At 47.6% G+C, this 120,893-nt stretch overlaps 2 protein-coding genes across 5 annotated transcripts in view; both read right to left on the bottom strand.

The window, feature by feature from the left end:
* Positions 1–20,146: 20,146 nt before the first annotated feature.
* KDM2A (lysine demethylase 2A) lies at positions 20,147–103,978 on the bottom strand. 4 transcript variants are annotated; one of them, XM_073346824.2, is made up of 22 exons: positions 103,844–103,978; positions 103,010–103,037; positions 99,651–99,755; positions 66,472–66,610; positions 64,539–64,617; positions 62,962–63,008; positions 62,343–62,521; positions 60,566–60,672; positions 59,280–59,373; positions 55,243–55,396; positions 52,289–52,404; positions 51,167–51,293; positions 49,578–49,978; positions 31,669–31,752; positions 29,518–29,784; positions 29,159–29,290; positions 28,963–29,052; positions 26,794–27,503; positions 25,474–25,637; positions 24,764–24,922; positions 24,193–24,408; positions 20,147–23,033 (listed from the first exon to the last, which is right to left on the bottom strand). In XM_073346824.2, exons 1-22 carry the CDS (start codon positions 103,861–103,863, stop codon positions 22,852–22,854), a joined length of 3,600 nt encoding a protein of 1,199 aa, XP_073202925.1. In that variant the 5' UTR covers positions 103,864–103,978; the 3' UTR covers positions 20,147–22,851. The 4 variants fall into 4 exon arrangements, with proteins under 4 accessions (XP_073202925.1, XP_073202926.1, XP_073202927.1 ...); XM_073346825.1 differs by lacking the exon at positions 103,844–103,978 and adding an exon at positions 103,744–103,762; XM_073346826.2 differs by lacking the exons at positions 99,651–99,755; positions 103,010–103,037; positions 103,844–103,978 and adding an exon at positions 70,040–70,122.
* Positions 103,979–115,812: 11,834 nt separating this feature from the next.
* RHOD (ras homolog family member D) overlaps positions 115,813–120,893 on the bottom strand; it is an 11,167-nt gene continuing 6,086 nt past the window's right edge. The window contains 4 exon segments of the mRNA XM_073349057.1: positions 115,813–115,887; positions 115,889–115,981; positions 116,268–116,402; positions 116,869–116,978. Coding sequence (XP_073205158.1) covers positions 115,813–115,887; positions 115,889–115,981; positions 116,268–116,402; positions 116,869–116,978 — 413 coding nt within the window.

The raw sequence follows: 120,893 nt of genomic DNA, 5'->3' as shown, positions 1-120,893 counted from the left end.
TTTGAGTCCCCCTTGGCTGTGATGCCTGCAAAAAAATTGGCTAGGGAGCAGCTGGACGGCTTACTACACTGATCAAGTCTGTCAGCCCATGCTCCCCCTTTCTTCAAGGCATGTGCCCTTGTTATCTGAGCTCATACCCTGAGATTGTAAGCACATTGGGGCAAGGAGTGAGAGTTGTGTGAATTTACAGTGCCCAGAATCACTGCTCTGTTTGAGAGGCCAGAGCAACTCACCCAGGGAAATGGTAGATTCCTCCCTTGCTTGAGGTCTTTAAACCGAGATGGGGTATCTTTCCAAAAGATCTAGCTCAAGCACCAGTTCTGGGATTGATGCAGAAAGCAGTGGGGGAAGTGCTCTGGCCTGGGTTATACAGGACGTGAAACTAGATGATCTCAGTGGTCTTTGCTGGCTTTAAAAATCTATGAATCTGTAATATATACAGCTGCCACCACTATGATAACAAATAAATAGTTCTAGGCGTTGTACACATGTGAAATGGAAAGCTGGAATCTACCTCCCAAATTGCTACAATCTAAGGATAAAGGCACAGCTGGTCAATTTTTTATTTGGAAATATCAGGCTTTTAAACCATATCAATTTTCTTCTTACATACAGAACGTGTCTGGCCATTGAATTAAAATGTGTAGATTATATATGCTGATCACAGTTCAAACAGAGGCTCTCAGGTAGGTGAGACAAAAGTTTGGACTGTGTTTGTTAATACTAGGTTTTGTCCTTTACGAAAAATTAATTAAAATTCCTGGCTTTGATTTCACCTCTCCCTGGTGTGGGTTTAACAGCAGGAGCAGCAGGAAGTGAAATTGACTAGGGAAATAATGAAATTGACCAGCCTAGTTTCACAGGCCAAGCTGCAAAGAACAAACAGGGTGAATGATGAAAAGCATCCCATCACTTGGCAGAATGGTGACACTTCTGTCCCAAGACATCAGCCAGACTAATGCACAGCCCCCTGGTTAGGGCATGCAGAGCCATTCTCCACATCAGGAAGAAGCAGTAATTGAACCCCTATCTCCCATATCCTGGAGAGGGTGTACTAAACAGTGTTCAAGGAGACAATTGGTGCCTTCACCTACACTATCTAGGAGTTGAAGCTAGACAAATACAGACTGGAAGTAAGGTGTAATGTTTAACAGTGAGGGTAATGGTTCACATTGGAAGAACTTACAGAGGGCTGTGGTGGATTCTTCATCACCAGCATTTTTTAAATCAAAATGGGATGTTTTTCTCTGCGTTAGTTCAAACAGGAATTACTTCCAGGAAGTTCTGTGGCCTATGTTACGCAAGAGGTCAGACTAGGTGATCACCATGTCCCTTTCTGACCTCAGGCCCGGTCTGCATTAGGAAGTTAGATCGGTATAACTATGTCACTCAGGGGTGTGCAAAATCCACACGCCTGTGTGATGCAGTTAAACCGACCTAGCCCCTGGTGTAGACAGCGTTAGGTTGACAGGAGAATTCTCCTGTCGATCTAGCTCCCACCGCTGGGGGGTGTGGAGTGCTGATGCTGACCAGAGAACCCCTCCCATCAATGTAGGTAGCATCATCATTGAAGCACTGCAGTGACGCAGTTGCAACATTTTAGGTGTAGACAAGCCCTTAGTAGCTCTGCTTTGTAAAGATAAGCTTTTTAACATCATCCATGGTGCTAACCGCAAGTGTTCAAAACTCATGAGTCAGCCTTTGTAAAACCATGATCCTTAAAAATAACAAAACCTGGGTTCTAATTTGAGTTCTAGCTAAGCTGCACTTGGGTCACATTTTCCAGCTTTTCCACACAGCCAGGAGGGTCAGAAACTTTCAGGGGTGGCAGAGCCAGGGACAGGGGTGTACGGTGTTTGTGTCAGGGTTAGTGCCCCTACAATGGAAATATGGGGGGGTGGAAAATCTATGTTCCCACCCCCACAACATCTCACCAGGGCGAGAGCAAAGTAAGGCCCATCTATGTTCCACACACTCACAAGGGGGCAGAGATGAAAGTGGGAGCTGCTGGCCCCCTCAGTGCATAAGATCATGAGGAGGTACCCAGCCTGGGGGAGGTGCAGGAAACATATGCACCAGTTGCCAAGGTGCAGGACAGGACATGGCTCCTGAAACTGAGTCGGGGGCAGGAGGCATTGACCCAGCGGGTACCAGCTACTGAAGAATTGTCATGGGAATGGCAGCAGGAACTACTGGATGACCCTTCCCAGCCTGGAGCGAGCTGCCCCTCCACCGACCCACGCTCCAGTCTCTGTAGCCCTCCTCATTCTCTCCGCTACCCCTCTGTACCCCTATTCACAGGGCGTTTCTGCCCCACTCCAGAAACTTTCATTTGAACAAAGCTGGAGTTGTCAGGTAAATCCCATGACTCCTGGAGCTGGGGTTGTATGGAAAACATCAGATATGCAAGAATTGGCAATGCTGTGTCATCCTCTGTTTTGCAGCTTAAAGAAGAATCTCATGCCACTGAGCACAGAGGTTTGTGTCAAATGGGAGGATCTCACTGGGGCTGGTTGAAAGTTTTCCATCAAAAATGTTTTTCAGTGGCCAAATTAATTTTCAAATAAATGAAGCTTTTAATGAAGCATGTCTGCTGCTTTCCACAGAAAATTTAGATTTTTCATCCAAAAACCCAGTGCCTGAAAACAGAAATATTTTGACTTTGAAAGGCTGCTATGATGCCTCCTGAGAGTTGTAATTCAGTTTTCTCATTTCCTCATGTTCCTCTATGGGCTGGGATCCCTGGACAAACAACATCTTCAAGAAGGGGGAATGTCTGGGTTCCAGCAACACAGACACAGGTAACTAACCACTTTCATGTTCTCTCCACATGTACCATTGCGGAGAGTGGACCATATGATATGTCTGGGGGGAGAAAGGAAAAGGAGACTCCGCTGGTTGGAAGGCATGAGATGCACTGTCCTGAGATTGGGGGTTCCACGACCACCACTCCCAAAAGAAGGAGGGGGGTGGTGGTGGTCGGGGACTCTCTCTTCCGGGGGACTGAGTCATCTATCTGCCGCCCTGACCGGGAAAACTGAGAAGTCTGCTGCTTGCCAGGGGCTAAGATTCGCGATGTGACGGAGAGACTGCCGAGATTCATCAAGCCCTCGGATCGCTATCCCTTCTTGCTTCTCCATGTGGGCACCAATGATACTGCCAAGAATGACCTTGAGCGGATCACTGCGGAGTACGTGGCTCTGGGAAGAAGGATAAAGGAGTTTGAGGCTCAAGTGGTGTTCTTGTCCATCCTCCCCGTGGAAGGAAAAGGCCGGGGTAGAGACCATCAAATCGTGGAAGTCAACGAATGGCTACGCAGGTGATGTCGGAGAGAAGGCTTTGGATTCTTTGACCATGGGATGGTCTTCCGAGAAGGAGGAGTGCTGGGCAGAGATGGGCTCCATCTTACGAAGAGAGGGAAGAGCATCTTTGCGAGCAGGCCGGCTAACCTAGTGAGGAGGGCTTTAAACTAGGTTCACCAGGGGAAGGAGACCAAAGCCCTGAGGTAAGTGGGAAAGCAGGATACCAGGAGGAAACACAGGCAGGAATGTCTGTGAGGGGAGGGCTCCTGCCTCATACTGAGAATGAGGGGCGATCAGCAGGTTATCTCAAGTGCTTATATACGAATGCACAAAGCCTTGGAAACAAGCAGGGAGAACTGGAGGTCCTGGTGATGTCAAGGAATTATGATGTGATTGGAATAACAGAGACTTGGTGGGATAACTCACATGACTGGAGTACTGTCATGGATGGTTATAAACTGTTCAGGAAGGACAGGCAGGGCAGAAAAGGTGGGGGAGTAGCACTGTATGTAAGGGAGCAGTATGACTGCTCAGAGCTCCGGTATGAAACTGCAGAATAACCTGAGTGTCTCTGGATTAAGTTTAGAAGTGTGAGCAACAAGAGTGATGTAGTGGTGGGAGTCTGCTATAGACCACCGGACCAGGGGGATGAGGTGGATGAGGCTTTCTTCCGGCAACTCGCAGAAGCTACTAGATCGCACGCCCTTGTTCTCATGGGTGACTTTAATTTTCCTGATATCTGCTGGGAGAGCACTACAGCGGTGCACAGACAATCCAGGAAGTTTTTGGAAAGCGTAGGGGACAATTTCCTGGTGCAAGTGCTAGAGGAGCCAACTGGTGGGGGGAGCTTTTCTTGACCTGCTGCTCACAAACCGGGAAGAATTAGTGGGGGAAGCAAAAGTGGATGGGAATCTGGGAGGCAGTGACCATGAGTTGGTTGAGTTCAGGCTCCTGACACAGGGAAGAAAGGTAAGCAGCAGGATACGGACCCTGGACTTCAGGAAAGCAGACTTTGACTCCCTCAGGGAATGGATGGGTAGGATCCCCTGGGGGACGAACATGAAGGGGAAAGGAGTCCAGGAGAGCTGGCTGTATTTCAAGGAATCCCTGTTGAGGTTACAGGGACAAACCATCCCGATGAGTCGAAAGAATAGTAAATATGGCAGGCGACCAGCTTGGCTTAACGGTGAAATCCTTGCAGAAATTAAACATAAAAAAGAAGCTTACAAGAAGTGGAAGGTTGGACATATGACCAGGGAAGAGTATAAAAATATTGCTCGGGCATGTAGGAATGAAATCAGGAGGGCCAAATCGCACCTGGAGCTGCAGCTAGCAAGAGATGTCAAGAGTAACAAGAAGGGTTTCTTCAGGTATGTTGGCAACAAGAAGAAAGCCAAGGAAAGTGTGGGCCCCTTACTGAAAGAAGGAGGCAACCTAGTGACAGAGGATGTGGAAAAAGCTAATGTACTCAATGCTTTTTTTGCCTCTGTCTTCACGAACAAGGTGAGCTCCCAGACTGCTGCGCTGGACATCACAACATGGGGAATAGATGGCCAGCCCTCTGTGGAGAAAGAGGTGGTTAGGGACTGTTTAGAAAAGCTGGACGTGCACAAGTCCATGGGGCCGGACGAGTTGCATCCAAGAGTGCTAAAGGAATTGGCGGCTGTGATTGCAGAGCCATTGGCCATTATCTTTGAAAACTCGTGGCGAATGGGGGAAGTCCCAGATGACTGGAAAAAGGCTAATGTAGTGCCAATCTTTAAAAAAGGGAAGAAGGAGGATCCAGGGAACTACAGGCCAGTCAGCCTCACCTTAGTCCCCAGAAAAATCATGGAGCAGGTCCTCAAAGAATCAATTCTGAAGCACTTACATGAGAGGAAAGTGATCAGGAACAGTCAGCATGGATTCACCAAGGGAAGGTCATGCCTGACTAATCTAATCGCCTTCTATGATGAGATTACTGGTTCTGTGGGTGAAGGGAAAGCAGTGGATGTATTGTTTCTTGACTTTAGCAAAGCTTTTGACACGGTCTCCCACAGTATTCTTGTCAGCAAGTTAAAGAAGTATGGGCTGGATGAATGCACTATAAGGTGGGTAGAAAGTTGGCTAGATTGTCGGGCTCAACGGGTAGTGATCAATGGCTCCATGTCTAGTTGGCAGCCGGTGTCAAGTGGAGTGCCCCAGGGGTCGGTCCTGGGGCCGGTTTTGTTCAATATCTTCATAAATGATCTGGAAGATGGTGTGGATTGTACTCTCAGCAAATTTGCGGATGATACTAAACTAGGAGGAGCGGTAGATACGCTGGAGGGCAGGGATAGGATACAGAGGGACCTAGACAAATTGGAGGATTGGGCCAAAAGAAATCTGATGAGGTTCAATAAGGGTAAGTGCAGGGTCCTGCACTTAGGACGGAAGAACCCAATGCACAGCTACAGACTAGGGACCGAATGGCTAGGCAGCAGTTCTGCGGAAAAGGACCTAGGGGTGACAGTGGACGAGAAGCTGGATATGAGTCAGCAGTGTGCCCTTGTTGCCAAGAAGGCCAATGGCATTTTGGGAAGTATAAGTAGGGGCATAGCAAGCAGATCGAGGGATGTGATCGTTCCCCTCTATTCGACATTGGTGAGGCCTCATCTGGAGTACTGTGTCCAGTTTTGGGCCCCACACTACAAGAAAAATTGGAAAGAGTCCAGCGGAGGGCAACAAAAATCATTAGGGAACTGGAACACATGACTTATGAGGAGAGGCTGAGGGAACTAGGATTGTTTAGTCTGCAGAAGAGAAGAATGAGGGGGGATTTGATAGCTGCTTTCAACTACCTGAGAGGTGGTTCCAGAGAGGATGGTTCTAGACTATTCTCAGTGGTAGAAGAGGACAGGACAAGGAGTACTGGTCTCAAGTTGCAGTGGGGGAGGTTTAGGTTGGATATTAGGAAAAACTTTTTCACTAGGAGGGTGGTGAAACACTGGAATGCGTTACCTAGGGAGGTGGTAGAATCTCCTTCCTTAGAAGTTTTTAAGGTCAGGCTTGACAAAGCCCTGGCTGGGATGATTTAATTGGGGATTGGTCCTGCTTTGAGCAGGGGGTTGGACTAGATGACCTCCTGAGGTCCCTTCCAACCCTGATATTCTATAATTCTGTGATGCACCAGGGCTAAGAACTCCTATGATGCACTGCCTCCCCTCTCCAATCAGTCAGGACTGTGGTGCACCATGGGAGATGTAGTCCAACCAGGGAGTCTGGCTCATAGAGAAGAATGGGAGCACAAGGTATTCAAACTACAACTCCCACAAGGCCATGGGATAGTATTTCCCAATTGATTTTTATTTTTTAGTTTTTTGTTTTTTTTCCCTTTGGATAATTTTGACAATCAAATCCCAAAACAGGGTGTGTGCCTGCCTTATAGTGCCCCCTGCTGGCCAAGTGTGGGGCTGTCTCCCTCAGTTTCCTCTTCCATGGGGTTTTGTGTGTCTCCTGGAAGGTCACATGGCTCAGCCTTTGTATAAGTCACCCAGCTGATCAGGACCAGCTGGTAACTGGTGGGGGTAGTTGATCCAGCTACCCAGTGGAATCTAGCTGCCTGTGACACCCACATTTTTGGACCACATTTCTTACTCTCTGAGTAAGAATTTTAGGGCTTTTATTTTCAAACCGAGTCTCCATTTGCACAGGTGCCGCACACTCTCCTGGCAAAAACAGAGGGCTCCTTCTTGGCTTTGGCAAGTTACTGCTGGTGATGGAAGCTTGGGTGTGTTGAGCAGCTATCCCCATCACCCCTGGGCTGAGCTGGAGTCAGACTGGCGACCAAGAGGGGAATCGGTGCATTTTCCCCATAGGCTGCATATTTCCTGAAGTGTTAAAGGGCTAGCCCAGCTTTGCCCGCTCTTGTTCAGTAATGTTTGCTCGTGTCTGCTCCCATCCTTGTGGCATTGCAATGATCAACTGGGTCCCAGTGACTTTACCACCAACTGCTCTAAAGGGCAGGGTGAGGAGTGCAGCCTGGCACTATGCGCTGGGGCAGGTGTGTGTCACAGGGGGGGCACTGCAGCACAGCCTGCCACCCCGCTGCTGCTTGAGCCTCCTACCAGAGCATGGCCTTGGGGAATTGCAAGAGTTGGGGGTCGGGAGCCAAAATCCACCTCTAAATCTGGCAGTCCCCCCCGCCTCCATCCAGACACCCAAATTCCAGTTGCCCCGCTCCACAATGGTCTATAGATCCAGGCCACTCGGGCTGCTCAAAACAATCTGCCGCTGTCAGTAAAATTTCAGCCTGCTGTCCCCTTTAGCATTTGTGGCAGGCACCCAGGACCTCCCACTGCTGCTGCCACCCCTGCCCTAGAACCCTATGCAACTGGATTGGAGGCTGATGTTGCAGGCCCCAGCCTAGGACTGCAGGGGCCACATGGCCCAGAGATGGACCCTGCAAGATGGGAACAGTTCAACACCCGGGCACTGGCAGGGGTAGCTCCCAGACCACAGGGTCCTGGCTAACAGGCAGTGTGGCCCCCCCACCACAAAACCACCTGGGCTAGGGGTGCTGATCCCCCTCATATGGGGACAATGGGCTATTACCTACTGGATGGGGGTGGGGTCTGGGCATCTCAGCCCCCACTCCCTGAGCCCAGCCCCCACCCAGGGGTCTGCTGGCCTAGACTGCCCCACCCCCCAGCACACTGCACACCCAGCCCAGCCCCCCTGCGTTCAGTACCTACTGCCCTACCCAGCCCTCCATACTCTGCAGCCCTCATCCCAGTTCCCCTCGCACCTTCATCGCAGCCCCTGCACTCCATGCCTCTAGCCCCCTACATTCTGTGCCCCCAGTTAAGCCTAGCTCCCACACTCTGTACCCGTAGCCCAGACCTTGCCCACCCCCCCTCCCCACACACACACACTGCACCTCCCAGCCCAGCCCCACGCAACTCCCACTCTGCCCTCGGCACCACCATCCCATCCCCTTGCACTGTGAATCCCCAAGCCCCCTTCCTGCCCCCCCCACTCCCTATCCTTATTCTAATCACTCCACCCCTCTAGCCCCCACCCAGCCCCTCTGCATCCCCAGCCTGTCCCCACACCCGGTCCTGCACATGTTGCACTCCCAGTTCATCCCAGCCTGCCTTCCCCCACCCCCACACACTTTACACTTTCAGCTCACACCTGGCTTCCCCCACTCACATCCCGAGCCCACACCCCCTGTCTGGCTGGAAAGTGCTTCCCAGGAGCTTGGCTGGGGGCCACTTCCTTGGAGTCCCAGCTGGTGACTGCCCCCTCCCAGCCTTGACCCTTGCCCCCCCCCCCAGTCTGCTTGTAGCTAGAGCAGCCTCTGCCAGGCCCATAGGCCCATTGTTCTTCCCAGGCTGCCCTCCTGCACAGCATGGGCTGGAGAATCTTAGCCACATTGGGCATAGAGGGACCTCGGGACACTATCAAGTCCAACTGTCATCCCAGTCACCTCTGTGGTGCAGTGATGCATGGACAGAACATAAAGTTCAGGGCCAGCGTCAAATCACCCAGATCCAAGATCCAATGAAACATAGGCCAACAGCGGAGATGGGGTGGGTAATGTGGGGAAAGGGGGACAGAGGGCTGAGGGCACAGGGTCAATCATTTAATTCTATTAAAGCATCTACTTTTTCAAACCTCCATGCAGTTTCTAGGGAAATCCCCAGACTTCTGCACAGGAGATTACCAGATCCAGGGGTCTCAGAGCATTGGTCCGGCTCCCCACAGAGCGCACATGCAATTTTCTGTGCTGTGCCAAGCAACAGAAAAAAAAAAAAAATCTGTGGCTGCATGATAAAGCAGCAGTTCCCATATCTTAGGTGTACTACAGTTACTTGCAATATATGATCTAGCCACTAGAGGTCTCCATGTGCTGTGGAGACACCCAGGCAGGGTGTCTGGTAAACAAAAGAGACAAAGCTGGGATGTGAGCTAGGGGGAGCCTGTTTGTGTCATTACCTGTTTCAATAAAAGTCTCCCTTTAAAAGGTGGAGTGGGATTCCCTAGATCAGGACACTAAGAAGGGAGGATGCTGACCAATTTCAGAGTCCAGGCCCACAGGTATTTCGGAGAAAGGGGTCCTTTGCCACCAACTCTGCTGCACTGCTTCTTTCAGACAGTGGCCTTTATGCACACACACGTGAGATTGCAGCCCCAGTGAGCATCAGATACTTCCTGAGGGCCCACGCCTGCCCCTGAGCAGGCAGAGCTGGGGTATTGAGGTTCCCCAAGCACCTTGGTTCTTTCTGCTGAATGCTAGAGGTCCCGAGAGAACAGGAACCAGAGGATATTGGGCCAGATATTGAAAGCAGAACAGGGCTCTGGGGGGCACTGGCCAAAGCACAAAGCCCAGAGCCTCAAAAGGTGTTTAGGTGCCCCTCTCTGGCTGGTTTCCCATCAATGGGAGCTAGGCACCTAAATCCCTTTGAGGCTCTTGGCTTAAGTGACCCAGAAGACTAAACCCTGGTCAAAGTCAGGCTGCTAAGTCACACGGGTGCACTGGCCACTGTCCCTTCGATGCTGAATCTAAGGCATTTCAGCAGGTGGGAGCAGCAGAGTCATTCCCAGCCGTTGACCTACCAAAGCTACCAGCCAGACAAGGACCCTCCTGAAGACCATGCTCCTCCTTGGCCCTTTGCATACACAGCCTCATCTCCTGCATACAAGCCCTGAGGTTTACAATGGCAGATGAGGGAGCTGATGCAGATGGAGCCCATTTCTGGAGGATGGCGCAGGACAAGTTTCATCTGTGTATGGCACCCATGTATTCCTTGGCATCAGGGGGATGCTGTCACCGCTACTAGGCACCTGGGGAACACACATGTGGACTGGGATCACTGCTGGATGGAAAGAAGGGTGCTTTGGGTGAGCGATTGCAAAAATCTGTGTCTTTTAGGGTGTGGAATCCAGAATCAGAATGTGGAACCTTGCAAGTTTAGGAGTTTGCTCAGGGACATGCTCTGGCTCCACCAGAAGTTATGGCTCTGGGGGGAAAGATCCCTGTAAGATGGTGTCTGGCCTGGGTTATGCAGGAAGTCAGGTCTCCACAGTCCCTTCTGACTTGAAAATCTGGGGAGGTGCGAATGTCACCTGCTGGGAGGAAGGAGTCTCTCTCCGGAGCAGCTTTCCCCTCCAGACTGCTGGCATCTCCTCTCCAGCACTCATCCTGAATTAGGAACCCAGGTCTGCTCTGAGCAGGGTGAGGGGAGGATTCCCTGAGAAAGGGCAGGCGAGGGGGCATGAGACTGATCTGGATCAGGTCTCCAGACTGAACTCAGTGGGCTGCAGAGGCCCCACACGTCAAGGAAAAAGACTGGAGAGCCTCCAAAAGGGAGAGGAAGGACAGGGGATGCAGAGTGGGATAGGGCTCCTGGACAACCCATCAGATCCAAGGATGAGCCAGCAGGAGAATCAGGAGGCCAAAGCATCTCTCCCTGCCCTCTGTCTCCTCTACAGTTGGTACAGCAGACGAGGCTGGATGGGGCTGGCTCAAGGTGCAAAGGAGCCAGAAGGAGGGTTTTGTTTCTGGAACCAAGAAGATTGCCAGGATGGGTTCCTTCTCCTCTGGCTAGAAAACGGGCTGTGGACCTGGGTAACTCTTACAGAAATCAAGGGGAGTTTTGCCATGGACTTCAATGGGGCCAAGACCCCAGGCCCTACCCTCTTCTACCTTCTCCAGATCATCATCTGCTCTGCCCCCATGCAAACCTTCACCAAAGGGAGATGGGCCACTTGGCCCATACCGCGGGTACAGCAGGCAGCTTCGAGTGGTGTAGCATAATGCCAGACACCACATCTCTACATCATGTGTCTGCTGCAAGATCCAGAGCTTGGCAGGCAAACATGCACCCGTCCATGGCCCTCGGGGTGGTGGATAACACCTCCAGGCAGAAGGTCTGTTTTAGAGATGGTGCAATTCCCTCAAAGGCAATAAGGTTGCACCCTCAAGAATCTGATGGGTGCTGAGTGTTTGCTAGGACGATGCATGAACCAGGCTGAGGGTCTGGGGCAGGCTCGCAAAGCCTGATGGCTGGACTCCAATCCTCCATCTAAGGGCAACTATGTTTGTTGTATGCCCAGCACAGCCAGCCGTCTCTGGGTTTCCTTAGAAGCAAGGGTGGGCAATTGTCAAGGTTCCTTCCCCACTCTGAACTCTAGGGTACAGATGTGGGGACCTGCATGAAAGACCCACTAAGCTTATTCTTACCAGCTTAGGTTAAACGCTGCCACCACCAAGGTGTTACACAAAGAACAGGGGAAGTGCCCTCTTGGAAAAGTCTCCCCCCCAAAATATCCCCCCAAGCACTACACCCCCTTTCCTGGGGAAGGCTTGATAAAAATCCTCACCAATTTGCATAGGTGAACGCAGACACAAACGCTTGGATCTTAAGAACAATCAGGTTCTTAAAAGAAGAATTTTAATTGAAGAAAAAAGTAAAAGATCACCTCTGTAAAATCAGGATGGTAAATACCTTACAGGGTAATCAGATTCAAAATACAGAGAATCCCTCTAGGCAAAACCTTAAGGTACAAAAAGACACAAAAACAGGAATATACATTCCATTCAGCACAACTTATTTTATCAGCCATTTAAACAAAACAGAATCTAAACACTTACTAACTCTTTACAGGAGTTCTGGCCTGCATTCCTGCTCTGGTCCCGGCAAAAGCATCACACAGACACACACCCTTTGTTTCTCCCCCACCCCCAGCTTTGAAAGTATCTTGTCTCCTCATTGGTCATTTTGGTCAGGTGCCAGCGAGGTTATCCTAGCTTCCTAACCCTTTACAGGTGAAAGGGTTTTTCCTCTGGCCAGGAGGGATTTAAAGGTGTTTACCCTTCCCTTTATATTTATGACAGCAATCTTCCCCTGAACTAACCCACCTCAACCTTTATGGCCTTGATCCAACAAGGCACTTAAGCACCTGCTTAACTTTAAGGACAGTGGAAGCTCATTGCTTTAAAATTAAGCACGTTTTATCTGCATTGTGGTAGCACCTAGGAGACCCAGCAATGGACCCGGATTTGTGCACAAACCCGCACACAGAGAACTTGTTTGTATGCTTAAATTCTTGGCAGGGTGGAGGAATGGTGTCTGTGGGAATGTTTAATTTTCCTTTCCAAACAAGACCCATTGGCAGGTGCCTGGGACGTTGCATGATGTAGATCAGAATGATAAACACAAATACGTGTGATGATGTGGCTCAGTGTGGGATTATTTTCATGAACCCAGCCACCAATAATAGCATCTTATCCAGCACCGAGGAAACAAAACTCGGGGTGTGGATGTTTTCATTGAGAAGGACAGGCGATGTATCCAAACCAGAAACAAACTGGGCATGAGCCTAGCTGGAGGGGTTATACCTGCCCAGGGCATGCCAGATATCACCAGGAGCTTTTAGGGGAAAGCAGTTCTTTTCAGTTTAAGAATGGCTTATTGGAGATTAGTTTAAACTGGTTCCTTATTGATGTAAACTAAGCTGATTGGAGCCTGGGTAAACCAAAAGGGAAAGCCTCTTCTTGCAGGGATTAGCCCTAGTTTAAATTGATGCAGTACGTTAAAAGGCTGCAATCTTCTCCTGAAGCCAAGTTCTAACTCTCAGGGGAGAGGGATTCCCAAGGCACTAAGAGCCTGTTCAGTTTTAAGGCTTCCACCAGGTCCAGATTACCTCTACTCAGAGGACTCAGTACCCTCAAGGAATCCTGTCACCCTTCGAACATTTCCTCTTCTAGTCTCAGATTTCAAGGCCAAAAGGGACCATTAGATCTTCCAGTGTGACATCCTGCAGAGCACATGTCAGAAACAGTCATAGAATATTAGGATTGGAAGAGACCTCAGAAGGTCATCTAGTCCAATCCCCTGCTCACAGTAGGACCAACACCAACTAAATCATCCCAGCCAGGGCTTTGTCAAGCCAGGCCTTAAAAACCCTCTAAGGATGGAGATTCCACCACCTCCCTAGGGAACCCATTCCAGTGCTTCACAACCCTGTTAGTGAAATAGTGTTTCCTAATATCCAACCTAGACCTCCCCTACTGCAACTTGAGACCATTGCTTCTTGTTGTGTCATCTGCCACCATTGAGAACAGCTGAGCTCCATCCTCTTTGGAACTCCCCTTCAGGTAGTTGAAGGCTGCTATCAAATCCCACCTCACTCTTCTCTTCTGTAGACTAAATAAGCCCAATTCCCTCAGCCTCTCCACGTAAGTCATATGCCCCAGCCCCCTAATCATTTTTGTTGCCCTCCGCTGGACTCTCCAATTTTTCCCACATCCCTTCTGTAGTGGGGGGGACCAAAACTGGACACAATACTCCAGGTGTAGCCTCACAAGTGCCAAATAGAGGGGAATAATCGCTTCCCCCGATCTGCTGGCAATGCTCCTACTTATACAGCCCAATATGCCATATGGCTTCTCGGCAACAAGGGCACACTGCTGACTCATATCCAGATTCTAGTCCACTGTAATCCCCAGGTCCTTTTCTGAAGAACTGCTGCTTAGCCAGTCAGGCCCCAGCCTGTAGCGGTGCATGGGATTCTTCCTTCCTAAGTGCAGGACTCTGCACTTGTCCTTGTTGAACCTCATCAGATTTCTTTTGGCCCAATCCTCCAATTTGTCTAGGTCACTCTGGACCCTATCCCTACCCTCCAACATATCTACCTCTTTCCCCCCAGCTTAGTGTCATCTTCAAACTTGCTGAGGGTGCAATTCATACCATCATCCAGATCATTAATAAAGATGTTGAACAAAACTGGCCCCAGGACCAACCTCTGGGGCACTCCACTTGATACTGGCTGCCAACTAGACATTGAGCCGTTGATCACTACCCGTTGAGCTCGACAATCTAGCTAGTTTTCTATCCACCTTATAGTTCATACTTCTTTAACTTGCTGGCAAGAATACTGTGGGAGACTTAGCAAAGTTTTTGATAAAGTCAAGACATATCACATCCACCGCTTTCCCCATATCTACACAGCCAGTTATCATAGAAGGCAATCAGGTTGATCAGGCATAACTTGCCCTTGGTGAACCCATGTTGACTGTTCCTGATCACTTTCCTCTCCTCCAAGTGCTTCAAAATGGATTCCTTGAGGACATGCTCCATGATTTTGCCAGGAACTGAAGCGAGTCTGTAGTTCCCCTGGTTCTCTTTCTTCCCTTTTTAAAATATGGGCACTATATTAGCCTTTTTCCAATCATCTGGGACCTCCCCCAATTGCCACAAATTTTCAAAGATAATGGCCAATGGATCTGCAATCACATCAGCCAACTCCCTCAGCACCTGGTTACTCCTGTAATGACCCCAATAACTCAGGTTTGACTCTAGTGCAATTTTACCATCATCATCACTGTTGCAGTCGTCTCCAGGTTGCTCTTAAAGCTGCAGCATTGCTCCATCACTTGGGAATTCGAGCTGTCCAGTCCTGCTGGGAATTCTTGGCACCAGACATGTTGCTTTCTGCCATCCAGAGAGTCTGGCCATTTTGATTCTTTAGGTCACTTCTAGGATGGGGCTTTCGCTCTTCATAATCGTCTGTTATGGCCAACTCACCTGCACCACTTTTTAAGGCACGGCTCCTGAGTGGCAGGGGACAGCTGGGCAGCACGTTGAATGACTTCATCTGCCTTTGTAGCCCTTCACTCTTTGTTCCGAAGCCAGTGCATGTTTCAGAGGGTCTCCAGGGCCCAGCTTCTTAAAAGGTATTTAGGCACTTACCGTATTCATTTCAGAGGAAGTTAGCAGCCTAAAACCCTTCAAAGATCTGGGCTTAAATGGCTCAGCTCCATTAAAGGCAAAGCAAAGCGCAAAGGAAAGAGCAGTGCATTCTGTGGATAGAAAGGCAGGTCATGATTCATCTCCTGCTGGGCCTGCCAAGACCCCATTGCTAGAATCGGGTTGATGGCCAAAGGTTTGAAGGTGACTTGGGGTGACCTATTTGAGACACTTTCAAGGGCCTGGGATTAATTTCAGATCCCTCTTCCCCCAGCTGAACACCCACAAATCAAGTTTCTTTAAAAGGGCACCCAGAAGAGTCACTTGGGGAAATCTCAGCCAGAAGGTAGGTGATAGGAGACTCCTGTGGCAGGCAGAGACCCCAGGAATGGGGGCAGGGGGAAAGGAACACCCGTCAGGAACTGGGTTGTGGGGCAAACTAGGGAAGGTAGAGGAGAAATTAAAGGCAGCCAGGGTGGGACAGCAGTGCAGGCTGCTAAGTTGACTTTGCAGGGCAGAGAAAGTGAAAGGAAAAACTTTCCCTCCCACCCTTCCCTGCTCTGCAGGTGGAGGGATCAAAAGGAGGAACCAGGGCAGAGCCTGGCAGTATGTGAAGCTGAGGAGGTTGCATGAGTGAAGGACACCAGGGGAGAAGCTCCAGCAGGGCACAGGCCACATGAAAGGGTGCAGGCAGCAAGACATGGCAGGGAGCAGGAACATGGCTTGGGTTTCTGAGCAGCGGAAAGCAGAAGCACGAGGGGCTGTGGCACAGGTGCAAGGGGATGGGGAAGAGCCCGCACTCCTCCAAAGGGACCACGTAGTAGGGGTGGGGAAATGGCATCCAAGAGAAAACTGGCATCCCCATAGGTGAGTCTCCTATGGCCTGAAATTGTGCTGCACAGTGTGCAATCAGGCCACTAGCAGAAGCCGGAAGCCCAGCAGGGGTGGCCTGTTCCTGTCTGAGCTCCTGGGTTTATCTCCTTCATTTGCTGTTAGCTAGGCAGAAAAAGTTCCCCCATTCATCAGTGAGTGGGGTTGCAACAGTTCTCAAAAGGGATCTACACACCAGCTCCTTTTCTCATTGCCAGGGTTACATTGCCATCACCTGTCCATTTTGGGAAAGACCAGCTCCCATGCAGGAAGCCCATCAGTTTCACTCTGATCAATTTCCTTATACCTATACCTTACCCATGGGGTGGAAAAAGGGTTACACCTCCATTGACAGAGTAAATGTCTCTGCAGGGAAAGGTCTGAGCAATGGCAGTTTCATGAAGTGGATCCATTTTTAGCTCAGAGGTGGCTAGTGCCCACTGAGTTGTTTACAGCTGTCTCCTCTCTTCAAATTCATGCACATCTTCCTAACTGTGTTTCTAGCAAGGTGTCCAGACAGGCAGAGAATCCTATTTCCCCACTGGTTTGCACAGGGCCAGGAAGGACAGCTCCATTTCTATCATTCAGATAGCTTCACAGGATTCCCAATAGGCCTTTTACTCCCCAGCTTCTATTCCCAGGTTGCAATCAGCAGTCGAATAGTCAACAAGAGTGTCTTTGCATTTAGCACACTTGATTCTAAGGAGGGTGATCCGGAGCCCGCGGCAGGGGAATATGAAGAGTCACCGTGACCAAGGCACAGACAACTTCCCCTGAAAAAGAATAAGGAACAAGACGCAGAGTTCAAGTTACTGAGAGAGCGAGAGTGCAGATGACCCCATGGATTGGCACTACATATTGCCCTAGCGGATGACGCTGACCAAAGGCAATGTTTTCAGAAGTGGCAAGTGACTCCGGACCCTATCTCCTTTTCCAAGGTGATTTAGGTACCTCATACTCTAAATCCCATTGACTTTCGAAAAGCATTCCTTTGTCACTTGCCATCGCTGGGCCTGCTTTCCCTCTCTCAGCTTTGCCTATTCTGACTGAGCTCTTTGGGGAGGGACTGTTGCAGTGTGTATCTGCAGCGCATCATGCAACAGGGCCCCTCCAGGCACTGCTGTCATACAGCCAGCCTGCGCTTGCCTTGGCATTCAGAACATGGAACTGGAAGCTTCCAAAGAGAAGATGCTACTGGCCAAGAGCTCCTTGGGACAGAAGCTGTCTGGAAAAGCATGTACAGCTAGATATTCACTATCTAGAACTCCAACGTTAAAACAGGTATTAAAAAGGGGGAGGGAGGAAGACTACTAAAACCATCCCCTGTACATTGGTACGAATGATGAGTTAGACTGTAGACTCTGGGGAAAGGACCATCTTTTTGTTGTGTTTGTACAGCACCTAGCGCCCTGAGTCCTGGTCCATGACTGGGGTTGTAAGACCTCAATAAATGATCATAATGTGAATGGGATGGGATGGGATGGGATGAAGTGGGTTCTAGCCCATGAAAGCTTATGCCCAAATAAATCTGTTAGTCTTTAAGGTGCCACCGGACTCCTTGTTGTTTTTGGGATGGGTTGGTGAATTCTCATTTTTCAATCCCTCATTGAAGGGGGCGGTGGAAATATAGGGAATCTAGGCCTGTAGCCATCACTAACATGTTTTGGTCCACTGTGCTGTTAGACAAGTCAGCCTTAACATACAGATGGGTGCAATGGACCGTGAGATTTCAAGCTAGTTTTCAAGTTAGCCCTGTATAAGCCCAGGCAAGAAAGATTAAGGCAAAAAAGCTTGTTTTTCAGGATGTCAGGAGCACAGGGAGACAAAGGGTTGGAAGGAAAGTTTGGACATGATCTTAGCCAGAAAGCTTGAATGAAACAGATGTTAAAGAGGATGGAAATAAATCTGTGACAAGCTCACGGAACCAAGTAGCAGCAGTCAGACACTGAATCAGAGTCACTTGTTTGCTTTTTATATGCAAACCCCAAAGTGATTGAATGAAAGGAGCAGATGGGAAAAGTTGGGTTTCAGTTGAGTGTAGGACACAGGAGTGGAAGGGCCACCCCAGGTCATCAATTCTGGTTCCCTGCAATCACAGGCAGCCCTGTTATATAATCCATAAATTGATCAAGCTCAATTTTAAAAATAAGTCAAGTTGTCCCCCCTCTTCCCAATCCCCGCTAGGAGGAGGCCATCCTGGAATCTCACTGCTCTGATGGTTACAAAGCTCCTAATTTCCAGCCTAACTTTGTTTATGGCCAGTTTATCCCTATTTGCTTTTGTGCCGTTAGCTTCAACAGCTCTTCTCCCTCACTGGTGTTTACAACCCCGATGTATTCAGAGAGAGAGCGATCAGATCCCACTCCCCCACCTTTGTTTTGTCGGGCGAAATAGCCAAGCTCTTCAGTCTCCTCTTGTAAGCCACACCCCTAATCATGCTAGCAGCACTGCTCTGCACCTGGCCCAGTTTGAATTCATTGGTCTTGAACCTGCATGACCACATCTGGGTGCAGTATTCCAGAGGCTTACCCCTGCCTCCTAAAGTGGTATTAATACTTCCCTCTTTCTACTGGAAATACCTCTCCAGATTCATCCTACAATCACATTTTCCTTTTTCACAGCCACATCATACAGTTGGCTCAGTCATTCCACGATCAGCTATACACCTAGGCCTTTCTCCTTCAGCCATTTCCAACGGAGAAGCCCTGAGTTTATAGCAATTTCATTAGTGTCTAAGTGCATGATCCTGAACTTTGTACTATTAAATTTCATCCCATTTCTATTGCTCCAGTCCTCAAGGTCATCCACTTCTTCCTGTACAACATTGCAGTCTTCTGTTGTATTGACAATGCCTCCCAACTGTGTCTCATCAGTATACCCCAACTTTTTGTTCCAAGGTCATTTGAAAGTCATTCCAAATACTTAGGTATTAACATGATTGTATGGCCACACAGTTAGGTCTGGTTTAAGTCCAGTCACAGATCTAAGGGCAGAAGGGACCACTGTTGTCATCTAGTCTGACCTCCTGTATAAGAGCCTAGAGAACTGCCCCAAAATTACTTGGTTTGAACTACAGCAGAGAAAAAACATCCAATCTTGAATTTAAAATGACCAGTCATGGAGAATCCAGCACGGCCCTTGGTAAATTGTTAATGGTTAATTATACTCACTGTTAAATTCAAGAGGCAGATGATGCTAAGTTGGTGCAATACACCAGTTAGGAAAGGCAATGACAGTTGAGCAGTACATCATCAGTCAATAGCCCACCTCTCCAATGGAGATGGAGAAACGAGGGCAACAGTACCTCTGAATGATGCTCAGGGTGCAAGCCAAGAACTTAGATGGAGTTTGCAATACTTCATGGTAGCAGAGATCACTGCAGGATACGCAGAGGCACCATACCTGATTCCAGAATAACTTCTGCATGCAGAGCGATTAAGACCAGAATGTACCACCCGTATTATATAGTTTGACCTCCTGTATATCACAGGCTAAATAAATATCATCCAGCCCAACAACCAGAATTAAAGTATTACAGCCTTCAGAAAACTACACTATTATGCGCCACAGGCAGAGAACAGGATAGAAGCCCTAAATTACAAACACCTTGGGAACCCAATGCCCACAAAGAGCATGAATGGTGCAAGCAAAGTAGAGTGAAATTGAATTCTCTAGTTCCTTCCACTGAGCCTCTCAAAGCACTTCCCTGCTTCAATGGATGTTTATATATAGTGACTGCAGCTGGTCTGAAAAGCTTTTGCTTCTCTGCTAAAAACCCCATCAAGCAAGTTTCAGAAAGGCTTTTCTTCAGTAAAACCCAAAGCTACGAAGGAGCCTGGGAAAGGACACAGTGTACTGAGCCTCCCAACGGACTTACGGCATTAGAGGGGCCTACATGAGTCAAAAGATGACATCCAACAGAACATGCATAGCGGGTGCTTCATCTTTTACTTTACAAGAGCCTGAAGAGTTGCAGGATCTCTATACCATCGTTTTTTCCAACAGAAAATATTGGTCTGAAGACTGTCTAATCAGAGAACTAGCAAGAGTTTGACAAGGGAAACATCATTAACTGAAATAGGAAGAGCTAAATATGCACAATAAATTGCCTGGTAGGATTGTTATACTCTTCTGCTCACTGGAGGGGTCACACGATGATGGCAGTGAAACTAGGAAACTGAGTGGTACCATCAACTTGAGTTCACCTCCCTCTCTCGGGATGTCCAACTCCCACACAAAAAACATGCAGACCTGACAGTGTTTTCTTTAAACTTTTATTCCAAAAATCCACCCCCAAGAAACAAAATATTTCCCTTCAGAGGCTGGTATCTTCCCCTCCCTCCCCCACAAATGTCTCTCCTGTTCATGTGGTAATAGGTTATGAGCAAAGATTCTCTCTAAAACCAGTATTGGAGAATGCTTAGAAGAGAAAATAAAAACAAAAAAATTCCAACTAGCTCCCCCTCCCTTTGCCCCCAAATAATAACCCCCAACCCAAACAGCATAAGACTTGTTTTCTTTTACCCTTAATGCTTACATTTAATTTTAAAGCACGAATGTTGGAGATGGACTCTAAATTGCCAACAAAAAATATATATTTACAATATTTCTCTGGGGGAAAAAAAACAAAACACGAAAACACAACCAAAACCCTTTAAACCAATAGTGACTTTCTTCAGGGAGTTTTATTTAGGGAGCAGGGTTGTTTTTTTTTAAATCACTAAGTGATTTCATATATATATTTTTCTTTCTTCTTTCCTTTGTGGATTTTCATCCCTTGCCCTCCAAGGTGGTGGCCAGCTACAGGAACGAGTATCACACCTTTATTTTAATTTTTTAAGTCTCTGAAGCCACAGACTTAGTGGAAGGCTGTGTCTCAGAAGGCTGTGGGACAGCGAAGTTAAAAGACTGACCACTTCCTCCACCCAATCAGCTCGACTCCTCCTCCTGCCTACCATGGACACCCCGGCTCATTGGTCCGCTGTTGCTCAGCGCTGAATGCATATGTGACAGTAGCTAAGATGCTTTTGTTTTTCAAACTGAAAATGAAAAGCCGGCCCAAAAATCCTCGGGCCCAGAGCGTCCCCCAGGTCAGATGCATGTATATCTCCTGTGTATAGCTTCCCCTGCTTTTCTTAAAAAAAAAAAAAAAAAAAAAGTAGTTTGATTCTTCTGTTTTCCACAGGAGTAACCAAAAACAAAATGGCAGAAAGCTTCCACTCCTTGGTCAGTGATAAAGTGGGCTCCCCCACCCAAAACTCTTAATCCATTGTAGCAAAACTCCCATGTACCGAGGCACTGCGGAATTCATCACACTTGCCCGTTCCAGTCAGCAAGCAAGCAGGCTCACGATATGGAGGCGGAGGGGAGTGGAGGGGAGGGGAAGGGAAGGGGAAGCACAGGACCTGAGCCCTCCACTGTGGATTCAGTGGATCTAAACAAAAAAGACACCCCCCACCCCCAGCCAACACTGCAGCAGCAGAAGTCATTGGTGCCAGAGAATTTGGAGCCAGCAGGCTGTGGGGAGAGCTGGAGGGGTGACAGCTGCTTCTGCCTCCCTTATTGCTTTTGAAGCAGTGAGGGTGCATCTGGTCGATTCTCCTTTGAGGTTTCACAACCGCTCGTCCCTCCCCCTTTTCCCTGCTGCTTAGAGTTCCTTTTTCCCCTGTAAGGCTGGAGAGGGGCTGGGGGAACACGTGGCAGGCTGGTTTTGTGCTATCAGTATGCTTAGAAGGAGAGGATTTGGGAGGCAGGAAGAGAGCAGAGTGCAAACTGTGCATTAAACATCGACAAGCTCAGTCAGTCAGGGGAGCGTCCAGTCACTTTTGGGGAGGAGGGGAAATAAATGACCCAAAATAAGATTCCAACCTTTCTTTTTAAAGTGCAAAAAGCTCTCTGCTGCCCAAGAGAGAGGGTTCTTTGGACCGACCATTCATTGCAAAGGAAAAGTGGCAGCTAAAGGGGTAGGGGGACAGGGACTTTCATGCCCCCCTCCACATCTCCCAGGTCGAGAGCCGACAGCTACACGCTGGGTGACAAGATGGAGAAGGATCCTCTCCTCTTGGTCGCAGCATCCCAAGAGTGCTCAATGATACTAGCCTGTCCCAGGGGGTGGGGAGAGCATGTAGCCCACCCTGTGCAGAATCTAGAAACCCCTCTGGAAACCTTTTGAGTCCTCCCTGAGCTCTGATGGACCTGGCCTCTGCAGACACCCACCCCCAGCCCTTCCAGAAGGGCTGGACACTCATCCTCATGGGGGTGTGGATAGATGGTGCTCTGAGCAGGCTAGCGCTGCTCTGGAGTGGAAGCTTGGCTAGCCATGGGAGACACCTAGCCTTGAGAACCCATTGCCATGGGGCTCTTGCCCTCTACATACAAGCTGCAGGAGGCAAACCCCAGTCACCTTAGTGAGGCAAGGCCAAGAGGAGGAAAAGCTCAGGGGGCAGAGCTGTGGCATGTGTACCAAGTATGACAAGCCATAGGTTCAACAGCCACACGTGACGGTGCTACTGGAGAGACCAGGCACGCTCATTTCATACCATCCAGCTCCAATCTCTTTTCCAGGGGGAGGACACTCCCCTTGCCCATGCTGAGTAGGAAGTGAAATCTGTTTTGGGGTGCCAAGGCAGGGAGAAAAGAGGGGCACGTTTCCCTGCGTGGATACCTCTGCACAACCTCAGACTAACAGCAGCCAGGCTCCAGAACGAGCTCCCCTGGCCACAGCCCATTCCTCCTCAGCTATGGGTCAGCCTGGCAGGACCCCCTTCCCCTGCTGAAGTCCCAGGAAGAGGAGGAGGAGGAGACCCAGTGGAGTGGGGTTGGCCACTGCCCTGCCTGTGGAGGTGGGTGATGGAGGAGTGCATGATGTTGGCCTCACAGCAGGACAGGGCTGGGGAGGAGGAGCGCCTCTCCGAGAGGGATGGGGTGGGATCTTTCCTTCTCCTCAGTCTGCCTGGGGTTGGTCTCTAGCTGATTTTCTGGATCAGCTTCTCGTCAGACAGGCAGTAGAGGCTGCTGATGGACAGGTCTGAGATGAAATGCTCGCAGGCCTTGCGGGTAATCTGCTTGCAGCCTCGCAGGTCGATCAGGGTGAGGTTGGAGATGCGCCGCAGGTACAGCAGTGACTGGTCTGTCAGCTTATTGCAACCTGAGCAGAAGGAGGAAGGGGTTACAGCAGAGCACGCAGTACCCCACCATGCCACGCATAGCCCTGCACACCCCATAGGAAGCTGGGACAAGTTTGGCAGAAGGCTGGGGCAGCTAGCTGGGAACATGGGGTAGTTTAGAGGAATGGAAAAATACATTGAGGTTTATACTAACATCCCAGCCAGAGCAATATCTCCCAAATATCCCAGTCAGCACAGCAAGCCCCCCCCCCCCCAAGCTAACATCTGCCCCTGCCCCATAGCCCCATGAATATCCAAAGCAGCACCCCCACGGGAATTTAATCTGATGACAAACTCCATCTAAGCATCCCCTAAATTTTAATCTTTTCCACCTGCCATGGACTGGGTCTCTATCATTCACCCTGCAACTTTCAAGAGGAAGATGGTGAGTTCTAGTAGCTAAGGGAACCCTTGGGTCTGGAATGTAGAGCTGGCTGGAAATTGTCAGACAATGTGTGTCAGAAAAGGCTGATTTCACAAAATCAAAATGTTCCATGGGGATGTGTTCACTTCATCCACTCTTACAGTGGAAGCCTGCCTGATTCCCAGCCATCTCGCCTGCTTCCCCCCCACCTGCTGGGTCAGCTGCCACAGAACTGGGAGCCTGGCACAGCCCTTGTAGCCCCAGCTCAAGCTGGGGGTCCTGGCTATATGCCAGGGAGCCTGGAAGCAGGGCTGACTGGCATCTGGGCAGCTCGGAGAGTCTCAGTTATGAAACAGTTTTGATCTCGCTCTCACGTGGAATGAAGATTTTCATCCGTCTGCGCGTTTCCCCACTCGCCATAAGGGCTATCGACTGAATGTGTTTAAAAGGAAAGTGTGTTGATTTCAGAGGACAACCCTGCAGCAGATGCTGAGGAACATCTGGGGCACTGAAGACACAAGCTCACCCCCTTCATTCGGCCTTGGGAGCAGATTCCTAGCTGCCAGGTATTGTCCAAGACCCACAGCTCACTCATCCCTCTGGAGAAGGGCTGTGCTAAAGGCCACAACTGAGCCAACATGGAAACTAACCCCCATCCCGCCACTGTACCCCAGCAGCATGGAACCCATCCAAAGCGAGGGTAAATGAAGGCAGAGCAGTGGCACTGTCTGGCACCACACAAGGTGCCAGTGGAAGGGTGCAGAGGTTGCAGGCACCTGCCATGTTGATCTCAGTGAGCGAGTTGCGTGTGGAAGACCCCACGGCCGTTAGGAGGTTGGCCGACTGGTCCGTAAGGTGGCTGCAGTGACTAAGGTCGAGTCGTGAGAGCAGGGGCATATGGCGGATGATGAGCCGGAGGGTGGCATCGGTGATGTCCAGACCAGCTAGCCGGAAGTCTGTCATGTTACGGAGTTTGCTGCGATTGTCTTGACCTGCCGAGGTGCGTGGGAAACAATCATGTCACGGCCACCCCTAGATGCATTGCCATCTGCTACATGCCAGCACCTCCCACTTCATCACCTGCACCAAGATGTGAACTTCTAATAAATAAGTGCAGCCCAATCACCCTGCAACACTACCTGGAGACCACAGCCCTCATCTCGCTCCCAGAAATACAGATCCCTGAGGAAATACCCCCATCCCATGGCAACCACAGCTCCCACCCCATTCCCTGAACACTGCCCCCTGGAGATTCTTCTTGGTAACTACAACCCCTGCCCACCTGAACACAAGCCTTCCTTGCGCAACCACATTGCCCACCCTTGTATGACCCAGGAACCAACATACTGGGTTTGTCTGTGGGAGGTGTGAGCAAGTCCCGGATCTGAGGGTCCTTGATTCCTACTGCCCACCGAAGATCGAGGGTCCTGAGAAGGGGGCAGCTGGAGGTACTGAGTGCACACACTGCAGACCAGGAACAGCCTGCTAAGATGAGGTCTTTCAGGCCTGCCGGGAAGAGGGGGAACCAGTGAGTCAAGAGAGCCCCCAACTCCAAGATACCCCTGTAGCTTCCTTTCTGATTGGAGACCAACAGGACACTTTGTCCACACCCGCGCCAACACATTCCAATGACTTCACCTCTTGCCCACCCCTGGGAGAGAGAAGGCCAGGATGGGATGTACACAGACACCGAATTCCTACTTCATTCTGGCAGAATAGGGATGGGGAGGTCTCCTCTTCAATGCCGGGGACTGGGGGACACAGGGAACTTACTGCTAGAGCCAGCTTCCCTGTGTGACTCAGGAAGATCCACAAGGACTCCTGGGAGTGGGTGGTACCATGAGATACCCTGAAGATACATGAACATGGCAACAATCCTAGATTACCTCTGACATCCACAAGGGGCACAGGGCTATGGCACCCACAGGCTGGCTGGCTATTCAGAGTGGTGGTGGGGCTACCAGACAAGGGGCAGTTCAGCGTGTGGGTTGTAATGCCAAGGGCAAAGCAAAAGAGAAAAGCCCCCTCACCCTACCCCAAGCACAAGGCCCACTGACCTGGCAGCCTGTTGACAAGCCAGGTGAGCTGTTTTTTGGAGATATTGGTCCAGCTAAGGTCGAGGCTGACCGGCTGCCTCTTGATGATGCCACTCAGGGCCTGGGGAGTGATGGACTTGCACCTGCTCAAGTCAATCTTTGTCCACAATCTCTTGTCACAGCACCTGATGCAGAGAGACATGCCGGTTGGACAGGAAGAGCCCATAGCCCCACCTGATACAGACTGCTGGATGCCAAGGGAATGAAGGAACTCCAGTGGTAACATGCTCCAAAGGACCCAGGGGCTTGCTGTGCTAATCAGACTTCTGCAGGCTCTTCAGCTCCAGTCTGTCTCTGGACACACTCCAGCTTGTGCTGGAGGAGACATTTCAGATGCCAGTCATGCAGCTCACACTCAGAACAGGGGTTAGGCTGCCCCGGGAACCAGCAGCAGGGCAGTTGGTTATCTCAGCACTGCTAGTTACAATAAGAACCGGGGAATGCCTGGAAGAGAGACCATGCTGGGCTAGCAGCTAACAGGGTCTTGCAGGCCTGTAGGATCTAGTGTGCTTGTGCCTTCATGGGCACTGAAGTCGCTGAGGGGTTAGGGAAATACGGGTCCCTGCTTCCCACCTCACTAGCTAGGAGGCTGCATGTTCTGCCTGAGTGGCCAGCTCTCCTCACACAAGCTACAGGTAACTCCATTGTCTTGATGAGAACCATCATGTAGCCTGAGGTGAGAGAAAAAGGCCCCTGGGTGGAACAGGTATCCATGATGTGCCCATCATGACTGGGGACTGGAGGGGGTAAGAAATACTCAGGACCCCATGGGAGATCACTGCAACAGTGCAGAGCTCAGAGACAGTCCCCAGCGCCTTCCACAGACAGTCAGTTTGTACAGCCTGGAGACAGTTCTGCAAAGCCACCAGGAGAGGGCTGGTGGACACAGGACACTGTCAACCACAGGAAAGGTAAGGAGAGTGCAGGACTGGTCACTGTGGGCACTAGCAAGGATGTGGGGGACTGGAACTCAGGAAATGCTCTCTGATGGAGGGACTGACCACGGCCCAATAGAGCCATTCAGAGAAGTGTATTTCTTGAAGGGAGAACAGGTATGGCACAAATAGCAGCATGGCAAACTTCCAGCACCAACATACCTCACCCAAGAGCCAGAGGGACACGGCACCTCTGCCAGGGGCCCAATACGCACCAGCTGTGATGGGGCTGCAACTAACCCTGAAACAACCCTCCCAGCTCTAGTCATCTCCTATTTGGTACTAATCAGCTGGCGGGGGTCCACTGCCTTTGATGAGGGCGGGGGTGGCACCATGCCCCACTTACCATTTGTACCAAGTCTTGCACACCCGCATACACTCGCAGAGCTCTCTGCGGCTGAGGTAGCGGAAGACGGACATCCACACCTCGCGCTGCATCCAGCTCTCCTCGCCGTCCTGCGCTCGGCCACCTCTGCCATTCAGCCGGGCCGCCCCGCCCTCCTCCATGCTTTCCTCTTCCTCCTCCTCATCTGCTGCCTCCTCCTCGTCTGCTGCCTCCTCCTCCCCAGCCCGCTGGGGCGTCCTGGCCGGGCAGTGGCGCACTACCACGCGGGGAGAGTGCCGCAGATTAGTGGAGGAGGCGGTGATGGCCTGCAGCTTGGGCACAATGGAAGTGCCGTGCAGATCTTTGGCGGGCCTCTGCAGTGTGACCGTGAGGTAGGAGCCATGCAGCTTGGCCTTCTCCACCTCTGACAGCTCCTTCTTGCCACTAGGGTTGTTCTCCTTCTCCCGCACCATAGTGCGCTCCGTGACCTGGAGCCGCAGCAGTTGCCGCCGCTTGAAGCGCTCATCCCGGCTCGCGCTGTGGTGGTCACTGGGACCAGCCCCCGGGGATGAGCGCGTCACCACACCCCGCGGTGATGCCGGGTCATGGATCAGCTGCAGCATGGAGGTGGGCGAGTGCGGTGGGGGTGTCAGGGGCTCCTCGCAGCTCCGCAGGGGTCGCAAGACTTTGGCCTGCACTGTGTCCTCGTCGCTCTCCTCCATCTTCCGCTTCTGCAAAGCGGCCAGAGAGGGGAGTTAACACCTCACCTATCAACAGTACAGGCCCAGACAGCACCCCCTGATGGCACAGCAGGCAAAACCCTACGGGAACACACCATCACTGTGCTGATACAGGGCCCCACTCACCTGGGCAAGACCACCTTTCTCTGGGCACTTTGAATAGTGGGGTCCGTGCCAGCAGTGCCCAGTATGTGGAGGAGGGACTAAGGAGAGCTTGCCCAACACTGTCCATATGGCAGGTCTGCTCTCCCAATACTGAGCTGTAGTAACCAGGGTAGGTAGTGCAGGGTGTTATAACATAAAGGGCAGAGGGGCTCAAGCCAACTGTCCAGGCTGCGGTCACCTTCTTTCCAGTAACCTCGCATCCAGGCCATGGCAAGTTCACCAGGCCTCACACACAACTGGTTTCCAGGGTGGGGCCAGTGGCCCCTTCACCATTTGCAAACCCACCTGGCACAGGGGACTCAGTCAAACTGTTGGGAGTCACACTGACAGGAGGGGCAGAGATTTGGAGGCTGTCTGGGAACAGCACCAGCTTTTAGGAGTTACATGATCAGCTCCTAAATCCACACCTGGCCATCTGAACAAGCATCCTGACTTTCAGGATGGCTAAGTACCCACTGAGATCCTTTTCCTAAGGGAGTGGTGGTGGAAGGATGAAGCCACAAGGCTTTGCAATGTCCTTGAGGCCAATGGGAAACTGCGCCCTTCCCACTGCTGAGCCCTGCACCCAGGCTGGCCACATTCATCTCCTCCCAAGTTGCAGGCCCACTCCCTGCAGGAGGGTCCCCCACCTTGCTTGCCTCTTCTGGGACACTGCTCTCTGAGGCAACAGGCACAGTCCTACGTATGAGCTGGTAACTGTAGTTCTGCTGCCTAGGCAGCGCTGCCAGCCTCCACTTGGCCAGCCGGCGCCGCACATAGTCTGCTCGCTGCTTGGTGGCAGGGTCTGGGCGCCAGTGCCCTTTGAGGAGTTGTTTCTTCTGCAGGATGCTGGAGTTTGCTTGTTGACAGGCTCTCTGTGAACGTCGTGGGGGGTGGACATGGAAGAGCTATGAAACAGCTCCACTGGAAGTTAGCAACATGCAGCTTCACCAGTGCCCACAAGCCACCTGGCCCCACCGAGGTGCCACAGCTCCACCAGTGCCCACCTGCCTGATGTGGCATTCACTGCCCTCAAGAGCATCAGTTCCTGTTGACCCAATGTGCCCATGCATATACGTGCACACATGCCTGGCTCCATGGCATGACGACCTCAACAGAACCTTCTCAATTCTTTCTGCAACTCAGCGTCCAGAGTGAGTAGCACCCCACAACCAGCTGGGCTCCCCCTTTCCCCACATACCTCCCCACCTGAGAAGAACCGAGTGAGGTGTACGTTTAGAGAGCAATCCAAGTGCTCCCATTCTCCCCACACTGGTGCTGTCCAGGCGAGTGGGTCTCCTCTTACCTGGCCCTTCTCCAACTCGTCACCCTGGTAGCACTTTGGACACTCCCAGCAATTGGGCAATTCATCATTCAGCAGCCCTTCCCCATCCATCTGTAGATGGGAGATATCAAGTGGTTAAGCACCATCCTTCAGCCACTCCCCTCCTTCCCCAAACACGAGTGTGGGCCCAGAACCCATGTCCCTGAGCCCACCTCACCTGCAGGCAGCCAGGGTGAACTATCTCGTTGCAGATGCAGCATTCCATGAGCTTTTTCTCAAAGTCCTGCGAATCCTCATTCTGATCCACCTCCCCGCAAAGCGCGCACGTAACCGAGTGAGGCAGCCTGGGCTACAAAGGAAGCCAAGAGTGAAACCAGGGAGACAGACACACCAGAGGAAGTGCCCTCAAGCTTGGGGGATGGCTAGTTAGTTCCAGGAGCTCCCTTGTGTTGACCCAAATTCTGCTCTGTCAAATTCAGATTTAGAGTGGAAGGCTCAAGCAAAATTCCCTGCCATCCTTGCCCACAAGTGGCCAGCCACGGCTCTCCCCCCAACGTAACTTGCCACAGAACTCACCGCTAAGCATTGCCGGAGGACGCAGGACTGCTTCATGCGACCAGGCCCCCCAAACTTCTTCATGTCCCTGCAGTAGTGGCACATGCCGCACTCGCCCTGCATGCAGGCCTTGCATTTACGGCACCGCACCCGCCTCCGTCGTGCTCCTGACACTATCGGAGACACTGTGGGCCTTACAGGTGCCGGGCGTGGGGCTGGCTTCATGGTGTGAGGCTTGGTGATGGGGATGGTGGGCAGGCGCACCTTCGGCCGGGCCTGGAGCTTTAGCTGGCAATAGACGCACAAAGGAGAGGTCAAAGATTGGGAGGTTCATGGCTCACAGCTTTCTGTCATATTCAAGCAGCAGGAGCATCTCAGCAAGCCCATGTCTCGCACCTTTCATTTGGATCTCAAAGGACGGCACAGACTCAGCCCAGTCAGCATTTTCCCCATTTTACAGAGCTGAGAACGAATGTATCCAAGGGAAGGCAGGATTAGATCCCTAGCCACTAGACTGCTACACCCCAGAGTCGGGTGCATACCATGAGCCAAGGAAGGGAAATGACTGTTTGCAGTGCTTATCTTCTTTCCCAACCCATGCCCCAACCTCTTCTTCCAGTCGAGTTAGAGCTGCAAATGGGCCCCTACATCTCACTATGACCTTAGACAGTGGCTCGCTTCCTTCCAGTCTTCCCCTGGTGAGACTTGCTTCCTCTGACCCAGGGCCAGTGGCTGGGAAAGTACACCAAATCTGAAACTGTTTATAACCAGCCCAGCTGCTAAGCACCTTTGCAACAGTCTTCTCACACAATTGCAGAAAATTCTCAAACTGCCAGGGCTTTATACCACTGGGAAGCTGGGATCCAAGCTCAGCCTGTTAGGGCTGGTCAGCAGTCTTTTGATTTAGCAAGACTTTTTGGTCCACGCCTGAATACTGACACGCTGCCTCTTGGAGCAGTACAATTCCCAAATTCTCCTGCTCATGGCGAGAGCAGCCAGAACAAGAGGAACAGACTGTCAACCCTCACAGAGCTATAGGGCATAAATTAATCCTCAGTTTTGGGGTAAGCTGCAGACCCACCTGGCCAAAAGGCCTCGGTGGGGGGCTTATTGTATCTCCCTTTCTCCAAGTCGAGAGGTAGGAAGGCAGAAAAACTACTTGGCCAACTGCCACCACAGTAATTTCTATCAGAGGGAGCCCATTATCCAGCATGCTCACTCCCTTTTGGGGAACAAATTCTGACTTATGGATGCACAGGCAATTTTTTTTTTTTTAAAGTATTTAGGTACCTAACTCCCATGTACCTTTTAAAATCTAGGCCTTACTGCTTATTCCTATATATTTGCCGAATAGGTTAGGCAGACATTTCAGCCTATGGGACCTTTCACTAAGTTTTTCCTGTGACTATTCACCACTAGTGGCAAGTGTTTGGACAAATAAATCACATGGCATCACTTCGGCTCCACGACTGGATGGCAAACTATGGATGGAACTGGTGGAGAGTGGTGACTCCCGTTTGCATGTGAATGACTGGTATTCAGACCAACACACTTAGATTCATGGATAGGATGTGAGGGCAGAGTCTGAGGCAGTCACTCTGGATCGCTAGCCAGTTGCCACCTCTGGGAAGCATTCCTTTGCAGGAAGGCAGGAGCATAGCAGGGACTGATCTCCATGAGAGCGGGGAAGCTGCCTGCTTCGCCCTGCTGTGGGCTTGTTAAGAGAGCAGACATTAGATAAAGGCCGTATCTGTGGGAGGACCACACTCTGCTCCAAGATAGCCACTTATGAAAAGTTCACTGGCTTAGAGGTGCTTGTCGGTGGGTGCCAACTCTTGTGCACAGAAGTGCACTTGGGCTTGTGTTTATCTTTCACTTCTGCACTTTGCATTTCACCTGAAGTGGGGAACATAACAGCACCACTTTCTTGAATCCTGCATCTCGCTGCCTTCTCCCATCCACATTCCTGCATTTAAGCAGCTCTGGGAAGGGCTGCTGGGAACATGACTCCCCTCCCCTATGGAGGGTCACTAGGCAGTTAGGTTCCAGGGCTCTGCTCTCCACTTCCACCACTGGAATCTCTCCTCAGAAGAAGCAATAGGGAGGTGAGAAGCCAGATGAAACCAAAACCGCCAGCAGTTGGCTGGGCCATGGTACAGCCCCGTCTCTTACCTTGTCTCTCTTGGGCCACTGGATGATAGGGACTCCTGTAAGTGCCAGTTTTGGGTCGCTGTTCGCGTGCTCTTCCAGCAGCAGCTATTGGAGAGTCAGGAAGAGAAAAGGAAGGAGACAAACAGCAGCACAGATACATAAGCAAGGGAACAAGAAACTGCTGCCAGCCTGGATCTGTCCAGATGCCAGGGAGAGAGCATTCCTTTCACATACTGCTGCAGTGGCTGGGGAAGAGTTGTCCTCCACTCCACCCCCAGCAGAGACACCTGTTCATCATTAGCAGAGCTGAGCTGAGCTACACAAGTGATAGTTATCTAGCCGTTTCAGCCCAGCAGTCCCTGGCAGACCATGCTGAGAGGAGTGTGCACTTGTGTGGGGACTAGTTCTTTTGTAGAGGAGCAGAAGCCCAGCCCCTTTTCCAGAGGAGCCGAGTTGCTTCCCTGTAATTTGAACGCTCTAAGCAGCAAACAGAGTGCAGGACAGCCAGCCCCTGCTCTGGTGTAGGAGGCAGTCATTCTCACAAGGAAACCACACAGCCCTGTGCTGGGTGCCAGGTAGCTAGAAGCGTCTTCTCATTCTGCCTTCCAGTTTGGATTTCACAGTAATGAACAGTTCCAAAAGGCGGCACGGCTTCGAGGCTTCTGGGAACGTTCCCAGGGCTGGCCCTCCTGCCTTTAACTCAAGGACATCCTACAGCCAGGTGTTAGCGACAAGCACCTGCATCCCCTGGAAGGCTCTTGGGCTACCAGTGCCAAGCCTGGCCTCTGCTCTCTACCCCACCCACCCACATTGCCGTTGCAGATGTGCTTTATTTACTTGGCTGTTGCTATGGCTACGTTTTCAGGAGCCTCCTGCTGGCACTCCCATGTGCCAGGCAAGTGCAGTGCTTCCTGCTGCCAGGAGGAAACAGGGCATGGGCTGGGCTCACATCCACCCCAGGGGATGCACGTCCCCCAAAGGGAGCCTCTGCTGGGGAAGGCTGCTTTCCAGTTACTCCCCGCCCTTCTAAGGCGGCTGTGGGCGCGGGCGGAAGTGGCTGCCTCCACTCCCAGAGCAGCATAGCATACTGTCCACAACCAGACTTTCCTCCCTCAGCCAGCCTTTACATGAGCACACACTGAAAGGAAAGGTCAGGGGCACTTAGACACACACACCTCAATGCCTATCAGAGCAGGGAGGGGAAAATGCACACCCCCCCTGCCCCAGGTACTCCAGGAGGTGGGTGGGCTGGCTGGCTGTTCAGGCAAGAACACCCTGCTCTGAGTGGGAGGGGGCACACCGTGATCCAACATCTAACCAAACAAGGCAGTATGGGGCAGGGAACCCTAAACGTGTCCCCTCTGTGCTCATCTCAGGACGGAGAACGCCAACTTCCAGCCTTGAAACACCCCGCCTCGAGGATCGCTAGCACAAGCGGAAAATACTCCCAGAGAGGGAACGGGCGACGGGATTTCCACCCCAGGACGCCCTCCCCCCAAAAAGGTGCAGGGACCCCACGTAAACAAGCCAACCCCAGTCAGAGAAGAGGGGAAAGCCCAAGCCCCAGCGGGGAGCTGTTTCGAGAGGGCAGATCTCATAGAAGGACGCCAATAGCATTGTTCTGCGGAAACGTGGACGGCAACCAAGTGCCCCCCCCCCCGGAGGTTCCCATCTAATCCCCCCAAGAAAGCTCTCCTCGCTGCCTGACCTTGCGTGCCACGTCCCTCTGGAGCTGCCGAGGCTGTGCGGAATGAAGTTTCCGAGCCCCTTTGTTTCGTTCCGTGCACTACGAGCTGCGGGGCTCTCCCTGGCTCCACTCCTTCCGATTTACAGTGTGTAAATCAGCAAACCCCCCGCTCTTCGGGAGACATGTTCCCAAGAGCCGCCCCCCGAACCCAGGCAGCTGCCCCAGCAGAAACTCGCTCCTTTCCAGACCCCGTCCGCAGCTTCCTGTGCCTGCAGACAATGCTGCTGCGTCACCCACATGCGGCTCCCAGCAATGCTTTGCAGCGGAAGATGGCAGAAGAGAAAGAGCCAGCGAGCGAGACAGCGCGCAGAGGACAGCTCCGTTCTGCTGCAGAGTCAGAGGAGGCTGGGACAAGCGGCTGGCGGCTCGCTGATTGGCAGACAGGGCTGCCCGAAGAGCCCCCCTCCCCTGTCCCCTCCCCTCACCACTGCAATCGGAGAACCCAGGGCCAGACCCCCGAGGGCTTCGGCAGTGTGGCTGACTTTAAAGAGCAACAGAAAAGCGTTAACCCCTTGTGTGCGCTGCGGCTGGCTTGCATTTGTCCTTGTCTTACACGCCCTGGCTAGCCCCTTCCCATTTTCTTAATCAGGCTGTTTTACGGGCTTCCTCTGAACGGACACCCAGGCCCTACACAGCATCTCATTGAGGGGCATGGGGGGACGATTATATTCCTATGAGAAAGGAGGTGGTCAGAGTCCATTGCAGACTACTGAACACAAACTGAGTCTGCAGGCATTGAACCTGGGAACCTGGGGATCTAAAACCATGAACCTCCACTACTTCAGCTAAGAGACCTCATCCGCTAACTTTTAGAGGCAGTTGCAGCCTCGAACCAATTTATATGTCCCCCTCTAGTGGCTACCTCAAAAAGCCATACTGGGTTTACCTGAGTTACACAAGGGGCTTGGCTACACGTACATTTTATAGCGCTCTAAGTTGCTGGCTCAGGGGTGTGAAAAATCCCCCCCCCGAGCGCAGCAAGTCTGAGTGTTTTAAAGCACAAGTGTAGACAGGCTCTGAGCTCATCCCCTCCTGGAGGTGGATTACCAGGAGCACTGGGAGAGCTCTCTCCCAGCGCTCGTGTGTGGTCACACTCGCACTTCGAAGTGCTGCTGTGGGAGCACTCCCGCGACAGCGCTTCGAAGTTTCCAGTGTAGCCATGCCCAAGATATCCCAGTGCACCCATCCCGTTCCCATCACTGGTGAATCTCAACATAATATATTGTGGGACAGCTTCAGTTAAAAATGGAGGATGTTATTAAAGTATGAAATATACAAGGAAAATGGTACTAATTAAGGTCTATTAAATTGTGTTATGCTGCCCCCAGTTTCATATATTATATACCACAGAACCTTCACTCTTGTAGAAGCTAGCAGGGAAAGCTTAAAGTCTGGCAGGTGAGCAGGGGACAGCTGAATTTTTTTTTGCACCCAAGAGGCATGAGGAGCAGTTTGAGAAGGATGTGGTAGGGATGCACAGATTAGCTGGATGTTTCTGCTAAAATAATCCAGTAGCTAACAAGGCTGTGGTTTGAACTGCCATCCATATGGGGCATCAGCATTAACACCATGGTGAACTGACCCTCTCAGGTCTACTGTTGCAGGCTGTCCACAGACTCAGGAAGACATCTCTGCACGGATAAAGGTTAGAAGCTTCGTATAATAAAAAGCTGAGATGCTAGATCACAATTCTCCAGAAGGCTGCAAATCATGGAGTACATTGGGTGTTTCACCAACCAATCACATGCACCTCCTGTGAAACATGCCCTGCATTCCTGTCCCTCAATGGGAAAGGTTACCTAATGAGACTGTATGAAGAAACGATTCTGACATATTCAATACATATGCCTTCTTACTCATCTTGTGCTGCAGGAAGCTACCGCCTCTCATCACACCCTGATATATCAAGGTTGAGAGTTTGGGTGGTTGTCTACTGCACTTTACAGGTGAATAGGGAAGGTTTAACCCTCCCTTTCACAGCAGGAGAGATGAGGAGTGGCTGCTTTTTCAGACCAAACACCTCTTTCAAGCTACAACCTTTGCAGATTTCATTGTAGGTTTCACTCTGCTCTGTGGCATGGGAACAACTTTCCATGTAGCCAGTGACCTCCCCTCTGCTGCAGAGGGTGCCTATTTTATGCTTCTGGGCAGTCTCCAGGACCGAGCAATGGCCAGCTCCCTCCAGCCATGGATCCTCTATGTCCTAAATTTTTCTCCAACCATGGCTATCCTTGCTCCAGTATGAAAAAGGGAGGATGTAATGACCAGAAGTCTAGTTTAGCAATTTTGAAAGATGTGGGCTTCAGCAACTGAAGTCCTCGCCACTTCTTGAACAGAGACAGGAGAGAGCAGCTCTAGACACTCAGAACCTAGAGGGAGAATAGTGAGGCAGGAACCTAAATGATCCTGATTTATTGCAGGGGGGAGAAGACTGGGGTACAGGAGAACTATCCTGCTTTGAATGAATGGTGACCACCCTTGCATGGCTGACAGATGGCTGACAGATGGAGTGGACTACAGGCCCCGCAGGCAAGGGGAGGCAGTAGCAGCCCATCATGCAATGAAGGAGGATTTAATTAGTGACTGCAGAGGTAACAGAAAATAGATTGGTGAAGAGACAGAGCAGTTCTGGGCAGCAGTCAGACTCTGCAATGAACGATTAGCTCAGCTACACACTAGCGGCAGCCAGACCAGAGAGGAGATCCTGGATATGGGAACTTCAGATTGTTCACCCTTCAGGGTAGGGAGTCTCTCTGTGTTTGTACTGCACCGAGCTTAATGGGGTTCCAATCCCAGTTGGGCCTCCGGGCACTACCAAAATATAAACATTTACTACTGCAATTACTAAGAGGTCCAGACTTGGGCTTATGAACCATCTAAGTCCAATGAGCAGGTAGTAGATCTAACAATTTCTCTGATGGCCCACTGAACAGCTACGCTACTAAGAAACCAGGTCCCCACTAAGACTTTGGGGAGCATTATATGTGGGAAGACGGAGGGACAAGGGTGATTGGAAAAAATGGGTGTGTGTGAAGTAGGTTTTAAGATCATAAAGCAGGTGGAGGGAGGGGAGGGAACCTCATTTATTATTGAGACCAGATGAGGCATAAACTAATGGCTGCCCTGTTAAAATCTCTCAATTGCCAGCTTAGGTTATGTACCTCAAGAGGAACCAGATATTAGCTATGCACCAGTAAGATGCCCAAGGCTTTGCATGATGGTCAGGAGGTAAGAGAGCTGCTGGATAAAGGGAGTTCTGAGAAGTTTGTTCTTTGCAAGAGATCTGGACCAAGCTACCATGCTCAGGTTGTATGTATGAGGACTGAGGGATCTATGCAGCTCCTGAAGTACACATCACTGTTTTATGATGCAAGTTAAAGTAGGAACACTCCCTTCCAATAGGGTATGAGGACAAGGTTTTCCAGTTCTCATAGGCCTTCTTAGTGAAACCATTACAGCTTGCATAGTGATTCAATCACAGGACAAGAAAGGAAAGACCTGGAATCACACCAGGAAAGACCTGGAATCACACCAAGAGGTTTGCTGAGGAGCCAGGAAAAGCTAATAAACAAAGCCTTGGAGAAAAGGGTAGAGCACAATGAGGCGAGGTTAAGAGAAAGATGAAGCTGGATGTGGTACAACCCTCTCAGTATTGATGTTCTACAGTCAGACCTCACTCTTCAGCCTCTATACTCCCAAGTGGTGCAGAAGTCAGGGGGATATCAGTGAAGGTATAAACTATGTCTCAGGATGGGACCACAGACAAGTATGTATCAGAGTGGCCCATAAAAGGAAGATGCCAGTAATCCCTAAAGCTTGTAGAGGAACGGTCCTAATGGTTTGACACAATTCCATAGGCAGGACCCCCTGCACCAACAAAAAGAAACCTAGGACAGGACAGCACTGAGATTTTATTGGCCTGATTTGTATCAACAAGTAGAGGAATGGATTCAAACCTGGCCTGAAATTCCAGAAAGTTGCCTTCACTAAGAAAAAAAGGTGATTACACATCTTGTGACATTTCCACTTGTAGGAGGTGCCACTTTCCTCACAAAATGAGGGAGGAAGCATGAGAGCGCAAGAGGAGAGGGTTCCTGCCTCATAGTTTGTACCTCATCCTGAGAAAGCAGGATGATCAGCAAGTGCCTATACACAAATGCAAGAAGCCTGGGAAACAAGCAGGGAGAACTGGAAGTCCTGGCACAGTCAAGGAATTATGATGTGGTTGGAATAACAGAGACTTGGTGGGATAACTCACATGATTGGAGTACTGTCATGGATGGATATAAATTGTTCAGGAAGAACAGGCAGGGCAGAAAAGGTGGGGGAGTTCCACCGTAAGTAAGAGTGCAGTATGACTGCTCAGAGCTCCGGTATGAAACTGCAGAAAAACCTGAGAGTCTCTGGATTAAAGTTTAGAAGTGTGAGCAACAAGGGTGATGACTGACTGGCTAAGCAGCAGGTCTTCAGAAAAGGACCTGGAGATTACAGTGGACTAGAATCTGGATATGAGTCAGCAGTGTGCCCTTGTTGTCAAGAAGCCATATGGCATATTGTGCTGTATAAGTAGGAGCATTGCCAACAGATCGAGGGAAGTGATTATTCCCATCTATTTGGCATTGGTGAGGCCACACCTGGAGTAGTGTGTCCAGTTTTGGTCCCCTCACTACAGAAGGGATGTGGGAAAAATTGGAGAGTCCAGCAGAAGGCAACAAAAATTATTAGGGGACTGGAACACATGACTTATGAGGAGAGGCTGAGGAAACTGGGATTGTTTAGTCTGCAGAAGAGAAGAATGAGGGGGGATTTGATAGCTGCTTTCAACTACCTGTGTCAAATATAAAGGGAAGGGTAAACACCTTTAAAATCCCTCCTGGCCAGAGGAAAAACCCTTTCACCCGTAAAAGGTTAAGAAGCTAGGATAACCTCACTGGCAGCTGACCAAAATGACCAATGAGGACACAAGGTACTTTCAAAGCTGGACGGGGGGGAGAAACAAAGGTTCTCCCTGTCTGTGTGATGTTTTTGCCAGGGACAGAACAGGAATGGAGTCTTAGAACTTAGTAAGTAATCTAGCTAGATATGTGTTAGATTCGGTTTTGTTTAAATGGCTGATAAGCTGTGCTGAATGGAATGTATATTCCTGTTTGTGTGTCTTTTTGTAACTTAAGGTTTTGCATAGAGGGATTTCTCTGTGTTTTGAATCTGATTATTCTGTAAGGTATTTACCATCCTGATTTTACAGAGGTGATTGTTTTACTTTTTCTTCAATTAAAATTCTTCTTCTAAGAACCTGATTGTTTTTTCATTGTTCTTAAGATCCAAGGATTTGGGTCTGTGTTCATCTATGCAAATTGGTGAGGATTTTTATCAAGCCTTCCCTAGGAAAGGGGGTGTAGGGTTTGGGGAGGATTTTTGGGGGAAAGAAGTTTCCAAGTGGGCTCTTTCCCTGTTATATATTTGTTAGACGCTAGGTGGTGGCAGCAATAAAGTCCAAGGGCAAAAGGTAAAATAGTTTGTACCTCGGGGAAGTTTTAACCTAAGCTGGTAAAAATAAGCTTGGGGGTTTTTCATGCAGGTCCCCACATCTGTACCCTAGAGTTCAGAGTGGGGAAGGAACCTTGGCAACCTGAAAGGGGGTTCCAAAGAGGATGGATCTAGACTGTTCTCAGTGGTACCAGATGACAGAACAAGGAGTAATTGTCTCAAGTTGCAGTGGGGGAGGTTTAGGTTGGATATTAGGAAAAAAAACTTTCACAAGGAGGGTGGTGAAGCACTGGAATGAGTTCCCTAGGGAGGTGATGGAATCTCCATCCTTAGAGGTTTTTAAGGCCCAGCTTGACAAAGCCTTGGCTGGGATGATTTAGTTGGTGCTGGTCCTGCTTTGAGCAGCGGGTTGGACTAGATGACCTCCTGAGGTCCCTTCCAACCCTGATATTCTATGATTCTATGAAATGCGTTCATTGGTTGACAGCCCTAGAGAAAGGTTTAAAAAGATGCAGTGGGAACCTGTAAATGCTACATAGGCAGTTTGGGATAGGTGACTGCTCATGTGCAAATACCTCAGGTATCTACAGCTTTTACTTTGTTCTATTCTGTCTGACAGATGTGAGGACTGCTACACATTCTTAAAGAAACCTGGGAACTGTAGCTAAGCCTGGAAAGTAAAGCAAGTCAAGACCTTCAGGTGAGAGACGGACTCTTCCAAATGAGCAAGCTGGCACAAGAACATTTTAAGGAAGCCCCCACTTCCAGCGTAATGAGGAAGCAAAACCTACTAATACCAGGACAAAAGGTTTTATTTATTAGTGTTGCAACCAGGGCTGGCCTTACCATGAAGCGAACTCAGGTGGCTGCCTCAGGTGCCAGACTGGGCGGGGGTAGGGGACGGGGGGCGGCTCCACTAGGACCCAGAGCGTAGAAAATTGTGTCTGCTGCTGGTGCATGTGTATTCTTTCTGCTCTAGATGCACAGAGATGGAGCACTGCTGTGCTGGAGGAAGGAGGGCACAAGAGACATAACAGGCAGGCAGGCGAAAAGGTGAGAGGGAACAGAAAGTAGCAGGAGCTGCAGGGAGAGAGAGGAGGAGGAGGAGCCTCTTATGTACCTCTCTAGCACCCCAAGGAGCCTGGACTGATTAACACCACCTTCTCAAGGACCTTCCGGTTTCACGCTGCTTCCCTGAACCCACTTAAGGAGAACAGGCAGTCAACTGAAGTAGTACGAGCCGGGTAGGCCCTTAAAACACTGATATCTTTCCTCACTCAGGCCCTGCTACCAGCTTGCTTTATTTGTTCCCTTCAATTGAGTGTTGAGAGCCACTATAGCTGGCACAGAACAGCAGTCATGAGTGAAAGAAGAAAACATCCCTCTGGGACAGCATTCGAAAAAAAAGCAAAAGGAAGCTTTTCTATCTAAGCAGGAAGGAGCTCTCCTGAGATACATAAACACAAATGTTCACGGTGAGCCTTCCGGCCCCAGTGAGGATGTGAGTAGTGAGGAGATGCCTGATCTTCCAGATAGAGTGCAGGTGACCTGGCAGCTATTGCAGCATCCATATCTCCATCTCAAGTGGATGCAACCATTCACATTCCTGAAGAAAAGCACATATCAGAGAAGAGTGTGGTGGAGGCGCAAGAAACAGCTGCTGCTGAGTTTAGCTCCTTAAGCCTAGATGATCCAGGACCGTGGACCCACTTGAGCAGTAGCCTGAGGGACTTCCTTGTACTGCATGGGCCACAGCAAGTGAGAAACTTCATGTTCCCCAAAGACAATGAAAATAGAAGTTTTTATCCCAACATATTACTGGCATGAAATCCCCAATGGTGACAAAGTGGAGGGGCCATGGCTTATGTACTCAAAACCCCAGAATGCTGCATACTGTTATTGTTACAAACTCTTCCAGTCTAATGTTCCAGCCACATTGGGTTCTACAGGAACACAGGATTGGAAAAATCTGGCTAGAAATCTGGCATGCCATGAGAAGGCAGCAAATCACCAGAGAGCATTCCATAGGTGGAAAGAGCTTGAGATGAGACTAAGGTTAAAGGCCACCACAGATGATCAGCATCAAGAGAAGATTGCATCAGCGTCTCTTTACTGGCAAAATGCTCTGAAAAGGCTCATTGCCATTGTGAGAATGCTTGCTATCAAAAACCTAACACTGTGTGGCACTTCAGTTCAGCTGTATGTGTCAAACAATGGAAACTTCCTTAAAATTGTGGAGCTGATGGCCGAGTTTGATGCTGTACTCCCGGAGCATCTAAGAAGAGTCACCACCCAAGAAATGTACACACACCACTACCTTGGAAAAACAATTCAAAATGAGACCATACAGTTACTGGCAACAAAAATCAAACAGAAGATTGTGGCAGATCTGAAGATGGCAAAATATTACTGTTATTCTGGACTGCATACCTGACATCAGCCATACGGAACAAATTACTTTAATGGTGCGTTTTGTAACAGAACCCAGTGAAAATGTCCCTGCAGTGGTGACTGTCAGAGAGCATTCTCTAGAATTTATAGACATTGATACTACAGGAGCTGGTATGACAAATGTGCTTCTTAAAAAGCTGGAAGATACGGGAATTGCGATAGCTGACATGAGAAGTCATGGCTACGATAATGGTGCCAACATGAGAGGAAAGAACATAGGAGTGCAGACGCAGATCCAAGAGTTAAACCCTTGAGCATTTTTTGTCCCATGCAGTTCTCATTCATTGAACTTGGTGGTCAGTGGGGCTTCTATTGAGGCTGCTGAATTTTTTAAATGTAATTCAAAGCATATATGTATTTTCCTCTGAATCAACTCATCGATGGCAAATTTTGAAGCAACATCTGGGAACATCCTCTCTGATACTGAAACCACTGAGTGCCACATGATGGGAAATGTTAGGATATAGATATTCAGGCCTGTCTGTAAAGGCCTATACTCTAAGAATTTAGGTGTATTCTTATCACTTAGATAGTTATAGAGGTACGAGAGAATCAAAATCACTGACTGTATAAGGCCTTTTCTCACTGTGACAGTCTGAGGCCCTTTTCTTAGGCTAAGGCCTTTGGCTAAGCAGCAGAGGCAGCCATAAGCTGGGAAGCAAGCGGTCACATCCTTACTTTCCCAACTAGTCACACTGAAATAAGGCAATCTGGAGCTGTTAGAAAGGTGATCTGATCTATCAACTCCAGAGAAAGGGAAGCGCCTAGAAAATGTAAAAGGAAACTTCATTTGATAGCATCCTGTCTCACAAGAACTCACTAATCAATAGCTGGGATGTGAAATCCTCACTTCTGTATTGTTTTGTCATTATAGTTCCCACTTTCCTATTGCTTATTTGCATGGTCTCTGTCTGGTTCTGTGATTGTTTCTATCTGCTGTATAATTAATTTTGCTGGGTGTAAACTAATTAAGGTGATGGGGATATAATTGGCTAAATAATCATGTTACAATATGTGAGGATTGATTAGTTAAATTTCAGTAAAATGATTGGTTAAGGTATAGCTAAGCAGAACTCAAGTTTTACTATACAGTCTGCAGTCAATCAGGAAGAGTGTGTGTGGGGGGGAATGGGAACAGGGAATGGGGTTAGGGAAATTGGAATCATGTTTTGCTAAGGGGGGGGGAAATGGGAACAGGGACACAGCTAAGGCTCTGTGGTGTCAGAGCTAGGAAGGTGGACACTAAGGAAGGAAACTAGAATCATGCTTGCTGGAAGTTCACCCCAAAGAACATCGAATTGTTTGCACCTTTGGACTTTGGGTATTGTTGCTCTCTCTTCATGTGAGAAGGACCAGGGAAGTAAGTGGGTGAAGGAATAAGCCCCTAACAGGAAAGTCGAGTGGAGGCAATAAAGCCTATCAAACACCAAATTGGGAAGGTAGATGATGCCATAGTTGCCATTATGGAGGCTAATGCTATGACAGGAACTGTTTGTGGGAGAACAGTGGCAGAGGGAAATGGAATCACCAGAAACATACATAACTTCAAATTTCTGTGTGGCTTCGTGTTGTGGCACGACATACTGTTTGAAATAAATGTCATAAGCAAGAGACTCCAAGGTGTTGACCTTGATATATCTGGAGCAATGGAACAACTGGACAAAGCAAAGTCATATCTACAGTCTTACCGGTCAGATGAGGGATTTCAAAACATTCTGAAGAGTGCACAGAAGTTGGCAGAGGAACTTCACACTGAAGCTATTTTCCCCACCCATTCAAGAATACAGGAGTCACCGAAGAAGACTACATTTTGATTATGAGGTATGGGATAATCCTATAAGAGACCCCAAACAACAATTCAAAGTTGAATTCTTTAACCAGGTGCTAGATTGTGCAATACAGTCAGTTGAAGAACGTTTCATGTAGCTCAAGGAACACAGCAGTATATTTGGGATGTTGTATGATATTTCAAAACTCCTCACTATACCTGAAGACGACCTACACCAGCAATGCAGGGCACTAGAGACCGTGTTGACACATGAGGACATGTGCGATATTGATGCGAGTGATTTGGGTGATGAACTGAAAGCCCTTTCAAGATACATTTCAGCAGGATCAACTCCAAAGAATATTCTGAAATATATGTGCACAAATAAGATGAACACCCTCTTTCTAAATGCTTTTGTTGCTCTGCGCATACTTCTAACACTTCCTGTAACAATTGCCAGTGGAGAACACAGCTTCTCCAAGCTGAAGTTAATAAAAACACATCTACGCTCCACAATGACACAGGAGAGGCTGGTCGGCCTTGCAACCATCTCAATAGAGCATGAGCTGGCCCAGACTATGGACCTTCAGGAAGCAGTTCAATCTTTACAACCAAGGCGGAACGGAAAGCACCACTTTGATTATTCAAACAGATAAAAATGCCAGTGTTTACTATGCAGACAAGAAAAGTTAACTTTCAAACGCCTGAAAGCAAATGTAAGCATTACTTAAAATTTTTGAACAAGGCATTTTAAGTTATTAGTTCTCCTTTATTGGGGTAGGTAGCAGAGCAGTACCATGAGAGGAGTAGAACAGGAAGAAGGCAGAATTGAGACCTTTCAAAGTTTTGGCCCAAGCGATGGGACATGGGGGCATCATTTGAGCTCCCCGCCTCAGGTGCCAAAATGTTGTGGGCTGCCCCTAGTTGCAACAGAGTAAGTTACTTGCAGGGTGGGAAGAACAATATGCAAGTTTGAAGAAAGCAAGGCTGTTATCAGGCAGCTATCCCAGGCAAATGCCAAGTGTGGTGAGAACAGATCTTAACTTTTTGTGAGCAGAGCAATGAGCCAGACAAGGGTGGAGGATGGAGAAGATGTAAGATCTAGACAGGCTAGGGTTACACCAGGAAGAACCTCATTTGAAACACATCTCATAGAACAAAGAACTGCAAGGGAAGACTAAGCACTACTAGCAGAAAGACCAGTCAGAACAACATATCACCACTGTAAGACTCCACTCAGATAAAGCAATAGTATCACTGTATTTCTGAAAAGATGGCTGCAGTTCTGCAGGAAGAAATACAAACCATGCTGAATATGGGAGTTACTGAACCAACCAATAGCGAACAGGTAAGACTCACAGTACTGGTACCAGAGAAATGGGAAGGTATTCAGGGGTATTCAGGCCCCTTAATGAATGAGGGAGGCAACCTAGTGACAGAGGATGTGGAAAAAGCTAATGTACACAATGCTTTTTTTGCCTCTGTCTTCACTAACAAGGTCAGCTCCCAGACTGCTGCGCTGGGCATCACAACATGGGGAATAGATGGTCAGCCCTCTGTGGAGAAAGAGGTGGTTAGGGACTATTTAGAAAAGCTGGACGTGCACAAGTCCATGGGGCCGGACGAGTTGCATCTGAGAGTGCTAAAGGAAATGGCGGCTGTGATTGCAGAGCTATTGGCCATTATCTTTGAAAACTCGTGGCGAACGGGGGAAGTCCCGGACGACTGGAAAAAGGCTAATGTAGTGCCAATCTTTAAAAAAGGGAAGGAGGATCCTGGGAACTACAAGCCAGTCAGCCTCACCTCAGTCCCCGGAAAAATCATGGAGCAGGTCCTCAAAGAATCAATCCTGAAGCACTTACATGAGAGGAAAGTGATCAGGAACAGTCAGCATGGATTCACCAAGGGAAGGTCATGCCTGACTAATCTAATCGCCTTCTATGATGAGATTACTGGTTCTGTGGATGAAGGGAAAGCAGTGGATGTATTGTATCTTGACTTTAGCAAAGCTTTTGACACGGTCTCCCACAGTATTCTTGTCAGCAAGTTAAAGTAGTATGGGCTGGATGAATGCACTATAAGGTGGGTAGAAAGTTGGCTAGATTGTCAGGCTCAATGGGTAGTGATCAATGGCTCCATGTCTAGTTGGCAGCCGGTGTCAAGTGGAGTTCCCCAGGGGTCCGTCCTGGGGCCGGTTTTGTTCAATATCTTCATAAATGATCTGGAGGATGGTGTGGATTGCACTCTCAGCAAATTTGCGGATGATACTAAACTGGGAGGAATGGTAGATACGCTGGAGGGCAGGGATAGGATACAGAGGGACCTAGACAAATTGGAGGATTTTTTAAAGTTTTTAAGGTCAGGCTTGACAAAGCCCTGGCTGGGATGATTTAATTGGGGATGGGTCCTGCTTTTGAGCAAGGGGTTGGACTAGATGACCTCCTGAGGTCCCTTCCAACCCTGATATTCTATGATTCTATCATGGAGGAAAAAACAGCTCAGATGAATATTGTTAAATCAAAATAACAAACTAATAAACTTTAAAGTCAGCTTTCCCTTAGATGCACTTAAAATCTACAAGGTAAATCATCTTTTAATCTTAAACGAGTAAATTTTTACCAAAAGCTTGAGACGTGAATAAAGTTAAAGGGACCATTTTTAACAAATTATAATTAAATCTTTTGATCAATTTGGTAGAATCCTCAACATTAAATCTTCACTCTCAGATTATGTGCTGAGAACTTGGACGAGATACGCTCCATTCTTTATGGAAAACAAAGCGGTTTTACCTTATGTAGCAAAATTGAACCAAACCTTAACTTTGGAGCTGCTGTCAATGCCTCCATAATTCAATACATGGCATAAAGGATGAATGAGACTTGGATAACTGTGTTTAATATGCAAATATTGGAATCATAGAATCATAGAATATCAGGGTTGGAAGGGACCTCAGGAGGTCATCTAGTCCAACCCCCTGCTCAAAAGCAGGGCCCATCCCCAATTAAATCATCCCAGCCAGGGCTTTGTCAAGCCTGACCTTAAAAACTTCTAGGGAAGGAGATTCCACCACCTCCCTAGGCAACGCATTCCAGTGTTTCACCACCCTCCTAGTGAAAAAGTTTTTCCTAATATCCAACCTAAACCTCCCCCACTGCAACTTGAGACCATTACTCCTTGTCCTGTCCTCTTCTGCCACTGAGAATAGTCTAGAACCATCCTCTCTGGAACCACCTCTCAGGTAGTTGAAAGCAGCTATCAAATCCCCCCTCATTCTTCTCTTCCGCAGATTAAACAATCCCAGTTCCCTCAGCCTCTCCTCATAAGTCATGTGTTCCAGTCCCCTAATCATTTTTGTTGCCCTCCGCTGGACTCTTTCCAATTTATCCACATCCTTCTTGTAGTGTGGGGCCCAAAACTGGACACAGTACTCCAGATGAGGCCTCACCAATGTTGAACAGAGGGGGACGATCACGTCCCTCGATCTGCTCGCTATGCCCCTACTTATACATCCCAAAATGCCATTGGCCTTCTTGGCAACAAGGGCACACTGCTGACTCATATCCAGCTTCTCGTCCACTATCACCCCTAGGTCCTTTTCCGCAGAACTGCTGCCTAGCCATTCGGTCCCTAGTCTGTAGCTGTGCATTGGGTTCTTCCATCCTAAGTGGAGGACCCTGCACTTATCCTTATTGAACCTCATCAGATTTCTTTTGGCCCAATCCTCCAATTTGTCTAGGTCCCTCTGTATCCTATCCCTGCCCTCCAGAGTATCTACCACTCCTCCCAGTTTAGTATCATCCGCAAATTTGCTGAGGGTGCAATCCACACCATCCTCCAGATCATTTATGAAGATATTGAACAAAACCGGCCCCAGGACCGACCCCTGGGGCACTCCACTTGACACCGGCTGCCAACTAGACATGGAGCCATTGATCACTACCCGTTGAGCCCGACAATCTAGCCAACTTTCTACCCACCTTATAGTGCATTCATCCAGCCCATACTACTTTAACTTGCTGACAAGAATACTGTGGGAGACCGTGTCAAAAGCTTTGCTAAAGTCAAGATACAATACATCCACTGCTTTCCCTTCATCCACAGAACCAGTAATCTCATCATAGAAGGCGATTAGATTAGTCAGGCATGACCTTCCCTTGGTGAATCCATGCTGACTGTTCCTGATCACTTTCCTCTCATGTAAGTGCTTCAGGATTGATTCTTTGAGGACCTGCTCCATGATTTTTCCGGGGACTGAGGTGAGGCTGACTGGCCTGTAGTTCCCAGGATCCTCCTTCTTCCCTTTTTTAAAAATTGGCACTACATTAGCCTTTTTCCAGTCATCCGGGACTTCCCCCGTTCGCCACAAGTTTTCAAAGATAATGGCCAATGGCTCTGCAATCACAGCCGCCAATTCCTTTAGCACTCTCGGATGCAACTCGTCCGGCCCCATGGACTTGTGCACGTCCAGCTTTTCTAAATAGTCCCTAACCACCTCTTTCTCCACAGAGGGCTGGCCATCTATTCCCCGTGTTGTGATGCCCAGCACAGCAGTCTGGGAGCTGACCTTGTTAGTAAAGACAGAGGCAAAAAAAGCATGATGTTTGTTGATTAATATTTTTGATGACAAGTAGTTGCTCCAGAATCAAAGCTTTCATTTGAACAAGTTTCTAACCCTCGTGGCTGTGGAGAAAAAGTCTTGAAATGATGGAGTGAGTTTATATGCGCATTTCAAAGAGGTTCTTTCACAAGAGGTAGGAACTCTGTGGAACTTCACAATTGGTTCAGGAGTTCTATTGAATGTTCTGGCCAGTCAATACTCCTTTTCACCTGCAGTCCTTTCTGTTGATCTGCAAGGCATGATTGACCAGGTTGTTTTGTGGATTTAAAAACCTAGAAAAGTGGCCAAGAAGTTCCTATATTCCTTCTGGAGCGTCCATTAACTGACATTTAGAATGTGCCTGGTATGCCATGTAATTCACAAGATGCAACATCAACTGGTGCAATCTGTGATAGGATCTAAAGGCAGCACTCCTGATATTCAGATGGTAAGGATACACAGCAAATCCCTTATTCAGGTCAAGAGTGCAGACACACTGCTTTCACAATTCTTATATCACACAACACTATACTATGTATCGGTTAAGGTTGCTACAACATAAATGACAAAGCCACAAAAGCAAAATAAAGTTAAACCATCCAACGGTACACTCTTCTATGCAGACACCTCTCCACTAGCTAACTACCATAAACCACAGCCTTGGCTCACCTCCCCAAACTGGAAGGACCATGTTTTTTCTAAATTTAGTACAGAAGGAATGGGTGGGAATCATACTTGTGCTGATGGTGGGAGTATGGGCAAAGCTTGGCTAGAAGGCTGACAGTGCTACCTGTGGAGAGGTAAGGCTAAGTTTGTGTCTCTATCTGCTTCAGAAGGGACAGAGAGCATAACATAGGAGTGGACAATGAGGAAGGGTGGGACAGAAACCCAGCCTTCTAACCTTCGTTTTAGGATTCAAAGCTGATATTTTCAGAAAAGGGTGGGCTGGAATTCCCTTCTTCTTTCAGTAATGCAAGGGTAAGAGACCTGGCTCATGGTGACCATCTTCATAGGCCTACCTATTGCACAGCATGGTGGGATACAGGGTGAAAAGGAGAAACATGCATATAATAACCCACCTAGCGAAACCTGCAAGAGATCATATATCCTGGGCAAACAACCAAACAAAAATACAACCAAGTCCATCTGTAATGGGCAGTGAGGAACGGAGGAGATTGTTCTGATGACCACTAAGGAGGATTAAGGCTAGTATGGAGAATACATTGTGCCATGAACAATCTTGCAGTGTCACCTGAAAATGAACCAAATGGGTCCTAAGATGATTTTCAGAACTCGTGTCCATGACGGCACCAGAAAATACTGCCTTGGTATTAGTTAGTTAGTCTATGCTAACTATGTTAGTTAGTCATAGTTAGTCACACTGGCATCTCTACACCCCTAAAGGAATCAAAATTAGGTTGGGTTCAGTTTTCCCCTTTGGGCCTAGATCCCCTCTAAACATCATTTGGTAGATTGAATACCTGCATTTTATCTTTGAAATATGAGTAAAAACCATCAGTCCCCATTGGAAAAGGGGGGCACCAAGTTAGAGGTAGCACATTTAGAACTAAATGAGCCTTTGGGGGATATAGCACACTTTTGGGGCACCTCTCCCAGAAAGTCACCAAGACGGAGTGGACTCAGTAATGGAAGATGTAGTTTTATAACCATTGATAAGTATGTGCCAGCTTAGATCACGTAGCCAGACCTCATGGTTTCAGGCACAAGCTCATCAGCTGCAGGAGGAATTCCTCCCTGAGCCTCTCTTGCACTGCCCCCAGCAAGCCAGGAGCATCCTGGCATTCCTTGCTTTTGTATACGGACAATGGCAGGCAGGGATATGGGACTCTGTGAAGCAGAGGTTCTCAGCTTCTACATACCTTAACGTCAGCAATGAGGGCGTCCTCATCCTCTATGCCCGTGGGGACACATTTCTTGTGCAGAGGCAGCGACTCCAGCTTGTCCACCAGGCAGCGTAGACCTTCCAGTTCAAACTGGGTCAGATGCACCTTCCTGTACTTGAAAGGACTGCTGCCATGGGGATCCCAGGCCTGACCATTGTGGGAGCCCCGGCTGGAGTCAGAGGAGTCCATAGACAGAGTTCTCTTGAGGCCTGGCAGGCTCCTGCAGCCTCTGCTTAGATCATCATAGTCTAGGTTGGCACCGTTAGCTACAGGGCTTGTGAGAATTGATCGTCTGGTGACTGGGCGCCTGGGGTCCCTCCCTGCTGCATCGTCCTCTTCATCCATGTTCCCCGGCTCCAAGCAGCTCAACTCCATATCTGCCATGAGGGTGAGGGGAAAGATTAGAGAGAGAGAGAGAGAGAATGAGAGGAGCAGAATAGCAGGCCTGCCAAGCGGACTGCTTACAGGAGATTGAGGGTTTTCAGGCTAATCATCTGAAGGAGACAGGAAGGCATCTCCCTCAACCACCAGAGAGAACGGCATGTAAAGCCAGGAAAACAAGCAGCTGGACAGAGCAAGACACTGAATGGATACACCAGTGGGGCTGATCTAGAGTGACCACTGTGCAGGAGTGACAGAAGAGTAGCCTGATTTCCAATGAGTGCCAAATGTAAAGCACCCCTCCCCACCAAGGCTGAGAGAGGAGAAGGGCTGTGGATGCTGCTGCTCCTATAGCTGTCCCATTAACACCACCTCTGTTCATTATTTCACCACACTCCACTGCTGGGGGAAGCTGATCAAATGGATATGGAGCCACACTGTAGAAGAACAGGAGTTTGAGAGCAGCAGGCTGCCCTGAACTGACCATCTTAAGCTACTAAAGAAAATGTTCTGAAATTTGCAGGGGAAAGAGGAGTCACAGGGCTTTGCCTTTGCTGGAGCCCTTTGGGTAGAAGTTCTAGCCCTGGAAATGCTACAGGTGTGATGAGAGGGCATCCTGCAAATGATTTTCGGATCCCTTTTGAGAGCAAGGTCTCATACATCACCCTCTATTGGATTCCTGGCTCCTGCTATGTTGCAAGAGGCCCCTGCAACCCTCAATATAAAAACCCACAGACACAGCAACTTAATCTAGCACACGAGGTTCTAGGCCACAGGAAACATTTTCCCCATCATCAGCTGGAGCCGGCCCATGAACATAGCAGCAGGGACTGCATCGCCCCTTCGCCATTCACTAGAGGCTGCACATCACTAACTGGGCATGTACAGGGGGACAACTTGGGCTAGATTATCTGCAGCCCTTTCGAGCAGAGATGGCTAGCCTAGCACTTCATGGGGGTAAAGGAAAGCTCCAGGACAAACTGCAGCTTTTGACTCATTGATCCTGTTTGCCCTCTCCCTGCGGATTCCCTTAAACATGACTAACAGGAAAGACAGGAAGTGTGAAATTTAAGGAAGTGAACCTCCTGAATGCCCCCCTGCCCTGCTGTATTGGCAGTGAGGGAACTGGAAGAAACTCCTTCAGTATGACAAGGAGGAGATGGGGGCCAAGCAGTTGCTCTTACCCATGCTGAGCGATTCCTTCTGGAAGTCCTTGGTCAGGTGGGAGTGACTGGTGATGCAGTAAACATAGCGTTCCAGCACATACCAACACATCTCATAGTAGAAGGGGTAGCGAAACTTATTTGGGACCTGTCATGGGGTGAAAGAGGCAAGACAGAGCCAAGGGAAGAGATCAGCTACACTCAAAAGGAAAGCACAGTGACAACACTCCAAGCATAGCTATCTTGGTCCCAGAGTGAGCCTCTTGTGAGGGTTGGGAATTGCAGGTACATGGAACAGCATATACAGGGAGTGCTTTCAGCATCCTGACATTTTATCTCACTGCAGGAAACTGCCCACAGGCAGTGCAGGCATACCTCACTCCCAGGCCATTAACATTTTATTCTTGTTTAGGGTCACAGATCTGTGCTACATTTAACATCAAACAAATCCTCCCCCATTGTTGCAGAGATAGTAGCAAGACAAGCACGCTACACAACACCTTAGCTGCGAGTACCACACTTTGACCTCAAGCTAAAATCTAACGTGTTCTGAAGGATGCTTAAGAGAAGGGAAGGCTATTGCCAATAAGAGTCTGCGTAGTGCTTTTGCAGCTTCATGTTAGGAGCTGTGTGCTACACTTGGCAAGTCCTGAACTCAGTTCACAGCAGTTAACTGGTGGGGATGCATCAGCCTGCAGATCCAAGCACTCTCACTCAAGGTCACAAGAGGCCTTTGGCCACAATAACCCTCTCTGCTGGTCAAAACTTAGCATAAGACTCCAAAGCAGCAGAGGAAGGAAAATGAAAATGCAGAAGCACCACATTTGGGCGACTCCAGTGACAAGTAATCTTCCTTTTCCTACAAAGGAGGGCTTGGAGAGCCCCACTCAGATTCACTGTACCCAATTCCCTTCTCCCCCTGGTTCTCCCCAACCTGGAGCTGGATTAGAACCAGTGCCCTAGAAGTTAATACCCCATATCCCATCCTCCCCCAGCCCCAAACCAGCCAGTCTTCCCATTTTCTTAGACACAGTAAGCTGGAGACAGATCCTTTTGGAAGCTCGGTAGCCTGTATTTGTTCCCTTGTGCTGAGGGAGGGTCTCTGATTCAGAGGTCGCCTTCAGGCCCTCCTATGTTCCTTACCCTTGTGCGGTCTTCAATGTTGTAGATCCGTAGCTGCATGGGGATGTTGAAGCTGTGCAGGAAATTGCCCCCGAAAACCAAAGTGTCAGTGGGAGTATACACAGCATGGATCCAACCTGTCAGAGTAAGACAGTAAGCGATGATCCCAAGTTGCAGTGGGGGAGGTCTAACTTGGATATTAGGAAAAACTATTTCACTAGGAGGGTGGTGAAGCACTGGAATGGATTACCAAGGGGAGTGGTGAAGTTTTTAAGGCCCATCTTGACAAAGCCCTGGCTGGGATGATTTAGTTGGGGTTGTTCCTGCTTTGAGCAGGGGGTTGGATTAGATGACCTCCCATGGTCTCTTCCAATCCTAATCTTCTATGATTCTATGAACTGGAGAGTTCATAGACTAGCTCTGTCTAACAAATGCATGGTTGAAGCATCCTCACAGACCACATTAATTTAAAATACCCCTCCAACTCTGAATCCAGCTGGCTGATCCCAGCCCCTGGAAGGATGTGGACAGTGTGTGCCTTGCAGTGCTAATCCCAATCTTAGCTGCTCCAGCCACTCCCACTCATGTATGTCTGAAAATTCTCATCTGTCACTCACTCCCTTACCTCCAGCAGCACCTTCTCTCCCTTTTCTACTTCTTCCTTTGTATGTTAGTCACATTAAACTCTTTGGGGCAGAGCCTGTCTGTATCTGCGTGGAACCTAGCACACTTGTGGTCTCAAAGAAATAGCAGGCAGTCTACCTCACCCATCCAGAAATTGAAGTGTTTCTGATCACACTAGATTCTCCAGTAGGATGTGATCTTGGTCATGGGTTCCCTCGGCTTGGATAGCTCAATAGCTGCCTTTAACCAATTTGTTCCAGTGAAAGTTTGCAATTCTCTGTTTTGTATGCAAGCCAGCTATAATAGACCCTAAGTCAAACAGGTCAGTGCCCTGAGAAAAAGAAGAGATGGAGTATGCACTGTTTACTAAACCAGAAGGTCTAGAATGCACAGATATGCTCGGTAGCGACACCTTCCAAACAGTGGTCTAATTCCTGATCCTCCCATTCTTTCCAAAGGTGCATGTAATTCTCTCTCTTTCATACCATTAGTACTCTTCACTCTCACAGCTCTCTCTCCTTGCTGAAGCCTTCCCACAACCAGCAGGGAGGAATTTACTTCCTTCAAAGCTACAGCAGCCATGGTTCAGGGAAGTATCTACCTCCAGCCCCACTGATACCATCTCCTTCTTTCCCCCTACCTTCCTATCATCCAATCTCTTAGAAAAGCCACCTCTGCAACATTTGTCCCTAACACCCCATACTCCTACCACACTTTTATTCAGCTCTTTTATTCAGGTATCTTTCCGATCTGTTCTCTGCTTTAAAAACCTCTCTCACTTGCTACTTATTTGTAATCTTTGCTTTCACTGAAGAGATGTTAGCTTTCCTCATCTCTCCAACCACCTCTTACAAACCATGCCTGTGGCAAATTTCAGCAACAAATTTCACTGCAACAAGAGCCCTCTGAGGCAACTTAGATGCTAGGCATTATGAGCACAGTTGAAAAATCCTGACATGGTATTCTCCATTCCTTGCCCAAGGAAGAAGCTGCATATGGTAATTTATATGCTTTTATTAGTGAAGGCAGGCTAGTGTGTGCGTAGCATTTGGGACAGAATAGTGGCCTGCAGATCCTGTAGCAGTTCCATAGCCTTGGACCAGCTCGAGAAAGCTCTCTTGCTCAAACAAGCTTTGATTTCCAGTAGACCATTCCATTTGCCAGCACAGCCCAGTTGACTGTTAATTTTCAAGACATACCCGACTCAAATCATTAAGAGTCTTAAAGAGAAGTGTTCAGATCTATAGATTTCCACAAGGATCAACTCATCTTTCTGCTTTGTCTACCTTTTCTCTCTGAGTTCTCATCTTCACCTTCTCTAACACTTACTTGGATCGTACTCAGCAGTATGTTTAAGAACTCTTGACACCTTTCTATTTACCCTCTGCATGCCTTGGCAAAGTCAGCCTGAAGCTTTGATTCAGCTCCCTTTAGCTGAAGGTCCCAACGTCTCAAAGGACAGAAGGGTTTCTCTTGGACAGATGGACCAACCTCAAAAGCCACTTCTCATTTACCTTCTCATCTGTTTGGAGCTCCCAAATGCTTCCACAGTTCCTTGCCCTTGAACCATCCTTGGCTATGAACTCCCTTTTGCCACATGTTTGTTCTACAAGTCACTATACAGTTAGCCCTCAAAGTCTCAAGATTCTCTGACCTTCACTCCTGCAACTCCCATCTTGATGCTTCCAGCTCTCCAGATTCCAGCATCTGCCAGATGCTGCTGCCACCTTCTCACACACAAAGCAGTGCAGTCACATTACTCATTTCCTAAATACATGCACTCTCCTCCCCCCACCTTTTGTTACAGGACACAGGTCAAAACTGTCCTTATTTTAGGAATGTCCACGGAGTTATTATAACCAACCACACACCCTCTCCTCTACTACCCTACCTTGCTTCCTCGATCAGGACAAGCTTCCATTTTGCACCTCCAATAGTTCCCACCAAGCACCTTCTCTTCAACTTCTGCCGTCTGAAAGAGCCTCTTTGTCCAGCTCATTTCAAATATTCAGCTGAACACATCTTTCTCCTCTGCCTCTTAATTACTGACCCCTGCTTTGTTATTTAGATTTAGTATCTATTTAACTTGGTGATCCATTATGGGAGTTTGTATGAAAGATGCTAGAGAGAACAGAAGCGTATCATATTTTCCTCTCTCACAGAGGCTTGCTATCCAGGAAATTCAGGGAGAAATCATCCTGCTCTGAACTGCCCGAATTTTATGGGCGTGTCCCCCAGAGATTCTTTCCCCCACTGCCTCAGACTTCCTGACTCCTAGCACAGAACATATTCCTTTCAAAGACAAGGACAAACGCACACTTCCAGGGTTCTCCCCCCCCAGCCCCTTATACCTGAGGGGATGACGAACGTGTAGCCCTGCTTGAGCTCAATTCGTTGACAGTCTGACACTTTGTCACCAAGAAAGATGTCCCCCTGTTTCCCTGACAGCAGCCAATTCTCGTAGAGCTCCAGGTTCTGGGGCGTTGGTGGGATCAGCCAGAAGATCTGCAAGGTTCATTGGGTAGAGATCCTTCAACAGTTGTCGACAAAACCCTCTTCACTCCTTTTCTATTATTCCTTTCAAGCATCATACATCCAGCTCTTTCCACCCACAATAGGATCCATAAAGGATGGCTCTAACAGAACCATCAATAGATATTCTGTTAGAAATACCAGCAACTAACAAGAGAGACTTAATGTCAGAATGACATACTGAGTACTGCAATCATCCAGGGTATGTGGAAATTTATCACCTTACAGGCAAACCAAAGAGACAAGAAATACAAAACCCACTGGAAATTCTAGATCCTTAAACACACACGATATATAGCAACGTTTTCAGACGTGCAGTTCTACTATTGAAAATGTCTAAGATTATTCTCTTATTAGCCTCTGTGTACCCTACAGTATGGAAATACAGTAACTCCTCACTTAACATTGTAGTTATATTCCTGAAAAATGCTACTTTATGCGAAACTATGTTAAGCGAATCCAATTTCCCCCTAAGAATTAATGTAAATGGGGGGGAGTCGTTAGGTTCCAGGGAAATTTTTCCAAAATGGCTCCGATTTTTGTGCACCTCTAACACAGAGCAAGCTGAAAGTTGTGTACCTTTCAGTGGCAGACGGATGCCTTAGCTGCCTTGGGTGTTAGAAGATCTTCCCCTTCCTGTACATGTCAAACTCCATAAAGTGTTGTGCATAATTAAAATAGTGTTTACAAAAAGCTATCACAAATCTTTGGCATCCATGACACCGAGGCCTAGCCTACACTAGAAAGGATTAAAAATTCCCAGAAGAGACCGCTTATACCAGCAAAAAAAAGGTGAGCAAACTACAGCCCACGGCCTGGAGCGGTTTTAAGCTGGCCCGCAAGCCGCACCACATGGCTTAGCCCTACTCCGGTGCTCCGGCTGGGGTGCAGAGTCGGGGGCTGCACCATGAGGCTCCTGGAAGCCACAGAATGGTCCCACTCTGGCTCCTAAGTGCTCCAATGGCCCCCTCCAGTGCTCCAATGGGAGCTGCAGGGGCGGTGCTGCAGATGGAGCAGCATGCCTTTGCATAGGAGCTGTAGAAGGGACATGCCACTGCTTCTGAGAGCCGCTTGAGGTAAGCGCTGCTCTGAGCCTGCACCCCTGAGACTCTCCCCACGCCACAACCCCCGCCCCAGCCCTGACCCCCCTCTCATACTCCAAACCCCTCAATCCCACTCCAGAGCACCCTCCTGCACCCAAAACCTCTCATCCCCAGCCCCACCCCAGAGCCCACACCACCAGCCGGAACCTGTACCCCTTCCTGCACCCCTGCCCCAGCCCTGATCCCCCTCCCGCCATCCGAACCCCTCAATCCCAGCCCAGAGCACCCTCCTACACCCCAAACTCATCCCCAGCCCCACCCCAGAGCCCTCACCCCCTCCTGCACCCCAACCCCAATTTTGTGAACATTCATGGCCCGCCATACAATTTCTATTCCCTGATGTGGCCCTCAGGCCAAGAAGTTCGCCCACCCTTGGCCTATGCCAAATTCCCTGAATGTAGTAAGCTATACTGGCAAAAGAACATCATTCTTGCGGGACTGTTGTAAGCAAGACACAAGGAACAATTCTTCTACTCTACTCTGCACTGGTAAGGCCTCAACTGGAACAGAACGTCCAGTTCTGGGTGCCACATTTCAGGAAAGATGGATAAATTAGAGTAATTCCCAAAGAGAGCAACAAAAACTATTAAAGATCTAGTAATCATGAGGAAAGATTGAAAAACCTGGGTTTAGTCAGTCTGGTGAAGAGAAGATGAAGGAGGGACCATCATAACAGTTTTCAAGTATATAAAACTTTGTTACAAGGAGGAGGGTGAAAAATTGTTCTCATTAACCTCAGAGAATGGGCTTAAATTGCAGCAAGGGAGGTTTAGGTTTCACATTAGGAAATACTTCCTGTCAGGATAGTTAAGCACTGGACAAAATTGCCTAGGAATCTTCTGGAAGCTCCGTCACTGGAGGTTTTTAAGAACAGGTTTGACAAACAGCTGTCTAGTTATTATTTAGTCCTGCCTTGAGTGCAGAATCATTGACTAGATGACCTATCAAGGTCCCTTCCAGTCCTTACACTTTTGTTATTTCATGTTTTAAGTCCTAGTGTAGACAGGACAACATGGTATTTAACGTATCAGGCAGGGTACTGGGCCAGATGGATCCTGGGTCTGCCCCAGTGTGACAATTCCTACATGAACCCACAAGGATTCAGCACAAGAAGCTAACACATGTTAAGGGTTAAGGCCAGGCCTGAATCAAGCCAAAGTACAGTTTCAGGACAAAAAAAAAAACAAAAACAAAAAAACCCCCACACATTTAAAAACACTTTTTTATGCAAGATGAGTAGGCAAGGAGATCTATCATGCTAGGAAGATGTAGCAAATCTGTGGCTGCTTACAACACATTATGCAAGAGACTCCAGGAGCTGGGGGGATCCAGCTCTCTTTCAGGTGTATCTGATTTCATCAGAAGATATCTTAAGTTTCGGGTTTCAGACCTACAATTCCTCTAGAGACTGGTGTTTATGTGGTCAGAGCTCTGTACATTTTACCAAAGACCCCTGGTCTATACTCCATCACAGAGGATCGGATGAGACACAATGATGTTTGTACATGGAAGAATCCCCTGAATAATCCAGGTGGTTTTATATGCAGGAGTCCATGTGATGCCTATATGGTCTTTCAGATATCAATAGCCCAGGAAGGCTTTTCAACATTGAGTTTATGCATATAAAATGTTATGCACTGAAGTTTGTTTATGCTTTACACTATACCTTGAAGATTATGCTTGGGTAGTTTCATTATTATTGTGTTGCCTTGTACCTTTAAGTGTTACAAAAAGGTAACATTCTCGTTAATAAAGACAGTACAATAGAACCTCAGAGTTACGAACGCCATAGTTACGAACTGACGAGTCAGCCATACATCTCATTTGGAATCGAAAGTATGCAATCAGGCAGCAGCAGAGACAAGAAAAAGCAAATATAGCATTGTGTTAAATGTAAACTACTAAAAAAATAAAGGGAAAGTAAAACATTTTTTTGACAAGGTAAGGAAACTGTGCTTGTTTTATTTAAATTAAGATGGTTAAAAGCAACATTCTTCTTTTGCATAGTAAAGTTTCAAAGCTGTATTAAGTCAATGTTCAGTTGTAAACTTTTGAAGAAACGATCATAACGTTTTGTACAGAGTTGCAAACATTTCAGAGTTACGATAACCTTCATTCCCAAGGTGTTTGTAACTTCTGAGGTTCTACTGTAATACAGAATCAACAAATATGAACTACACAGAAGTCTAAACCAGTGGAAAGTCACATTAGGCTTTCAAAGACATCCCACAACCTTAACTGTAAATCATGAGAAGTCTATTATACGAAGTTGAGCGACTTAATGCTAACCAATCAGAGATGAGCCACAGAAATTTGCATCCAAATCCATCCAAGGCTTGATGAAGTTTGACAGAGTTGGGTTCAGTTATAAGAAATGAACTAAAGCTGAGAAGCTCAGAGTTGGATACTAGTTCAAGGGTTTCATATTCAAACCCATCACCACCCATCCTGAGCTCTGATCCTTACACTTTTAACCCATGTGTTACTTTAAGGGTACCTGTTTGCAATTTAAGATCTTTAGTCAGCTGCAGGTTTGAAAGCACTCCAGCTAGTCTTTAGGAACCCCAGATAGTCTCTTCTGCTGGTCCCCGAACGTCGATCGTTATGTCACACCCAGCCTGGAACAGCATCCCAGTTTAGAGATCAGATCTCCCCTGAAGCACATGGCTTTGTAAGTTTAGCTCTACCCTGGTTGCTTTTTAAAGACCAACATAAAACATCTTTAGCAGTCCCCACAGGGGCTGCTCTCATACCTTTCCCCCTCGGTGGATGTGGTACCAAACAGAGGTGCCGCCAAAGTCCACGTGGAAATCTGTGTAGCAGCCCTTAACACTCATCAGACAGTACCTAGCCGGAGACAGGAAGAAGAGATGAGCAGGATGGAAGTGAGTAGCACATACCTCTGTTTTAAAGCGGCCACTTGTGAAACCCCAACAGCTGTAGCATACTCAAGGGACAAGATACGGGTGGGTGGACACAGGGACAAATAGTAGCGTTAGGCTCCAGGGAAATGCAGACAGAGCAGCAGTTGAGGCTAAATCAGGGGTCGGCAAACTTTTTGGCTGAAGGGTCACATCGGGGTTGCGAAACTGTATGGGGGGCTGGGTAGGGAAGGCTGGGCCCCCCAAACAGCCTGCCCCCTACCTGCCCCCTCCCCAGAACCCCTAATCCATCCACCCGCCCCCACAGCTCCTTGTCCCCTGACTACCCCCTCCCGGGACCCCTGCCCCTAACTGCCCCCTGGGACCCCACCCCCTGTCCAACCCACCCTGCTCCCCGTCCTTTGACCACCCCACCTCATCCAACCACTCCTTGTCCCCCGACTGCCGCCTGGAACCCCCTGCCCCTTATCCAACCCCCCCTTACCATGCCGCTCAGAGCGGCAGGAACAGTGCTCAGCAGGAGCGGTGGGCCAGAATGCTGGCAGCACAGCGAGCTGAGGCTGCGGTGGGGGGACACAGCAGGGGAGGGGCCAGGGTCTAGCCTCCACAACTGGGAGCTCAAGGGCCAGGCAGGACGGGCCCATGGGCCGGAGTTTGCCCACCTCTGGGATAAATCCTACAGTGATTCCTACCATTGCCAGCAATCTGTTGACTTAATTTACATCAAGAAATGAAATACACAGGAGGAGCTTTAGCCCAGGCAGGAGAAGGAAGAGCTTCCCTCCTCATCTTCCTAAAAGCTCTGGGATTCTAAAAGATCACTGAAGTCTGTCATTGCCTAGTCTTGCTTGCTATGGCAGGACAGTAAATACTTGGCAACTTGTCCAATTCAACATGCTGTATTAGAATGACAAGCCATGCAAGTTTTACCAAATGCAACAAAAAGAGGAACTTGTGCAACTGCCCAAAGGCTGGAGGAGTTAACAGCTCTGCTATTCTAATGGTATATGCAAACAGTACCTGGGGACACAGACTCCCGCATCTCTCCTCAATACCAGGCTGCCTGCCACATTCAGTTTTCCTTGAATGATTGCCTCACCCCCTAGATTCACCAGAAGGAGAAGGAGCTAGGTACATGTGCTTCTGAGGTCTCTTACTTTTGCACCTTGGGATACTGCATCTCCAGAATGGCATTTGTAGACTCTGTTTGACTCTCCTTCAGGTGTCTTGGCCACATGTTGTCGACCCAGTCGATCAAATCCACCTGCAACCAGAGAGGAATTAGGCCCAAGCCTCGGTAAGATGGTCCCTGGCTATCTTCACATGCTTGAGTATTTCTAGGAGGTCCTGTGGCCAATCTGACATCTGCAATGGCCAGGTAACAAACACAGGGCTACTGAAGTAGAAATACTATCTATGGCTGTAGCGAGACTGCCTCCCAGGTATGATCACAGTCACAAGGATGAACAGGTGTCACAGTTCCTAGCCACTTTGCTGCACTGCTACTTCAGGCTTGGGACTGGAATCCAGGATTTCATGCATTTCACAACTCTGCAGAATCCAGTGTGTAGATCACCCTTGCCACAGAACTGTGCTCTGAAATCTAACTTATTTAAACAAACTGCAGTAATTCTTATGGTTGCGTAGGAAACCTTCCAAATGTGAATGAAGGGTACATAATACAGCAGTGTCCGAGTCTGCAGAGAACCTGACAATAGCTGAGGTATGAACCACTCCGCATTTATCTCAATGGGACCTTGTTCTTAGGTTTAAGAGTTAATTTAGTTGTCAAAATTCACTACTCCATCATATTAATAACATCCTGCTTGTGTGCTTCTCTCACATTCCCAACTGTTTTTCCACACCTTCTCAAGACACCCCCACCCCCAACACCTTTACCCAAGCTGCAGAAATCTCCAGCTCCCCTGCTCCCCACTGCAACCTCTACATAGCAATGTGCATTTGTAACACAAGATTCTGAAGCACATGGAAGGTTTAAGAACAGCATAAATAATCTGAACACGGGGGATGCTGCCCTGTCTGGGTTATTTTCATATGTCATGCAACAAAAGTATTACTTTGCAGCTTTGCTGGTATTCCCACCTTCCATTTGGCTGCTTGTGCTTTCACTAACAATGGGATTGAGGCTTCCCCCAAGATGCAGGAAGGGGTTCTACCAAACTTCATAGCAATTCAGTGCACACAACTGAACGCGGAAGCAGGCACTGGTTGGAAAACAGCCACAGTCTTGTCAGGCAGTGGAACCAGCTTAACAGGATGAGGTTGGGAGTCAGTGACCCAGTCCATGGACTAAAACTTGGACTAGCCCAAATTTACCCTTTATTCAGACTTGGATGTGTTCTATCGTGTATCTGTACTTGAACCCCTTCCAGCAGAGCAGGTTACTCCGCTGTCTAGTTAACTGTCCTCATTCATCAGAATGCAGCCGATGAAGAGAACTATAGCTCACAAAAGGTTTTGTTCAAATAAATTTGTTAGTCTCTAAGGGGCCACAAGTACTCCTTTTCTTTTTGTCCTCATTAGGAACAGCTTACATTTCTCTCACCTGCAGGCCATCACTCCTCACTGTGGCTTTGTCCCCGACCTGCCTCATTAAATAATTCTGCCTCCACAATGACTGTCTTGAGGATTTAAATAGGATTACTGTGGCCTCCTCTGACAGACCAGCCTACCCATTCCTTTCTGCACTTCTCACCAGTTTAGCAAGGTCTGCAATGGCGCAGGCACTCAAAACTTATATATTGCTCCAGCTGCTCTTTGGGGTTGGAGAAGCAGCAGCAACCCTGTCTGACCCCATAAGTATTATAGGGAGGCCTCTGGCTGCTCTCTTCTTCAGTACGGAGGGGCCAGGCTCAGTGCTCTACCTTTACCAAGATGAAAGAAAAAGGGGGAGAAGACGATAACTTTACTGACCGTAGCAGGTCTCTGCACCAGGTTCTCCAGCCTTGTGTGACTGAACTCCAAGCTGATGACATTATACAATTTCTCCCGCTCCTCCTCTGGGGTCTCATAGTAGCGTGCCCACTGTGCCATGGACATCTCAATGTCCCTTTGCGTGTTCACATCCATGACATCCACCATCCGCCGGCTCCCTGCCAGAGCAAAACAGACATCACTGCTGTGCACAAGGTCCCACTAAGGACAGACAAGCCAGGGCACAAGAGGACAACCCCTTTCTGAGGGATGAACTTGTTAGCCCCACCCATCTATGTGTAAGGCCAATCCCTCTCCTGCAGGAGTGTACCTAGGCCCTTGTCCTCATCCACGCCAGGACAACCAGAAGCTGTTTAGAGTTTTCTGAACAAAGCCCATGGCTCAGCTACTCTGGTCACAGACTAGATTCCTTCTCAGGCAGTAAAAATCCTTGATTATTTGGACTGGAGGGGCTGTTAGAGCTCAGCTACCAATGTGCTAAGGGAGCCATAAAGTTGTAGCTCATGGATTCAACAGCCTGAACTACTCCCCCCACCCCTTCTGAAAGTCACCACGGACAGTTACGACCATGACACAAGGCAGCAGGAGAGACACTTACCTACATACAGTCGCACGTCATTCACACTGAAGTCAGGATCTGGCATCCTGCAAGACAGACACTTAACTAAAACAAACTAGGGTCTCTGCCACAGGCCCCTCCCCCTCCTGTAGCCCTTGGCTTCATATAGGCATCTCAAAGGCTCCATCCCTCCACAACTGCCCTCCGCTCCCCGAAAGAACGCTACATGCTTCCCCCTCCCTCTTTGAGGGCAGCCAAGAGAGACATGATAGCAGCACACAAACCAATGTGTGCAAACAGACTCTTCTGCAAACAAATCCACTCAGGTGCCTCAACAGGCAAATGCTGGGCACAACTGTCACAAGGGGAGTAGTGGTAGCTTAGGAATAGGAGAAATTGTCACCAGCAAGTACATGCTTTGTATAGCGGCTCTAGGAAACGGTCAGCCTATCCTTGAGAATCACTGGGCATGTTTACACTATGGACACTATAGCCGCACAGCTCCACCTATGCCACCATCACATAGATGCTTCCTATAGCAACCCAAGGGGTTTTCCAGGCAATGTACGTAATCTGTCTCCCAGAGAGGCAGCAGCTAGATTGACAGAAGAATTTTGCCATTAACCTAGGGGTTAGGTTGGCTTAACTACAGTGCTTAGAGGTGTGATTTTTTTCACACCCCTGAGCAACGTAACTAGGTCAAACTGCAGCAGCCGGAACCCTGGGCCCTTTAAAGCATCGCCAGAGCCCTGCCGCCACTACCCCAGGGGCTCCGGCAGAGGGACTTGGGCAGCGCTTTAAAGGGCCCAGGGCAGAGCCCCTGGGGTAGCGGCAGCAGGGCTCCAGCAGTGATTTAAAGGGCCAGGAGCTCCAGCCGCTGCAGGGAGCCCCAGGCCTTTTAAAGCGCCAGCCTGGGGAAGCCAGTCTGGTATGGCGTACCGGCTTACTTTCACCTCTGGGTAATTCCCTCCACCCAAGTCAGGAAAGAGCCATGCCCAAGGAACCTACCAGACCTCGGAGCAGGGCATTTGACCCCCACTAAGGGAGAGCGAAACCCAAGACCTATAGTGTGCTTGTTATCATATCCTGAATGGTCCTAAGCTATTGACTGGCCTCTCCCTTTAGCAAGCCAGGCAGGCAAGAGCATCTTCACTCCACTGATTAAGCCATTCTTGTAACTCTCGCCCAACTCATACTCTCTCAGACAGGGCTCATAAGCCAAGCAACTGTCTTCATTCTGTGCTGATACAGTGCCTCGCACAACGTAGTCTGGCCCACGACTGGGGATCCTAGACGCTGCATGATACAAATAAAACCACCACCCCAGATGGGCACCCAGTTAAAATGGGCACATATGTCAAAAGCACGGTAAAAACAAGTTGGACACCGCACTGGGGCAGCTACCAGAATCTGCTTTCCCACAGTTGGACATGTGGGGGACAGTGGGACTAGATTCTGAACTGGGCACTTTTAGGAGAGCATCCACAGACACAACTTAGGATAGAAAGACCACCCTCAGATGGAAAGGCCCTGTCAGACTGCTAGGTTATTTCTCTAGTACGGTCAGTAGCCAGCTAGGCTAGAGTCACCCATCCTTCCCTATCCTCAACACTTACTTTATTCCAAGCCCATCGGAGTTCTTGAAAATCAGAGGGTCTCTCAGGCCACCCCGCTGGATGTACTCAACATTGAAGTCTGTCATGAGGTGAGAGAGAAGAGGGGATGTATTAAGGGGAGGTTGCCAGCCACAGAGATACTGGGGATATTAACCACAGAAGGGGCAGGTAGCATGAGGAGTGGAAAGAAGAACTGGGTTTAGCCACCCTCTCCTACAGAATTTAATCTCCAGGCACTATCCTAATCAGCTGTAGGCAGCCTGCCATAAGCACAAGCCAGACAGGCACAAGCAGGGCAGGGCATGTGGGGTCCTATAGCTGAGTCAGACAAACAGGAAAATAGAGTTTATCGTTTTCCAAACAAACTCAGTCAAGCAAAAGAGGCCTTAAAGAAACCAGTTAGACTTCTTCCCCCTGAGGGCTCTGCATCTAGAGCCTAGCTCACATGAGCTGAGTGAGCATCAGGGATCCTAGTTTTCCATGATTAACAACCCACCAAAACTCTGATAAAAAACACACAAAAGTCCACGTTCTTCCATGATTAAAATGAAATGCTGAACTTAGTTTCCTTAACCACAATATATTTAGGTATCAGTTGAACACAAGCTTTTAGTGATATATTTAAAATTTTTAAGCTGACAGCCCAAGTCCCGCCCATTCTCCTGATTATCTGAATTTGATTATCCGATCTGGCCCCGGTCCCAGTTAGACCGGATAATTGGAGTTCCACTATATATGTTTTTATTTTTTCACAAAATGTAAAAACTAAAGATTCTCTGTAAAAATGCAAATCCAACATTTTCCCACGGCAAACCGATTTCTAGGATCCCCGGTGATCCTAAGGCTAAGATTTTGTCTCGGTGATTTTTAGTAAAACTCACGGACAGGTCAGGGGCAATAAACAAAAATTTGTGGAAGCCATGACCTGTCTGTGACTTTTGCTGCTGCAGCTCCATGGTTTCCCCTGCCACTGGGTGGCTGGGAGCTGTGGGGTTCTCTCCCTACCTCCCCGCAAGACTGTCCCCAGTCACTGGAATCCTGAGGAGGCTGTCACCCGTCACTGGAACCCTGCAGGGGGACCCTGAAGAGGCTGTTGCCAGATCCCTACCAGGGCCCCACTGGCTGCCAGCTCCCAGGGCTGAAGCAGAAAATGTCACAGAGGTCTCTGGAAGTCATGGTTTGCAACTTCGTGACCTCTGTGACAATAACGTAGCCTTAATTATTGGTGTCACTTGCAAGCTTATATTTGCCCCTCTAACTCTCCCTTTACCCCACCCCACCCGGGTATGCAAAATTAGGGACCTGGCTCTACTCTTACTCAGTATGTTTCAGGTGGAGGTTTGCTAGGGAGCAGCTTCAAAAAGCCATTCTTAGGACTGGACTCCCATCTGCTGGCTCATTAGCCAGAGAGCTGTGTGGGGTAGAGCTGAGACTTCACTTAGCATGTTCCACTCCATGCCACTTAACAGTAGCTACAGGAGGACTTTTTTGTGGAGGTAGGGCCAAAAAGCCATATTTACTCTGATGCATGTGCTAGGAAAGCAGAGCAGCTCAGAGAGGAGAAAGAATCAAAACAGCAAGGGGAAAAGGGGTGAAGGGAGCAACTGGAAAATAAAAATAGAGGCAAATCTCTGGATTTAAATACCAGTAGTTGGGTCACCACTGATCCAACTGGCAGCTAAAGAACTCAGCAGTGAGTTTTGTCCTCTAAGGCCTTGAGCACACCGGGGGGAAGGGGGTGGGAGGGAGGAAGAGCTCCTCTCCTTCCAGAGATTATATATATGCCCTACTAGAGAAGAGGTTCTCCCTCGCACAGGAGTGAGGACTGTGGAGGACACACAATGACAGTTTGTTCACAGGGACACTTTTCCCCAGTGTTTCTCTCTAGGAACTTTGCAGTAGTATGGGTGTGGGCAGCAGAGGGGGCACAGACCTTTGCCTTCCATAAAGAGGACGAAGTTGGCATTGAATTTGTTGGTGGAGAGTTTCTCCTCCAGGTCAAATGTCCTCTTTCCTTCAATTTCATCATCCGAGATGCCATCATCTTCATAGCGCCGCCTCATTGTGCCACGCTGTGGAGAGAACGAATAGGAGGATGAGAATAGCTGTAGACAGTGCCAAGCACCCAGCTGACTTCCGTTTCCAACTGTCACAATACCCCCAAATTAGACACCTTGAAGATACTTTCCAGATTCATAAAAAAAAAAATCTAGCCTGTGTTTTCAGAGGGCCTCACGTCACCAGACTGGTATTACACTGGAAATGAGCACCCCACCCTCCCAGAAAGGGGCAACAGCTATGTTAGCATGTCAACATGTCATTCCGGTATTATTCTGGGATATCTACCACTGGCTAACTGGTGCACACATTTATTACCCAGTTCCTTTTGCTCAGGGAAAATAATCAGCTATTGTGGTCAGTTCCCTGGATGCAGGCCATGCAACAGCAAGAACAGCTAAGCAACCTCTGCCCCTACTACCAGAAAGCATGCAGCTGTAACTCCATATTTGTTCCCCCCGCTGCCTATAAACTCCCGCACTTTAGGCAAGATGGGGGACAGATGGGATTAGAATCTTCACTGGCCTCAAGTGTTGACCACACCTCAACTCACAAGGAAGGGATGGGACAGTGGTTCATGTGCAGTGAGGCTAGTGCCCCCCAATTTTCACCAAGAACATTAGCTGGGCTTTACAACTCATCAATATTTTGTCTTGAGATGGGAAACAGAATTTTGTCTTTTGTACATTTAGATTCCAGCACGCCTACCACGTTATTGATTAAAACGTGCCTGCATTCTGTATGCCTAGTGTAATCTTCGGCCTTGTTGGCACAAAAAAGTAGTAACAGACAGGGAATAGGGGAGACCAGTATAAAGATGCTTCTGAGACCACAGTGCTCTGCAAGCAGGTTTACAGCACTTGGAGCAAAGGAAGTGGGATAGGTGGCAGGTGTTGAGGCTCATCCACGGGCCCTCTCTACAGGTTCAGATCTGACTCTCCACCCCAGCCAAGTGAGCTGGGAAATGAGGGAGTAAAAGCAGTAACTTGCATGGGAAGAGCAAATCCCAGAGACACAAATACCCCAGCAGGAGGCACTACCACCTCTGGACATAGAGATGATAATCAGAATAACTAGCTTAGATCCTGGACTCAATTTGCCATTTGATTTGACCTCTTTCCCCATCCTTCACACTCTCTCTGCTGCCAGCTTCACTCTCCCCAGATCCCATGATGCATTATAAAGCCAGATCATAAACACAAAACCAGAACATTTAAAGAAGCTACAACTAACTTGCCAACCATCACCCTGATCACTGTAGGTTGTATCTTTCATCCTTGTCGCCCTTCAGTCTTGTCTATTTAGACAATGCTCTTTGGTACAAGGGGAATCTTAAGGCTATATCCACAGGAGAAAGTTGCACTGGTTTAGCTTAAGGTGCACTTCTTAAACCAATTTAGCTAAAATGATGCAAAAGGATGTGGTTTAAGAGTGGATTACAGTAAAAGCTTTGTTATCCAGCATGTTGGGGGAATGGGTGGTGCAGTAACTCAAAAATTCCAGTTAACTAAAAGGGAGTGAGTTTGGGTGCGGGAGGAGACTCAGGGCTGGGGCGCAGGAGGGGGTGTGGGACACGGGCTCTGGGAGGGAGTTTGGGTGCGGGAGGGGTTTCAGGGTGCCAGATCCAAGTGGCACTCCCCTCAGGCAGCTCCCTGAAAGCAGTGACTTATCTCTGCTGCTCCTAAGGGGAGGCGCAGCCAGGCAGCTCTGCACACTGCCTCCACCCACAAGCGTCACCCCCACAACTCCCATTGGTCGCGGTTCCCTGCCAATGGGAGCTGTGGAGCCAGTGCTCAGGGCAGGGCAGGAGCAGCACAAAGAGTCCCTGTGGCCGCTCCTCTGCCTAGGAGCGGCAGGGACATGTCACTTCCACACAGCCATGCAGATTTTTAATGGCCCGGTCGGCGGTGCTGACCAAAGCTGCCAGGGTCCCTTTTCGACCAGTCATTCTGGTCACAAACTGGACACCTGGCAACCCTACTGAAGATCAGAAATGAACTGCCAGATAACACTTTTACTGTATTTTGACTACCTCAACTTGCAAGTAATTTACAAGTTTGATCTAACAACATCTTCAAAAATCACTGGATTAATGTATAAAGTATTTTCTACCATCCGGCCAGAGAAATTTACCCACTGATAACACCTCATTAACTGAGCTTCGCTTTCATGAAAGCCAACACATTAGTTTGAACAATAAGGTTGTAGCCACCTTATCAGCAAGACATGCAACAACATGCAAATTATGAATGATGGTTTTAAAAATTACCTAGCTAAATATTCTACAACAACTTTTTTTTGTTCTCAAACTTGTTTACATAGTTTGTAGATGGTTAAGCGTTCAACTCCAGTGAAAGGTAACATCAGTCTTAGAAGCCACATTTCAAGAACAGATTGCAAATATGAATAGTATTCTTAATTCAACAAGTTGTTTGTTTTTTTTAATAAAATACAGTAAGATAAAGCCAGTTTACATTTAAGGCCATCTTAGGACAAATTAAGACTTTAGGAAGTCTATTTTTATTATATAGTTAGCGGTGTACAAACATGGCCAAATTAGGGTCTCAATACTAACAGTTATAAATGAAGATTTCATATTGAATAATCTTAATGTGGCAGTTTCAGAGCCATATTTTGCACACTAGCCACTGGGAATAGCACTTATTATTAGCCCCAGTAAGAATACTCTCAGTAGTTCTGCTATTGTTTTTAATAATAATACACCTAGATGTATTTGTAGGACAAGACCAATAGGCTAAATTCCCAAACTCATTGTTGGATTCTTGATCACCTGAAATCTTTAAAAGGCCGGGTATCTTTCTAAGAGATATGCTATACTTCAAACAGAAGCTATGAGCTTAATGCAGATGTTACTGGGTGAGCATCTAAGGCCTATGTTATACAGATCAGACTAGACGATCATAATTGCCCCTTCCGGCCTTAAAGGTTTTTTTTTTGGTCATCCACACATGCCTAACAGTTAAACACAGCAATTAAGAGTCCTATTCTATGCAACTTTGGTCCAGGATTTTGAGCTGTAGTGGTATGACATCTGTGGTCTTAAGTTCAAGGCTTGGTAACCAGTAGCATTTCAGGAGGCAAGAAACATTAGTGCCCGTATGCTGATTCAGGAAAGGTTTGCTTCAAGCCTAAATCTTTTGACCACACTAGCAGCTAATGTACTTTAGGAAGTTGTGCACCAGTGCAGCTGTACCACAGCTGAAAAAACAGGTACAAAGCTCCTTAGTGAAGATAAGGCCAGAGCTACACTACTGCACAGCAAAGTGCTGTGCTTTTTGCGTAAGTCTTAAAATGTTTAGAAATGCAACTCCCCTGTAAGTGAGAAGCCCTGTGATCCCACCTCCCAGCTGCAGTAAGCCTCCCATCAGGAGGGAATGCTAGGATTTGACAGTAGTCAGAAGAAGCAATAGTGACTGGCTTACCACATTGTGTTCATTGCAAGATGCACACTTGCAGCGTGCCACCTCCTGCAAGATGGGAGTGAAAGAGACCAGCTCCTTTTAACCCCTTGGGATCTGGCTCTTGTCCCCTGGGAGGGTCAAAAAGAGGAAAGCCCCAGATCAAGAAGTGAAGCATTATCCTAGTCTGTAACCGTATCACTGGAAACAAGTTCTGAGACCATACACCCTCCCCACCTCCAATGCACATATGATACATCTCTACAATGGAAGTCTGGATCCTGCCACTGAATCAGGACTGGCACAGCATCTCATTTTCCCTGCTCCCCAAGGATTTCTTTTACAGTTCTGCCCCTACCCCCGGCCTTTGCATAAGCTAAGGGAGAGAATGATTTGCCAGGATTCTTACAAAATTGGGACTTTCCTGAAAAACCAGAATGTTAGTCACTCTACATAGCAGGGGTGAAGCAGGCCAAGGGAAGTATCTATAGTCTGGCAGCCCCACAGAACCAAAACTCAGTCCAGACACTGGAAGTTTCATTTCTGCTCACTTTCTAGGAAAGCTGCATAGCTGTAGATTTTAAGGATACTGACTGGGGCACACCCAGCCCAAAACAAAGTGAAAAAATTGAGACAGCTTTATTTGTCGGGCGACCACACTGGAGATCTGTAGTGCTATTTTAAAATAATCCCTAGGTTGAAGAGAAAGTGTGAGGGTGTTAAGGAAGCCTTTCAGTTATGTTTAAAGGTTCTTTGTGCCAACAAGCAAGTCAGTTAGGCTTGATGTTTTCCCCTTCTTTATGATATTAAAGAAAACCCAAAGGTTCTCTTCTGGTTGTTACATTAGAAATTGAGATCCTATCTATAGTAGGGAATTCTAGAAATAGCTCCCTGTGGCAGTCACAACAGTTCAGCTGCACTAGTGGAAACGGAGCAAACAATGCTTCAGCGGCTTCTGGTGATTTTACCACTGTGTTGGAATGAACCTGCGTGTGAGAAGGTTTAACTAAGGGTATTTTTGTGTTTGTGGTTTCTCCCTTAATAGACTACAGGGAAGCGGACTACACAAAAAGTACTGTCAAATGTCCTTTCAGAAAACAGCCTTCCCCCCAGCATTACTTTTTACCTACATGTAACACATACTGTCCACTATTTTTATAGTAACCTTATCTCTTTAAATACAAAGACTGAAGAGACTACCAGTCCCAGCGTGCAATCCTCTATCTGAACAGAAGATGAGCATGTCGAAGCATAACAGCATGCTAGGCTCGATAGTTTATGGGCAACAGCCACATATAGAACAGGAGGGTGGAGGCAAACTGCAGTGTCAGACTGTGGGCTGCATTGGGCTTGCACTCTGCCCAACTCCAGATACATCACTAGTCCCAGATTACTGAAATGCTCACTTCAAATGCTTTGGAAAGAGATCCCACTTTTCCGATGCAGTTTCTGGTACAAACTGACAAACATTAAAAAGGCACAGGGGCATCTGTGTTGGGAGAAACAGGATTCCTGCAAACTAGTCCCAACAGAAGGAAAATCTGGTTGCCATGCCAGAAACAAGAAGGGCGTTTCAGGGCTTCCAAGATGAAGCTATACAAAAGGTAGGTAATAAAATGGACTTGACCTGAGGCATATCAAGTCAGATCATGAGTATTTTGCCTCAAGAGGCAGAGACTGAAATTCAACTTTGGTTGCAAGTGACATGATTGGCTACATAAGTTTAGTTTCTGAAGCAGTCTGCAGCAACAAGCACAGCTATTCAAGATAACTAGCAACCTCTGCTCAAGGACGGCAAAGGATTGGAATAGCAGGGAGCGTTGCAGTACAACAGAAGAGCTGCATGTGAGTAAATAAATGGAAGTTACTTGTAACCAAGTTCTTTGAGATTTGTGGCCCCATCTGTACTCTATACGTGGGTATGCATGCGCATCACGTACCTGAGACCGAAAAAAACTAGCAAATAGCGTCTGTTGGTTCACACCTGTGCCCTGGATCTCCTCGTGCTCAGCACTGAGAGCACAATGGAAGGTGCAGACTGACCACCTCTCCAGGTCCTTCTCTATGGTGAATCCAGTGATGATCTGAAGCAGAGGGGAAGGAGGATGGGTAGCAGAATACACCACACCTCAAAGAACTTCCAGTTACAGGCACATAACCTCCATTTCTTCTTTGAGTGCTGGTCCCTCTAGTTATTCCATGTGTGGGTGGCTGGCAAGCAGTACTCAAAATAGGAGGAGGGGAGTGCAAGGATGCCAGCCATATAGATGTTTGTAACACTGCCATTCCAAAGGCTGCGTCAGGAGAAGAGGCTTGAACCAAAGTGCAATGCTTAGTGAAAGCATGGATGAAATTCAAGGTTGCTGCTGTACAAATGTCCAGCATAGACACTTCCTGAAGAGTTGCTACTGAGGTCGCCTGTGCTCTAGTGGGATTCTGCAGACTACGTCTAAGATTTCCGAAGTGGTCCACACCTCCATTCAAAATTTTTTTTAGGGGTCACAAATGAAAAGAGGTTGAAAACTACTGCTCTAGTGGAAAGGTCCATCACTTGGTCCAAGGGAGGGAGATGACCCAACTGATAGCAAAGGAACAGTCAGAAACCAACTTAGTCTCTGAGCAGATATCACTTGTCCCACTGCTCGCTCTCCCATAGCAACAAAAAAGCCAGATGATTTTCTAAACAGTTTTGTTCTCTGCAGGTAGAATGCGAATGCTCACCTGACGCCGAGAGAATGAAATCTCTTCTCCTTACTTGAGGCATGAGGCTTCAGGGAAGATACCAGTGAGTTGACTGGTTTATGTGGAACTCGGAAGTTACCTTCAAGATGAATTTCAGTTGGAGGCAAATGGATTCCTTCTCTTTATGTAATGCAGTGTATGTCGGGTCAGCCACGAGGGGATCCAGCTCACCCACCCTCCTGGCTGATGTAAATGGTGACCAAGAAGTGGACCTTCAGAGACAGGTGGGACATGGAGCACATGGGCAATGGTTTGAAAGTACGAGATCGAGGTTCCACTATAGCAGTGGTTTCACTACTTGTGGAAGGCAGTTACACTCTTCAGGAAGGGTCGGTCCTGGGGCCAGTTTTGTTCAATATCTTCATAAATGATCTGGAGGATGGTGTGGATTGCACTCTCAGCAAATTTGCGGATGATACTAAACTGGGAGGAGTGGTAGATACGCTGGAGGGGAGGGATAGGATACAGAAAGACAGACAAATTGGAGGATTGGGCCAAAAGAAATCTGATGAGGTTCAATAAGGATAAGTGCAGGGTCCTGCACTTGGGACGGAAGAACCCAATGCACAGCTACAGACTAGGGACCGAATGGCTAGGCAGCAGTTCTGCGGAAAAGGACCTAGGGGTGACAGTGGACAAGAAGCTGGATATGAGTCAGCAGTGTGCCCTTGTTGCCAAGAAGGCCAATGGCATTTTGGGATGTATAAGTAGGGGCATAGCGAGCAGATCGAGGGACGTGATCGTTCCCCTCTATTCGACATTGGTGAGGCCTCATCTGGAGTACTGTGTCCAGTTTTGGGCCCCACACTTCAAGAAGGATGTGGATAAATTGGAGAGAGTCCAGCGAAGGGCAACAAAAATGATTAGGGGACTGGAACACATGAGTTATGAGGAGAGGCTGAGGGAGCTGGGATTGTTTAGCCTGCAGAAGAGAAGAATGAGGGGGGATTTGATAGCTGCTTTCAACTACCTGAAAGGGGGTTCCAAAGAGGATGGCTCTAGACTGTTCTCAATGGTAGCAGATGACAGAACGAGGAGTAATGGTCTCAAGTTGCAGTGGGGGAGGTTTAGATTGGATATTAGGAAAAACTTTTTCACTAAGAGGGTGGTGAAACACTGGAATGCGTTACCTAGGGAGGTGGCAGAATCTCCTTCCTTAGAGGTTTTTAAGGTCAGGCTTGACAAAGCCCTGGCTGGGATGATTTAACTGGGAATTGGTCCTGCTTTGAGCAGGGGGTTGGACTAGATGACCTTCTGGGGTCCCTTCCAACCCTGATATTCTATGATTCTATGAATCTGGTTATTACTGGATGAGTAAAAGTAGAATAACCATCTACTGAAGGAGGGAATACACTAATTGTTGCTAGGTGAAGCTGCAGTGACCTAATAAAAAGACGCAACATCTTGAGAGCGAGGAGGTAGTCTAAAATAGCAGGAATACCTGCTGCCCTTGATAACTGGTTCTGTTGCAACAGGTAAAGAAACACCTCAATTTGACTAAATTGATTTCTCTTCTGGCAGAGAGAAAAGGTAGGTGAAGTAATATCTTCTATTGGACCTATTTCTGTTGGTGAAAGAGGAAGGTTTTTGAACTACATAGAGCTCTTCTTCAGATCTGGGAAACCTGAGTACATTTCTCAGACCTAAAGAATAGCTCCGTGTAGCTCAAAAGCTTTCAGAAAGCTTCAAAAGCAACAGAAGTCGGTCCAACAGAAGATATTATCTCACCCACCTTGTCTCCCTAACACCCTAGGACCAACACAGCTACAACATTGCAAACAAAATTTTCTGGTAGTTTTCCCTGCTGTAATTAAGAAGAGTCTGAATGGCCATTGAACACAAAACACTCTTGATATTAGGATGGGAGTCAGACCTAGCTGTGAGCGAAGAGAGTTTGGGTTGGGATGTCTGATTCCACAGCTCTTGAGTTAGCAGGTCTGATAAGGACAGAATGTGGGTGGGTTGACAGGTTGACATTTGTAGAAGGTCTGGAAATCAGCATGGTCTGTGCCAACAGGGTGCACGGAGAATGACTCATTCTTCATGGTGACGAATCATCCATAGAACCTGGGGTTGTAGTGGGATGGAAGGAAAAGCATACTTCAAGTGGCTAGTCTAGTACAGTAGAAGAGCATTGCCCCTGGAGTCCTGACCCCATGCTGCTCTGAAATAATACAAAGTGAACTTCTTGTTCATGAACAGGTCCAAGATGGCGTACTACACTGAGTGAATATATTGTTCAATAATGAATTCTGCAACTCCCACTCATGATCCATGGCAAAATGCCTGATGAGGTTGTCTGCCAACAAGTTCTGAGTGCCTGGGAGGTATGTCAAAGAAATTGAGGTGGCTCTGGATACACCAGTGCCATCAATTGCTGATCTCTATGTACAGTGGGAGGGATTTTCCCCCTTTGTTTACACAGAAGATGACTGTCACGTAGCCGGATATTATCCGGACATGACAGGATCATGTGAATGGGAGGAATGCATTGTAGGCCTGTCTGACTGCTCTTAGTTTCAGGAGATTGATGTACATCATGGCCTCCAAAGGTATCCAAGTACTTTGTGCTGTGTGACTGCCCATGCAGGTTCCCCAGTCTGTGAAGGATGCATCCGTGATTATTGTCATATTAGGTGTGGGAACTAGGACAGGGACTCCAATGCCCAAGTGTTCTGGGTTGTCCACCTGGTGAGTGAAGCCTTGACACTGGACAAGGATTGTTACGATGAACGGTTTCAGAGTAACAGCTGTGTTAGTCTGTATTCACAAAAAGAAAAGGAGTACTTGTGGCACCTTAGAGACTAACCAATTTATTTGAGCATTAGTTTCGTGAGCTACAGCTCACTTCATCGGATGCTTCACGAAAGCTAATGCTCAAATAAATTGGTTAGTCTCTAAGGTGCCACAAGTACTCCTTTTCTTGTCACAATGAAGTTCATGTTGTGTCTGGCATATACACCGACAGGAGACAAGGCTCCAGACAAAGGAGATGTAGCCGGGTGAATGGCTTTATGTAGGTTCAGGTGGCCATGTGGCATAGCCAAGGAAGACAGACCCAGACTGTTATCCAGGGTTGTGAGTGACTTTAGTTTATCAGGTTTCAGAGTAGCAGCTGAGATAGTCTGTATCCGCAAAAAGAACAGGAGTACTTGTGGCACCTTAGAGACTAAAAAATTTATCTGAGCATAAGCTTTTGTGGGCTACAGCCCACTTCATCGGATGCATAGAATGGAACATCTATGTAAGAAGATTGTGTACGTATATATATATATACATACACACACAGAGAACATGAAAAGGTGGAAGCAGCCATACCAACTGTAAGAGGCTAATTAATTAAAATGAGCTATTATCAGCAGGAGAAACTTTTGTAGTGATAATCAAGATGGCCCATTTAGACAGTTGATAAGAAGGTGTGAGAATACTTAACATGGGGAAACAGATTCAATATGTGTAATGACCCAGCCACTCCCAGTCTCTATTCAAACCCAGGTTATCTCGTTTGCATATTAATTCAAGCTCAGCAGTTTCTCAGTGGAGTCCGTTTTTTGAAGCTTTTCTGTTGCAAAATTGCCACCTTTAAGTCTGTTACTGAGTGGCCAGAGAGGTTGAAGTGTTCTCCTACTGGTTTCTGAATGTTATGATTCCTGATGTCAGATTTGTGTCCATTTATTCTTTTGCGTAGAGACTGTCCGGTTTGGCCAATGTACATGACAGAGGGGCATTGCTGGCACATGATGGCATATATCACATTGGTAGATGTAAAGGTGAAGGAGCCCCTGATGGCGTGGCTAATGTGATTAGGTCCTAAGGTGTCACTTGAATAAATACGTGGACAGAGTTGGCATCGGGCTTTGTTGCAAGGACAGATTCCTGAGTTAGTGTTTCTGCATATTGGCTGACCCAACGTGATTTAGATAGTGTGAACTAAAGTCTAGTCCAGACTAGGATTTAAAAGGTGTGATGTTAGATCGAGTTACCTACTTTGATCTAAAACTATAGTCAAATAATAAAATTTTACAGGTTGTCAACACACTCAAGTTATACACTTTATACTGGTGTAGTTCAACTGATATAATCCCTAGTGCAGATGCAGTTGTACAACTACAAAGGTGCTTATGTTGGTACAGCTTATTCCCATGAAGAAAGTGGAATAAGTTATATTGACAGGAAGGTACCTTAGACTAATGTAACTGCATCCACACCAGGGTGCTGGACCTGTATAACTGTTTTGATAAAAAAGTCACACTCAACTAAAGTAGTCATGCTGCTACAAGAACTGTATTTAGACCATGCTACATACTATGCTAAAGATATTAAAAAGCCTAAACTCAACCAGTTTTGTATATTCTAGAATACAATTGCTTTGTGTTGACTAGAGTTTTAGGTGTTAATTACACTGAGTTGAGTAACTCCACCACACCTTTAAATCTTAATCTAGACAAGGTCTAAGTGTTTATACCTTATCAAACAGGGTCAACTACAAAGGGCTCAGACTCCATTTACCAGGATAACGAAGCAGAACAAAGTATTTTTCTTCAAGTAGGCAATTTCCCCCACTCCTGTTTTCACACCAATATAGACTCTTCAGGAGCTCCTCACCACTGGCACAGCCACTTCCCAGGTAGATCACAGAAAAGCCCTCCTGTTTTTACTTAACTAGTAAGGGATCTAGTTGTTTCAAAATGGTTTGAGGGAAATAATTGTTTTTCTTTGACAGACTGGAATTGTACATAGTCCAATTCTACTATTTTGTTAACATAAATTATCTTACAAACCCTGAGATTTACTTTGCCTGTAAATTCTTTGAGGCAGGAACAGTGTTTGTTACGGGTTTGTACAACATCTAGCACAATGGGGTCCTCACCCATGACTGAAACTCCTAATCACTACCACAATACAAACAGCTATTCACTGTCAAGTTACAAGAAGCCTCTCATGCACACAGTAGGACAACACCACAGCACTTTCACTTCATTGTCATCTCATGAGTAAGGAAGAGGAAGACACTTAGGTGCATTTGTGGAGGGGGAGCAAGGAAAGAATCCGACTGCTAAGACAACTATGGTCATTAATTGCAGCGATAATCAGAACTACCTCAAATACAACCTGAATCTTAGTTATTTTTAGGCATCTATCACAGTAATATTTACTGGATGCACTGAATTATTTACAGCAGACTTCTCTCCTAGAGTTTGCAGTATTCCTCCGTGCAACTAAACAGTTTGTTATTGTCTTCTCTTCTCCCTCTGGGATTTTTTTCAGCTGATGACAATCTGGGATATTTATTGATCCCCCTCCCCTGGATCAGGTCTGCAGAATGGAATTGTTGCTTAGTCAGCTTCCAACTTGTTCCTGGTAAGCTTGGAAGACTCTGTGCAGTGACCTTTATGCAAAAACTATTTTCACCCTGATACTATTCTGATCCTCGCCTGCCTAACCAGATAATTACTATACACTTACATAACTGGACAACAGTTAATAATTGCAAGGCAATTTTAAAAGTGGGAGGGGCAAGAAAAGGCAGGTACACAAGATACTGACAGACCAACACCATAGTTAAACCTCTGCTCTAGCATGTACTTAGTATTAGTTGAACAGACCCTTTTTCAAGGGGAAGGAGGCTGCCCAGATGTTGTTTATTTGCAGGACCAGCCTGCACTGTACACCCTGCACCCCAAACCAAGATATGGCAGGCAGTGAATAAGGAGACATCAGGCTGTGACCTGATCTGTTTTTGAATATACCTCAGCAGATTTCTCCATTTTAAACTGAAGTTCTTGGCCCAGCTGCCTTTGCTGTGGGCATCTGTGTATTGCTTGCCAGCCCCAGGGTGGATAAAAATCAATGATTTTTTAAAAACCAAAAAAAAAAAAAAAAGGATTTAAATTGGATTTTTTTTTGATAAAATGCTTTTTGAGAAAAAAAGATAAAGATCATTATAGCTCAAAGATATCTCATCATGGAATAGGGATTATAAATTCTAATTCTATAGTATGAGACAATATATTCATTTAATGTTTAAAAAAGTTTTGTAAATGTGTTCCAGTAGTTCATGGATTAGGGACCCAATCTTCTGAGGTTCCAGGGGTTTCTGTATAGATTATTTAGGCTAATCTGTCTATCTACCCAATGGGACTCAATGGTCAGTCTAGAAGATACCATCAGAGATGCTTAGTTTTGCAGTTCTCAAACTGTGGATTTGGATCTCCGGAGATAACACGCTTGTTAACAGCAAAAGTGTTTTAAAATAAATATAGAGAGAGGTGAGAAACAACAGACCTAAGCCCTATTGTCCCTCTGCAAATTTGTGCACACAGAGTCAATCCCTTACCTCTCTCTGAAAGTGCAAAGTTTCAAAAAGTTCAATGAATAGAAGATTGTTGGGGGCAGAATAGATCTGGACAAGGAGAAGAAGAAGTCTGCAGATAAATGTGAGAAGGGAGGGACAGACAGTAGAAACAAAAGTGAAACTGTTTGTGCAGCATATTTCAGAAGCCTTGAGGTCTTTTGAGTGTAGCCTTCACTGATTTGAGATCTACCATACTATCTCTCACCAGAAGGGAAAACCTATAATGGCAGCAGGCGGTAAAAGAGACCCAGTTTGGGAATATTTTAATGAAGTTCCTCAACCTGTGCAAAATGCATGCGTGCAAAATACAAACAGTGCAACAAAGAAATGCAAGGCCTGGTTGCCTGAATGAAACATCTTGAGAAGTGTTCCTTCTCAGGAGGAAGCTGCATTGAAGATGATGAAAGGAACATGTCAGAACATGCAAGATCTTCAGGTTGGTAAACTTTTTTATTTCATACTTCTTTCTTAAGGACTGTCTTCCTTCCTTCTGGACTATTCTTGAATTCTCATGTTTGAGCAAAAAATATAGTTGTTACTCTATGGTACTACCATTTTAGATGCAGTTGTGATAAAAAATAAATAGCTGAAATAGGCAGATCTTCCTTTTATAATTTCACCTTTAAAGTAGTACTTAGTGTCAGTGAATGCAATGAGTAATACTAAATGAGCAATATGGTGGTAATAGTTAAATAACTGCATTGACTTATTTTGTTTAGGAGACTCCATCCTCAACATACAGGATTCTGAAGACTATCCACCTTCAAGATCACCATCGTTTTCTATAGTTTCAGAGTTACCTGCCAATGATAGTATTTCAATCACATCATGTATGTCACATAGCCACAGTTTATAACCTGGAGCAAAAAGAAAAAAAAATCTGTCATCCAGAAAAAAAAAAAAGATGGGAGTTTGTGATAAAAACCAGCAGATTACAAAAAGAGGTAATTGATGAAAAAATTGCCCAGTTTGTTTATGCAACAAACTCTCCTTTCCGTATGATTGAGAACCCACACTTCATTAACATGGTACAGTCATTAAGACCAGGATACAGTCCACCCAATAGAACAGATGTCACAGACAAATTGCTGGATAAAGTGTACGAAAGAGAAATTGAGCAGTGTGCAAAAGGTCTAGAGGGTGAAATTGTTAACCTGAGTCTTGATGGGTGGAGCAATGTCCACAATGATCCTGTTGTATGTGCTTGTGTGACAACAGAAGAAGGGAATCTCTTCCTTACAGAAACAATTGATACATCAGGAAACGCACACAGCAGAATACTTACAAGAAGTAGCAGTAAAAGCTATAACAAACTAAAAACAATTTCAAAATGTCTAGTATGCAGCTTGGTCAGACACAATGCTGCATATGTATCCAAAATGAGAAGAAATTTAGAAGAGTGTGACGAGAGTCCCAAGCTAATAACGTACGGTTGCAGTGCTCATTTGATGCACCCCCAAGTCAAAGACTTCAGTGTTCCAGAAATAAAGGCTAATGTTGAAATTGCAAAATACTTCCATAACAACCACTTTGCAGCAGCTGCTCTGAAAAAAGTCTGAGGAACCCATAATACATGCGATGGAACTAAGTAGTGAAATGTTCTGAGCACTATATCAAGAACTGGCCTAATCTGATGACAGTTTGTGAACAAAATCATGAAAAAAATAGAGGGCACTGTCACAACCGAAGTTCTCACCATTGGGCTTAAGAGAAATGTTGAACACATGCTGAGTACCTTGAAGCCTATTTCTGTAGCCTTGAACAAAATGCAGGGAAACAGCGGTTTTATTGCTGACACTCTTGAAATTTGGAAGGAACTGAGATCATAAAAAGAGAAATATGCAATGACAGAGTTAAATTACAAGCATTAAAAAATGAATAGGACAAGCACTATCTCCAGATCATTTTCTTGCAGATATTCTCAATACTCAGTACCAGAGTCAAACTTAACTGCTGAAGGGAGGTGGTAGAATCTCCTTCCTTAGAAGTTTTTAAGGTCTTGGCTGGGATGATTTAATTGGGGATTGGTCCTGCTTTGAGCAGGGGGTTGGACTAGATGACCTCCTGAGGTCCCTTCCAACCCTGATATTCTATGATTCTATGATTCTAAGAAGAGGAGTTGGCTATAACATGGACATCCAGCAATCATCCCTCCATAATGCTAACTATAATAAACTTCAGAGCAAAGGGTGAACCATTCAAGAAATGGATGTTTACTGATGCTTTAAAGAAAGTCACACCAGTGAACTGGTCGAAGTCACTTAAGCACTTGGATTCAGAGACTGTTGACGTGATAATCTCACTTTTAACAGCAATAGCTTCTTCTGCCGGTGTAGAAAGAGTATTTTCTTCTTTTGGACTAATTCATTCCAAATTGAGAAACTGTTTGGGACCTGAAAAAGCAGGAAAGCTTGTTTTTCCTTTTCCAGATTATGAACAAACAGGAAAATAAAGGTGAAGACGACTGAGTTAGCTGCAGAAGCCAATATTTTAAGTTTCTCATGTTGATTTTTTAAAAAAATATTTAACTATTTTAGTTAATTTAAAAAAAAACGTGATTTTAAAAACACTTGGTTTAAATTCAAAAATTCATATGCTTATTTTGTTAAAATATTATATGTTTGCTGTTGAAGAAAAAAAAATCCAGAATACATAATGTTGTTTTAGTTAACTAAAACAAATTAAATGTCTGTCTGGTGATGTTCTCCTCCTAAAACAGCATGGCAAGAAAATCCTCCAAATATTAATGATTAACCTGTTGAATTGGAGATAGTTCACCTCCCAGTGACTTCATAAATATCCGCTTCAATTACCTTTCATAAATGAAATAACCAATTACTCTTTTTCTGATATAGCTGTAAAATTAATCTGAAAAGTTTTCAAAATAAATCACTTTAAAAATGTAGTGTGTACGTTCTAAAAATGAAACCTACATCTCTGAGTTGTGAAGAATATGTATTAAGGTTAGAATAACCAACAAGAATGCACTTTTATGTAGAAATCCATGATTAAATTGAGTCTTCCTGACTAGTGATTTAAATCAAATCCACCCTGGCCAGCCCACTTCTTTGCTTGAGCACAACAGAGCACAGCAGAGACTGAATGCTCCAAATCTTGAATCAGATAAAACTTTCCTACGCATTCGGTGCTCTGCTGTTTGGAGTATTTGACTCCATTGGCGGTCAGAATCCTCACAATTTACTAGGGAGGCCAATTTTTTAATGGGACAAAGATGCATGTTTATGGTACAATGGCGGACAGGCACGCTAGAAGCCATTGCATAAGAAGGGCAAAGCTAGGGAATTCAGGAACCCCTCATGACATACCCCCTCAATCCAATCTTCTAATCACCTTTTTACACTGAGCAACCCAGCTAAATCCACCCAGCCAATAAAATTATGTCCTATTGTCACTTCCCCTCCATGTCTACTGAACTCTCTCCAGCCCCCTGCCTTACATAGATGACTCACTTCACACCACACACCTCTCCAGCAATGGCAAGATTCCTGCTCTCATCACCCACCAAGTTGTCAGTTATTCCACTTCCCATCCCACAATATTACTCACAACAGGCAGCTTAGGATCCCATGTGCATATTTTTGCATAAGGTGCCCCCAAATCTAAGACATTCTACACGTATAGATTGTAGAAACCACACACCAAAGAGCTCTCAATGACTAGGGAGCAAGAGAACTTCACTGGTTAGGCATGTTGCCTATGGCTGCCACATTACCTTGACATTTAACAGATCTCAGCACCAAGTGAGGATAGCTGTAAAAGTATTTCAGTAATGTTAGCACAATAGTATCTGAGTGTTCTTCATACTAATGAGCACTCATGTAATGAGGGGCTGGACTGAAGCCCAACAAAGCAGCTCTCACTGCAGAAGAGCCCAAGCCTGAACCAGTTAGAGGAGGATAAATAATGGCAATTACACATTATTTTCCATTCATCCCAACACTCAGAAGCCAGTGATCACCTCTTAGATACCTTCTACATGTCCCTTCCCCATTTATTCCTAGAGGTAACATACTCTAAAGAAATGAAAAGCATGGATCGTACTTCTACACAGATAATACAACTCTGCAGCTCTCCCTACTCACGCTGATCCTTCCACCTCCCATCTAATCTCCTTAAGGATGGCATGGCTGAGGCTTATACCTGTCTGCACAATGGAATTCTCCAGACTCTACTTCCTTTGATACCCACATCACTCCTCTGCAGGCTACTTCTGCCTTCCAAGAGTCAGACCCATCTCTAATATGGAAGAGAATTGAAAATCTAGATTTTGAAACAAATTATGAATTGTGTTCTTTTAAATACAAGGTCACATTTAAAAACAGATCAAGCTTGCCCAACCCACCTCATGTTTTAGGAATGAAGCCAGTGAACACGACAATGCTTTAGTTGCTTCCTGCCTTATTTGTTGCAATTTCCTCCATGACCTTCCTAAATCTCTGCTTTTGAAACTTCAGGGGGCCCAGAATGCTGCCCCCAAGTTCTCTCCATCATAGGAAGCAGCAGCACAACATGCATCTCTCTCCCCCACTTCCCTAGCTTATCTTCTGCTTTCAGTTGAGAACTGCTCTCCTGGTTTGAAACTCTACACAAACTTGTTCCATGAACTTCCCTACTCTCTCCCTTCCCCATACACCCTCACAATCTGCATTTCTCTAATCTTCATATCTCCTTTCCACAAAAGGAATTTTTCATTCATGTGTGCATACTTTTCTGAACTCTCTCCTTCAAAACTAAACTACACACACACACACACACACATATATATATATATTTATTTTACACATACACACACACACCCCACCACACCTCTACATCACACCTCTACCTTCACATGATATTTACAGGTAAACATGCATGAAAACTAGTAGCTGTTTCTTTGTTCAAAAACATCCTCATTAGCCATGCACACCCCTGTTCACCTCTTTTCATTTTCACCTCTCTAACTAAATTTGGATCTTTCTAATGTACTTTGGCATCCATACATCCCCTAAATATTTGTAGATTTAAACTCAAGCCCTCTGATGAGGCAAAGTAGTATTATCTATAAAAATAGGAAACTGAGGCAGAGATTAAGCAACTTGCTCAAGATTGAAATGCCACAGAATTTTTGTGCAAAAATTAAACCCAGATCTCCCAAGTCTTAGTTAACCTTAACCACAAGACCATTTTTACTCCATCTCTAACCCTTCCCTCAGCTCCTCCACAATTTACCTCCACCCACTATTCCTTGATCACAATCACCTGCATGCTAGAGCCTAACCAACACTACATCGTGTTGCCAGCTTTGGTGGAGGACAGTATAGTGGTCCAAACACTCTTTATTCTTTCCAGCATTAGTGCTTTCATAATTTCAGCTCTGCTTTTCCTAAACTCCATTTCTGTTCATCTTCTCCTTCCTTAGCTGTAGGAATAGTTGCACCCAATTCTGCAAGACATGTGCTACTACGTCTCTTGCTGCAAAAGGGTGTGTGAAGGACCTTACACAGCTGAATTGTGCGTTGTAAGGTTAATAATATCCTGATTCCCCGTGGCAATTTGGCTCAACCAAAACTGCTGGAACCTTGAGGGAATTTATTAATACAGCAGTGTTGTGTTACCTACTGTCCAACTTGAAGGTTTCAAACCTTAGCATAAAAAATCATGCAACCCTCCATACAAGTGACCCTAGATACACTCTGCCAACTACTGCATAGATCTGAATGCTGACCTTAATCTGGAGTGCAGCCTGAAACTGGGAGAGAGAGGTGGCTAATTTTAGTAGCACAACCCATCCTCCAAAGAAGGGTTTCTGGAGAGAAAGCCATATTAAACTAACCCTGACACTGGTGGGTTTCACATGAAGAATCCTTGAACTAATCCAGCAGATTTTTTCCCCAAGGTCTAATATTACTACTTATTGCTTTATGCTTTCAAAGCCCCTATACAAGCTAACTAGCATTTCATATATTAGGTGTTTATCCAGAATAGGATAGCCTCAAGTACCAGGCTCATGATTTAGCAGGAATCTAGTCAGAACCTGGAGACCTTCCAGGGTTTAAAGTTTCAGGAGGGATTCCTATCACAAGCAGGGCTGGCACAGGTTCAGAGTAAGTGGGGAGGAGAGCGTGTGGTTTGTATGTTTTCTGGGGGATTTATAGTTGATAGTGCCAAGGAGTAGCTAGACAATTCAGTGAGAGGGGCATACAGTCAGGCTCTTCAACACCCACAGGCTGAAGAAGACTTCAGCAGCTGTTTACACAATGTGTACTGATGGGCAACACTGTTTAACTCTAGGACCCATGATGAGTTTGGCCAAGTCAAAGACAGGTTCTTGGCAGCTGCCCCGGACACAGGAATGCTGTTCCCAACAAGGAACGTGGCAGTGCCATCCTCTGCACAAGCTGCTGGTTACATTGTACTTTACACCCTCTTCCATAATGTCGCCCAGTTCCTGATTGGCTTATCACTTCAGAAACAATATTCTGCCTAAGAAAATAAGGTCACTCACTCACTAGAACCTGCTCCCTTTACTGTGAGGTTTTTTTGCTTTTGCTTACATTTGACAGCTTAAGTTTAAGTGAACCATGAAAGACTGCCCTGGAGATGATGTCCTCTAGTAGCAGGACAGGTAACACAAGCTTATTCCATAATAGCCCACCAATATGCCTCAGCCTACCACAGTAGTTAAATATTAATTGGCAGTGCTACCAAACAAGGGCTGAGAAACCAGACTGCCAAAAAACGAGTGACAGCATACTGGAGTTGAGACAGAAATTCAGCATGGATGCTATCAGAGCTAGACGAGGACTCACTGAGGCTTTGTCTACAATGGAAGCTGAACAACAATACAGACTAACATGGCCGCTACTCTGAAACAAAAGTTTTGGCATTCAGAGGTGTGAAAAAAAACACACACACACCCCCAAGCAACAAAAGTTTTGCCAACAAAAAGTGCCAATGTGAACAGTGCTTTGTTGGCAGGCGTGCTCACCTACTGACAAAGCTACCGCCGCTGTAGTGGTACAGTCGTGCCGCTACAAGGTGCGTAGTGTAGACAAAGCCTAAGAATCATAGAATACCAGGGTTGGAAGGGACCTCAGAAAGTCCTCTAGTCCAACCCCCTGCTCAAAGCAGATCCCCAGATCCCTAAATGGCCCCCTCAAGACTGAACTCATAACCCTGGGTTTAGCAGGCCAATACTCAAACCACTGAGCTATCCCTCCCCTACGTCTATACTACAGAAAAACAACACCCCCTGACTGACAAAAGTTTTGCCGACAACAATGCTAGTGTAGATAAAGCCTCAGTCTCTGTGGTGTAAGTTTTGGATATAGTATCCTTCTGACTGCTCAGTGTATGTTAAAGGCATCGCTTTGATTCAATCTTCTTCATTCTTCTGTAGTAGATGGAACACAATCCATTTCACTCCATCACACCCCAACCAGAAAGAGTCCAAGTAAGCTATAGCATCAGTACTCTTCCCCTCTCCCAGAGTATCCCCAGTATACACACTACCCACTAGACCCAACCAATAGCATGTTGGCTCTTATTCTATACTGGTGACAAAGCACCTTAAGAGTGGACAGACAGACCTCTCCAAATAAACCAGAAGGGAAGTAAAAATATGTAAGCTTAAATTACTCTGCCTGTCCTCTCTCACGACACCTTGATAATTTTAAGTTGCAATGCTCTCAAATCTCACAAGCTAGACAAGGCTGGACCAGGACAGTATTTGCTGAAAGATGTCAACAGCATGGGAAAATTTAGGTTGCCGTTCCCTCCAAATCAATGCCATCTATTAGACAAGACATCCCAAGGCCCTTACCACTTCTGCTTCAAGGGCCCATCCATGGTGCTTTTTAACTTAAGTAGGGGAACTAACCTCAGTGTCCTTTTCAAATTCAAATTACATGAATATGGCCAGTTGGAGCCCTTCAGATTCCCCCCACGTGGAATGAGAATCTCACTCTCATTGCCTTATGCATTGTGTTACCGTGTAGCTGTCATGTTCTATCCCAGAAGTAGCTGCATTTTATCTTTAGGTGAAGCATTCACTATACATCCCTTTGTTACTTCACAAGGTATTAAGCAGATTAGTGAGCATTTATAAAGCACTTGGAAACACTCAGGTGAAACATGCTAGAGAAGTTATGGTAGTTAAATACTCAAGCTACACACTTCTCAGCCCTCTCCTCTCCACTTATAGCTGCTAAAACCTTCCAGTGCTAGCTCCTGTACCTGACACCCAGAAGCACATCCATCAGAAGCTAGCTGCAGGGAGGTAGGATTGCATGAGAATAGAGGAAGGTGGGGCATATTGTGATTTATTCTAATCAACAGTTAAATTCAGCAGCTTCCTGATCTGATGCCTAGGACCTTGTACCTTGCCTCCTCTTCTCCCAAACCCTCAGGAGACTGGCTGTTGAGTAAAAACAGTACAATTTCTCCAGTCTGTACCCAATCTTTAGGATCAGCAGCAGTAAAAACCACAGGCACTTATTACACTGTGCATGTCTACACAGCAATTAAACACCTATGACTGGCCCATGTCGGCTGACTCAGGCTCATGGAACTTGGGCTATGGGGCTGTAAAACTGCCGTGTAGATGCTTAGGCTTGAGCCCAAGCCCTGGGATCCCCCTCCCCTCTCCCAGGGCCCCAGAGCCAGGGCTCAAGCCCAAGCCTAGACATCTACACTGAAATTTTACAGCCTCAAGAGCCCAAGTCAGCTGATCTGGGCCAGCTGCAGGTGTTTAATTGCAGTGTAGACATACCCCTTTTGGCTGTCTCTTTACCACCAAAAAAGGGCGTAAGCTACCCTGCTGCAAAATCCTAGTGGGGATAAGACACAGATAGTTTTTATTGTGATACAGCTGGGTGAAGTGTTAGTACTGACCTTGCTTAACTATGTCACAGTAAAAACTGCCTGCATCTCGTCTCCATTAGTATTTTATAGTGGGATAGCTAACACACGTTTGTTTTTTAACAGCTTGATAACTACCTATTTTGGCAGTGAAGAGACAGCCTGAATTCTGCATCCTCCCCGGTGCACAACTTGTGCAGATGTGTAACAAAGAAAGACACCTCTCCGTAAAACTTCTATTCAGTTTAAAGAACCTGTGTCTGACAGAACTGAGTGAAGGAGGATCAACACCAGTTATTTACTACCATACTGTAACCTGTAGCACATTTCACAACTCCATACTTCAATCCAGTTTGTTTTAGTTAAGCTCCTGGTGTCTCCACCAAGATTCAGAGTCCCCACACAGAGAGCTCACGCTGTTTACTGCAAGTACTGTTTCTACAGCAACAGAGATAAGCAGAGCATAAAGGTACCAACACTGCGCTTATTCAGTTCTCTTTTAGGGAACACCTGCACAAAATTTGAACAGGTATAGTCCTCTCTAAGAGAGGCCTTCAGAGCTGAAGGTGAGAGAAATCCAATCAAGTGTACTCAGAATCTTTTCCTGCTGCCTATACACATTACTCCCTCTCTCCTTGATGATCAAGTCACATGCTAGGTTTCATCCAAGTTTCTCAGAGCCAACTGAAGTATTGACAAAAGTGCTATGAGCAATGTGTGCTGGTAGCCTGTGGGCTGCTATGGAACCTCTCCCTTTTCCACCACTGTTTTCAAAGGTCTCCTTGTTCACAGTTGCAGGGGTAGAGCTAAAAGGTAGATCTGGAGTAGACACCAACCTAAAGGAATTTCTATGAGCCTACCTTTATGCTTTCTGTATGCCCTGGATTAAGCCACACCAGAGTAAACCCTCATTTGATTACAGTATGTGAATTGCCTTAATGTAGACATGGCTTAAGTGTTTCCCCCATTGGCTTCCACAAGAGGTGTCAGCCTGAGCAGAGAGTTTAGGTTTCTCACCACAGCAAGGTAGGAGACTAGGAACCTCCATCAACAGAGCAGATACAAACTTGGAAGCATCAAAGCATGCTTATGAGTGAACACATGCCACCCTGCAACTACACCTCTACCATGAATCAGACAGAGCATGTCTAGGGTGAAGGGAGCTCTCAGTTCCTAAGGACAATCTAGATCTTGGCATCTCTGCTGAGATGGAACCCCACTGTGGTGGTAGTTTTAGGTTTCATTTATAGACACACTCATTGTGCGAGTACCTCATATAGAGGTGTTTAGGACAAATCCATTAGTATTCCCATTTTCCAGATGGTAAGATTGAGGTACAAAGAAATTCAGTAACTTGCCTATAGTCAAATAAGAGGTCGCTGGCAGAAGTTATCAACAGAACTAGATCTCCGGTGTTGCAGACCAGTACCTTAACCAGCCATCTTTCCTCTCAATATAACTACTGCTTCACAAGGAACTGGACTAAGACTGACTCATGTCTCAGACCATTGAACAGTTGTGGGAGGTAACCACTTTCAGACACTACCAAGTTGGAACTGAAAGACATGAGAAAAAAGTTCCATATCCCATTTCCAAATACTTGTGCCATTCTCTGAATGCTCCCCCCAAAGGCCGACAAAAGTCCACATTTGTTCATTATGTGCATCACCTTTTGACTCCAGCTGATTCTCTTGATCCATTCAAACTCATTCTCCCTCAAACCTATTTAGCATTAGGGTGCCTGTTTCCTATTCCCATCTTCCTTCTCTAAAGTATTGAGAATGGGCAAATATCAGAGGCTGGAGAGACTCCAGCCAGCAGGGGCAGAAGCAGCCAAAGCAGTGACCTTTGGACTTTCAGAGAACTGTCTACAGTTTTGACTGGACTTTCTCTGTCCTGTGCTGATTGGCTGTTTGCTCCAACGTTTCCACTCCTGCTCCCTCACAGTCTCTTCCCCTCAGCTTCACCTCCACAGTGTCCTCTTATCCTCTTCTCTCCTGCCCTGTCCCCTTCTGCCTTTTGTTTTCTTTAGCCCCAGAGTTAGTTTTTTGGGATATCTTTAACCGAGCCTCATATCAACAGAAATGATCCCCCTTCTAGTTAAACCCACCCCCAAAATAATCATGGAAAAAACCTGCCATTTGCTGACATTACATTGCACGCTCTGCTTGCGCGTTATACCCCTTCTCCCATCATCATTTAGATTGTAAGCTCTTCAGTGCAGGGGCCATCTGCTACTTTCTATGCACAATACCTAGCACAATGGGTCCCTACACTGAGTTGCCCATAGGCACTTCCATAATAAACATATTAAATACATTAGCTAGACCAAAGATCTGACCTACTATGGAATTTCTTATACTGCTAGAAGGGAGAACTGGTTAATAGTGCTGTATTAATATACTAGAGACCACAAATAAGAGCAGAGCTCAGTATTGCGCATATACAACACTGATTATGGCAGGTCTCTCAGATCCTTAACTTCCTTCTCTTTCACAGTGATGAATATCTCTGGGCATTTTCATATGATCATTGGATTTGTAGTTAAATCCTAACAAAACAATGACTGTATAATTCTGAAAGCCACTGAACTGAAAGGTCAACAATGGCCACTGAATTAACTTTCAGAGTTCATACTAGCCATTTAGAGCCCTCCACTAAGCTCATCCTTGTCCTCTCCTTCCCTGGAATCAGCAAATCTGGTCTGTGCATCAGGAGTGTTAACAGCTTTCCCCAATGGTAGGGAGCAATTGCCCCCAAATGTTTGCACAGACAATGACCTAATTCAAACTGAGGTAAGAGCTTTTGTTTTTCCTCTAAACACAGTGCCACTGCCCCATCACATGAAGTGTCTGTCCCAAAGGACCACCTGCTTAACTGCATACCCAGAGTTGGGACTAACAAATAAGGATTAGTGAACAATAAAAAGCCAGTGGGGAGGAACAGGTATCCTAAGGAGTTAGTACCACCTCCAGCAGGGATAACCCCATAAAACCTGTTCATGCTCATTAAAAGGAAACACTGATGCTACTTGCAAACTTTGTTTAGTATCTGACAGGCAACTGAAAGTGCTCATCTACGTCTCTTCAGCTCAGTCAGCACTGCAGCTTACAAATCATGTTAAAGGGACAGTCAGTTTTTAAAAACAGCTCTGTTAAATAGTAAAGAGCAAATCAGCCTTTTAAATGTTTGTTTAAAGCATTATTTTCTGCACGTCTTAGCTGAGAGAAAATGAACACAACTGAGTCACATTTTAGTCTTTTTTTTTTCTTCAGATTCTGTCATGGGCTAGCACAAGGCTGCAATGTTTAGGATGCAAATACTGCAGGGAAATGCTTTAACATACTGTAACTGTTCCACTGACATTTCAGGGCATTCCAAGTAATCATTTCTACTGAAATTAGGTTCCATTAAAAATACGTCCAAAAACTAAGTTTGGGGCTAAATATGAGCAGAGTCTTTACAAGACAAGATAGTTTGCTGCCCACACATTGTTAGTGAAGTGAGCCTGAAACCCATTTTTTGAGGCCAAGGGGAGGAGTGAGTTGGTTGAAGTGATTAGTCTCACAAGTCCTGTCTAGACTAGGAAAGTAAGGTGTGTTTAGCAGCTATGATCACGTTACAGCTGAAGAGCATTCAGTCACACGAGGTTCACGTAGTGTGCTGGAGAACCACTTTAGTTGGTCCTCTTAGGTGATTTAACAAAGTATAGCCTGTCAAAGTAGGTGCTCACAGAGCATCTGTTCCCAAACTGGGAGGCAGTCCTAGAATACAAATATGGGGTGAATGTAACCCATCCAGATTCACATGCAAGTATATTTGGCACCTCTCACCTGCCCAAGCATCCACAGCTGCATGCATTTGGCAATCCAAGCCACTTCCCACCCCCACCCTGCCACCTCACACAGCCATAGTTGCAAGCACTTGAATAACTGGGATCAGGACTAGATTCATAGATATTTAGGTCAGAAGGGACCATTATGATCATCTAGTCTGACCTCCTGCACAGCGCAGACCACAGAATTTCACCCACCACTCCTGCAAAAAACCTCCCACCTATGTCTGAGCTATTGAAGTCCTCAAATCATGGTTTAAAGACTTCAAGGAGCAGAGAATGTGCTACCACACATGACACTGATCTCTTTTGTAAAGCACTTTGAGATCTAAAGTCAATTGTTAGCTATTACTACTTGGTACAGGCCAATACAAGAGATCCTAAGGCCAACAGAAGCCAGAGAAATCATTCTGATGACCACCCCAACATCCCCACTGCTAGGAAGCCAAGGGCTACTTGGCTTCCTTCCACTGGGGCTTATATTTTGATGCTAGCCTAGGTATGATCAATTTAGAAGCTGCAGATGGCTTAGAGTGGAAGACCCTGCCCACTCTTAATTCCCTATATCTATGATTGCTGTAGAACAGTGGTTCTCAACAAGGGGTCTGGGACCTATTGGGGGGGCAACAAGCAGGTTTCAGGGGCCTCCGCCAAGCAGGACCAGTGTAAGATTTTCTGGGCCCAGGGCAGAAAGGGACTGAAGCCTGGGGCCCTGATCCCCGCCATCTGAAGCGGAAGCCTGAGCAGCTTAGCTTTGCAGTGCCCCCTGTGGCATGTGGCCCTGGGCAGTTGCCCTGCTTGCTAACCCCTAACGCCAGCTCTGGCTTTTATATGCAGAAAACCAGTTATTGTGGCACAGGTGGGCTGTGGAGTTTTTGTTTGAGAGGCCTCAGAAAGAAAAAGATTGAGAACCCCTGCTGTAGAGGATGGGGATGTGTCCACTCTTCCATTTCTGTTGCTCCCCCCCCATCCCCACCCCCGCTGCAGTGCTTTGGGGTGCACTGATTTTGCCCTTTCCCCTGCTCCTAACTCCCAGCATAGCATTCTGAGTTACAATGGTCTGGCCAGTTTCACTGCTACTAAAAAACAGGAAGTATAAAACATACTATACTTGTATGTTTTACTCTACTGCAAAGGACATTTTCCTAGAGAAAAGTCCGTCTCTCATCCCTGCCTTGAGTGCTTCCCCAAAACACAGACTATGATCCCTCCTACAGCATAATGGAGGTCAGTGGCAGAAACTGTGGTTGAGCACCTTCCCTTATTCTATGACTCCACACACTGTAAAGCATATCTGAACTAGTGCCTGGGGGGGGATACTGATTTCAGAGTAGCAGCCGTGTTAGTCTGTATTCGCAAAAAGAAAAGGAGTACTTGTGGCACCTTAGAGACTAACCAATTTATTTGAGCATAAGCTTTCATACTGCGGACATCAAACATGTCTAAGCAGGTTCACATTTCGTATGGAAGAGCTCTCACTTTGTGCTGGTGGGGACAGAGTTTCTCTCATACAAAGCATCTGCAGATTTCATATGTGGATCTAGTCAGAGGTCAGGCCAAGCCAGTACTTAAATGGGAGATCTCCAAGAACACCTAGGGTCAGTGGGAGGAGAGTTGGTGGAAAGCAGTATCGGCCATTCTATAGGAGGCATTTTCTTCTATGACAAAACAGCCATCATGGGAGATGCAGCCTTTCAGATTATAAGTATTGCAGTAGGGTCCAGAGGCCCCAATCAGCAATCAAGGCACCCATCGTGTTTGATTATGTACAAACACAAAGAGATAGTCTGAGACAAAGACCCTTTGCCCTGATGACTTGACAACATAAAAGACACAGTGGCGGGCAGAATTTCCAGCTAAGGTAATGACACTTTATTGCTCTACATTCTAGTCAAACTGCTTTGACTAGATACAATGTTATTGCTCTTTATTTCCTAATTTAAACTTCATTACTGAACAGTTGTGGAACAATTTCAGTGGTGAGTGAAACAATCCCTAATTTCTCTCCCAAGGGTCTTGCAAGTCTTAATTCGTGTGTATATGGATAAGGCTTTAAGTTCCATTGAGTAACGAGAGGCTGAGATTTCTTATTCCTGTGATTCAAATATTCACCACCACCACTCACCCCCATGGTGTCCCTGAAGGATTGCTGAAGGGATTAAAATATGGAGTCTTTCACACATTGGTTCTAATCCACCCCTCTAGTGCCAACTGCATATAGCTCCCACCAATGACTATTTGGCAACTGACAGTATATGAAAGGCAATGTTTATGTTTCCAGTGGAACATTTTTACGCTATTAAAACTACCCACAATTACCATTCCATGCTCTTACTAACATCAGAGAAGACAAGGTTTGAGTAGGCCTTGAAGACTGAATTCCCCTTTCACTGCCATAAATCATTAGCCAGAACAGAAATTCTTTTTTATACCAATACTATTTAAAAGTCTGGTTGAATCCACCCAAACAGATCTGGGAAGCTGGGATTATTTTGCTCTTGTGCACTGAAACCAATGATGCTCCACTGACAGGAAAAGAATCTCCAGAACTAACAATACCTTGGCTCCATAACACAAGAGTAAGGGGCAGTAACTTTTCAAACTACAGAGCCATTTCTCTCCAGGATAGACTGTAGAACTCACTATCAGAAGGGACCACAGAGACAAATACAACACTGGGTGGGCACAACATGATAACTAAACACCTTTGTGGTTCTGTGAACTCAGATAGTGATACAAGGATGATAAAGTATCATGTTTCAGCCAGTAAAATGGTCAGAGGAATCTTCCTCTTGTACAGCACTCTACAAGTGGCCAAGTGCAATATGGAAAGGGTTTTAATTTCCGTCTGAAGCATCAGATACTGGTTGCTGCTGAAGACATGATCCTCGACTAGTTGGACCAGTATTCTGATGCAGTATGACAAATCAGACTCTTCAAAATGGCCAGATGACTAACCGGAAAGCCTTAACTCTTGTATTCACTACAATGTCCATCTGTACATGTCTGCATGAAAACAGAATTAAGTGGTGTCTTTGAGTGTGAAAAGTATTGGATTGACAGCCCCAGGAGAATGAATTTCTCAGTTCATTCTGCATAGGTAGAGCCTAAACATCTGCAGTTCATGCTTCCTACTCACACTACCATTCCTGCCAGCATAGCCTTGCAGGCGCTAAGCGGGAAGTTCAGTCTCCACGGTGGTCAAATGCCTGACCCATAGACTTGACATCCAATTGGTGTCATGCTGCTCACTCAAATACATTCAGGCCTGGTCTACACCTAAAAACTAGAGGGACTTACCTACACCGCTCAGGGTTGTGAAAAATTGTGCGTCCTGTGCGCTGTAGTTATCTTGACCTACCCCCACCACGCAGGGCTGTGAAAAATTGTTTGCCCTGTGATGTAGTTAGGTCAACCTACTCACACTATAGACACAGCTAGATTAAAGAAGCGTTCTTCCATCGACCTAGGTACTGAATCCCGGAGATGTGGATTAACTACAGCAACGGAAAAACCCCTTTCATCAATGTAGGAAGCATTTACACTATGGTGCTCCAGCACTGTAACTGTGTCCCTGTAGCAGACACGCTCTTGGACTCCTCAGAATCAAAGCTTGCATTTAGAAGAGTTTCTAGCCTTCTTTGCAGCCATGATAACTTTACAGAAAAAAACAGAATGTAAACTGATGAAGTGCAGCCTTCTTGACTCTGCTACAGCCCAATGCATTACCTAGTACATGGGCTCTCAAACTTTTTTTTTTGCTCGGACCCCCTTTGAAAATATATCAGGCAGTGATGACTGGCCCAAAAAAGTGACTCCCCCTCCCCTCCATACCACGCTACCTTTACTGCTGGGCAGTGCTGCCCTTAGAGCTGGGTGCATGGTCAGCAGCTGCTGCTCTCCGGCCACCCAGCTCTGAAGGGCTCGGACTGTCAGCTCCACACATGGCTCACAGCCAAAGCCCTGGCATGCAGGGGGCTGACACCTCATGAGCCCCTGAAGGGTCGCAACCCCCAGTTTGAGAACCCCTGGGCTAGGAGAATTACTTTTCCAGCCCATTCATCTCAACGAGATGTTAAATAGTTAATGCTGGTACTTCAGAGTTAACCCCAACAGATCTTCAACCACTGATCACTTTTAGCAGAGGAGATTAGGAAGGGGGTGGCAGTGAAGTCCAAATAAAGTGGTTGCATGGTAAATTCGAAGTCACTACAGAAAAGAAAGCAGCAGACATTTACAAAACGTTAATAAATTAAACGTCATAACCCCCATGTGACAGATCTCCCTATGAGACAAAGGGTTTGCCAGTGCAGATATACCAGTAGAGCTATACAAGCCACCCCCTCCAGTGGAGAAAGCTCATGCTGGCAAAATAACTCTTTGTTTACATCAGTTAACGCTATCAGAATAAGCCATTTTGATGGTATAGCTGCATCTACTCTAGGGTTTTTACTCACCTAGCTATGTTGGTTGTGGGTGTGATTTTTCTGGCAAAACTTTCACTGAGGTTTCTGCCACACTTACTTACCCAAGGCCACAGGAAGACCTACAAAACCAGATAGAGAACCAAGCTATGACTCTGTCCTCTGCTCTAATCCCCAGCCATGCTCCTTCTCCTGTGGTCTGAACTTACTTCAACACTGCTGTTTATTCAGCTCATATCGGCGCTAAACCATCAACACTACAACTATAGGTAAAAGAACCCCAAGTTCTTGGTAATTTTAAGTTTGATGACTACAGCCATTTTTAACAGGCATGGCTGGCAAACAATGACTTAACTATAAAACCTGTAGGAGTTACTTCAGAGTTTCCCACAGAAGCCATAAGGGGCTGGAAGTATGAAGAATTTGTCTTTCACTAAGATGTTTTCTGCACCAGATGTTTAGCCTGAAGATTATATCCACAAAAATTTAAGATGCAACCAACACTATCCCCTGTGGGATAGTGGGAGTGAAACCAATTACCCTACAGATTACAATTACTACCTCACCCTTACAAGGTGAGCACTAGTTACAACTCTCCAGCTTGCTCTCCGCAGGCTCTTAAGGCACAGAAGTAGCAACTGACTAGATGACAAGGAAAGTGACCTCTCTGGGAAACCTAATCCTAGAGATCAGTGCACCACTTCACTAGACTTCATGCCAACTGATTTTATTTTGAAGAGTTAAAGGATAAAGATTTAATTGCAGCAGTCAAAAGCCTGAGGGTTAGGGCAAAGAGACCAAGCTGACCATGCAGCTTAGCACAACTTCTCCAAGAAATGGGAATGAAAGAACACCAGCTTTTCTTCTTTTCTCTTAATGGGAACTCTGTTCCAGACACAGACACCATTAATAAAATCTCAGACTCTCTAAGGGAAGGTCTAAACTTAAAATGCTGCAGTAGTGCAGACGCATTGCTGCAGCTGTGCTGCCGTGGCACTACAGAGAAGATGCTACCGACACCAAAGGAAGGGATTCTCCTGTCAGTGTAGGTACTCCACCCGTACAGGAGGTGGGAGCTATGCTGATGGGAGAATTCTCCCATGAATTTAGCATTCTCTATCTTGGGAGTTAGGTCAATTTATCTGTCGCTCAGGGGTGAAGGGTTTTCACACCTCTGAGCTATGTAGTTATAGTGACCTACTTTCCTAGTGTAGATCTGGCCTCTGGAGTGCAAATACTAAAATAAGACAGACACACACAACCAGTTCAAACTAACTTCAGCGAAAAGCCGATTTCCTTCGGGCTGGTCTACACTGAAAAAGTACATCGGCATAGCTATGTCTTCAGGGCTGTAGCTATGCCAACCTAAGCCCAGTGTAGACAGTGCTAAATTGACAGAAGAATTCTTCTGTCGACTCACGGAGGTGGATAACTACGTGACAGGAGAAGCACCTCCTGTTGTTGTACAGTGTCTACAATGAAGCTCTATAGTGGTGCTACTGTAGTGTTTTAAATGTTGACAGTCTCAGGTTAAAAAGTATACTCAAGTCAGATCTGGGCCAATGTAATGCCAACAGAAAGCCACCCCAGTTTAAGCTACACAGTATCCCAACTCCTCCTCTCCCCATCTGCCCCAAATACTAAGAGATGCCTGTTTTGTCACAAGTAACAACTATACCAGTTTCTTATGTCTGAAAGCATATTCTTTGACCTGTGACTTTTCCATTTTTGAAGCTTAAATAGTCATAGAATCATAGAATATTAGGGTTGGAACCTCAGGAGGTCATCTAGTCCAACCCGCTGCTCAAAGCAGGACCAGCACCATCCCAGCCAGGGCTTTGTCAAGCCAGGCCTTAAAAACCTCTAAGGATGGAGATTCCACCACCTCCCTAGGGAACCCATTCCAGTGCTTCACTATGCTCCTAGTGAAATAGTGATTGGAAATATCCAACCTAGACCTAATATCTGCAACCTGAGACCATTGCTCCTTGTTCTGTCATCTGCTACCACTGAGAACAGCCGAGCTCCATCCTCTTTGAAACCCCCCCTTCAGGTAGTTGAAGGCCGCTATCAAATCCTCATTCACTCTTTTCTTCTGCAGACTAAATAACCCCAGTTCCCTCAGCCTCTCTGCAGAAGTCATGTGCCCCAGCCCCCTAATCATTTTCGTTGCCCTCCACTGGACTCTCTCCAATTTGTCCACATCCCTTCTGTAGTGAAGAGACCAAAACTGGACACAGTACTCCAGGTGCGGCCTCACGAGTGCTGAATAGAGGGGAATGATCACTTGCCTCGATCTGCTGGCAATGCTCCTACTTATACAGCCCAATATGCTGTTGGCCTTCTTGGCAACATGGGCACACTGCTGACTCATATCCAGCTTCTCGTCCACTGTTATCCCCAGGTCCTTTTCTGAAGAACTGCTGCTTAGCCAGTCAGTCCCCAGCCTGTAGCGGTGCATGGGATTCTTCCTTCCTAAGTGCAGAACTCTGCACTTGTCCTTATTGAACTTCATCAGATCTCCTGTGGCCCAATCCTCCAATTTGTCTAGGTCACTCTGGACCCTATCCCTACCCTCCAGCATATCTACCTCTCCCGCAGCTTAGTGTCATCTGCGAACTTGCTGAGGGTACAATTCATCCCATCATCCAGATCATTAATAAAGATGCTGAACAAAACCAGCCCCAGGACTGACCCCTGGGGAACTGATACTGGCTGCCAACTAGACAGCCATTGATCACTACCCGTTGAGCCCGACAATCTAGCCAGCTTTCTAACCACCTTACAGTCCATTCATCCAATCCATATTTTTTTAACTTGCTGGCAAGAATACTGTGGGAGACCGTATCAAAAGCTTTGCTAAAGTCAGGATATATCCACCACTTTCCCCATATCCACAGAGCCAGTTATCTCATCATAGAAGGCAATGAGGTTGGTCAGGCATGACTTGCCCTTGGTGAATCCATGTTGACTGTTCCTGATCACATTCCTCTTCTCCCAGTGCTTCAAAATGGATTCCTTGAGGACCTGCTCCATGATTTTGCTGGGGACTGAAGTGAGGCTAACTGGGCTGTTGTTCCCCGGGTTCTCTTTCTTCCCTTTTTAAAATATGGGCACTATATTTGCCTTTTTCCAATCGTCCGGGCCATGTATTAGGCTGGTAACAACCATGGTTATAACGTTCCCCCACAATAAGACACACTTGTATGATGTGAATTGGAGGCATTAAATGATCTGATTGACTGCCCACCTAAGTGGTTATATGTTTCAGTGGATAAGCTGGAGATGCTAGTCTCATTGCTACATGGGGTGGTAATGAGCCTGCTCCCACTATAAAGCCAGGGTGTTTTTTGTGGGTTGAAAGGCAAATAAAGAGACTAACAGTGAGAGTTTGATGGGTAAAAAGTGAATACTGACCAATCTTTGGCTGTAACGGATCCTCTCTTCCTCAGGCTCCATCTCTGACTCTTCTGAAGAGAGTGAGAAGGACACTCCGGGGCTACTGTCTTCCTCCTCTTCCTCCTTAGTAACCAAAATGAAATAGTGAAAGATTGCACACAGTTATTAGAAACTCTCCTTTAAGCCTTCATTTCTTCATTCGTGACTGTAACATTGCGCAATACAATGTACAGAGGCCACAGAACAGCAATGGGCTAGCTCCTGAAAAGAGTTACAAAGGGATCTCACTGAACTGGGTGACTGGGCAACAAAATGGGAAGTGAAATTCAATGCTGATAAGTGCAAACTAATGAACGTTGGAAAACAATCCCAACTATACATACAAAATGACGGGGTATAAATTAGCTGTTACTACTTTAGAAAGATCTTGGAGTCATCATGGATAGTTCTCTGAAAACACTCACTCAATATGCAGCAGCAATAAAAAAAGTTAATATATTAGGAACTATTACGAAAGGGATATATAATAAAACAGATGATATCATGCCACTATATAATTCCATGGTATGCCCACACTTTAAATACTGCACGCAGTTCTGGTCACTGCATCTCAAAAAACTGTATTAGAACTGGAAAAAAAGTACAAAGAAGGGCAACAACAATTATTAGGTGCATGGAACAGCTTCCATAAAAGGAGACATTAAAAGACTAGCACAGCTCATCTTAGAAAAGAGACGACAAAGTGGGGATATATTCATGGTCTATAAAATCATGGTGTGGAGAAAGCTAATATTTACTCCTTCATAAAACAAAAACTAGGGGTCACCTGATGAAATAGGCAGCAGGTTCAAAACAAAAGGAAGTATTTCTTCTCACAACACACGGTCAACCTGTGGAACTCATTGCAAGGGGATGTTGTGAAGGAAAGTAGTATAACTGGGCTCAGAAAAGAATTAGAAAAGTTCATGGAGGCTAGGTCCATCGATGGCTATTAGTCAAGATGGCCAGGGACGCAACCCCATACTCCGAGTATCCGTAAACCTCCAGCTTCCAGAAGCTGGAACTGGATGACAGAGAATGGATCACTTGAAATTTGCTCTGCTCTGTTCATTCCTTCTGAAGCAGCTGGCACTGGCCACTGTCATTTAGAAGGATAAATGGACCATTGGTCTGACCCAGCGTGGCCATTCTTATGTACTCCTTTCTCCATTAATTCCTTGGGGTTCTAGCTTGGCTCCAGGTGACTAGTAATCTGGAGTCATTACCATTTTCTGGTCTACGTGAAGTGAGTTTGTATTCTCAGTTCAGGGAGATGCCTCCACATTAGAGTCATCAGTAAGCCATTCCACTTTGGGATCAGAACCATGCTGGCTTCAAATGTATACTTAAACATACAGTGGCAGCAGGGTTGTAGCACGGTTTTCTTAGAGACTCAGATGTCTCTCTCCGAGAAGCATGTCTCCTAAATCATGCTGTAGACTCCTCCTCTTGATAGTTTGTAATGTGGTTCTCTGCAGCTCCCCCACTACCCTTCAACAACAACAAATCCACATGGATGTTTGTCAGGGAAAATCCGCAGAAACTCTTCTAACAGTAGTTCAACATACTTGCAGGTAGCATGACTAGAGTGACCAGATGTCCTGATTTTATAGGGAGAGTCCCAATTTTGGAGGCTCTCTCTTATATAGGCACCTATTACCCCCTACCCACTGTCCTGATTTTTTACACTTGCTATCTAGTCACCCTAAGTGTGACCAGTGTGGACACATTCGACAGCTCAGAATTTGCCCCACTGTAGCGCTATTATCACATGGAGGTGCTCTGATATAATATTGTTTGATCTTTTCTATGGGGACAAGATAATGCTGTATTATAACTAAATTAAAGAGCCCAAACTTTATGGCCTTGTCTTTCCTAGGCTGTTTGGGGAAATCTCCCATGGTTGGTAGCAATAGGAGTGATAGCATAAAAAGAACTCAAGCAGCAACTCGTGTTTTCACCATCAAGTCATATCTACCCATTATGAGCAAGATCAGACAACACGATGGTTAAAGTGCCAGTGCCCTGTTTATATTAACACTTCCGCCACTGCTACCACCAGTGACTTAAAGTTTATTATAGACCAGGAGTTCTCACACTTCCTTGCACCACGACCCCCTTCTGACAAAGATTACTGCATGACACCAGAAGAGAGGACCGAAGCCTAAGCCCGCCCAAGCCCCACCACCCAGGATGGGCCAAAGCCCGAGCTCTACCAGCCCGGGCAGGGGGGCCAAAGCTGAAGCCCAGGGGGCCTGTAACCTGAGCCCTGCTACCCAGGGCAGAAGCCCTCGGACCTTCACTTCAGCCCTGGGCAACGGGGCTCAAACTCTGGCTTCGGCCCAACAAGTCTAAGGCAGCATTGGCGACCCCATTAAAATGGGGTTGCAACCCACTTTGGGGTCCCAACCCACAGTTTGAGAACCGCTGTTATGGACAGTTTACATGGCTTGAGCAACAGTCAAACAGTTTTTTCTTATGTGCACAGACAAGCTATGGTATAATAACGAGGGCATTAGTAAATCATAACAGTGCCACAACACATGGTAAATTACATAGCGTAGTTGTGGTATAACAGGCCCCCAACCCTAGCAGTCTCATCAGAGAAGGCCGATTCAGATATTGGCCTACAGAATTAACTCTCCACCCCTCATCCTTAGAAGTGATCTTAGGCCTGGGCAGAGAGGCAGCTGGTTGGGACAGTGCAAGGAGATAGCATGGCTACTGCCTTGGTTTGGCTGTGCTGGGAACACATTCAGGATGTCAATCTCTGTGGAACTGTCAATCCAGCATCCTTCAGTAACACAGAACTCACTTTAAATTGCACATCTTATTAAAACAAAAGTTTCACAGATACCAGATAACTTGTCAATAACAAGAAGTCTTAACCTACTCTCCCTCTTCAGGAGTCAGGGAAAAACTCCTTACAAAGTTTTGTATTTAAGAGTAGTAAAAGACAAGACGGAAAGAAATCCCATCAACTCTTTCTCCCTGCCTCAGGGATAAAACCAACCTCTTCCCCACCCCCACCCAGTGCCCTGCTCTCTTTCTTCAAAAATGTTTTTTAAAACCATGAAACAAATATGAACAGTGCAATATAATAAAGAGATTAAACAATCCCCACATACAAATCCCAGCTCATCTCTGAGGAGAAAGGCAAAGAAGAGATAATGCCAGTGACTGGCTGCTCCTAAGAAGCCAGAATAAAATGCGTGGTTCACTGAGTTACATAAAGTTAGAGGGGTCGAGGAGGAGGGAGACCCTGGGCACTGGAGAGGTCACTAGACTCATCACTGTTGGCAAAAACAGGGGGATATGAAGAAAATCAAGTCTCTCACCAGGTCTCTTCTTCTCCTTTGTCCTTTTCTAGTGATGAAAAAAGATTCAGAAAAATAAAGAGAGGAGAAATTAAATCCCACGCATGGCTGTCTTCATCTTGGGTGCTCAGAGGCTCCTAGTATCCAGAAGGGATGGCAAGTCCCAGGAAAACAGCTCTGCTCGTAGAAGGGGGTCAGGACGGTCTCAGGGTGCCTGCAACACTCACCCTTCTCAGCATGGCTGGGAGCAGCCACACAGACATCCCCCCGTAAATAAACCCTCACACACCCAGTGAACAGACTCTCTGCCAGTTACAGGCAATGCCCCTAAGGGGAAAGTCACCCCACCCCCAAATCAACTCACCCCAGCCCCCCCACCTCCAAAATCACCCCACCGCAAATCTCCACCCACCCCCTAACTCACCCCAGCCCACGACCCCAAACCCCCTGCCCCACCCCCAGTCACCCCACCTCCAATCTCCACCCACGCCACCCTCTAACTCACCCCACACCCATCTCAAATCTCCTGCCCCACCCCCTCAATCACTCCACCTCAAATCTCCCCCTCTAAACTCACCCCAAGGGAGTTCGCACTTGGGGTGCCCTAGGGCTATGAGGGAGTCACTCCGGGGGGTGTCCCTCCCCTAACTCGCCCCCAATCCCATCTCCTTACCCCTAACTCGCCCCCCAGCCGCCGCCTCCCCCCCCCCGACCCGGCACCCCAAGGCCAAGAGTCTCCAGCCCCCCGCTCTCACCCCAGCGCCCCACTGCCCTGCCCGGCTCTGTCTCAGCGCCAGCGGGCTCGCAACCCGCTGCCATCCCCACCCCCCGCCCGGACTCGCTTCCCCTCCTCACACAGGAGCAGCCGCCGCCATTTTGAACCCGTCAGACTCTCACATACACACACACACAGGATCGGCCCGGCCGCCACACTGCGCCTGCGCGGCCGCGACCTCCTCCCAAGCGGCTTCCTCCCTCCCGTTCCAAGCAGGCTCCACTGGCCGCGCACGCGCAGCGACCTCCCTACCCCGCCACCCAGAGAGCGACGGGCATTCCCATGTGGCGCACGCGCACGAACCTCACGTCCTCTTGTCGAGAACGCCGGCGCAGGCGCTTTGGCTCAACCTCCCAACCATCCTTTGGCGCATGCGCAAAAGCCGCGCCACGAGTCCAACTGCGGTCTGCTCAAATAAATTGGTTAGTCGCTAAGGTGCTGCAAGTCCTCCTTTTCTTTTCGCGAATACAGACTGAGACGGCTGGTACTCTGAAACCGGTCTTCGGCCTATCAGCTTAATCCACCCTGGAACCCGTTCGCATGCGTAGTAGCAAACTCCAAAAGGCTCAGAAAATGCACAGCGGGTGACATCGGATGAAGCGAGCTGTAGCTCAGGAAAGCTCATGCTCAGATAAATTGGTTAGTCTCTGAGGTGCCACAAGTCCTCCTGTTCTTTTAGCAGAGGGAGTGTGGACTAGAGCTAGGGGCTCCCCCAGTGTGCTCCCCACTCCTCTGCACACAGACCAGGGGCACCTCCAGTGTGACGCCCTACGCAGCCATGGGGCTTCCCTAGTGTTACTCTCCACGCCTTCCCACAGTTCTGGGGCACCCCAGACTGACCCCCCACAGTCATGGGGCTTCCCCAGTGTAACCCCACCCCTCCCCACATAGCTATGGGACTCCCCCAGTGTGGCTCCATTGCTCCCCACATAGCCATGTGACCCCCGAAACACCTCCCCACACAACTTGGGTGCTCCCCAGTGTGACCTACACAGCCCTGGGGACATCAGATGAAATGAGCTGTAGCTCACGAAAGCTTATGCTCAAATAAATTTGTGTCTCTAAGGTGCCACAAGTACTCCTTTTTGCGAGTACAGACTAACATGGCTGCTACTCTATAACCCTTCAGTCACCTATTTGTACAGATCTCTGAGGGTAAATGGGGTATACCCATCCCAAAGACCCATTCCCACAGAACCGTAAGTGGCTCTGAGACCCCTCCCTACAAAGGCCTGGGGACATACAGCATATCACCTCCAAGACCCCTCCCCACACAGACCTGGGGTGCTCACAGTACAATCTGTGCAGATACCAGCTCCCTGTACAGTTGTGGAGGCACACACAGTAGAACGCCTCTGAGACCTTTCTCCCTAGAGCTCTGGGGATAAACACAGTATCTCTCCACCAGATGCTGGCATGGAGGTCATGCTGTATCATCCCCTCTGCCCTCTCAGGTGTCTCCAACCCCACACCCTGAAGGCACCAATGTAGGAATAGTTTCTCCATCCCACTCCTTGCCTAGGGCTGGTTGGAGCTGGGACAGGAAACCAGTACGTCTCCCAGTCTGCTTTCTTGTTCATCAGAATCTCACCTCTCATGAAAAAATAACAGAACTAGAGTTTCTAGCTGTTGCAAATAAACCTTGAAAACATGATCATGTGTAACTGGTGCAGAGAGGCCATGAGCAGAGCATTGATCTGGGGCTTGAGTTTTATTCCCAGCTCTGTCACTGGCCTGCTGGATGACCTTGGGCAAATTGTGCTGTTTCTCTGGGCCTCAGTTTCCCCATCTGTGAAAGGGGGATGATGCTGACCTCCTTTGTAAAGTGCTTTGAGATCTATGGATGAAAAGTGCTATAAAAGAGCAGGTATCCTGAAGATGTCTTTAAGATAACAGAGCAACTGCTCTGCTTTAGCTAAACTCGCTGTTTAACATATGATTTTTCGAAGTGTCCTAAAATCCACATGCTTGCTCAGATTGTCTTGAAAATGCCCGAGCCTCATAGGGCTCCAGGGTAGGCTAAGTGAGCCAAATTTGGGGTTGTTATACAAAGATACAGTGCCCCTGAAATTCAAAGCCCCTAAATTTTGTGCCATTGATATTTTCCAGCCCTTGTAACATTTTGTTTGCACCTAGGTCAAGCTGTATCAGGGAACTGACTTGGAAGGAAGAAGCAGGTGGTTGAGTCCCCAAGCCCCCTGGATTCCCTGATGGCTATGCAGACCCCAAGCCAAGGAGTCTGCTAGGGATGTGGAACCAAATGTCAGAGCCCCCTTCTGTGTGGAAGGGTGTAAATCTGCATCAAGAGGTGGACAGATCCTGTGGCGCTCCACAGGCTTCAGTGTTGGAGATTAGAAGGCGAGAATGTGTATTTCTTATTGCCAGTGTGGCTCCCGGCCTGGCATGGTGGCTTTTGTAGATTGTTTTCTAAGGCACTTTTTTCTCCCCATTCATCGTACGGAGAGCCTAGGCACCCCACTTGGGCTTTGTGGATCACAGCGTTGTTCCTGTGATTTTCTAAGTGTCTGTCCACACTTAAAAGTTAGGTTGACATAACTACAGTGCTCAGGGGTGTGAAAAATCTGCACCCCTAAGTACTGTCGCTATGCCAACCTCATCCCCAATGTATACACAACTACTGGACAGAAGAATGTTTCCAGCCTCCTAGCTCCTGTCTCCTAGGGAGGTGGAATTCCTACAGGGTTGGAAAAACCCCTTCTGTCGATGTAGAAAGTGTCTACACTGTGGCGCTACAGCACCCATAGTGTAGACATGACCTGAGTCCCTTTGTGAATCTGGGCCTATGCTCCCAACTTACATTAATTTCAACAGAAGGTAGGACCCTAAATGCCTTTGATGATCTGGGCCTGACCATTTTTAGCCTGGAACAAAAGGGTGGAGAGTGTTCACACTAGCAGCTACAAATGGGCTCAGTACCTTTAGTTAATTGGCAATTAAGGTACAAAAATCCAGTGAAAACAAACCCATATGAAAAGTAATAGGAGTGGTTCTTCCTATCTATGGATTGTGGGAACTGCATTGCTGGATATTTCTGCTCTACTTCTCCCCTGGCCTGCAAGGATAGTGAATCCCCCTCTGCTGCCTTTATGAATGGCAAGAATGGGGGTACCTGGGGTCTGGCAGCAATGACAACTTCCTGTCCGAACACACTGATAACAGTGAAATATTTCCCACTTCCAAACTGCAAACTTGTTCTGAGCTCCATCCTGCCAAACCATAGCATTGTATCTACCTGCATTCATACAGTCATGGAGTTTAGTGCCAGAAGGGACCATTAGGTTATCGGCAAAACACAAGTCCCTAAATCTTCCTTCCAGTCTGCAGCTGTTGCCCTTTCACTGTATCTTGTAGCTCCTCCTGATAGTGAGTTTTCTCCTCTTTAGATGCAGTTTTCTCTATCAGTCTGTTTGGGAACAACTGGTTTCCATTCTGATTGGGGAGGACAGGGCTATCCACTATGATGCACCAAGTTATTATTAATTAATGAGCAATGTCTGTTTAATCTTCAAACTGTGCGACTGGAAGTCAGGACTCCTGGGTTTGTTGTTTTATTTTTACAAGCTCTGGGTGGGGCGTAAGATCTAGTTGGGTTAGAGCACGAGGGGCTGGAGACTGGTCTTCTGGGTTCTAGCCCTGGCTCTGGGAGGGAAGGGGAGTTTAGTGGTCAGAGCAGTGGGGCCTAGATGTCAGTCAGGGCTCTGTGCAGTGCCTGGCACAAGGGGCCCAGATCTTGGTCAGGAGCCTTTAGGCACTACTGTAGTTACATATAATAACACTGCTCTAGAAGAAGGAAGCAAGTACAGTCACAGCGTGTAGGTAGCAATGATCCCTTGTTCCTCCCTCAACCTGTTCCCTATGGGTATTGGAGTCAGGGCTAGTTACAGCCAGGTTTGACTGCTTTCCTGCTGCTGTCCCTGCAGAGCCAGCACAGCGACAGGAGAGAGAGCTGGATTGCTGTCTGCCTTGAGCACTGCTAGCAGAACCATGAACCTGCTTGCTGCCCACTGCAAACTCTTCATTCTGGCTGCTGCTTGAGAGGGAAGGAGCCTCCTGGACCTCAGGTAGTGACTGTAGGGCTGGTAGGTGGTTAGGGAAAGCAGCTTCATTTTGCTTCTAAATTTGGCATGTAGTTTGTCTCTGAGCTAGTGAGCTGCGATAAATGAAGCCCACGAAGCCACGATGTCCCCAATTCTCCTCTGAGCACTAAAATGGGAGGGAAGGGGCAGTTCGGGCCATGGGAAGCAGAGAATAGCTGGAATATAGGAGCTCCCCCTGGGCTGAGATGCTAGAGGTGAACAGGGGGATCAGTATCAAGACCTTGTGCTGGCTCTGTGCTGCTCAGGGAGGCCCTCTGCCAGTGGGTTATTCCCTGGGGGCTGTCTCCACCCACTTTCACCACGTCCCTGGCCGTACAGGGGCTGGATCACAACAGAGAATAGGGCTATAGAGCAGAACAGCACTTTAAGGCTAGATCTCGGGGGCGGGAGGGTGGGTGGCAAGAGCCCTGAGAGCCAACTCCCAGCCACATGAAGCTCTTCCTGCCAGCTGCCCCGGAATGTTCTCTGGGGCCGTTGTTCCATTGCCCAGGGTGATTGACTCCCCACAGCATCCTGCTGCCCATGGGAGCAGCAGCTGTGAGGGGTAGAACATCCATCACCCTGCTGAACGTGCAGCGTATCTCCTGCTCCTACTCTGTGGGGAGAATCTCTATGGCCAGTGGTTGGATCATCTGCTAAGCGCAAGATTGATCCAGCCACCATGAGCTCTGTGAGGCATCAGGAAAGAGCTCCCTGCGAGCCACAGAGGAGTTCTGAGGGGGGCCAGACCCAGGGCACATCCTGCACATCCAGGATGCCCAGGACCCAGGCTCTGTGTGGGAATGGCAGAGGGTGAGGCAGCCTATGCATCAGGGATATGGGCAGCACAAAGTCACCTCATCCCAGCCCCTGAGCTCTAGTGCTATCGTCACTGGGGGCAGGGATCACACAGGGTGTGGGGGAGGCAGAGCTAGGTGGTGGGACTCCCCTTGGGGCACGGGGCCCTCAATGCTGAGCTAGTGAGTGAGTGAGCTTGGATTGCCACAGGGAGCATAAAATGGCTCCTGAGTACGGGACCTCCTAGCTTTGTGGGGAGGGTGGTTGTGGGGCTAGGTTTTCCTGTAACTCCTCCCACTGGTCCTGCTCTATGACTGGCAGCAACAATGGCAGCCCCCAATGTGGACAGGTCCTCAGGTGGTCACTGATGGAATAATGACCTCTCACAGGGTGATTGGCCCATTAAGGGGAGCTGGGCCCAGCCTCACCTGTTACCCATCAGCTATCTCCCAGGTGAGAGTGATGAAGTGATTCTAAAAGCCAGTGTCATTATTATACTCAGTCTAGACGGGGGAAGGGGATGTGCAGTGGGGTCAGGGTTGGATGGGAACTGTAGTTTGCTGCTTAGCAGGTTCATCATACAACATTGGGAAGGGGCACTATGGGAAACCAATGGCTTTCTGGAACTGGGGCTGGAGAAGAGACACAAGCAAAAGGTCTCTGAGTTCCTGCAACCTGCTCTGAGCAGGGAATAGCTTTGTTTTGCATCTGAGTAATAAAGGAAGCCCTAAGAAAGCAAATCTGATCCAGATTCGGACATGGTATCAATCCTGCTCAGGCTGGGGAGACAAATCAGCAGCATTTATTATCATCTATCCTGGCTCAGAGTATGGGTATGTCTGTACTGCTAAAAAAGGTTTGATCTTAACCTGGGTGAAAATAGCAGTGAAGATGCGGCAACTTGGCTTTTAACTTGGCTTAGCCTCAGGCTCCCCTGCAGGCTTTAACTTGCACCATTAACCCAAGTTAAAAGCTCAGTTCATAGATTCCAAGGCCAGAAGGGCCCTTTGTGATCATGCAGGCCGATCCCCTGTGTAACACAGGTCATAGGACTTCCTAGTAATCATTCCTGTCTGCACTAGAATCGATCTTTCAGGAAAAGATCCATTCTTGATTTAACAATTGCCAGTGACGGAGAATCCACTGTACCCCTTGGTTCCAATGACTGCCACGTCTTCAGTGCTATTGTAACCTGGGTTAGCTAACTGAATTAGCAATACACCTCTTTATGCAGTGTAGACACACTCTATGAGGTACAGATCTTAAAAGTGCCAGCAGAGGCCAGTTCTTGCACCACACCAGAGCTCCCACTTTTGCCACTATTGGTGGAGCTGAACCAGAGGGAGCAACAGGGGGAGACCCAGGGAAAGCTCCTCAGGGAGCTTCCTGTCTCATCACCAGTGAAGAGGAGGGTGAAGCCTCGGTCCCCTACTACAAGGGAAAAAGCATTCCCACATGTCTGGCTTCTCCATGTAGTGGCAGCTGATGGCTCATGGGACACACCATGCAGCGGTGCCACAATGTGCCCGGACATACAGTGAGACTCCACTCCCTGTGGGCTGTTGGGGGTGGGCAGTGATGGTGAAATGCCGCCCCTTTGGGATTTGAGGGGTGGGGCAGTGAAGGTCAGATGCTGCCTCTGTGACTGTTCTTGGGGTACCCAGGACTGTGAGTCATCTGGTTACTTCCTGCCTCTGCAAGAGGAAGCTCTGCCCATGGTGGCTGGGTGTTAGCTGCCTACCACCACTGGCCTGTTAGCCAATCAAGCACTCTCCTCTGGGCTATGCCAACGCTGTCTTTGCCCTGCAGGTTAGTAATAGGTGCACCTCAATCACTGAAGCCCTTTGAAGCATTCCCCTGCAATATCCATCCCCTGACACTGGCTACTCGCAGAAATCCCAGATCCTCTGCCCCCAAAGTAGCAGGGTACCCCCAGTGTAACCTTAAATCACCCCTGGTGTATAACAGACAGTACTTGTAAGCACTTACAATAAAACCAAAGAAAGTTTATTTCAGAACTAATAAAGATTCAACTAGAAACAAGAGAGAGTGTTGGAAACAACTCGTTACAAGGCCAAACAAAAATCAAAAAAGCAAACTAGGGATACAATTAATAGTTCCCTTTCCTAGCTAATAAAGTAGGTTTCTGCCCCAAAGTTTAGTCTGTTGCAGAGCTGGCTGGCTTCACAGGAACCAGGATCCCAACATTCATGAACAGAGTCTGCTCCACCACATGTATTCTCAAGGAAGGGATCCAAGGGGCCTCTCCCCACTCTGTGTTATACTGTGTCATGGAGCCACAGGATCGGTGCTACAACCTCAGCTTTGGGGTAGTCTCCTGGAGGAAGCCCTTTGATATGCCAAGGGGTCTCACTCTTCCTTCAGGGCAGGCCATACAGCCTCACGACCTCCTGAGACTGAATCTCTGAGGCTTCAGCTCTCCTGCTTCACACTGTGAGCTCTGTCCAGTGGGTCCAACTGAGACAGACTCCTGGTAGGACTTGGCCACTCTTCAGGCATTAATGCACCTTTGCAAGTATTTGCAGTGACATTCACATAGCATTGTGAAAACAGTTGGATTTATTAGTCAGCTGCAATACAGCATAGGAAGTCTTAGGTGAGCACAGAGAAAGAAAGGTTAAATCCCAACCCAAGTCCATTCTGGCTAACCCATGGCCCCAGCCAAGCTATAGTGAATCTCTGTGACAGACTGTACTCTTATGTCCACCACTTTTACAAAACTATGATAAATCTTGTACAAAGTATGCCTTGTGAGGTATCGCTTGAAAACTCATAATCCGCTGAACATTATTGTCATGGTAAAACATGTAACGTTGTTAAAGTAAGTTATAAAATTCTTCTGTATAAGATATGTTCCAAGGCTGGGGAAGCAGCTCAAACCAGTTCCTCATAGACAAAAGGCAAACTGATGCCTCAGCCAGGTATCACCAAATCAAATGGACTACCACCGAGTTAAACGGCCATTCTTTGGCAGGAAGAAGAGTGTGAATGAGAAATTTACATCTTGGCAGTGGAACAGCCTGGCTGTCTCCTAGTTAACAGACTGGCTGTCTCCTGAACCCCAGCTGGAGAGGAGTCTCAGAGAGGAGGAAAAGATATAAAAATGAGGAACAGAGGCCGCAAATCACCTCTCCCCTCATCTGTACTCATGGCATCAACAATGTTTGAAAGACAAAAGAAGCATCATTGAACTAGGGGAAGGGTCCTGGCTGAAAAATCCACCCAGACTGCTGTAAGCATATGGTGAGAGAAACCTTTTTGCTTTAAATTCACTTAGCTTATTAAGTTAAGTATTAGTTTGCATTTTACCTTTTATTTCTTTGTAACCAGTTCTGACTTTTATGCCTCATCACTTGTAATCACTTAAAATCTATCTTTCTGTAGTTAATAAATTTATTTTCACTGAACCAGTGTGTGTTTGGATTGAAGTGTTTGGGAACCTCCACTTGAGATAATGGAGTTTGTGCATATCATTTTCCATTAATGAAATGACAAACTTTCTATGAGCTTGTATTGTCCAGGAGGGTGTTGGGCAGTACAAGATGCACATTTGTGGGAACAAGTCTGGGACTAAGAATTTTCTGGTGTCACTCTGCAATATAATTCAGGAGCAGCTGGCTTACAGCACTCATATAACTCAACTGGGAGTAATTTACATCCTGGAGTTGTGAGTGAGCAGTCTGGGAGTGGCTGCTCTCACAGCAAAGCAGTGTAAAAGGCACCCCAGGTTGGAGAATTGGGGGGATACAGCTGTTCAACAGGCCAGATTGTACCCTGGGGAACATCACAACCCCATTGTTTAGTTTTTGTCTCTGTCCATCTGACCTCTTGGTCAATTCCCAGGTGACAGCCCCTGACTTTCTCCAGAAGCCAACCTTTAACACCCCACCTCCTCAGTTCTTAGTCTTTTGTTCTTCAGCCTGTGTTTTTGCTTAGCTTCCCTGCTGAGAGGTGGGGAAACCCTTCTCTCTCTGGGTCCTTGGTTGCTAGGTATCAGTGTGCTGGTGACTGGGTTTACCATTGTCTTTTTGGACTTTCCATTTATATGGGGCTGGTCTCGGCCACTCTTTTTTAAAAGGACCCTGTAATGGAGTATATGTACCCCACTCTAGCCCAGCAACTAAACGGTTAACACAGGCACTGCCTGCCCTCGTTGATTGGCTGCCTCAGCGCAGCTGGGAGGATAAAAGGACTGGGAGGGGGTGGTGTGGTTCCTAGAGGAGTAAGCAGGCCTGGAGGAGGGAACTCTTCCCAGCAAGCTGCTGAAGAACTGCTCAGGGACACCACCTTAGAAGGAGACAGCCTGCAGAACCTGGGGGAGGTAAGCAGGAGTGGAGGATACAGCTGGAGATGATGAATCCTGATCCAGCTTACTTAGCTTGAGGGGCCTGAGTTGGAACCTACTTGAGTGGCTAACCCCCTAATCATAGGGGTGTGGGGTGCTGCAGCACCCCTAGGTTTTATGCAGGGCTACTGGCCCTGCACCCAGGCCTCCACTCTCCAGCTTGGCTCCTGGCTGCTGGCCTGTGCCTAGGGCTACCACCCCGAGGCCCCACTCATGGCCCTCTGCCTGGGACTCCACTCTCTGGCTCTGTGCCTGGGGCTTGTGTCCCAGCTGTTGGCCCCATGTCTGGGGCCCTGCATGTGGTCCCCTGCTCCCAGGGCTCTGCTCTTTGGGTTCCAACTGCTGGCCCCATGGCTGGGTCTCTGCTACTGGCACTATGCCCACCCCAGCCTTTGCCCCCTTATCCCTGTGTGGGTCCCTCCGTCCCAGAGACATGGCACTGCTCCTGGTCCCAGCTGGGGGAGAGGTGTGGACAGGGATAAGGGGGCTGGCTTTCAGCCCCCCTGCACTGTTAAAAGGGTTCCAGTGCCATTGCCTGCGAGGCTGAGTTCAGCTGTTATGCCCTAATCTGCCCAGAGGGGGCACCATTGCACTGACACCAACTCACAAACCCATCCAGCCTCAGACAGTTGGGTGACATTCATACTTGTGTGTTGTGGCCTGCCCTGCGAGCAAACAGTCCTTCCCACCCCTCCAATGGCTAACAATGCAACACAGGGGAAACTGAGGCTCATAGAGGGGCTCATAAAATATTACAGAAAATTCCCACTTTGTCACATATCAAAACAATCGTTTGTCCCTTCATAGCTAGGGGACTCCTTGTCCGTTGTACTGTCTCTTTTATCTCTGTGTTTTCAGATATTTGCAGTGGTCTCTGATAGTTTTCTATTGATAATCTGGGGCTGGAGCAAGGCTAGACAATTGAGCCTTGCATTACATCACCAGCTAATGAGGGAGGCATGACAGCTCCTGGTGATAACCCATTCAAGCAGACATACTATCCCTGGGAGACTATCTTCTACTCTGAGTCCATAAAGCATACTTTCAACATAGTTATGTTTCTTAAATTATTACATGTAACAACTACTTGCAATGATTAGGCGTCTTGATAAATCATGAGCTTTCTGTAGCTACCTTCCATGTTACGGTTTATGGATAAATGCCTGGCAAGATATGTTTGATGTAGTGAGTTTACCACGTCTGAGGCAAGAGTTACTTGCAAAGAACAGGGGACCTTTTGCTAAGGGACCTTTGTGTCACTCTTGTGGTTAACTCAGTTAATCCCCAATGGGATGGTTCATCCCTTTCCCTACAACTAGTATGTATGCCAGCCTCCCCCTGCCCCATGGGGCTGATCAGCATCACTCCATTGGAATCAAGGAGGCCAGGTAACCAGTGGGTGTAAACTGGTTGTAGCTCTGTTGGAGTCAGTAGAACCAGATCCTCAAATGGTGTAAATCAACCCAACTCCATTGGAATCAATGGGCCAGATCCCTAGCTGGTCCAAATCAGCTGGAGCTGCTAAATTCCTAGCTGGTGTAAATTTGGCATTACTCCATTGGAGTCCATAGATCCCCAGCTGGTGTAAATGGGTGCAGCACTACTGGAGTCAATGGAGTGATGCCAATTTACTCCAGTTGGGGTTCTGTCCCGTTGTGCTGAGCTCTGGGTACCACATCACCAAAGTGAGATCAGCACACTGGGAGCTGCTCAGACAAAAGCTCAGGTGTCTGATTTAGGAGGATCTAGCTAACTTAGGGATGGAGCAATGAAGGGTAGTGGTGACACAGGATCTCTGATGGGTTAACCCACCCACCCCCCAAGGAGGAAGGAGCTTAGTCTCTCAAACAGGAGAATAACTGGAGTCCTAGGATGGAACCTGAGTGAGGGACAAGGGGAGCGAGGAGATAGTCCAGGAGGTGGGATGACTTAGGCCATGGGATTGGCCACCGGGGGAGGTGATGGGAGCCCCAATGGCATTGAACGTGACTGGCCAAGACAATGGGAAATGGTCCTGTAGGGAACAATGCTGCCCTGGCTTTGTGGTAATATGCTGGGTGGTCTAGTTGGTTCTTCCCAAGGGGTTCTCACACCAAGGGGTCTTTGATGGGTGTTCCCTTACTCAGATCTTCCAGACAGGAGAGGGAGCCTCACCCTCAGTCCTTTGCTCAGCCTCATCTGTTACACATAATAAATACTAACTAGGAGTATTATCGCAGCATCCAGGAGCCCCAGCCATGGTCCAGGACCTTACTTTGTGAGGTGCTGTACAAACACAGAACAAAGACAACACCACAGTCCCTCCTCGGGCTTATGCCCTGCAGAGACTTGTGGCTGTGGAGTCTTGTGGATGGGTTCAGGGAATTGGTCAGTGGACATGGATGGGGCCACCGTGGGTCACAGTGGTGGGAGTCGTGCAGGAGCCGGGCTATGCTATTAGGAGCTGTGTGGGCTGGTAGTTGCTAGATGGTGCCAGGCAAATCTGGGAGGAATTAGGGCTATTGAACATGAACTTGTGATCTGTTACAGAGCTGAGGGAGTGAATCATGTGAGCTGGAATATGGCTCCTTCTCCACTCTGGTCTCATTCTGTGCCAGATTATGGGGGAGGTATTTGCCCTTCCTGTGGCATCATTCATCCCCGGTGATGCATGCTGCGAGGAGGGCAAGATCTGCCCTGTCAGTCCCTGCTGCGTGGGACCCGATGCCCATGGAGATGCTGGAGGGCAGAGATGGCTCTGGGATGGGTGCAGGACACTGGGGTGTCCCCAGGAGAAGTATGGAGGTGGCTAGGAGAGCAGGCAGCTTCTCTTGGATTTTCGTTTGCGCTGGCCCTTCCGCATGGTGCTCAAGGCAGCGCTGGAAGGCCTCCATGAAGTTGTCGGTGATGTTCTCTTGGTACTTGGCCGAGCACTCAAGGTAGGTGACAGCGTGCACCTCCCAGGCCATGGCCTCTGCCTGCAACAGGGGAGTGGTGTGAGACCCACAGAAGGCATAGGGCTGGGCAGGGCCTGGGGTCCCTGCTGAAGGCATGTTGTGCCCATTGTACAGCCTGGGGCCTCCAGGATCCATTCCCATTGGGCATCACCTCCCCAGCTACCATTCCTGGGCTTCCTCGAGTCTCTGGCAGGGCCCAGGACATGCCCTGCTTCGGCTGACTGAATCGCTGCCTTGCCACAACCTCATCCCAGCATGATGATTCAGGATGGCGTGTGTTGGCCAAGCGGGGGAGAGGCTTTGTCACCTTATGGTAGGTGATGGGCTCCAGCTGGTCCTCGTGGAGCTGCCTCAGAAGGACCTTGTCCTTCCTCAGGTCAGTCTTGCAGCCCACCAGCACGATGGGGATGCCCTTGCAGAAGTGATTCACCTCCGGGTACCACTATGCAGGGAGAGAGATGGAGACAGGGGCTGAGCACTGGGGTGGGAGACCCCACATGCCCTCAGAGGCTTTGGGGGAGGGTCTGAGCCCCATGTTCATCCCCATTAAATCAGAGAATGGGACATACCCCTAAGGAACACAATAGAGGCCAGCAGAACAGAGCTAGAGCAGTGGTGGGCAAACTTTTTGGCCTGAGGGCCACATCTGGGTATGGAAATTGTATGGCAGGCCATGAATGCTCATGAAATTGGGGTTGGCTGTGCAGGAGCTCCCGACTACTCCAGTCCCAGGCTGGCACTGCAGGGAGCGGGGTGGGAGCAGTGGCTGTGTGGGGGGAGCTCCCGGCTGCCCCAGCCTCTCCAGAAGGGGGTGCTGCAGGGAGCAGGGAAGCAGCACTGGCTGTGGCAGGAGCTTCCAGCTACTCCAGTCCCAGCCTCTTCCATTTGATCTATAGAAGTTTTGTTACCTTTGTGAGAATGTTGTTGAAGCTGTTGGGACTGGTGACGTCGAAGCACATGAGAATCACATGGGCTCCTGTGTAGGAGAGGGGGCAGAGCCTGTTGTAATCTTCCTGCCCTGTGAGGAGGAGATGGAGGTCACTAAGTACCCCTCCCCTTCAAGTGCAGGGTCCCCAACCCCTCCCCACCCTCTGTATGTGAGAGGGGATCCAGCCCCCAAGGACAGCCAACCATGTGTGTGTATTCAGCCACCCACTGGTGCACTCACACATACATATTGACACACTAACGTGTGCTGATACATATGTGCATGCACACTCACACTCACATATGTGAAGGAGACTCCGCTGGTTGGAAGGCATGAGATGCACTGTCCTGAGATGGGGGGGTTCCACGACCACCACTCCCAAGAGAAGGAGGGGGGTGGTGGTGGTCGGGGACTCTCTACTTCAGGGGACTGAGTCATCTATCTGCCGCCCTGACCGGGAAAACCGAGAAGTCTGCTGCTTGCCGGGGGCTAAGATTCGCGATGTGACGGAGAGACTGCCGAGACTCATCAAGCCCTCGGATCGCTACCCCTTCCTGCTTCTCCACGTGGGCACCAATGATACTGCCAAGAATGACCTTGAGCGGATCACTGCGGACTACGTGGCTCTGGGAAGAAGGATAAAGGAGTTTGAGGCACAAGTGGTGTTCTCATCCATCCTCCCCGTGGAAGGAAAAGGCCTGGGTAGGGACCATTGAATCGTGGAAGTCAACGAATGGCTACGCAGGTGGTGTCGGAGAGAAGGCTTTGGATTCTTTGACCATGGGATGGTCTTCCAAGAAGGAGGAGTGCTGGGCAGAGACGGGCTCCATCTTACGAAGAGAGGGAAGAGCATCTTTGCGAGCAGGCTGGCTAACCTGGTGAGGAGGGCTTTAAACTAGGCTCACCGGGGGAAGGAGACCAAAGCCCTGAGGTAAGTGGGAAAGCGGGATACCGGGAGGAAGCACAGGCAGGAATGTCTGTGAGGGGAGGGCTCCTGCCTCATACTGAGAATGAGGGGCAATCAGCAGGTTATCTCAAGTGCTTATATACGAATGCACAAAGCCTTGGAAACAAGCAGGGAGAACTGGAGGTCCTGGTGATGTCAAGGAATTATGATGTGATTGGAATAACAGAGACTTGGTGGGATAACTCACATGACTGGAGTACTGTCGTGGGTGGATATAAACTGTTCAGGAAGGACAGGCAGCGCAGAAAAGGTGGGGGAGTAGCACTGTATGTAAGGGAGCAGTATGACTGCTCAGAGCTCCGGTATGAAACTGCAGAAAAACCTGAGTGTCTCTGGATTAAGTTTAGAAGTGTGAGCAACAAGAGTGATGTAGTGGTGGGAGTCTGCTATAGACCACCGGACCAGGGGGATGAGGTGGATGAGGCTTTCTTCTGGCAACTCGCAGAAGCTACTAGATCGCACGCCCTGGTTCTTATGGGTGACTTTAATTTTCCTGATATCTGCTGGGAGAGCAATACAGCGGTGCATAGACAATCCAGGAAGTTTTTGGAAAGCGTAGGGGACAATTTCCTGGTGCAAGTGCTAGAGGAGCCAACTGGTGGGGGAGCTTTTCTTGACCTGCTGCTCACAAACCGGGAAGAATTAGTGGGGGAAGCAAAAGTGGATGGGAATCTGGGAGGCAGTGACCATGAGTTGGTTGAGTTCAGGATCCTGACACAGGGAAGAAAGGTAAGCAGCAGGATACGGACCCTGGACTTCCGGAAAGCAAACTTCGACTCCCTCAGGGAACAGATGGGTAGGATCCCCTGGGGGACTAACATGAAGGGGAAAGGAGTCCAGGAGAGCTGGCTGTATTTCAAGGAATCCCTGTTGAGGTTACAGGGACAAACCATCCCGATGTGTCGAAAGAATAGTAAATATGGCAGGCGACCAGCTTGGCTTAACGGTGAAATCCTAGCGGATCTTAAACATAAAAAAGCTTACAAGAAGTGGAAGGTTGGACATATGACCAGGGAAGAGTATAAAAATATTGCTCGGGCATGTAGGAATGAAATCAGGAGGGCCAAATAGCACCTGGAGCTGCAGCTAGCCAGAGATGTCAAGAGTAACAAGAAGGGTTTCTTCAGGTATGTTGGCAACAAGAAGAAAGCCAAGGAAAGTGTGGGCCCCTTACTGAATGAGGGAGGCAACCTAGTGACAAAGGATGTGGAAAAAGCTAATGTACTCAATGCTTTTTTTGCCTCTGTCTTCACTAACAAGGTCAGCTCCCAGACTGCTGCACTGGGCATCACAAAATGGGGAAGAGATGGCCAGCCCTCTGTGGAGAAAGAGGTGGTTAGGGACTATTTAGAAAAGCTGGACGTGCACAAGTCCATGGGGCCGGACGAGTTGCATCCGAGAGTGCTAAAGGAAATGGCGGCTGTGATTGCAGAGCCATTGGCCATTATCTTGGGGAGGTTTAGATTGGATATTAGGAAAAACTTTTTCACTAAGAGGGTGGTGAAACACTGGAATGCGTTACCTAGGGAGGTGGTAGAATCTCCTTCCTTAGAGGTTTTTAAGGTCAGGCTTGACAAAGCCCTGGCTGGGATGATTTAACTGGGAATTGGTCCTGCTTCGAGCAGGGGGTTGGACTAGATGACCTTCAGGGGTCCCTTCCAACCCTGATATTCTATGATTCTATGATTCTATGATCTTTGAAAACTCGTGGCGAACGGGGGAAGTCCCGGATGACTGGAAAAAGGCTAATGTAGTGCCAATCTTTAAAAAAGGGAAGAAGGAGGATCCTGGGAACTACAGGCCAGTCAGCCTCACTTCAGTCCCCAGAAAAATCATGGAGCAGGTCCTCAAAGAATCAATCCTGAAGCACTTACATGAGAGGAAAGTGATCAGGAACAGTCAGCGTGGATTCAGCAAGGGAAGATCATGCCTGACTAATCTAATCACCTTCTATGATGAGATTACTGGTTCTGTGGATGAAGGGAAAGCAGTGGATGTATTGTTTCTTGACTTTAGCAAACCTTTTGACACTGTCTCCCACAGTATTCTTGTCAGCAAGTTAAAGAAGTACGGGCTGGATGAATGCACTATAAGGTGGGTAGAAAGTTGGCTAGATTGTCGGGCTCAACGGGTAGTGATCAATGGCTCCATATCTAGTTGGCAGCCGGTGTCAAGTGGAGTGCCACAGGGGTCAGTCTTGGGGCCGGTTTTGTTCAATATCTTCATAAATGATCTGGAGGATGGTGTGGATTGCACTCTCCGCAAATTTGCGGATGATACTAAACTGGGAGGAGTGGTAGATACGCTGGAGGGCAGGGATAGGATACAGAGGGACCTAGACAAATTGGAGGATTGGGCCAAAAGAAATCTGATGAGGTTCAATAAGGATAAGTGCAGGGTCCTCCACTTAGGATGGAAGAACCCAATGCACAGCTACAGACTAGGGACTGAAAGGCTAGGCAGCAGTTCTGCAGAAAAGGACCTAGGGGTGACAGTGGATGAGAAGCTGGATATGAGTCAGCAGTGTGCCCTTGTTGCCAAGAAGGCCAATGGCATTTTGGGATGTATAAGTAGGGGCATAGCGAGCAGATCGAGGGACGTGATCGTCCCCCTCTATTCGACATTGGTGAGGCCTCATCTGGAGTACTGTGTCCAGCTTTGGGCCTCACACTACAAGAAGGATGTGGATAAATTGGAAAGAGTCCAGCGAAGGGCAACAAAAATGATTAGGGGTCTGGAACACATGACTTATGAGGAGAGGCTGAGGGAACTGGGATTGTTTAGTCTGCGGAAGAGAAGAATGAGGGGGGATTTGATAGCTGCTTTCAACTACCTGAGAGGTGGTTCCAGAGAGGATGGTTCTAGACTATTCTCGGTGGCAGAAGAGGACAGGACAAGGAGTAATGGTCTCAAGTTGCAGTGGGGGAGGTTTAGGTTGGATATTAGGAAAAACTTTTTCTCTAGGAGGGTGGTGAAACACTGGAATGCGTTGCCTAGGGAGGTGGTGGAATCTCCTTCCTTAGAAGTTTTTAAGGTCA

The sequence above is a fragment of the Lepidochelys kempii genome, chromosome 6 (genome assembly GCF_965140285.1).
Source record: "Lepidochelys kempii isolate rLepKem1 chromosome 6, rLepKem1.hap1, whole genome shotgun sequence".
Taxonomy (NCBI): Eukaryota; Metazoa; Chordata; order Testudines; family Cheloniidae; genus Lepidochelys; species Lepidochelys kempii.
The sequence above is the reverse complement of the archived record's forward strand: the minus strand, read 5'-3'. Positions and strand labels throughout refer to the sequence as shown.

Excerpts from the sequence above, each read along its gene's own strand:
- KDM2A (XM_073346824.2), bottom strand. The coding sequence starts at position 103,863 with ATGGCGGCGGCTGCTCCTGT. Across the intron at positions 99,756-103,009 it reads AAAGGAGAAGAAGAGACCTG|GAGGAAGAGGAGGAAGACAG; the intron begins GTGAGAGACTTG and ends TTGGTTACTAAG. Across the intron at positions 52,405-55,242 it reads CACGTTCGTCATCCCCTCAG|GTTGGATCCATGCTGTGTAT; the intron begins GTATAAGGGGCT and ends TTACTCTGACAG.